We start from the raw sequence: 144179 nt of genomic DNA, 5'->3' as shown, positions 1-144179 counted from the left end.
CTCCCTCTCCCTCTCCCTCTCCCTCTCCCTCTCCCTCTCCCACGCAGTGCAAGTGTTATTCTGCCGTCATAGTCCCGATAATTCACAACAAACACCGATAACGAACTCTGCGAAACATGAAGTCATAAATGTCATGTGAAAAATGTCGTTCTGACTTTTTGACTATTTTAAGGTTAGGCTACAGGGCAAACCCTTAACCCGATCGTCTTTGTTTTAGGCTCAAATTGTAGCTGACTAAATTGTCCAGAGCCGTTTTTCTCAAATTTTTGATATCATTCTTCGTTTCCAAATTATCGAGCACCAAAATCAAAAATTCGGAAAAAATTGAATTTTATTTTCACTATTTCGACCATAACTTTTTTTGTTTTTGACTTTCTGGAATAATTATTATTGCACCTTACAGCTCTCGTGATTATGCGTCTTTTGAGCCTATTTTTTAATATCATATCTTCACAACTTTCCGAGATATAAGGGGATCGCACTTTTTCGTGAAATCGGACCGTATACTGGAGCGAACGAAAAGACATTTCCAATGTCAAAACATAATTCGCGACTCGTATCGATTTAAAAGTTAAAACACTCCCTCGTCGTGTCGTCGGGTCGTGTTTTAATTTATCGCCACTCGTTGCGAATTTCCTACTTTTCGCACTTGTATCGTAACCTACACTTTATGACTTTATTTATTACGTTACTTTGGCAAACGCTTCATAAAGAGTTCGTTGATGGTAATCTATGAGCCGGTGTAATCTGTATTACGGGCCCAGAGGGTTGAAGTGATCAGAGTAACGGCGTCAGACAGTGTTGAAAGTTCTACTAAGTCCCTACATCGATTTAAACTTTCGCGAGTAATACTACATTTAGCTAATGATACGGTTATTTTTAGTTACTCTGGGACCACGGGTTATCTCATTGCGCGCCCAGCATAGTGCTAGGCTCTCTAAAACATGTCGAGGGAGTGACTAAAAATATGTGAGTTAAACCTTAAAATTAGTTAAAAGTTCCATTACATTTTACTCTGGCTAGTTCAGTCATCTGTGCTTCAGGCACATTATTGCACGGAATTGGCGAGCGAGCGCCGTGTATGTTTGCGATGTGTTTACATATATGTTAGCAGCATTCATATAGTAGCGATGATTGAAAACCTGTCTTTTGTACATAATTTACCTACCTAGGTAGGTATATAAGTTATGTTTTACAATACTTATTTATTTACAAACATGATTTGTTTCAGGAAAAACCTCATTTGTATTTTCTGGTGATATAGGAGGCAAACTAGCAGACGAATCTCCTGATGGTAAGCAATTTCCGTCGCACATGGACACCTGTACCCCAGATGCATCATTACATCAATAATAAGTACCTACGGACGAAATGAACTGTTTTCGGTCTTCAGAAGGTAAAATGAAAAATACTTTTAAATAAATACTCATTTACCTACACGAGTATAAACTGCTTTTCATTTGAAATCAGAACAGAATTGAACCCTTTGAAAAGATTAAAAAGAGTTTGTATTAATACGTTAGGTAAATGAAAAGATATGGAGTATGAATTGTGCGATTGCCTTGGTGAATAATCGGATCGTAACCAGACATCATTACTGAGAATATAATAACAGCTATTGTGACTTATTTACCGGACAGATATTGGGATAACCAAGGATTTTGCGGGTTTCATCAATCCACAAAATGCTCTGTCTTAAATTCCTTTGATTTTACATAGGTACCTAAATAATCTGGTAGATGTTTTAAATTTGCAAATCAGCGGCCCCAAGGTGCCTCTCTGGGATACATACAAGAGCTCAGTCGCGGACGGACAGACAGACATACCTAAGTATAAAGAAAGAAAGTATTAAAGGTTCTTAGTTGACTACGAATATCTAAAAAATAAACTTGCTCAAGTAAATTTTACGTAACACATAAAAATAATGTTAAGACGTAGATTTTTCAAATATGAGTACCTATATCTACTTTCAATACACTAACCGCACCAATGCTCGAAATCGCAATAAATAGCTCCAAATTGCCTACAAACATCCTCTAACGGTACAAGCAGACCCTTTCGGTTGTGCACCGCCAATACTCTTGAGATGAAGCAGCGGCCCCAAGATGCCTCCCTGAGATACGGCACGCGCCTGGTTAATACAACCGCTTACCGAATATGAATGCTTCGATGAACCAGCTAAAATATAATTATAACAGAAAAGCAAATACCGTTTTTAATTGTGACTTATGGCGTTATTCATAAACGAGTTACTGGCCTGAATTAGCTAATGATCGTTTGCCTTTATTTGTCATTTTGACTTATGTATTTGGCAGAAAGGGATAAAACATAATTTAACTAAATCAGTACGGATATGATGGTCGCTCTTGTCCACGTGACAGCGTGAATCCGATATCTGTCACTTTCAATCGCGCTTTGTTAAATTATTTTGATATTTTGTCACGTGGATAAATCCATCCATAATAGGCCCGTAAAGTTTTATGAATAAGGGGGTTAGTGTACAAACAGCAACACTCTTAACTGTCCATGGGTGGACCTTATGCCTTTTGTAATAAGGTTTATGAACTGTCAGTTAACAGCGTGGGCGATGGTACTACTCATGGACTAGCTAGAGGAATGAAAAAAAAAAGTTTAATTACTTATTTTGAAATTACTTTAATGCTGTATTCTTTTTTACGTTCCTCTAAATTTGTCCATGAGTATAGATTGTATAGTAGGCATGGTAATTTTTTGTTGACCGTCTCAATCAATTCAGTTTTCATTAACGAGGTTCAAAATAAATATAGAGTTAGACCAAGAAAAGTCTGCAGCGATTTTGATAGCCCACGCAGTGCAAGTGTTATTTATACGTCATAAATGTCATAATTTCATAGAAGTTTGACGTTTAAAATAACACTAGCACTGCGTGGGCTATAAAAATCGCTGCAGACTTTTCTTGGTCTAACCTACTTATCATGTGACTAGGGTTTGCACGGCGGATCTGAAATGTATGGGAAGATCCGAGGATCCGGATCCAAATCCGGATAATTTCATGCATTTCGGATCCGGATTGCATACCCTACATGTGACCAATTTGTAGTGCCTAAGTAATACCATGTTTACATGCAATCAAATTGAAGTTAAAAATGAAACATAAGTTGAATTTAGAAGCTACGGGGTCTTGCATTTTATTTTAACACTAGCTTTTGCCCGCGGCTTCGCACGCGCAGGAGAGTTTTTTTAATTTTTTTTTTTACGGACTGAACAGTGACTGACCTTAGTCTCACCTGCTGGAAAGTGATGACAAGGCCGAAGGTGTAGGGTTGTAAAAAAACGGTTTTTTTTTTCTGACTTGAGAAAAAACATGAAAAAAAACCGTGAAAAAAAAAATTTTTTTTCTGGAGTACGTTTTTTTTCAAAAGTATGAAAACTCAAAATTTGCAAGGCAGTTAATACTTTTATACGGTTGTTTTACTTGTTTTAGACTTTATGTCAGTTTATGTTAACCATTTAACCAATTTAATTTAACAACTTTGATTAATAACAACATAAATGAAATCTGTAGTGGTAGTTATCGCAATTTACTGTTGGCAACACCAACGCCTCTCGTCGCCGCATCGGGGAATTCAGGGATTCCCCAAAAATTACTTAGTTTTAAGTTACATATACAAATAAATCACGAAAAACCGTTATTGTGGCATATTTTTGTTCATCTGAAAAAAAAACCTAATTTAGAAAAAAAACCATGGTGCCAGGTTTTTTTTTCATGTTTTTTTTCATAAATTTGAAAAAAAAAAACATTTGGTTTTTTATCTATTTGCAACCCTACGAAGGTGTAGCTCACTATTTCAGTAAAAGCGTATTCACAGTATTCACTCTTGACTTGAAGACACCAATTGTAATTATATCGATTAATCGAGCTCGACTTATTTAATATAATCTAATGTACGTTTTGTACCTAACACCTTTTAATTTATATTTTTTATTTATGTAGTTGTAGCCTTTTGTACCTATAGCACCTCCTTATACACTACATTAGTGGTTGTCCCTTGGATTGCTAGAGGACGGTAAACATTGGGACTCAACTTTAGAGGAAGCTGTGTTGTGCGATTCTCCCTTCAAGCTGCGTGAACTTTTCATAATAATGTTAGTTTTTTGTCAACTTACTGACCCGTTAAGTCTCTAGGAAAAATATAAGGACAGTTTTTCAAGGAGAGAATTGCAAAATGGTGCGGAGTTTTACATGGATGAAGTGTATCAGTGTGTGTGATTTGCTGATACCTAGCGGAGGTGTCACGGTTTACCTCGGGGTGGGTTTGCTGATACCTAGCGGAGGTGTCACGGTTTACCTCGGGGTGGGCTTGCTGATGCTGATACCTAGCTACTGCTTCTCTGTGTACATCAGGGTTAATTTTTTGGTAATTGCTTACGGCAGCTTGGTGATCTGATGATTTGTTTTGCATATATTTATTTGCGGCAGCTTTTAGTTGTTTGTTCCATGTAGTATTCGTGAACCTGGCACGGCGTTTTTTAGTAACTGTTTTGGTAGCGGTAAGAGATAATGATGAGTCTGATTCTAAATGGGGTGGTAATCTCCTCATTCCTTCTCGTGGTAATCTTCTTGGCAACCACAGAGAGGAGTGAAGAAGGGGGGCTCTGATATTGTGGGTCTTACGAGTAATTCACTGCGAATATATACGTCAAAATGACCGCTAGACAAATCACTTGAAAATCTTAGTCGGCCCACCGGATTACCCACAGTACCAACTCTCATATATAGCGGCATTGTTGCGGTAAACTTCGAAAACCCACGGAAACAGTTGTCCTGCCGCTACCAACTCGCAGAGACTACCGTAAGTAAACGGGCGCGACATATCAAGGCAGTATTCAACGGAGCTGGAGTAATTATCACCGTTACTGTTAATGAGACATAATAACAAACTCCTCCCAGTTGGCCACCACGTGACTAACGATTTGCTCGCGCACCTCCCTGGCCATCACCTGCGTATCATACAGAAGATAGGAGATGGCGCGAAACAGCCGGCCTAGCCAAGGTTACAATCGCTATCGCTTCGACAACGAAAAGCATTATGTCTCTCTATCACTCTTCCATATTAGCGCGACAGTGACAGTTGCGTTTCGATCGCTACGGAGTGTAAGCGATTGGCATCTTGGCTACGCGGCCTGACAGGCTCCATCTCCAATTATAGGTACTACGGTGTGAGCCAACATGGTCCCATCAATATCCAACAATTCAACAGCCATTGTAGGTATTAGTGAAATTTTCCCTGAGCTAATAGCTAAAAAAAATTACTTTAAGGCATTGCATTCTCAAAAGTCTGGATCACGTGTGGCTGTAAATCAGCGTGTATGTTACAACCATCTATGCTATCTTCGTAATTAGCATTCCCCACCAGGGGCCATAGTTCACGTCGGCTACGTTATATTTTAATTTTGATCCCATTTTTGTAATTAGCGTCCCACAAAACCATGGAAATGATACCCATATTGATATTTTGAAATTTCAACCCCATTGCACCCCCACCAGGGGGATGATTGTTCACTTCGGCTACGTTAATTTTAATTTTGATGCCATTTTTGTTATTAGCGTCTCAAAATACTATGAAAACGATACTCATATTGATATTTTGAGATATCAACCCTATTGGGGACTTTTCCCCCTCTTAGGGGTTCAATTTTCAAAAAACCTGAAACACGTGTTTACTCATTTATCTTTAGGAATACTCCTGTGAAATTTGGAATAAAATAGTCTAACTAATCTTGTTTCCCCATACAAACTTTGGACCCCCATTTCACTCCTTTAGGGGATGAATTTTGAAAAATCCTTTCTTAGTGGACCCCTAGACCTTATAAGGAATCTAGTTGCCAAATTTGGGCTTTCTAGTCCCAGCGGTTTGGGCTGTGCGTTGATTTAAGTCAGTCAGTCAGTCAGGTCTTTCACGTTTATATATTTAGATTTCGTATATAGATATTCAACATGGTTCATTATTTTAACATTTCGTATATAGATATTCAACATGGTTCATTATTTTAACATTTCGTATATAGATATTCAACATGGTTCATCCTCGATATTACAGAGTTGAAGATCATGTTACACTGGTGAATCATGACGTGACCCATTTTATGCGCCTATGGGAATGCTTGACATGACCTATTGGCTGCCAGGGCGATATTTTTGAAGCAGTCATCTACTCGTATTCCGTTATTGATACATGTAACGTATGGCTTCTGTAGCATACACAAAACACAACACGTGTCATGTGTTATGTTTTGACTGAAATAATAAGGGTTCGAAACTATGACAAAGCCCACCCAAAAACGGTACTACTTAGAGCCTTTGTCTTGGTAGTTTCTATTTAGATACAATAAATATAACACGTTGCTAGAAACATATAATATTCCTTCAATACGTTTTCCTTTCAAAGTCATAACCCGAGGTCATACAAGCGTAATGCAATACCATTTCGGGAAAGATATAAAGTTGCTATATTATTGCCGATTTATGCTAATACATACCAAGCGTTGGGAGAAAAATATCATATTTACTTTGTGACACAATAACGCGTCCTTTTACCCTCAATACATACATATGGCGTTATTCGTAAATGCGGTACAAGCTTCAATTAGATATTACTCGTTTGTTTTAATACTTAAGTAAAAGAAAGGTATTAATACATCGGACTATTTTTTTTAATGACGTAAAGCGAACCAACGTAATGCCAATAAACATTGTGGTTGCGTTGCGTCGCTGCGGGAGCATTCCATGAAATTGTCCACCGTTTGTCCCGTACAAACGCGAATTTTCTGAAGATTTGCTGGTATAAGAGTTTCCTTTTCTATGACAAATGTTCAAAAATATGCACAGAAATATAATTGCCTGCTTTAAATGCCGAAAAAAAAGTCGCAACACAGGAAATAAAATGCGTTTGTACGGGACAGCCCGTGGTATGCTCCTGTGTCAGTCGTTTGACTTGACTTATAAAGGAAAGAGACGAAATTAGCACAACTGGATTACGAACCAACAAGTACTAATAGTAGCGATTCACATCGACCGGACCGGGCGTCATCAGCGCAACAATACCGATTGCGAACGGTCCAATAAAACATTCGATTGGGAGAATCTGGAAACTGTATACGAATGGCTAATGCTCTGTACTAACTAGTTTGAAAACAGTGATTGAGTTTACCCGACTGACAAAGGATGGAGGATCATATATATTTTTTACTGTTTAGGGTTCCGTAGCCGAAATGACAAAAAGGGAACCCTTATATTTTACACGGAAACTATAAAATATATTTTTCACATCACCTAATCAGAAAATGGTTTTTTCTTCCCTGCTAGGAGGGATCAAAGTGGCACTTTTCTGTTCAAGGACATTTCATTGCCAGTATAAAATATTAATATAATTAACTATGAACATCATATGTACAGCCTGGCAAAAAAGAGTAGAAATTAAAAAGTGGCAACACTGTAGTGTCAACACTGAGATTTTTTTATTTTCCTCATAGTTGATGTGAAAGTGTGTATGTGTCACATGGTATCAAAATTATTTCGTCTTGGGCGTTAACTCTTGAATCCCTCATCACGCTCAGGATTCTACTTTAGAATCCCTCACTACGTTCGGGATTCTATTGTAGAATCCATCGCTTCATTCAGGATTCAATGTACGCCCTTGACGGAAATATATCATTTTGATCCCTTGTAACACAAACTACTATTAACGGAATTTGGAAGGTAGGAGTATTTTGTGAGCCCCTAATACTTATGTTTTTATTTGCCATAAAGCGACTGTTAAATATCAAATTGATATATCGTACATAAGGTCCGAAAAACTCATTGGTACGATTCGGGGAAACCGCGACCTCCGAATTGACAGTCGCACGGTCTTACCGCTAGGCTATCGCTCTATGTAACCTAATACGAGTAGGTATTGAATTGTTATTATTAAGTACAAGTGTTGTTCCCAAATAAAAATAATAATAGCCTTAAACATCAGTTTATTATTTGCTTTTACATTTTATATGTATATTGCTACTTGACTAGCACTGCTGACTCAAGGACTGTACTCGTACTTCCAAGAGATGCTTATTAAAAACGATTAAAAGGAGACTGTTATTAAAACGCTAATTTTATCTTCCTTAACGAGTACGCCTAACCTTTCAATGTCAGTGGAGCAATTTACATTTTTTGTCCACGTGTCATTAAATGTTGTGACATTTTCGCTTTTTTAGCATTAGAACAATGGTAAACAATCTTGACATGTCTTTTTATTGAAAAACCCTTAAAAAATAGTATCTATTACTTATGAAACCAAAAAAATGTAAATTATATCCTTGCTATACCTTGGTTTGGTATAATCGTTACATATTAGCTGTAACTTATTTAACAAAATTGTTTTTCAGTAAAATGATAAAATGCAGGACAGCAGGCTGCGATGGTATGGTCACATAAAAAGAAGGCCCTCTGGCTACGTAGGAAATTTGGCACTAAAGTGTCATTCTATAGAACTTACTAACTATGTAAACAAACCGCCATCGCCATATTGAAATTGTCTCTGAATCATGAATTTACTAGTGACTTTTGTTTACATATAGTTAGCAAGTTCCATTAGTTCCATAGAATGACACTTTACAACTTTCCATCCCAGGTCGAAGATCCAGGGGCAGACCCAGAACAAGAATGGAAGGATGTAGTGCTAAAGGAGATGAGTGAGTGGCTGAGTGCAAGTTATCCGAGGACGATGTCGTGGACAGGGCGAAGTGGAGAAGGTTAAGCAGGAAAGCTGACCCCACCACCACGTGGGATAGATAGCTAGGAAGAGACAGAGTTTTTCAGTAAAAGACTCACCTTTTTTCTAATGCTAGAAAACGAGGTATAGGTAGATTTTATAAATTTGACATCGTCCTAATTCACAGAATAATCTTGACAAGACTAGCTCTCCAAATTGTCGACTTGTTATTAAAAAAGTTGAATATGCTACCAAAGAATAAAACGACGTTACAATATCCAAATTTAAAATAAATAAAGAATAACGATTAAAAAGGCCACCTGAGTCATAAATTGGAATTTGTCCGGATAAAGTACTAGCCCCTGAGCCCGCGGAATCAAGTTAGGTGGCTCTAGGGGCACTCAGCGAGGCGATGGGTTAAATTAAACTTGAATATAAGTCTAGCCTCGAAAGGCCCAATGTGCATTACAATATACACTCTCTTTCAATCTAGTTCGTACCTTTCAAAAACTGGATAAAGTAGCATTTCGTTTGTTTCACTGTTTTCTACAACAAACGAAAGTCACCCTAATATCTACTATATAACAGGGTTCAAATTATAACTTTTTATGGTGGGCCTTACGAGGCTAGGGTAAGGTTAGTTTTGTGGAACTAGGAGTGAAAAATGGAATAGCAGTGAGATCGGTACAATGTAGGTAAACTTGTCCTCGAAATAGTTACCCTTAGTTACAACCTGTACTGAAACTGATCTTCGATGCTTAAGTGTGACTTACGGCCCAATTCGAACAATGCTTCTAAGAGATCACTGTGATACGATACTGTCAGGGTCAAAAGTAACATTCCTTCAACCAAAAACGTCGGTGGTAAACAAGCATACGGCCATCAGGCGGGTAAACAGTCTCCGTAGCCTATGGACGCCTGTAACTCCAGAGGTGTTACATGCGCGTTGCCGACCCTAACACTCCGCACCCTCGTTGAGCTCTGGCAACCCAGTCCATACTTCATCTTGTGGCTTTTAAAATAACATTGCGCTGAAAATAATAGCTTCGGTAAAATTAAAACTCATTCTTTGTGAGATTAAGTAATAACGAAGAAATAAACGACTGCCTTGCAGAATTTTTCCTCCAAAGTCAGTTAACGCTGGCATGCGACCAAAGAATGATTTCCTTTTACAGAATTATCGTCAACTACCGTTGTTACAGAAAATTGTTGGAAATGTTTCACTATTGGGGTCACGACGGCGTTTCTCGGTGGCACACGTTCGCACTGGTTTATAAATGCCGCGTTTTTACACCGACGTCGGTCTATTGGTTACACGTACTTTCCATTTCGTCCCGTTGTCCTTGCTTAAAACATTCCGCATTAGTACTTTCCAGTCGTTCACTTTTAACAGAGTAGTGGTGTATGTATTTATTACCATATATCTAAGACCACTCTGACACCACTGAGAAGAAGAATTGAAACGTAAAACATTCCTACACTGACTCATCCATGTATAATCACATTGCACATTAGGTATATAATAACGTATTGGTAAGAGTTTTTCAAGAAGGATATGTATGAATTTTATGACCAATTGACCATGGTAGTTTACGTCAATGTAGGTATACATATAGAAGTAAAAGTATAATATTCCGAGCGAAAAAAAGAATCCTTTGTATAATGTTGTATGGTTGTATGGTATTAAACGATATCACTTCTATGATTCCAGCCTTGACATAATCTCTCCCGTCTATGTGAAATTTAAGTAACTATTAGCCATTTCCAGCGGTCAATAAAACGCCTAATAGAAGACCGCGGCGTGTCCGTAGTTTTGCGTAATTCTTGTTTTATCTGTTTCACAGCTGAGTTGCGGGCAAATCTGCTGCAGCGTCGATGTCGTACGTGGCGGTAACTAATTATTATCGGCGTCAGAGGCGCACACGACCGAGTGAACCAGGAATAATTGGGAGCCTGCTTGACACGTTGCTTCCTTTGACATGTTATGTTGCGATATCAATTTATAATATGTGGTTTATGTTGGAAGATGCGTGATTGAAATGTTATATTGGTGTTCATTTGACTGAGTTTTGCACTATATAGAGACAAATCATTTTAAAACTACACGCCTTACCCAGAGGTCGTATATTCAAGTCCACATTTTGATGTCAGTGTACGTTCGAATTGGTCTGAATGTTTTAGCACTGGGAAATGTACCTACGTTAGGTTAGGCAGAACATAACTCATACACCGTTTTCACTGTAATAATTGTGGTTTTACTCACATATTTTAATCACTACCCGGCTTAAATTGCTGCCTAATTTGTAACCCCACTTAGGGCTACTATTCCTAAATAGAAAGTTGTGGATTCGCAACAAAAAGTGCGTTTATCAATCACCAACTGTCTGAAACACGCTATTCATCAAGCCAGCCAACTTTGCATGACGCGACCTCTGGGACCCCAGTCGAGAGGGTTTAGGGTTTGTAAAATAAAGCGGGACTGACGTGGTAGTTGAACTATAAGATGTGTTTTTAAAGCGGCGGTCATAAGTTTTATTCCCGGCTCGTCCCAAAGAGTTTAACCTACCTACCTACATAGATGTAAGTAAATTGAGGTCATAAATAAAAGGTCATTGCCTACCTACGACCTACCTACCTATACCGACCTACGACCGGTAGCTTTTCAGTAAGGAAACACGTCGTGAGCCTACATTCATGTGCCGAGAAACTCTAAATAAAGAAGATTTCTAGCATCGTCAAGACAAAAATTAAATTCTATCCTGAAATTAAATATTTAAAAATTCGTAATTTAACAGAAAAGCCATAAATATCTTGCAGTGGATCCAAACTTTCAAAAAACTCCAGAGTTTACTCATTATCTTTTTACCAAACTGTTTTGAAAAATGGCCAGTATTATTGCTTGCACAATTCTCTGCATTCACAATTTATTTAGTTTCCAAGATTCATATCACATAATATTTTCCTGGAAAAGGCAAGAACTCTTGGGCATTAAAAAAGGAGCTTTAGTGATAAAAATGTTTCAGGAGTGTTTTAAGGGCACCGTTATTAAAATATGAAATTGCGCTCGACGGGTGAAGAAATTAAATCAAAGTCTGACAAGTTTTATGAATGGAGGTAAAGTGTTTTTTATTCATTTTAGTTTTGTGTATATTTCATAGTACATTACTACAAAACCTGAGAAAGTAGAGATTGCCAGCCATGCAGTTATTAGACGTAGGTCTACGTGGCTGGCAATTCTTGCAATGCGAAATTGCAAAATATCTTTAAAATATAATAGGTATACTGAATTTATGAGAAAACATTTGAGTACCTTTCATGGCTTACTTCAAAAATCATCAAAATGGCGGGATAAACAGGGGAAAATACGGTGATTCAACTATGATAAAATCTCTGTATGGCGAATCGTGTTTCTATTTGACTCTCGTTGATATTTTTTGGAATATCGCTCCTATTACCCAATGTACCCTCTAATGTTTATACATAGTCACAACTACGATATCATTACTAACAACAACACGTACATAGATTAAACTCCAGTTTAAAATACAATTGGCAAACGCCAAGACAAGAAAGCACGTCGGTGCAAATAAAATACAAACTGAGTTTCAGCGAAGCACTAACATTGTTTGATCGGCAAATGTCGTTTCAATTAAAGCCTTTGAGTAATCCCGGATCAATGTTAATGATGTATACCTATCTTAGTTTCTGTAAATGCGGTGGATCGATTAAAGGCAGCTAAAGATCTTAAAGCATATTGTAAATAAGTGATATTTAACGATTGGATGTGTATTAGTACGTATAATTTTTTTCTAATAGTCTGAGGGATGCCACGCCGAATACGGCGCTATATATATGTCGAATACCGATGGTCCTAAAAGCGGTGGGCGCGTGGGGTAGTATCTCGATGTATTACTTCACAGCTAAACCAGTATGCTACCATTGCTACCAGTGCATGAAATAAACATTAGGACTCGTTAACCATACTAGTGCCTACTATACTTCAGTACTAAATGTTTAAAAGAACCAATTGCTATTTTTAACATCTGGGAGCGATATGAAAGTAAAAAGAAACCGTTTAAATCTTTATTCAAGTCAAACTAGGCCGGCTCCAACCCTACGCCTCTAACATGAGAAGATTTAGCCCTATATGGGACCGGCAACAAACTCAGCGGGACAAATCTTTTCAAAACAAGTTAAAACAACACATAACACATCATTTCTTTATTTCACAAAAGTAAGCTTCTAATCTAAATATATAAACGTGAAAGACCTGACTGACTGACTGACTTAAATCAACGCACAGCCCAAACCGCTGGGACTAGAAAGCCCAAATTTGGCAACTAGATTCCTTATAAGGTCTAGGGGTCCACTAAGAAAGGATTTTTCAAAATTCATCCCCTAAAGGAGTGAAATGGGGGTCCAAAGTTTGTATGGGGAAACAAGATTAGTTAGACTATTTTATTCCAAATTTCACAGGAGTATTCCTAAAGATAAATGAGTAAACACGTGTTTCAGGTTTTTTGAAAATTGAACCCCTAAGAGGGGGAAAAGTCCCCAATAGGGTTGATATCTCAAAATATCAATATGAGTATCGTTTTCATAGTATTTTGAGACGCTAATAACAAAAATGGCATCAAAATTAAAATTAACGTAGCCGAAGTGAACAATCATCCCCCTGGTGGGGGTGCAATGGGGTTGAAATTTCAAAATATCAATATGGGTATCATTTCCATGGTTTTGTGGGACGCTAATTACAAAAATGGGATCAAAATTAAAATATAACGTAGCCGACGTGAACTATGGCCCCTGGTGGGGAATGCTAATTACGAAGATAGCATAGATGGTTGTAACATACACGCTGATTTACAGCCACACGTGATCCAGACTTTTGAGAATGCAATGCCTTAAAGTAATTTTTTTTAGCTATTAGCTCAGGGAAAATTTCACTAATACCTACAATGGCTGTTGAATTGTTGGATATTGATGGGACCATGTTGGCTCACACCGTAGTACCTATAATTGGAGATGGAGCCTGTCAGGCCGCGTAGCCAAGATGCCAATCGCTTACACTCCGTAGCGATCGAAACGCAACTGTCACTGTCGCGCTAATATGGAAGAGTGATAGAGAGACATAATGCTTTTCGTTGTCGAAGCGATAGCGATTGTAACCTTGGCTAGGCCGGCTGTTTCGCGCCATCTCCTATCTTCTGTATGATACGCAGGTGATGGCCAGGGAGGTGCGCGAGCAAATCGTTAGTCACGTGGTGGCCAACTGGGAGGAGTTTGTTATTATGTCTCATTAACAGTAACGGTGATAATTACTCCAGCTCCGTTGAATACTGCCTTGATATGTCGCGCCCGTTTACTTACGGTAGTCTCTGCGAGTTGGTAGCGGCAGGACAACTGTTTCCGTGGGTTTTCGAAGTTTACCGCAACAATGCCGCTATATATGAGAGTTGGTACTGTGGGTAATCCGGTGGGCCGACTAAGATTTTCAAGTGATTTGTCTAGCGGTCATTTTGACGTATATATTCGCAGTGAATTACTCGTAAGACCCACAATATCAGAGCCCCCCTTCTTGACTCCTCTCTGTGGTTGCCAAGAAGATTACCACGAGAAGGAATGAGGAGATTACCACCCCATTTAGAATCAGACTCATCATTATCTCTTACCGCTACCAAAACAGTTACTAAAAAACGCCGTGCCAGGTTCACGAATACTACATGGAACAAACAACTAAAAGCTGCCGCAAATAAATATATGCAAAACAAATCATCAGATCACCAAGCTGCCGTAAGCAATTACCAAAGAATTAACCCTGATGTACACAGAGAAGCAGTAGCTAGGTATCAGCATCAGCAAGCCCACCCCGAGGTAAACCGTGACACCTCCGCTAGGTATCAGCAAACCCACCCCGAGGTAAACCGTGACACCTCCGCTAGGTATCAGCAAATCACACACACTGATACACTTCATCCATGTAAAACTCCGCACCATTTTGCAATTCTCTCCTTGAAAAACTGTCCTTATATTTTTCCTAGAGACTTAACGGGTCAGTAAGTTGACAAAAAACTAACATTATTATGAAAAGTTCACGCAGCTTGAAGGGAGAATCGCACAACACAGCTTCCTCTAAAGTTGAGTCCCAATGTTTACCGTCCTCTAGCAATCCAAGGGACAACCACTAATGTAGTGTATAAGGAGGTGCTATAGGTACAAAAGGCTACAACTACATAAATAAAAAATATAAATTAAAAGGTGTTAGGTACAAAACGTACATTAGATTATATTAAATAAGTCGAGCTCGATTAATCGATATAATTACAATTGGTGTCTTCAAGTCAAGAGTGAATACTGTGAATACGCTTTTACTGAAATAGTGAGCTACACCTTCGTAGGGTTGCAAATAGATAAAAAACCAAATGTTTTTTTTTTTCAAATTTATGAAAAAAAACATGAAAAAAAAACCTGGCACCATGGTTTTTTTTCTAAATTAGGTTTTTTTTTCAGATGAACAAAAATATGCCACAATAACGGTTTTTCGTGATTTATTTGTATATGTAACTTAAAACTAAGTAATTTTTGGGGAATCCCTGAATTCCCCGATGCGGCGACGAGAGGCGTTGGTGTTGCCAACAGTAAATTGCGATAACTACCACTACAGATTTCATTTATGTTGTTATTAATCAAAGTTGTTAAATTAAATTGGTTAAATGGTTAACATAAACTGACATAAAGTCTAAAACAAGTAAAACAACCGTATAAAAGTATTAACTGCCTTGCAAATTTTGAGTTTTCATACTTTTGAAAAAAAACGTACTCCAGAAAAAAAATTTTTTTTTTCACGGTTTTTTTTCATGTTTTTTCTCAAGTCAGAAAAAAAAAACCGTTATTTTACAACCCTACACCTTCGGCCTTGTCATCACTTTCCAGCAGGTGAGACTAAGGTCAGTCACTGTTCAGTCCGTAAAAAAAAAAATTAAAAAAACTCTCCTGCGCGTGCGAAGCCGCGGGCAAAAGCTAGTGAAACATAAGAAATCAAAATAACACTTGAAATAAAACACTTAGCTAAATGGTTAAACAACGCGGGATTCTATAAGCTATCAGAATAATCCTTTTAGGTATAAGCCTTCAGGAACGTAGCGAGTTAGGCACGAGGTTGGCTAACGAGTATGTCCGATCTCTAGCGCGGTCCGATCAAGAAGAACTACCAGCGGCGGAGCCTCTCCGCTCCCGCCTCAGTCAAGTTGGCAAACCTGCTCGGCCAGTCTACCAACATACCGACAAAAACGCCAACTCGTGCCTACGCTCACTCGAGAGAAACCTCTCGACGTTCCAAAGCCTTCTACCTGTCATCTCAGTTCAACAACACGCCAATAGGTGGCGTTACTCTCTACGCAACTTTATTTCAACAATGCGCCAATAGACGGCGTTACTCTCTACGCAACTTTATTTATTTCGTTACAACCAAATAATACGTAGCTCAACATTGCTAATCGATTTTATACAGGCGTCTAAAATAATGAACTATAACGCTGCAATACGTCTTTCTGGTGTCAGGGTCCGACATATATATATCGCCTGCATATCACGCTACGCCACGGCAGACGATACGTATGTTCACTAGAAAACCCGTTACGAACTGAAGGTGTTTCAACTACGATCGCTCCTACGTGCACTTCAGCTTATATTAAGGTGACAGTCCATTTCCAGCGACAGCAGCACTACCATTCATTTTACTCTGGAAATTGACAATAACCCCGACGCGTTCGTACTAGTAGTGCAGCTGCGGTCAGAAACTGAATGTTACCCTATTCGTGGTGTGCGTGCCGCGGCCGGTCGCTGCTGCTAGAAACCATTGCGATTATATCTAAGTAGTACCTACCTTTGTTAACATAGAAATAACGATTAGTTTCGATATAATTTGGCCACTTTGCCCATTACCTATTGCCTCATATCTATTTAATGCGAACTGTACAATAACAATGTATAATATAATCATTATAATCAAAACCCGGCTTTGAACAGAAGCTGTTTGATTGCCGATGGTTGGATCAATCGCATATACCTACCATTAATTACGGTTTGCTAATAACAATGTTCGACTGTATGTAGCATGGCGAGGTACCTAATATATTATGATTAGTAGATATACGATTACCTAATGCCCTGGGGCGTTACATCCTAGTGGAATACAGAATACATGCATATTAGATTAATCAAGCTTGGAGGCCAATTCAGTATAAAAAATTGATAAGGTTTTTATCGTGTTTTGATACGTCCTCGAGTCATGTGCATCTCATACGCGCGCATATTATATTAATTAAAAAAAAACCAAATCACTCTCCATAATATCAATATCCAAATCGCTCTTCAGCTATAAGAGCTATAAGATCTTTAATTAATTGTTTTCTTTAAGCTGTATCTTTTACTGAGGTGTGCCAATAAAGAGTTTTTCTACTAGTCGACTGTAATTCTTGAATTAAGATTTCTTATACCAAACTGCAAATGGGTATTTTTAATGTATGGGCTCCCAACTCAACTATAATATTCATATCGATACAGTTTAGTCAACTATAATGAAATTGACCAATCACAGCTCGCCGCGATCAAGAGGACGGAACAAAACCATAGCTCAAATTAATTATTTTAGGTTGTATAGTAGAAACAATTGGTTCATAAGTCAGAAACGCGCGTGTGACACCCTTAATATAGCGACATCCATAGACTACGAAAACCACTTAGTGTTGCTTGTTAGTCTCCATAGGCTACGGTGGCCAAAATCGAGAAAACAACTGTCTAAAAATTGAATTTAGCGCGGAGCAAGTACCAGGGCCTCATGAGTTACGAGAAGGTGTCGTTGACCAGCCCGCCGTGGGGCGCGGGGCGCGGCGGCCGGGGCACGTACCAGCATGAAGGTATCGCGGCTGTTCGCGAATCTTAGCTGTATACTTTTGGCTTGGTTTGTTTCTATGATTCTACTAGTTTAAAGTATTATTTTTGTTGACTAAGTAAAAAAATTATTGTATACAATAGTGATATAATCAAGCTTTTCAATCTCGTACCTTACTTAGGCAACTCAGCATATCACGATTGTATAAAATACTAATTTAATCTTTCTATCTATCTATCCAGGGAGGAAAATGAGGACCACGTTTTTGAAGCAGAGGTCGTCCACTATCCTCTTAACACAGCTCCGCATAATAGTCGCTTAGCAGACAGGTTGTAATTCCGAGCAATCTAAACTTGGATGACACACGATGAGTTTATATTCTAGTGCCGGTTTTGGTGCAGAATAGAAACTTTGAACCCCATTGGGCTTTACAGTCCTTTTAAGTTATGGAGACTTATAGATAAGATTATTTAGAGAAACACTAGGGCAAGAGAAACACTTAATATATAAAAAAAATTAAAACAGTTTTTCTTACCCCGAGCAAAATTTCTCTTACCCCACATAACCTTAAATATATTATAAGAATTATAACAACACTACACTTCGCTTTAAAAATAATACGAACCTCCTGTTCACGGGTTCTTAATTGGATTTCAATATAATAAAATTAGAATTATTTTATTTGCCAGAATGCTTAAAAACAATATATAGAGGCACGTAGCTGGGTGAGTTAAAGGTACCGTTGACGGGTAGACTTGGACTAATTTATACAGTTGAGTGATCGTAATTGTACATCTTTAATCTACGCTATAGGTACAAATAGGGTTTGCAATCCGGATCCGAAATGTATGCAATTATCCGGATCTGGATCCGGATCCGCGGATCTTCCCATACATTTCGGATCCGTCGTGCAAACCCTAGGTACAAACACTATCTGAACTGGATCAGCGCGTGAGCTAACGAATATCAAACTATCGTCACGCGCTGATAATATTTTGCTGACCGCCATACAACATATGAAATAATAATAGTAACAAATATATTTATAATAAATTGTATATTCCCACCAATCAGCCCCACCGTGCATAATAGCAAGCAGTACGTAAAAAGAGGCAGTCTGATACATGCACGTTTGATCACTATGAAGTTATTGTTACTCGCTTTCAAATATCTCCCAGAGCCGAAAAAAAGTATTTCGAATAGTTCTGAGTGACAGAACGTTAGTCATTTATAAATGGGGGAGTAGTTCAAAGGAAGAAGGTCTTGTGACGACGGGGCATGGAACTAAGGGGCGACACCCGCAAGCTTTAATTCAATTTGTCGGCGATTGGTCCAAAAACTACGTGATTATGTTTTCAATATGTCCGAAATGGAAAACTGAAGCACTGTATTTTTTGTTCGTTACGGTGCTTCGTTAAATAAAATTTAATCAAGCAAGTTCACCTTTTCTGCGAAAAAATTGTCAATTTCGGCCTCGAGTCTCTTGCATGGGGCTTTATATGTACATATTATTATTTAATGTCATCAGTACAAGTATTTAGCTAGTGACAATGGGGGTTGAATGATATACCTACTGTTATAACTTCTCAAATAGACTATTACGAAATAAAGTATTTGAAAATAGACTTCTCACAAAACCAACTTCTCAAGTAAATTCAATGACATCATCACCAGGTATTTCGAACTTTACAAATTGATTTAGTTTCTAATAATATCATTTTTCGCTGTGCATTTTGCTCGTATGTTACCTATTTTTCACAGTGAATATCTATGCGTAATTTAATAAATATAAAATCAAATACAGATTTGAAATTTTCGAATGCTGCTCCAAGGCTGATTGACTTGAAATGATCACGATTCTCAGCCATCTAATAGAGAATACTAGCAATGTACAAATTGCAGAACATTCCCAAAAAGCGGAAACGTTCTCGAGAATGTTCTCAGAACATTCCTGCAACATGGAAATTATTGTTCCGCCATCTTGGATTTTCTCCAAAAAAAAATTTTTTAGAGGAATCTAGTTGCCTCTAGCTCCCGCCATGCCAAATCTCAGCGCGCTCGGACCAACTTGAAAAAAAAAAAAAAAAAAGTCAGCCATTTTGTTTTTTTTAATGCAGTTTGTTTTGTCTCGGGGCCCTCTATGACATTTGGTCGCGCACCCCCCCCACCTATTACGCACCGTTTAAAAGTTGCCATACAAAATAAAAGTGGTCAGTTTTCCCGCAATTGTAGCATTTTTCCAAAAAAAAATTTTTCGTAGGTAAGATATAGGTAAGGGACCCCGAGATTTTGTGACCAAAATTTCAGCGTGGACAAACTTGAAATAAATTTAAAAAAAGTCGGCCATATTGAAAAAAACATGACGGCGTCAAAAACTGCCAGGGTCCGTCTATGACATTTGGTCGAGCACCCCCCACCTACGTCTGACCGTTTGGCCGGGCCGTCATACATTTTTCTGACCGGAAGCGGTAGACCAAAAGTCGGAATTTTCTGGGGGTAAGGACTACACCTAAACTATCGTGAATATTCATGGTATAAACTACGATAAATAAATAAATTCTCGTTCTCGAGAACATTCTCAGAAGTTACCGAGAAATTCTCATGTGGAAAGTTTCGCAACTTTGGAAAGTTCTCGTGAGTGCATTGCTAAATATAACCCATAAACGCCTCAGTTCGTCCCATGCGCCGCAAACCAGGATGAAATATGTATCGCAGTCGGACGTGAGCTCCCGAATCACCCAGAATATTGGGTCTAGCAACCAGCAACATATATCATGTGCATCATTTATGTGTGACGGACACACCAGCAGGCGTTAACGCAGTTTAAACGATTAAACATGTATGATTCTTTTACTGTTGGCCAGATAACATTGTGGTATTGAAAAAAATATGACATGCAAAATTGTTATGGCTTTCATTTGCCATAACGACGTTTCTATCAGAATTTATGTTGGAGTTTTAGATGGAATCGTCCTTATTGCACTGGAGCATAAGGACCCTTCTGTGATGGAAAGCCACAATTATTGTCATTACATTCTTCCAGTTTAATTTCATATTACTTGTTGAATGTACATATTTTTATCATTACACTTGCACTGTCAATACCTACTTCATATGATTCTTGCTGTTAGATGTTATCCGAATAGGACTTACTCCGTACTAAATGTTGCGCCGTCAGGTAAATAGGTTCTTAGAACTTAGACTTAGTACTTAAGTACCTACCCAGAACACTAAGATATTCGAGAGGTGATGCAGGCATTTCCTATAGATGTTCAGAAACATGAACTCATCACTAACTAATGTCAATTTGACATACGAGTAAAATATAAGTTATTAATATAAATGACTAAATTACGAGTAAAAGTATATAAGTCGAATTAGACTATAAGACCGAGAAAGTGGCATATCAGCCATATTTTGTGATAAGTAGTGATGACGATGAGACGATGACACAGCAAAACATTTTTTTGAAAACGAATAATAGTTATATGTCTTTTGACAATAAATATAAATAAATAAATACTAGTGGCTCTGTGACCTTTAGACCTCGCGAGCATAGCTTAAAGCTGAAAAAATAAGTTTTATAGTTTACTATTTTATTTATATATTTACAGAGATTCAAAGGATTCGTGGTCGTATGCCGCTTTAAATAAAAGCTTATAATCGTGGCATACGACTACGGCTATCCTTTGAATATATCTGTAAATATTATAAAAAATGTAGTAAATTATAATACGTTGTATTTTTAGGGTTCCGTTCCCACTCCACTGTCCGTCTGTCTGTCTGTCTGTTTGTCTGTCACCAGGCTGTATCTCGTGAACCGAGATAGCTAGACAATGGAAATTTTCTCAGATGATGTATATCTGTTACCGCTATAACAACAAATACTAAAAAGTACGGAACCCTCGGTGGGTGAGTCCGACTCGCACATTTCCGGTTTTTCTAATTACACGTTTATTTATTTATATTTAGACTATTAATACGTTTTCAGTACAATTCCGAATGAATGAGGCCACGTGCTAGCAAATATAAATAATTAATCAATTCCCAACTTGCACGTACGTACGTAAGTAGTTACTCATTGTGCTGTGAAACTAAGTTTGAGAGCACCTTGTTATAAGTTAAAGGCGAAGGTAACTTGTATACTTAAACCAATTATAGGCTAGATTTTATCATAATTTAGTTATTTTTTATGACATAGGAGGCAAACTAGCAGACGAAAAGCCTGATGGTAAGCGATTACCGTCCATGGACGGGTGCACCCGAGGGGTTGTAAGTTCGTTACCGGCCTCTAAGATGGGAGTACACTCTTTTCTTGAAGGTTTGAAGGCCGTATCGGTCCGAAAATGCCGCTGGCGACAGTTCAAAGTTAAGAACTAGTGAACAATCGAAAATATAGGTATGAAGATCGAGGAAAAATATGTGACGTTCCACGGGAAAAGGTACCTTATGAGGGTTTCTAGTTTCGGAGATATTAAATGTTTTGTAAAGAGGTGAAAAACTGCTCAATCTTTTTTTATTGTGTGATCTGAAACCTTAATGCGTAACGTTTGTTTACCTGTTTTTATTTTTGTTATAAGTTAGTTATAAGCCTAGTAATGTCGTCTCAGAGTTTAGTAGAAAAGGTACCTTATGGAAAAAAGATTGAAAATTCCCAAAAAAACTAGTTAATACGGGAAAAGAAGTTTGGTAGAGAACTGTATTAGCATTCTGCAAAACTAATTTGATAATTTCAGTTCTGGTTGGGGCGCCTCGCAAATATTATAACCGTACATAGACCGACATCACAAATCCAAGTAGACTGCTATTATACCAAAGTTACTCTCGTCAAGTCTTTCTTAACTAGAATAATCTTCATTTGGTTTGGTCGCATGCAGTAAATCAGCCATTGGTTTGCTGAAAAATGCCAATACCTGACGCATTACCTTATGGAATATCTGAGGTCATTGAACCTCAATGCCGCTTATCTTCAATAGCAACCGAAATATATTATTGATAAGAAATAGACGATTTAGACCATCTTAACCTCAAAATATTATTAGTTTATCCTAACTGTTCCATCATCATCATGCCTCATCATGTAACTTGACCACAAGGTACCTTTTCATTACATACAAATTATTGGTCTTTTTTAAGATTATTATGACGAAGAACTAATTAAATTGGGGACAGTTTAATGTAAATTAATATTTTCTATTCATAAAAGATAAACTGTAATATGATTGATATTTTGTAGTGATGTATTATTAGATTTATTTCCATAAGGTACCTTTTCGTAAATGTATGGAGCAAATACTGTTATTGTTATGTAAGTTTAAAGTGGCATAAGGGGTTAAATATAGTATTTAGTTGGGGTTTTAGGATTTATTTCATTTGAATGACAGAATTTCTTTCATATGTGCTCAGAAAAATTGATTGTGTGTCACATTAAAAGTAATAATATTCAATTTTGTGATTTTATATGAAAAAGTCGCAAATACATTTTCACCTCTAAATCGGTATTGTTTTTTGCTTAAACGGTCTGTCAGTGTCGTTTTCTAATAGATAAAATTTAAATCTTGAGAGCTCATTGCAATCAATCGTGAAAATGAAATAAAACTTTATTTTCAAGAGATTGGTTAGTATACACATAAATCAGTCGATATCAAAAGTTTCTATTTGCATTACAGAACAAGTCGCAATATTTTTTTAATCTCAGATATATAAGGTATTATTATTTGTAGTCAACTATGTAACTTACTTCAGGAACATAGTTTTTTAGGCGCCTAAACTTAAAACTTCTCTATCGTAAAGTTGCTCATTTCACAACATTATTTTCAAAAAATCATATCTCTGTAACTACGCAACCTAGAAGGTTGATCTTTTGTGTTATCGATAGCTTATTTATTGTAGATTACTGGGGTATGCATAACTCCATACCCGCCATAAGGTACCTTTGACCGTGGGACGTCACATATACAAGTTTAATATCTTTATTATGTTTCAACCATTTTATTTCCTTACGTGTACAATACCCTCTTTTCCTTATTAAAAAGATCAGTTGAATTTATTTATTTTTCTTCTAAATATTTCCTTGTTTCCATTTATATTCTAAGTATTAAATCATTTCGTTAAGCTTCGTTGAAGTGAGGATAAAAATATTAATATTAAACTGAAGTAGAATTTTATTTTAACACTAGACGGGCCCGCAGCTCCGCTCGCGTAAATGAAATAAAGAGTTCGTCTTAAATATGTTTAGTTAAATACCGACATTATTATGTATTCAACCCTGCCATGGTGTAAAACTGTGATAGGGATTTCTTATTTGTAGCCGTTATTTGGATAACTCAATTCGCAAATTTATCAAAAAATTATGTGATTTGATAAAAGGCAAGATTGTATTTTTTCATCTACACGTATTTATTTAAAACTTGTTTCAAGATACAATTATTATTTGTTCTTATAAGCCTAGTTGCAAAAACGTTCATTAGATTAATTTTCGCCTTAAGACGAATATGGACGACCACCGCCCTTAAATCGTCTTTTCATACAAACATAGGTAGTCTAGTCCTCTCGGTCTTGCGATAGCTCTCGCCAGTCGCCATGGCCGAGGTTGAGCAGGTCTTGAGCAACTACGTCGTTTCAGCGGTACCTAGGACGTCCACTCGGGCGTCTCCCATTTTTTTGTCCCAAGTACCTGCGCTCTCTTCACGGCACGATCCTCTCCCATTCTCTCTTAGTGTCCGAGCCACCACTGAATTTAGCCGCTTTTGTCTCTCAATATTTCGCCACTATATCGGACCACATCCTTATTTCTATGGCAACAAAATTATATTACGATATTTGGCTGACTGCTGACTGTACATTTGCTTATTTTTATCAGGTCGCTCAATAATATCTGAACATGCACTTTAATCTACCTACATAACTTACTATCAACTTTGTATTTTTGGCCCATCTCAGCATTCTTAGCCCGTTCCCCGGACGAATGGCAATGTTTGCCGATGCCGTGAAAGTCAATCTGAATAATATGACTCAAAAATAAATTTAAAACAACAAAATACAAATTGATCATAATAATATAGTAATTACTTTGATTGATAAGAATGATAAGTCATATATGACATAAATCACTCGTATGGGCTCTATAGACTAAGGTTGAGGTTGACAGCACTTTTTATTTTACTTCGTGTAAAAAACTCAGAAATACCTGTATACCAACATGACAAACATAATTTAGTTTACTTTAACTTACGGATTATTTGGTCTAATCTGTAGCACCGCCAAACGAAAGCAACCGAGAATTGCCGAGAAATGGCCGATGTCGTAAAATGAAGATTGTTATGACAATTTATTTTCCTTATTGTAAATTAAATACGCATCGGAAGCGATAGTTTTTATGCTCTAGTTCTATTCCCATATGTAGATAATTGATTTGAACAGGTTTTTCTTATCATACGTGTGTCGTATTCGAGAAACGTGTCAAAAACTTTTTTAGAAATTTGTAAGGCGCCATCTCGCTTCTTCCCTCGTTTTTTATCCCGTTCTGGTTTTTCAATTTTATATATATGATAGACGGTGAAGCGCTGGTGGCCTAGTGGTAAGAGCGTGCGACTTTCAATCCGGAGGTCGCGGTTTCAAACCCCTACTAGTACCAATATATTTGCCAGTCGCTTTGCGGTGAAGGAAAACATCGTGAGGAAACCGGACTAATCCCAATAAGGCCTAGTTTCCCCTCTGGGTTGGAAGGTCAGATGGCAGTCGCTTTCGTAAAAACTAGTGCCTACGTCAAATCATGGGATTAGTTGTCAAGCGGACCTCGGCCTCCCATGAGCCGTGGCAAAATGCCGGGATAACGTGTAATGTGGAGCGTTCGGGTAGTAATGAATACTATGAAAGTCTGCTGAATACTGAACATCTTTATTGAGTAAATTGGTGCTTATATACTAGTGGCCTACGTGAGTGGCATTTAGGTGACCTTTATGAAAATGTAATTAGATATATTGATTATTTTATTAAATATATTTTCTATTTATTAAATGTCACCTTAAATGTCACATGACGTGTTGACCCTAATACTCAACACGTCATGTGCCTACTCACCGTACAAACGCAAGGAAGAAGAAGAAGATAGACGGTATAATAAATTCCGGGAAGGTTCCGTACTTTCATGCAATTTTGTAACAGGCTCGTTCCGGGCAACAACGAGCGAGTTGTTCTTGGTTTGCCACGTGTCGAGGAAGTGAGTATGAGCTATGTAATGAGCTTTGTTTCTTTAGCGGGAGGTGCGGTGGTAAAAACGCGACGGTGGCAACAATTCAAAACGTTCTTCAGAACATTCCCATTGTCATCATTGGCCACAGCATCTTGACAGATGATTGTTGCAGCGACAGTTTATTAAGAAGAAGAGGTCTGTGCGCCGTCGGAGATCGGAGGTGCGGCACACCTTTTCCTATTGTACAGACGGTAGAACAGGCACAGAGAGCCAACGTCTCTCCGAAGGCTGAGAGGTTCCAAACCGGCTGTGAGATCGGGATCACCAACTATACGAACTGCCCGACGTTGGATGGAGTCAAGTGGAAGAAGTTGGAATATCGGTATTCCAGACCAGAGATGAGAACAGTCTCAATGTACGCCATCTTCAATGTACGCCATTATCATTGTATTTGACGTTGTTTATCACGCCTTAACAATAACGAATTTCGCAATACGTTGCGTATATTAAACTTAATAGTGTACTAAAAATCAAAACACAAGTTCTTTTTAAAAGTCTCTGAATAAATGTTGGTCAGTTTGAGGAGTAGTACATCCTGCAGTTTAATTTTTTGCTCCTGTTACAGGTCGCATCCGGTATGTTACTTGAATGTTCAATTGTGTCATGTTATTTCGAAATGTCGTTTTTAAATGAGAGCGTGATTTCGATTTTATGGCGGCGGCTAAGTTTGTGTGACTCTAAGGGTAGCATTCCATTTCTGACCGCAGCTGCACTACTAGTACGAATTGCGTCGGTGTTATTGTTAATTTCCATAGTAAAATGAATGGTAGTTCTGCTGTCATTGGAAATGGACTGTCACCTTAATGCAGAGGGTGCATTACATTTGTTATAATTACTTTTCATACATTATAGTTAGATATATCGTTATTTTGAATAACGTAATAAATGGCATACTACCGTAATACCTAATTAACGGTATACATAATGTTATTATTGGTATAATGGTCATAAGGTATATTTATACTTCGTCTAATATACATTGCCATAATTATTACATACTCTAAAGCATATTATTTGTTATAACAAGTGACATCACATAATTATTTATGTAGCATAATAGTTGCATAACATAAATGGGTTAGGTTAGGTTGGAACTGCGACTCCGCACAAACGAATAACTACCTAACAAAAGGAGAGTTAGGTTAGGTTAGAACTTTAACCCTCCGTAGAATAAAATATTCTATCAAAAAAGTGGTTTAGGTTAGGTTTGAACTGCGGCCCCGCAGAACGAAAACCGTGAAAAAATAGGTTAGGTTAGGTTAGAACTGCGACCTCCCTAAAATAAAATAGCTAGCAAAACCAGTAGGCCTGCGTAGTGCGTACTACTTAGTTATAAAAAGTATGTAACTACGTTATCAGTAAATGAAATATGACAAAAAATGTTATACGATATATGTATTCATACTTGATAAAATTGTATGAAGAATTACGTTATACAAAAATATAATATAACAAATGTCATTATAAAAGATGTCTATACGCTATTTGAAAATTATATTACATTAGGCATTATATCAATGACAGTTTAGATGAAATCACTATATAATAAAGGAAACGTATAATAAAAATTACATTATAACATACAATAATATATCAAATGGCGTTATAACAAATGTATGATAGTTTTTTTATAATTATATTAAACATTACACACCCTAATGCAAAATGTATGTTTATATTTCGTTTTTTATTAGCACACTTCGCCAATACCGAACCCTAAAAAATAAGGAACATGTGAGATTTGCATAAACTGTTTACTTCCTTCCTCTTTGTCGGCGTGTTATGTCGAGCAACTTAATAATAAACTTTATGAACCAAGAGCAATAGCTTGAGTACAGAGAATGGAACTAACCAGAGTAACAGACTTTCAACAGATAACTATTTGACACTATAGCCGGAGAGCTAGCCACGGAACCAGGTATACAATTTATAGAGCAATGAAATCCCTCTAGTTAGTGTGCCATACTATCATTATTAATTAATCCGGGCGCCTTGCAGCTGTTCAGCGGTGGGTGAGGGAGTGGACGGTTGCCCGTCTTTTTCCTAACACTTACCTAGGCGTAATTGAACAGAGAAGTACTATTATTTATTCTGTGACAGAGTACAAAAAGTAGAAGACATATACGACACTATGCGTAAAGCAATTGTGAGTCAGGTGCACTTTGCTCGTGGTCTTCAGCAGGCGCTCAAGTGATTGTGTACTTTCATCACCTGGCACTACTTTTTCCCCAAATAAAACGCCTGGCATTGTTGTATTTGAATTAAATACATAATTAGCTATTATATCACACCAAACACAGAGCTCTATAAATTGCACACCTTCAATTGATTTTACAACCCCTTTGTTGCCCATCCACTCCCGCACCCACCGCTAAACAGCTGCCAGGCGCCCGGATTAATTAATAATGATAGTATGGCATACTAACTAGAGGGATTTCGTTGCTCTATAAATTGCATACCTATTTTCGTGGCTAGCTCTTAGACTACTATGATAACAAATTAACGCAGTTTAAGTTCTTAGAATGTTACTTAAGAGCTGTTCCTACGTTGCGTTTCCTTTCTCGATCGCTGTTTTCCTGCCTGTATTGTTGCCTGTGGAAATGCCCTACGTAACATACGGACCACTCGAATAAAACCCTACTGTAAATGCGCTCAGAACTTATTAAAAGTTTATACTATCAAAGCATGTTTATATGAAACTGTTGCTCTGGTTAGTTCAATTCTCTGTGTCCGAGCCCGGAAGAAATCCCTCGACAATTATGCAACGGGTCTTATATTACGGTTTATTACTGCTGAAGATTTAATGGAGGGAAGTGGGCTAGTGAGGTGTGCGAGTATTACATCTTGCGAATTTCGTCACCTGTTGTAAAGGTTTCCATGATAAATTTTCATTTCAGTCTAGTTTAGTTGTCAAAACTTTATTTTCTTTTTGTACTTTTCAGTTTGAAATGAATCAAAATCGAATTAAAGTTATACGAACCATGCCTACCTTCAAATCCTAAACATACTGCAAATTACCAAAATACAAATATAGGTAGAATATTAGTTGCATGCAATACTTAAATATTTTATCCATGCAATTTTAATTACATGCAAACAAAATTCGAAAATGTAAAAATAAGCCATCGTCCTCATTTACATGAATTTACCCGAATAGCCTGAAATATCCCACGTGTGATTATTTGTCTATTTGACTTTTCCCGGTTTTATCGGTTTCATTAATAAAACGAATTGCCAGCAGCCGCCACAGATGCCACACCCGAACGGATATATAATAAATAGACATTGCAAATGCAACTCACGTGCCGAACGATTATTAGGTACGGTGTATACAGAACGCAAATGAATTGTTTAAGAGTTTGAATGAATGATTTAAAACTAGAAAAGTGCGTTTGTTTGAATGTATTTTTTAATTAATTCCTTTAAAAAATCGATTGTTCTCGATTTAAATACGATACTTAGGAACATAATAAAATAATAAAAATACTTTTGTAACTAACCTAAAAGTATTAACCAGAGCCGACAAATACCCGGGCACGCACTGCCTTTTTGTATAGAATAGAATAGAAATATTTTTTTTCTATTCTATTCTATTCTCTTTTTGTATCGCGAGCGATATATGCGTCTACTCTTTCTAATTCTGAACAAGGGTAGGTACAGATGTAGTGCATAATTATTTTCGTTCGTATTTTCACGGAAACGTACGAACGTGTCTTGCTATTTCAGTCAGTATCGGTACAAAAAGTACTGAGGTTGACTGAAGTAGCATGACAAATACGAACGTTTCCTAGAAAATACGAAGGAAAACAACTATGCACTACATCTGTAATTATATTAGTCGTACAATACAGCATAGTTTTCACACAAATCAAGTCGCACGTCTATTTACATACATGCCTGTGTCCGCCGCACGTGGCGCCGCCACGCTGCAATTACCCGCATTAATGTTAGCTTTTATGTTAATTCCGACCAAAAACTAAAAGGCTCAAATAGGACGCCGCATTTACATAAAACGAAGTTGTGTTCGGTAAACCAATGACGAATACGAATTGTGTCTGAACCTAAGTAAATAGGATAGTTGCCTAATATACATTTACTGTTTCATTAAAATGTCGTTTCCCTATTCTTCTCTAGTGTAATAGATATTTATCTGTCATATAAATTAAGTATGTATACGTATTTATATCCTTTGCAACTGTGCCATGTAATTGACGCAACACAATCTTTGTCCAACATCTGGGTTATCTAACAGAAATTATTTCAAATGTCAAAACCGACGAAAAAGTTGCTCAGTTATCACTCTTTACTAAGCTTATTATTACGCTTTTTTGGAAAAAATCTACACAGTAACTAAAAAGGTAAAATATATCAGCAACGAAACTTCATTCGGATATCGATTTGGAGAACACGGTTTTCTACAACTTACCAACATATTAGGTAAGTGCTTGTATAATTGTATACAGCCCTAACAAGATCGACTACCTCCAGGTACTACTTAGCTTTACTTCGAAAGTTGTTCCCATTACCCAAGTTATATGTGCTGCCAGCATAACTCCGTGATACCTTTGCAGCTGTTACAAAGCTGCAAAGGTATAGGTACAGGTGTGTATGTTGCTGATTACTTTAAAATTGGTTATCTTCCTTAATTACTTATTGAATAATGTTCAGTCGCCATCAGATATATCGGAGCGGCCAAGGTGCTCACAAATATCGGAACACGCCTCTATTGTCAGGGCGTTAGAGCGCGTGTTCAGATATTGTGAACACCTTGGCCGCTCCTATATATCTGATGGCGACTGTTCAAGCGGATGATGGTGGATGGTGAAGCGAGTGTTTTAATACGAGTTTGTATATTAAATTTTATAAAATATTACATTTAAAATAGATTGAAGATAAGTAAATAGTACACACATTTTTTTTGGTGGTAAAAATCATTTATTTACATACAAGATATATACAGTGGTACTACTAAACGAAATTAATAACCAGCTTAAATCTAAAATAGGCCCCTGAGGCATTGTACAAAGGATGCTGGCGGTATTTCCTCGCTGTATCGCAATGCTGATACGTTGTGCGAGGTAGTAGAGTTTTAATTATTCCATCATACTTAACTTACGCAAATTATGAGATAGCATTAGACGCTATAAATAATGGAAAATTTATTGTATTATAGACTTTAACACCCCGAAATGATTTTCCCTAAATAATTGAAGGATCTGGTGTCGAAAGCCAACAATCTAATTAGGCGAGACCGGCAGGCGCCAGGGATTGAGGTATTACGCCCAGGAAAATAAAAGTGAAATATTTTAGATATAAATCAAAAATCGCAAATCGAGTAAAATAGATGACAATTGCGTACATTATTAAATCTACAAAGCCCCACAATAAATGAGTATTATCAGTTCTAGCCCCTATGAGTCAAATAAATGATTTGTCTTTCTGTTTGTTTATTTATTTATCGTATGTAACATGACATGTATCTACTATACTTTCATTTAATTAAAATCATCATGTAAATTTCATTCGATAGTTTCAGTCGAGCGTTCGCGTTTGCGTTATGTCTATTTTTGTATGGGATATTGAACAGCGCAACAAGCGGGACGTTTTGGAAACTCAAAATCCCATACAAACTGACACTTAACGCAAACACGTACGATACGTCACGCGATCGAATGAAATTTACATTAGGGGTACAGTTGTAGTACTTTAACCAATTGGTTACTGCCAAATGTCAATAAAGCTCATAAAGTTTCGCAGGCACAACCGAATTGGTGCGTAATTGACACGAAAATGATAACTTGGCAATAATGCATAACAATCGCATGTAACGTTGGGAAATCAATCTGAGCTTGTATATACTTTATTGCAATAACACAATGAAATATTCGAATTGTTATCATAGGTCTAATTGTACCACTTGTATCAGGCGGTTGGCAAAGTAGTTGCGCGGTGTTTTTCTAGTAAGCAGAAAGCTGCGAATTAACCAACTAATTAGATTTTGATACCATCTTAGTCTAACAATCGCACATCCGAGAATAGACGTACCTACCACTTAAGAATCTATAATATTAAATGGTGCCTTCATTTTGTAAGAAGGTTTTTCAGCTCCGAAAGGCGTAAGCCATGAACCATTTATCATTTTGAAATCTACTAAAATTAATGATGCTTTGCTTCTCTGGCGGGATATTAATGATTTCTTTCCTGTACTATAGGTGTCTGTTGATATGCAAGGGTTGTAAAAAATAAAAAATATCTACCGTGTATGCAAAAATCGATTTATAAATAGTCTGTCAAGCAAAGTATGTCAGTAGCAATGTAAGTACAGCAAAGTGAAGCAGGGCAACACTCAAAGAGCAGTATTGCGCTAAGAAAAGCAGCAATGTACATCGAACCCAAACGTGTAATTATCATAACCTCAAATTTTACAAATATTTACGATCAATGAGCATGATTGTACATTGTAGGCAGTGTAGGCTTACCTTGACTTTGCTTAAGTTCATGCACAATCATATTTAATATATTGGTATTTAATGGTGACAGCAAAAATTTCTCCTGAAATAGCAACGATTCAGAATGTAAACAAACAAGACAAGACAAGACAAGATGATGGCTGTCATTCACGATCCACATTCCACATTTTGGAATTATTCGAAAACGGTGTTGCTGACCCGCGATTTTTCAAATTTGCCGCCTTTTGCTACTGACAAGATTTGCTTGACCAATATATATAATAGGTCCACCAAATATATACTATAGGTCAGCAAAGCCAACAGTACGAATGAACTAGGAAATAATTCCGTTGCGGGACTAGATATAGTCAATTATTATCCCTACTTCCCAACTAATATCATAAATGTGATAGTAATCCTGTCTGTCTGTTACCTCTTCACGCTTAAACCGGTGAACCGATTTAGGTAAAATTTGGTAGGAAGATAATTTTAGGCCCAGGGAAGGACATAGAATGGTTTTTATTATCATTATATCATTACTCCACGCAGAAAAAGTTGCGGACAAAATCTAGTTAACTTTATGCGGCTCGGGTAAAAGATATCCTAAGTTACTGATAGCTCCGTGTATAAGATTTGTGCCGAAAATATTTAGCTGAGTAAGTACAATTCATTACAATGTTGCCATAAAATTACTAAGTTAATTCTGTACCAAAGAAGAAAAGTTTTACACAACTTTTATTTGCAAATAACGGTCTACAGTGTTATAATTAATTGACATCTTATTCAGCGGGGCCGAGAAGTCCCGGGTGCGTCCCCAATGAAATATTGATAAAATTTATCGCCAAGACTAATTAATACCGGCCTTTAGTTATAGTCTCGGAGTAGCTTAAAGTGATACAGCATGTAATTAAAACGGCAATTTAGGTGCCCGTCTTTAAAATTAAGTGGAAGTAATACTATCTTATATTTAAACTTATGGTCTTCCACAAGAGAGTCGCTAAAGTGGTCTAAAGTCATACTGCCCGATTCGAACATTAAGATACATCAATTAATAGATCTAGAAACGATATGGATTAAATGTGTCCTTGTCAAAAGTGACGTTTTTGTTTGAAAAAACGTCACAATTGACACTGGCATATCTAATCCATATCTATTCCAGATCTATTAATTGACGTATCTTAAAGTTCGAATCGGGCCGAGAGTGATAGTCAACATTGCCTAAATCCAGCCTAAATCTAATTATTCGACGCTCCCACCAGTCAATATATAGGTAGTTACTCGTAATTCTACCAAACAATATATCGCATGGAGTATTGAATATGGTTGCCATGGTTTTCTTTACCTTGGTGGTAAACAAACCCACGACCTGCCTCAGTAGGTACTGTATTAGAATTACGACTTACAGAGAATGAACGCAACGCATGTAAATAGATACGTAACATGCGTAATACTTTGGTAATACTAACATATACAGAGTGGCCAAAAATAAGTGCATTCCCGTTGCCAGGGAGGTTTTGGAATTATACTGAGCAACTTTTACTATGGGACCAACCCCGAAATCGCGAAAAAAAATTTAGCTGTTTCATACATTTTGGCTGGTCCATTTTCTATGGGAGGGTAAAATTTTTTTCGCGATTTCGGGGTTGGTCCCATAGTAAAAGTTGCTCAGTATAATCCCAAAACCTCACTGACAATGGGAATGCACTTATTTTTTGGCCACCGTGTATTTCCGAAGACCCTATACTATACTTATGTGATATTTCATAAGATTTCAAGAATAAATTATAATTATTTTGTGTGGGTTATGTTAAACTTATGGCATTCAGTGGGTAATAGTAATTAAAAATGTGATTTATGTTTACCCGAATATTTGTTAATTAATCTGTCGGTAGTCGCGAAAATGACCCTTCTCTGATACCCGCCAAATCTAATGATGAAAAAGTATAAATGTAATTTACCATGGGGTGGAAGATTCATTCTCGCTCTGGCGCTTGAACCGGTAAGTCCGGTAACATTGAGTAGGAAGGCTTACTGTTTGTTAAGTTAAGAATGTCCAAGTAAGAACTTAGAGTAAAATAAAGGTAATTGATTGTACGAAGGACTTTGATTCATCACACTTCCCTATGTAGTCCCTTTACGAAACCTTGGCAGGGAATCCATTGCACCATTTCATGTTTCGAACTGACATTAAACAAGTTGAATTTCCCTCCTGTACGTCTACCATCAGTTTTTTACATTGACATATACGCTCACGTCTACGTAACTTACTTTCTATGCATCTCGCTCGTACTCGCATATTAGTGCAAGCGAGATGTACAGAAAGTAAATTACGTAGACGTGAGCGTTATGTCATTGTCAAAACTGATGGTAGAGGCTCTGTTATGTTTTTGTAAAGGTCGGTGTCATTAACAAACGGCAAAGTTACGTCGTTATAATAATAGGTGTCTTAATGGCTTTTTCGTTTTTCTGGCACCTAATAAATTAACTGTATTTTATTTTTCCATATTTAGAAACGTGTTTTAAGTTCATTCAAAAATTAATAAGACTGCAAGAAAAGGTTCGAGAAACAACCCTTTGCAATTCTTTCTGACATTTTTTTGTATAATTGATATTCATATTTATTTTAGAGTGACACGAAGGTACGCTCTTATTTTTAAAACGACATGCTTAAATTGCTTAAATAACATTAAACTTGGTTTGAACATTTACTTAACATATATCATAGTCTGGTACTAGTTTTCGTTGCTAATAAATTATCATACAGTCGGCCGCAGAAGTTGCTAAGCGGGCGAGGTGTTCAAAATTACCTTGACACGCTCTTATTCGCTTAACAATAAAGTCAAGATCATTTTGAACACCTGGCCCACTTAGCAACTTTTGCTGCTGACTGTACAAGGAAAATAGAGCGAGTACAAGTTTTGTATGTAAAACTTCCAGTCCCTCATTTTTTTTTGTAGGTATATCAATTTGTTGCAACGAAAACTAGCACCAGACATAACTAAATGTCATATACTAAGAAAAAATTACAAAGGCCTCAAGTGCCCCAGGCTGGAATCGAACCAGCGTCCTCTGATATCGCGGCAGGTGCCTGAAAATAATTTAATATTTTCTGAAAAATACTTTTTTTCTAATAATATAGATTTCTGTTATGATTTGTGTTGTGTGAGAAAAATGGAAAAGACAGACAAGGAGAGCTGACCCCAGATGATTGGAAAAAAGCTTAGGAGAAGAAGAAGAAGATATGTTACTTGAATGTTCATGTCAAGATCTTCATGGTCGTATCAAAACCCTAATAGGTTGTTAAATCTAAATTTCTTCCAGTTAGGTCAGAACACCTTATACAGGGCGAAATCGGGGTCGTGATTCAAACCTATTGTACTTAACTCGGTAAATTAACGCGATGTTAGGTATAAAGTTATTTTTTAAATAATTGCTGCCATTCATTAATTAATCAACAATTTAAGTATCCCAGTTAAAAACGCAAATTATGGTCACCTTACAATTCATGTTAAAACCTATGTAATAAACAACTGATTAGATGAGTAAGAAATGTCAACCGTCACTGTTATGACAAAGTCAAAACTTTAAAATAAATAAAATCATTCCAAGATTGTACATTGAGTTCATTAATTCTGGCAATTCTAAAGATAATTAAGCAGAAAAATGCCCGCGGCATATCCGTTTTCAAATGTTGAGCGGTCTGACATGGTAATGTTTTATTACCAAGCACGTCGTGCTACCATTGCTCGGGATTTATTTCACCAACGTTATCCATTGATATGTTGAGACAAGTGGTGCCTGAATTACCGCGAGAAGTGCCGGAACATTACCTGCATAGCTTACACTATCAACACGATGGTGCTCCTGCTCATTTTAAACACAGTGCGCAATTACCTCGATGAACAGTTCCCGGGAAGTTGGATTGGCCGCGGCAGCGGCGGACCCGTGGCATGGCCTCCTCGTAGTCCCGACCTGACGCCCTTGGATTTTTTTTCTGGGGCGGAATCAAAAGATTTCTGTACCATTGAAGAGCTTTGTCAGCGAGTTATTCGAGCATTTGAAAGTGTGAAAATGAATCACTTTGCTCTCGGCAGATTAAAAGATAACATAAGACGACGAGCCGAATTGTGTCGACAGCAAAACGGATCATACTTTGAGCAGCTCCTGAAGTATGTTTAAGTTGTGATCGTATTTGTTAAAAGTTTTGTGGAGTTTCCGTCCCAGTGATTGTAAATAATTTTAATAAAGTCTTTAAATTAATTTTAAACTTTTCAATTGCTTTTACACTGAATGTAAAACCGAAGATAAGTGTTATCAGATAATTATCGTAAGTTACCACTACTTTCTTTACTAGATGTTTGCCTTGTCAAGTCTGTAGGGTGACCATGACTCTTAATCAGAAATTATTTTGTATTTTATTTTTGTATGTGCGAAAAAGATACAAATTAATGCACTCTAATCTACAGTGTTGTGTTCCTAATTAAGTGGCAAGTCTTATTTTTCTTTCTTGCTACACGACCCCGATTTCACCCTGTATAGTAATGACTAGCCAAGTAGGTACAACATCTCAAATTCTTAAGAAACTCATTCTCGAGTTTTTCATTTCGGGCTGAAGAGACTAGATACAAATTACTCCAATATTTTCTTGCTTCTTTTTTTTGGAGGCAATTCCGCCTTCGCCGTACGGAACCGCCAATTCAGTTTCCCGGTTTTCAAAATTTCTTCGGATTGCATCCTTTTCCTGCTCATGAAGTTTGAGCAAGAGAGATGCGGAATTAGGGTCGGCAAGATTTCACCGTAGACTTGTAATACTAGTTCCAGAATAGATAAAGTGTACCTTTTTAAACGCCGTCTGTGCCGTAATGAGAGAAAACGGTGGCAATTACGAGGACAAATTAGTTAGGATGAGAAAACCTTTGATATTTAGACACGAGTTTAGTTTTGGTATATTTGATTTCGTATTTCAAACACAGGTATAGTGGAGGAATATTTGAAAACATCAAATATTGAAATAAAGTTTTATTTCCTGTATTGGCATAAATAATTATTAAAAACGGGGAATCCAGTTGATTCTTCTTTTGTCATTCAACTATATGACTTTATAACAGAAAGAACACTATATAATAAAATTCTAAAAGAAGGAAATTCCAACAAGCAGAGATAACAACGCTACTAGTTGAGAAATGCCTTTCTACGACGTTTTAAAATGCGTTTTACTAGAAAAGAAAATATGTAATTTTTTTAACATAACTTTCAACTTTATAGTTATTTTACAGTCTCACTATTACTCAAACTTGCCTAAGACTCTATCTACCTACTAGACTTTTCTAAAAGTTGTCGTTTTCTACATATTGGTCGCGGTAGCAGGACTTCTTTTCTTCTCTTGTATATTTTTTTTTCATTTGATATTTCATACACTCCTTCATTAAATATTCGTCGTTACTAAACTGTATCCATTGTGTGATTAACTTAACCCTTAAATGCATGATTTTTTCTTTTTACCTGAAATTAATATATGTATCACATTAATTGTTTGCCGATTCAAGGAATAATAGTAAAAAAATATATAACTCCGATTTTCACTGCGAAATCAGTGTTAGAAGTTGAATTGGCTAAATCATATTTATGTAAATATGTAATTTTCAGTAATAGATATATGATTTTTTTTACTACCATTAGACAGGTACACTATTTGTGATATACCTATGATAAAGTTTTTAAATATAAAATAATTACAAACCCCGAAAACACCGTTCAAAATCAAGTACTAAAAATTATCAACTTCTGGATTTTTCCAAGCTTTCCGACTTTTCGTCTTAAAACGAATGCAATTTTTATAAATTAAAAATATTGCGTAAATTTAACCCTTAAATCATCACCCTACTACTTGACGTTTGGTATAAAGGTGCGATCAAGAACGTAAGCCTTTTTTTTTAATCTGTGAGCTGTCTAATGCTTTGTAGACATTTGGCAACACTATGCATTTAAGGGTTAAATATATTATGCATGAACCCTCGAAGGGAAACTTCGCAGAAGGCTAAATTTATGTCCCCGCATTACACATAAAATTAAATTTCTACTTAAGTGGTAACCCTATGGCACCGTCGTAAAGGTGTTTCCCGGAGCCATGTCTTTTAATTGCATTACTTTATTCAAATTAAAGGGCAAAGGTCGAAAGAAAGTCTATTTGAAATGCAAATTCTGAATGGGAAACATAAGAGGCTTACTTTTGTACCCTAAATGAGCTTCTTTTTGTTGTAATTTATTTTCTTTCCCTTGAAATATTTTACCTGCGTAGTCAAGAAAAGGTGGCTCTCAGAAATCAGGGGCTTAATCGAGTCAGTAAAGTGACAAATGTGACGGCTACTTACTTTCCCTAGAAAGCTAGTCAAAAGAAGCCAATCTCAGTGGCAGTCAAGTCATTTGAGCTCAATACTAGTGTTCGACCTTCACACCACGTGCGCCATACCTGATGGTATAGCGCTCTCATACATTTTCTCTACCACGTCGGTGCAAGCGTCAAATTCAATATAATAAGTGAGCAGGAGGTCGATGCTAATAACAAATTGTTTTGGATTTGAACTGGTTTTGATACGAGCTTGACGATCGTCTTGGTGATTGGCGCGCATCTCACGCACGACTTTCATTTCATTTCTCATGGACCAATCAGCGTTAGGGATCTTCAAGGTCGAATCACCAATGATGGCTCCTCTACACGATGGGCCAGCGCCGGCCACTCCAAGGGACGCAGCCATGCGGTAGAATGAGATAGCAATATCACTTGCTCCCTCTAACGCATAAATGCGTCCCTTTTTTTAACACAATTTTAAATCTGAATCGAGCTCCTGTTTGAGTTCCGTAGTTTCATACAGTAAAGCAGCGGTCGGCAACAGACTCCCTGGCTATTTTGTATGGAAATATTACAATGTTGACAAACGACAATGTCTGATAAAGTCATAAATATTAACAAAGTGCGGCCCGCGTCAACTTCGTTAACTACTATATGGCCCTTGGCTGCTAAAAGGTTGCCGACCGCTGCAGTAAGGGATGACTCACACTAGTCTGGGCCGAGCCCGGGCCGAGGCGTCCGACATGTCATTTTCTATGACAGCTGATCGGTGATCACGTGGTGTTTTCCATAGAATACAACGCGCCGGAATCCTTAAAGCAGGCTGCAGTATTTCAGAAGTGCAGTGTTGCTGGGCAGCATTGGTAAACCGAACGTAGAGGCCGATTAAAAGTGCCTTTACCTGTATTAATCGTCGTACAATCTCAATAAGATCAAACAATTATTATATTTACACTACAACACTGTATCCTCAAAATGAGCGTCGAATTTTCGTTATTCGTATTATCTACAAGGCAAATGTACTCCAAAGATAATTGAGATACGTAGAATCCCGGCTAAGTGTTGCCAGTGGCGTTTGTTTTCGTATATTAGGCTTATTCGCCACTTGTCCCAAATGTCCCAATTCTATTGTGTTTAATTGCCGGTTTACTCCTTTGAGAACCCGAGCGTTTGAGGCGTACATCGCAGTCACTTTAGTATGCTCTACTTGCAAAAGGACACCATTTGGGGCATTATCTTTGAAAAGGGACCTTATTGTCGATGGCGCTTACGCCGCACAGCGTCGCGCGGCATTGTAAGTATTTATATCGGAGCATCGTTAATAATGGCGTAAGCACCATTGACAATAAGGTCCCTTTTTATAGATAACGTCACATTTATACATACAGGTGACTCTTAGACGTCTACAGAAAAAAAAAATTTTTTTTAAACAAGAACCAGATATGTCTCATCTGCAAGCCTCGGAGTTTTCATCACAATATCATGGTAAGATGAAAGAAAACTATGGAGTCGATATTAAAACTAAAATTTAACTCATATTCATACCAAGATTTAAAGTTTTGTGACAAGAATGAACTACTTTTGTCTTGATATATTTTTCTTTTGTATTGAATCAAATCTGACCTTTTTTATCGGATAATATGTTATTTGATACAAGAAAGTAGTTCTTGACAATCCTGACCCAAGATCTATAGGTAGGTAAAACAGTGCGAAAAGGTAATTCGCAACTCGTGTCGATCTAAAACACTCTCTTCGGTCGTTTCAATTTATCGCCACTCGTTGCGAATTTCCTACTTTTCGCACTTTTCATATAAATATGAGTTACCAATAAAGACTGTCTTATTGTTGAGTTTTGCGGGCTATGACTATATTTAAGAACGCCACAATTATATTACGCCACGCCACTATTGAATAAATAATTAGTACATTACGTGTCCTACTAAATTTAGTAGGACGCGTTTTTATATCAAATTTTGGGTCTAATAAACATGGTGGCCCATGAAACCACAAGGCCTGATTTTAGTTTCTCCGGAGCTAGCCCTCGAGATAAATAGTCTGCGGGATTCTCTGAAATTTTGACAATTAATTCCTCAAAACGCTTTTTATACATCTAGTTTGAAGTAGATTAGATTAGATTAATTTATTTCTTATTGAAAATTACATGATAACTATTTAACAATGTCATAAATGTCATTATGTTTCCAAATAACATGAATTCACAAAAAGATCGTCAAATTGTAAACAATAATAATAATACATTAAAATAATTTAAAAATAAGTAAAAAATATAAAACAATCAAATAATCATAATGACGACCGGTCTGGCCTAGTGGGTAGTGACCCTGCCTATGAAGCCGATGGTCCCGGGTTCGAATCCCGGTAAGGGCATTTATTTGTATGATGATACAGATATTTGTTCCTGAGTCATGGTTGTTTTCTATGTATTTAAGTATTTATATATTATATAATTATATCGTTGTCTGAGTACCCACAACACAAGCCTTCTTGAGCTTACCGTGGGGCTTAGTCAATTTGTGTAAAAATAAAAAATGTCCTATATTTATTTATTTATTTATTTATTTATTATTTATAATAAAAATTAAAAGTAATGGTCAAATACAATAAAATCAAATTTCAGATAGCGTAATAAACACATATACTAAATACAATGTCAAAAAATTACCTATGTACCTATGTCAAAATAAAGCGGTCAAAATGTTTGATGCATAATAAGCAGTTTGGTTTTACACGGGGTCGCTCAACAACCGATGCTGGTGTTGAGCTAATTAAGCATATTTTCGATGCCTGGGAGGAGTCACGAGATGCTTTAGGTGTCTTCTGTGATTTATCTAAGGCCTTCGACTGTGTTTGTCATGAAACATTAATCAGGAAACTTCATTATTACGGAGTTAGAGGATCGGCACTGAATTTACTTAAGTCTTACTTAAATGGTAGAATACAAAGGGTCGATGTGAATGGACAGCGATCACCTGGGTCATTGGTCTCTATGGGTGTACCACAGGGGTCAATATTGGGGCCTTTCCTGTTCCTTATCTACATAAATGACTTGCCATTTCTTGTTAAGACCCATCATGATATAGTATTGTTTGCAGACGACACCTCACTTATTTTCAAAGTCAAACGACAGCAACAAGCTTACAATGATGTAAACAATGCTATTTCAAAAGTAGTAAATTGGTTCAATGTTAATAATTTATTGTTAAATGAGAAAAAGACTAAATGTATTTTTTTTGACATTTAGTTTTTATTCTAGAAATTCTAGACTAGTATTTTTTTATACAATCTTTTTAATGTTTGACGATCCTTTTGTGAAATTCTTAGTGTTAAATTTGATATGCATAATAATCCAATTTTATTATAGAATAATATTAACATCAATAAATTGCTCTGATAATTAGATTAAGATTAATTACGATTCATAAGAGCTTGTTGCTAGGCCTACATGAATAAAGTATATTTTGATTTTGATTTGATTTGATTTGATTTGTTTATAGTGCTAGGGCACCCTAGTTAATACATATAATGTCAGAAAAAATAATAATATTGCAAAGTCAAATTAAAATAAAATTCCAAATAAACAGCTAAAAACAATAAGAAAAGTATGGATCTACATAATTTTAAATATAAATCTGGCTTTACACTTCCAAAAAATATTGTTTGTGTTCTTACTTAAAAACCCAGTTTTAAATTTATTACAAACTAGTTCAGGGCTGAAGAGGAGTTGAACAACAATTGTACTCCAATGTAAAATAAATTAAAACTTCAAGTAGTTTAGTCTGTTAGAGATATTTTGTAGGTTAAATGTATAATTTAATAAAATCCAATAAAGGAAACATGACCAAAATGGTTAACGAGAGTCTTTGTCCGATCAAAAGCGAAGGTCTCCGTTTCTGCTTGTGCAAAAATGTTTATGTACCGTAAAATGGGGTGAGTAGGAATTGCGTGGAGAGTTGGGTTATGAATGGGGAGAGAAGGTATGCCAGGGGGGTAAGATGGTTTAAGGCTACGGCTACCTAAATAATGTATTCGTATTACAAATGGAGCTATAGTAATATTCATAAAAAAAAAATCGATCCAACAATGGTCCTAAATCACCTTTGTATGAAATCCCATCTCACCCCAACTACGAGGTACTACGGGGTGAGGAGGGATTTTGTGTTTATCGGTAAAGTTATGAAATGGAACTAAGTACCCAAAATCATAAAAAAACTAAAATACAAACGTCCGGAACATTTATTATATATACCATTCAGTTTACATAAGTATGTAAAAATAAAATGTTATCAAGGTTTGAATGTCAGTTTTCTCCCTACTCATCCCATTTAACGGTATATGTCCGGCTGTTTTCCAACCATTGAACTACGAATAGAACCGGCACAGAGAACCAGTATTTTGCGCCATAAGTTGTTGTAGAATCTCGCGACGTAAACGCGTAAGTGCCATGAATATCGCGGCGCTTACGACGTTTTGGTCGCGTGGTTCAGGTTGCGATTGCGACAATTTAATTGTTTGGTATGACTTCTCTATAGTAATAATAACTCAATGATTCCAACCACTGTTTTTGTTTTGGTTTGTGTATGTGTTGTGCCAACCAATTATCGACAAATTCTGTGAGCTATGGACATATATTTTACATACCCAGACGCCGCATTTTTACATTTTAGTTATTTGCGTATGTAAACTACTTATAGCGTGGTAGCTTGCTATTCACAATTTCAAAACGTAAAATAGGAAGCTAAAGTAGATTTAAAACATGAATAAAGCATTTAACTATTTTATTTTATTTTAGCTATTTTAAGCCATTATAAAAGCCCGTAAAAATGTCCCGTATAATGCTAAAAGGCAAAATAGTAAAAAGGCACGCGAGGAACGCGGTGTTGTATGAAATTTGTTCGTCTTGAATATTCACTACCTATTTCTGATGTTTGGAATTTTTCAAGATGGCGATGAATCAACCAGCAGAGCTATTCAGATATTACAATTTGTTGAAGTTTTGACAGGAATCAGCGCGATCGTATCAAAAGTATCAAACCCTAAACAGAATTTCAAATCAGAATACCGCCCCAGGAAACATACAATGAAGAGGATTCAGAAAGGTTTTAAAATAATCTTTGTTTGATCATTCGCCGTAATGCCCAATACCAACATCAGCTTAATATGCAATTATTCCGAAACAATTAGCCCCCGACGGCGGCATAGATACGTTGAGCCGGACATTACCATGTGTATTGTGATTGGATGAGCGACTGTGGGTGAACCGGGCTGTGTGGTTAACCAGTGTAGAAGCTTTCCATGAAGTTGTCTACCGTTGTCTTGTACCATCGCCCACACTGTTAACTGTACATCGGTAGACCTTATGCCTTTTGTAATAATGTCCACCGATGTACAAAACTGTACATCGGTGCACCCACCGCTGAACAGCTGCTAGGCGCCCGAATTGATTAATAATGATAGTATGGCACACTAACTAGAGGGATTTTCGTTGCTCTATAAATTGCATACCTATTGCCGTGGCTAGCTCTCCGGCTATAAGATTGTCCAATGTAAAAAAAAATATGGTTGTCTGTAAAGTCGGTTTACGGACGATAATTTTGCGTGATAACGTCTTTAGAAAACATTACCATGACATTACGTAATGTTACCATGGAGCTTAGTCCACAACGTTACCATGGAGATTTGTCCACAACGTTACCATGGAGATCTGTCCACAACGTGACACTTTTTCGTGCATGCTACCGGTGTTCATCGATTTATAAGACGTTATCACGTCAAAAGAGATCGTACTTTATAATGGTTAGCCCGATTGATCTGATCGGTAAGCGTTTGTGATCAGCTCGCAGCCCATGGGCTCGACCAGCGCATTAAAAGATTAACGAACATACGCCCGGCAATTTAGATCAACGTTGCGCTCTATAAGGCATAGCACACACGCGACATGTTTTCGAGCAACGCCATAAGTAGCATAACTCCACACCACTGCAAGAACAGGTGGCCTATCTGCCGAGCTAGCACATGATTGGCGGGACAGTAGGTATCTCGCGGCGAGGACTACCCGACTTACCCGTCTTTTACTATGTTAATAAAAGAGGGACGGGTAATCTATCTCGCCGCTCGCTCGCTCGGCCTACTGGCTTGACAAACTGATAAGTGTAACGTGGCTTAGGTACTATAAGGCTCTAACTGTCAAAATGCAGTCATAATGATATAACTTAACGAACCTTAAATAAAACCTACTTCAAAAAACAATACGCTATAATTTTCTCGTTCTCATCAGCCAGTGCACTTCCCCAAATGCCGGTTTTCGAGTGAGAATTTGAGTGCTTCCTCAATTTCGGGATCCCATCATCGGATCCTGACGTGCTGAGAAATAGAATAGAACAAAAATAAACCAAATGGCTCTTAGGATAGGACGAAGCGAAGCTAAAATGCTGAAAGAATAAGAACTTTCTCCTTTTTGAAGACTCCTTTTTGACGCTGCGCTCTGTTCTGTATGCATATGGTGGTCGTATTTGTCAACATGACAATGACAATGTCCATCTTTTTCTATTGCGTGGTGTTAAAAAGTGACACTTACTTTTATCACATGGATAAAGGTAATCCATAATACGCCTGTATGTACTACACCTAAGCCCGTTCCCCTTTACCACCTCGTTATCCTAAATGGACAAACAGTAACATACACGTACGGTCAAGGAAATTGAAACGTGAATAACAAAATTCTACCAATTTTTGTAGGTACGTACTTAAACAAACCTACACGCGTATCAAATTTCATGCTTTCTGTCGGATAATTCACGTGCCAAAAACCGTTGTCGATTTAAAACGGATGTTGCCAGAAATAATAAACATTATTTTCAGCAGTTAAACAAGATCTACAAATAAGTTAATTTAAGGCACCTTAATTTACCAGAAAGGAAAATTCTTGTTTATATTGTATATATTTCAAAAACTTTGAGTCGCCCCCGCCCAAAGTACAAGTAACGTTAAAGCTTACTTAACTCTTTCTTGTTCGGCGAGTTGATTAGTATCTCGAGTTTCTTGGGCTCGACAAAAGTTCTCTGTAGCTTTAGGTTTTCCCCTTTTCCGAGGGTGAATCTACCGCTTTACGGAAATTGCACGTAAGTGTTTACAAAGATATCATCACATTTTATACATGTACGTATTGTAGGTACGTATTATACACCTAAAAGTCCTTAACAAAACAACAACCATCAAATTAAAAAAAAATTACGTACCTATAGGCAGCACCTATCTGTTTGTAAACTTTACTTTAGGTACTCCGTTAGTACACAACAAATACCAAATAAGTGTGGAAACTTATCTCATTAGACCGTCTCAAAAGTTTAATCACAAATATTGGTAGAAAAGTTTGTCCAACATAACAACACCAACCACATAAAATATACGAGTATTAAGTACGCTTCATCTCTCCGACATCAACCAATGTAAGTACCTACCTATTTGTAAGTTTATTATATATACTTAGATACATTACAAATAAGACTGTCTAAAGTTACTCTCTATTGCCTCACAAAGAAAACAAACAAATTCAAAGCCAGATTAAAAATCTAAATAAAGGAAGCAGCAGGCGGTCTTATTGCTTATAATTATCACATTAGCTAAATTTAAGGTTGTAATCGTAATAAATAAAAATAAAAATTCTATTTACGACTCAAAAAGCACCGACATATCGCTGCCCCAATATTACAGTGTTCTATGTTACATTTTCAAGATAGTTGAAATCCGACTTAATGTCACTATGACAATGTTCAAATTTCAGTTCGATAAAAGTGAAACATAGAACCCTGTAATATTGGGGCAGCGATATTTATTTATTAATGGAAACTTTATTGCACGATAATAAATTGTACAAATGGCGGACTTAATGCCTTACATATGTAGATAATGCTTTTTCTCCAATATGTGTACCTACATAGTTATATGTAGATATATTAATATCTCTACACTTCGCGTTCCGACAATACTCCATTTTAAATTAATATAGACGTACTTAGGTATATATTTTTGTATAGCTATTAGAGGATGTGGTAGTATTGATGCTGACGGTACAGTCAACAGTAAAAATATGGGTGTAGCCAACTTATTCAAAAATATGTCCCATAGTTCTTAATTCGCTGACATAAGAGTTATGGGACATATTTTTGATATGATTTGTGCACCCATATTTTTAGAGTTGACTGTACATAACACAGACTGATAGACTAATAGACATATGGAAACTATTAACAATAGCTAGTTTGACAGCGGAACCCCAATAAATATCTTCGAATAAAATGACTGGCAATCAATAAGTGGAATTTGGAGGCAGTCCAAAACTCCGAGTAAGTATACGGGCTGATTTACTTTGAATAGCATTAGCTGGGTCTGATGGCGTCAATTTAGGCCATTCATACTTTTATTGTGTGTACACAATTACGCTTTCGAAGTTTCTTTCATATTTCTGAGTTTTTTCAGTACCTACTTAATAACTAGGGTACCTAGTGAATAGATTTACTGTATTATCAAGTAAGTACACTTATAAACATCTATCATCTGTAGTTTTGTTGTTGCACGTCTAATTACGGTAAACTCGGGTTACATTAGCCCTAGGGGGTAACATTGCCCACCCATAAAAACCTATAACGACTTCCAAAGATTACACACAAGTGGATTACTCATGATGTTGTTTTTAACAAACGGCCCGATTCTAACTTTAAGATACGTCAGGTAATAGATCTAAAAACGGTATGGATTAGCTATGTCAGTGTCAAACAAGTGTCAAAATTGACGTTTCTTCAAACAAAAACGTCACTTTTGACACTTGTTTGACACTGGCATATCCAATCCATATCGTTTCAATATCTAGTATTTGACGTATCTCATTGTTCGAATACGGCTGTAAGTATTTTAATTTTAATTACGCTTTTATTACGGGTGGGTAATGTCTCCCCTTAGGGCTAATGTAGCCCGAGTTTACGGTAGGTATATATATATTATTTTAACTCTTTCCTGGACTTGTGTGTCTATTTTAGGTTAGTAAATGTTATTATAACTAATTTCTGAACTGAGCTGTACAATATAGTTATAGAGTGTTTACGTATTTGAATTTCAATGTTTAAAAAATATATACACTAAAATTTCTATAAACAATAAATTGTACATTTACTGTCAAATATCTAAGGTCCCTTCCTCTTACATTTTTATTACGTTTGCATTTTTAGCGGCAATATTCTAAGGTAAGGACAGATAATAAAACTTCAGGTGCCAAGGTTCGCAAGCTTTACGGTTCAGAGGGATTTGATGGAAGCAGGTAGGTTTAATACCTGCAGTGTCATAAAAAATGTCGACGCCGCACTTCGTGCTTGTGCGGTCATTCAAAGAATAGATATTGGAATATTTTCTCTGCAAACTAGCTGATAGAAAATATATCATACTCTGACCTCCACGAACGACGAACTTCGAGAGTGTTTCTTAATCTCAGTAAGTCTTTATAAAATATCCTATTATTTAGTAAGTACCATCACCGACACTGATAATTGTCCACGGTAAACCTTATTACAAAAGGCATTAAGCAGTGGCGGATTTGTCCTAAGGTCAAGTAGGCCCGGGCCTAGGGCGGGAAGATATTAGGGGTGGCAAATTGTGACTAAAAATTCGCTGATGAATAACTCAAGCGCCGGTGGCCTAGCGGTAAGAGCGTGCGACCTGCAATCCGAAGGTCGCGGGTTCAAACCCGTACCAATGAGTTTTTCGGAACTTATGTACGAAATATCATTTGACATTTACCAGTCGCTTTTCGGTGAAGGAAAACATCGTGGGTAAACCGGACTAATCCCAATATTTAAGGCCTAATTTCCCCTCTGGGTTGGCAGGTCAGATGGCAGTAGCTTTCGTAGTAAAAACTAGTGCCTACGTCAATTCTTGGGATTAGTTGTCAAACGGACCCCAGGCTCCCGTGGACCGTGGCAAAATGCCGGGATAACGCGGGGAAGAAATCAGAAATATTTATTGTAACAGATTGTAAGAAGAGATAACAAGAAATAACTCAAAATGTAGTCACTATGATGAGTGCTGAGAAAGGGGCGGCTACAGGGCCTGGGTGTCGCGATGATGCGCGATACGGACCAATAATACAGGTAACTGTCATTCGCTTTTTACATCCTGGTAACACTGAGCTGAGATAAGCAATAGTTGAATATCGAGTCGTAACGGCGGCGCGAGAAGAATAAGTGAGGAAAAGAAAAGGTAACACTTATAGGAGAGGCAAGGAGACCTGATGGAAACAGGTGCAGACTGCTTATGGTATAAGCAGTGTACAGAGCTACTCTTGGTGAGTTCCCCCTTTAATACTCATTATCGATGGTGTGACGGTAATGTTGAGATAGCAAGCTTTCATAAGACTTATGTACAGTTTAGTTCCTGGCCTAAAGTATCTGGCCAGAGGCATCATGTATATATCAGGCAGCTGGCGTCAAGCTTAGCGTAAGGCCCGAAGCCAAGACTGAGAGTAATGAGAGGGCAACCTATAGAGGAGCATGGTGTGTATATGGAGGAAGAGGCGAGCTATTTGGGGATGGTTGGAGGCCCGTCAGGGAACAAGAGGTTCCCGCCACCATGCTCATACTATGTATGGGTCTTGCCAGGCCGAGGCAGAGTGTCAGGCAAGACCAAGAGAGGTTACCTGAGGAGGACTGAGAGAGTACATGTCCTCCGTCACCAGAGTGTGTATCTGGTTATCAGTAAGAGAGAGAGAAATGATGCAATGGTTATAGTAGAGACTCTAGTAAGATAATAAATAATTGGTAAACTTGCTTTCTCGGGTTACTATCATACTATAATTATTGTGTGTTCTTATGTCGCTATAAATATGTATATGAATAATACATTTGATATTAAATCTATTAGCTCCGCGACATAATTTGGTGGAGGTGCTAAAGAATTGAAATCCATCACAAGCAGATGAAAGAAAAAGAGCTGAGGTCTGTGCGGGGTGGAGGAGTTGTGGAGTGTATGGGGCCCAATGCATTCCGCAGCTCTTCTATTTCTGAACAAGCTCTAATGATTAATTATTTATTGACAAGCCGAAATGTATATAGTTACATTTTTTTTTCGGTTGGGTAGTCTCTCTGTAGAGTATTGTGAGAGCATGAGATTGGTAGCCATTGCATATGGAATTAGAATCCAGAATTTTGTTGCATGAACAGTGCAACTACTGAAGCCGAATATTAGCATGGTTATTATATTATGGCGTTAAAAGTAATTTATTGTTTATACCTGAAATAAACATTCAACGTATATTTATTTATTTCGCATTTAATTTTATTCCGGTCATTATCGATTTAATTGATTTTTGTGCGTTATCGATTCATTCGATTTAAGTACTCGAAACTCTAAGATTAAGATGTTGAGCGACGACAATATAGCCATCGCTGTAGTAAGAGTGAGACAACGATATAATTTAAGTTGTTACGTTCGGGAATCGATTTTATTAGATTGTTCATTTGAACGAAGATTTTTACACTAAGTTAACATTTTTTATGAATACTGTGTTACTTAATAAAGAATTTAAACAATATTGTGGTTTTATTAACGTGTTTTTGTTTTATTATTGTTATGTTTTGCGTCTACGTTAATTATTTGATAAGTTGGTTTTGGTCCGACGAGAATTCTGTCTGTGGCCAAATACCTAGATGCCACTGTGCGTATTGAAGTGGTTGCGAAAAAGAATAAAAAGTTTGTCTTGTCTTGTCGTGTTTGGAAAATATTTAGCAAGTGCAAAGTGGCGTGTTAATTGTGTATTCGTAAGTAACTAATTTAAAAGAAAGTGAGTGCTAAAGAGGATACGACTGTTAAGGTAAAAGTTTGATAATTATATCAAGAGAAATTGAGTAGTAAGGGATGCCGTTCGAATCAATGAAATAATCAACTAAGCCTTACCGGCGTACGCCATTGTAGTTGTTTGCAAATAAACAAAGACGCCATTTGTTTTCAACTAAAATCATAATTGTTATTTCAATCATAATTTAACGTAACTTTGTTCTGTAACGGCGATTCTTAAAATACTCTTACAATTTACGATATTGCAAAATAGTATAGCGTAGTGGAAATTACAGGTAGCAAGATGGAAGAAATTCTTTCTACAGCGTTGCGCTCGCGCCTAGAAAGACTAAAAGAAACTGTAAAATTAACGGTTGATTTACTGAACAAAGTCGAAACAGGAGTAGGAGTACAACAACAACAATTAGTTGTAAATAAAATCGATCTTAAGAGTAAATTAGCTCAATTTCAAGTACAATTAGATAAATATGTGACCCACGTGCCAAACCCACAGAAAGAATTTTATCAAGAATGTGATGAACTACAAATTCTAGCAGAGGACGCTATGACGAAGATGGAAATAGTGCTCAAAATTTATTCCGAAGATAACAACACCCAAAATAAAACTAAACTACCCAAATTAGACTTGGTCAAATTCAATGGAGACATCTTGAAATGGAATTAATTTTGGGACAGATTTGTGGCCAGCGTAGATAGTAAAAATATAGCGGATGTGGAGAAGCTATCATATTTAGTAGGATCTTTAGAGGGTCCGGCACTCCAAGCAATTGAAGGCTTGGAGACGACTAACCAGAATTATGAGGTCGCAACTTTAATTCTTAAAAATAGGTTTGGGAAGAAAAATAACGTAATTGATGCTCACAATAAAGCCCTATTAAATCTGGAAAGAGCCCAATCTACTATTGAGTGCCGAAAAATATTAAACAACATAGATACTCACCTACGGGTGTTATCTGCATACGGAGAAAACACCGAAGCAAGCTATTTGCGAGGGATTATATTAGATAAGTTTCCAGAAACGGTATTGTATCAGGTTAAAATTTTAATTTCGGAAGAAGAAAGTACAGACAACATAAAAAAGGCACTAGATAAGGTAATAACTGCCATGGAAAGAATAAACATACAAACACCACAAACGCTACAAACATCAACGTCCGGATCTACATCAACAGCTGCTTCAACGTCAGGATCTACATCAACACTACTTAAAGTTACAAGAGAAAGACCAGCAAAACGCAAGAGACTGTTTGACAGAACTAACACATTTAAGTCTAAACGGCCGAAAATCTCATGCATTTTCTGTGGCAAAACAGGACATTACAATGATGATTGTAATGAATATAAAACAATCAAAGAAAGGATAAGTAGACTGCAACAAAGGTGCTTCTTATGTTTCAAGAATGGCCATAGAGCCTCTAAATGCTTCAGTAAAAGGAAGTGTCATCACTGTAATAAATTACACAACAGAGCTTTGTGCCCGCAGAAATCTAAGAAAGGTAAAATAGATATAGAACCTGTTCCTATGATAGAAACAACATCAGTTAATGTATGTAACCGTGTGTGTAATTTTTTACAGACTGCAGTAACACAGATAGTGGGCCAGCACAACAAACACCTGACATGTAGATTACTTATGGATTGTGGGAGTATGAGGTCATACATCACAAACAGATTAGCAAAAGACCTTGAAATAAAAAAGGACAATGAAGTTGATTTAATTGTCTACACATTTGGATCCAATAAACCTTATACAATTAAAAGTTCATCAGCAGAAGTAACTGTTTTAACAAAGAGACAAATTGAGAAGAAAATAAAAGTAAATATTGTACCACATATAACGGATCACGTCCCAGTCGTCAAAATTGATCATCCCAAAATAGATATTAGTGCGGATGATGAATCGATCGGTCAAAGAGTTGACTTGTTGATTGGTAACGATTTGTATTTTTCGTTCCTCAGAAAGGACCTGTTAAAAATAAAAGATGATTTATATTTGATTGATTCAGATTTTGGTTGGCTGACTGGAGGCTTCGATAGGGGTTTCAATAATAAAAACGAAGATGTGCTGTCAGTCGTGACATATTGTAGTTGCCATGATTCTAATTGTCCATACTTCTCCGAGCCAGATCTTCCCCTCCGTAACATAGATGTGAAGTTCTTATGGGCGCTTGAGAGTATTGGCATCACGGACTCACCGAAGACAACAAAGGAAGAAGAAGCAGTTCACCATTTTAACGAAAATGTCAAGTACCATGAAGGAAGATATGAAGTTAAGTGGCCATGGATACAATACCCTCCGGAATTGCCCACAAATTACGGACTCGCTCTTGGAAGGTTGAAAAGCTTATTAAAACGTTCTGATGAAGAAACTCTCGACAACTATAAAGAAATCCTAAAAGAACAGTTAGAAGCTAAGGTGATTGAGATAGTCCAGCCTTCACCTTTTCACGAAATTACACACCCAGTTCATTTCTTGCCTCATCATATTGTAAATCAAAAGGGAAAGAGAGGGCGTATAGTGTATGACGCCTCATCAAAAATTAAGAATGAAAAGAGCCTTAACGAATGTCTGTATGGTGGCCCATCTATGTTGGAAGATCTTACGGGACTAATCTTCAATTTCAGAACAGGAAAGATAGGCATAACAGCTGATGTGGAAAGAGCTTTTCTCCAAGTGGGACTTCAAACAGAAGATAGAGACGTTACCAGATTTCTTTGGGTGGAAGATCCCTCGAAGGAAGTAACAGAAGACAATATAGTACAGTATCGTTTTTGTCGTGTCCCATTTGGAATTATATCCAGTCCTTTTTTATTGACAGCGACCATCAGACATCATATTTCAAAGACAGAAAATTCCTTATTATCAAAAATAGCGGACAGATGTTATGTGGATAATTTGGTAACGTCAGCTGGTTCCAACAAGGAAGCTCTACAACTGTACAAGGATACAAACCGCGTATTCCAGGAACTAGGTATGAATATTAGAGACTGGATGTCTAATGACAAAGACTTTATTGAGCAAATTCCTTTAACTCAGAGAGAAAAACGGACAGATAAGATGAAGATTCTCGGCTTATTATGGAATATAAAGAATGACACCCTACAACTCAATATAGATCCAGAAGTTTTTATCACTGAGTCAAGAGGAATCACGAAGAAAGGAGTGCTCAAAGTATTAGCACGTTTATATGACCCCTGTGGTTTTGCATCACCTTTAATACTTCCTGGGAAGTTATTATTCCAGGAACTCTGCAAAAGAAAACTGAAATGGGAAGATACACTGCCTGATGATATGCAGACGTTATGGGAAAACATAGTTAAAAACCTAGCTGCTATAAAAGACATAGAAGTTCAAAGATACGTCGGAGATACATGCGAACAAACAGGAAAGATCATACGATATGAACTACATGGTTTTACAGATGCGTCTATGAATTCATATGCAGCGATTGTATATTTGAGACTTATAGGCGAAGACAAAACAGCAGTCACTTTCCTAATGTCTAAGACGAGGATCACACCAATAGAAGACAAAAATGATTTGAAAATCCCAAGACTTGAGTTGTTATCCTTCTTGATTGGTAGCAGGTTAATGAAATATATACATGACCATATAGATATAAAACTTTCAAGGTTGTATCTATGGTCTGACAGCCAAGTTGTCTTGGCATGGATGAAGACAAGCAGATTACTACCTCCATTTGTCGCAAGACGCGTGAATGAAATAAAACAAACCAGCCGTACCCTGGGTATAGAACTACGATATGTGGATACAAAAAATAACCCGGCAGATATAGCAACTAGACCAGAATTATGGCAAAAGAAACAAGAGTTGTGGTTTTATGGACCAAAATTCCTTACCAAAGATGAAAAACATTGGCCTAATGACACACAAACTAATAAAGAGCTTTGCTTGGTTGGGAGGGCTCTAGAGATAGTTGATGGTCCAGAGATGACTTCGAAGGGTTATGAAAGTGAAGAATTAGCCCTCACAACAGAAGAGCAAGAACTCACCGAGCAATTGAATGAGGAACCTTCAAATATTGAAAATACACCTGGAAATGATATCACTACAGACAACATTAAGAGGATTCAGAAAGAATACCTTCCGAACGAAGTCATGGGAAAAAGAACTAATCTGTCGTTAGATTTAGGAATATTCCGCGACGTAGATGGAGTATTGAGGAGCAAAGGACGTTTTGGGAGAGCAAATTTGCCATATGAAAAGAAGTATCCAATAGTGATCCCAAAACAATCCTCTTTGGCAACCCAGATTATTAAAAGGACACATGAAGAAAATTATCATGTAGGTGTACCCCACACCTTGAGTATTATAAGAGAAAAATATTGGATACCCCAGGGACGTGCTCAAGTACAGAAAGTTATTAGAAGGTGCCCACAATGCGTGAAGTATGGTGGAGGCCCTTTTCAGTTACCACCAGCACCAGAGCTACCAAGTGCAAGAGTAAATTATAGCTCACCTTTCCATTTTACCGGCTTAGACTATCTAGGACCTGTCCTAGTAGATACAGATAAAGGAAAAGAAAAAAGGTGGATATGTCTATTAACATGTTTAGCAGTACGAGCTTTGCATCTAGAATTAGTTAAAGACTTATCAGCGAAGGAGTGCTTACTAGCCATTAGGAGATTCACAGCTATTAGAGGCATACCGGACACCATAATCTCTGATAACGCACTCCAATTCAAACTGACCAGTGAAGTCCTATCGTCAGAATACTGTATGAATAAAGGTATTAAATGGAAATTTATAGCTCAGCTAGCACCTTGGCAGGGAGGCTTTTATGAACGACTAGTAGCCTTAGTTAAGCACTGCTTGAAACGCACGTTGGACAAACATCTGTTGACTGAGAACCAGATGACAACGGTCCTTAAAGAGGTGGAATCGGTGCTTAACACTAGACCGTTGACTGCAGTAGGTGCAGAGCCAGAAGAAGTACTGAAGCCAGCCGACTTCTTGACCCTTGGACAGTGCTTAGATTTAAACACAGATTTACAGACAAATCAACAACTGACAAATACAAAGGTTGACCTAGTGCAAAGTTGGAGAAGAGGTCAAATGATTCTTGAAGAATATAAAAGAATGTTCATTAACCAATATCTGCCAAGTCTTAGAGAGAGATCCTTCCACACACACAAACAAACAAGAATTAAATCTAAAAAAGTACCTGAAATAGGAGATATAGTTCAAATCAGAGATGATTCCAAGAATAGGACAAATTGGAAAGTGGGAAAAATTGTCTCACTGATTAAGGGCCAAGATGGTGTTGTAAGAGTTGCTAGAGTCAAAGTTAATGATACGGAATTCACACGATCTCTTGGCCACCTGTACCCGTTAGAAGCAGACGATGTTGAAGAAACTTGTATACCAAATAAAGAACTGCCTGAAATGGTCAATCAGGAAGAAAATAGAGTAGTAAGAATGGAAGATACGTTAGACTCCAGTAACGTTGATGAAATGCCTCAAGTGCCTGTAACGGACACAAGTAGCCCGGTTATACCTCCGGATCAGATAATTGATAACAATAATCCAGAGACCGTTCCTAGCGATGAATCATTATCATTACAAGAAAATCCACTGACTTCTGTAGAAGAAACTTGCCCTACTCCGACAGACTTTGTTGAAGGTTCAGTAATCGAAAGTCCTAGTAGAAATGAGAAGAGAGACGCTGCCATTAAAGCCAGAGAGAAGATAGCGGAATGGACGCGTCACCTGTTAACCGTCTTGTAACCTTTTCTTTGCCGTGGCGAGTGTCGCGATGATGCGCGATACGGACCAATAATACAGGTAACTGTCATTCGCTTTTTACATCCTGGTAACACTGAGCTGAGATAAGCAATAGTTGAATATCGAGTCGTAACGGCGGCGCGAGAAGAATAAGTGAGGAAAAGAAAAGGTAACACTTATAGGAGAGGCAAGGAGACCTGATGGAAACAGGTGCAGACTGCTTATGGTATAAGCAGTGTACAGAGCTACTCTTGGTGAGTTCCCCCTTTAATACTCATTATCGATGGTGTGACGGTAATGTTGAGATAGCAAGCTTTCATAAGACTTATGTACAGTTTAGTTCCTGGCCTAAAGTATCTGGCCAGAGGCATCATGTATAGGGCTATCAGGCAGCTGGCGTCAAGCTTAGCGTAAGGCCCGAAGCCAAGACTGAGAGTAATGAGAGGGCAACCTATAGAGGAGCATGGTGTGTATATGGAGGAAGAGGCGAGCTATTTGGGGATGGTTGGAGGCCCGTCAGGGAACAAGAGGTTCCCGCCACCATGCTCATACTATGTATGGGTCTTGCCAGGCCGAGGCAGAGTGTCAGGCAAGACCAAGAGAGGTTACCTGAGGAGGACTGAGAGAGTACATGTCCTCCGTCACCAGAGTGTGTATCTGGTTATCAGTAAGAGAGAGAGAAATGATGCAATGGTTATAGTAGAGACTCTAGTAAGATAATAAATAATTGGTAAACTTGCTTTCTCGGGTTACTATCATACTATAATTATTGTGTGTTCTTATGTCGCTATAAATATGTATATGAATAATACATTTGATATTAAATCTATTAGCTCCGCGACACTGGGACCTAGGGCGACAAAGACTGCAAATCCGCCACTGGGCATGAGGTCCACCGATGGACAGTTAAGTATAGGTATGAGTGTTGCTGTTTAACCATTGAAATTTCGCTATAACGTTTTGTTCTGTCTTACCCTTACCCTTTAGCAATCCAATATAAGGTAGCGTGGAGCGTGGAGTAACGTCGTACACAATGCAAGATGCTTGATATTCCTCTGTGTCGGGTAGGTACGTCAAAGCTGCAGCACTCCAGCGCCTAATCGATACTATTCCAATTACGTTGTATTATCTTCTCTCCTTTCATCTGTGAATAGGGATATATAGACAGTATCCGAGAAGCCATACTTGTGCGATTACTCAAGAGATAATCTTGGTTCATTTTGCCTGTTCGTAGTTTAATAGTTGTATTAAACTTACGAAAATAATTTGTGTTTGACACAATAGTATTTTATATAACTGCTACATAATGCCTAATTATGTACAGTTACATACACTGCTGTATATACCCGCTCCGTTAATGTATTCAGGAATCGCATCGAATCAAATTCCTTTACTTTCCTTTATTTTTTACGCAATATATTCTTACAGATAAGAAATGTGTTCATTTGTATTTGGTAAAATGGGGTATGATACAAGTAGGTCTCACTCTGACTTGGATTCGGTCGGGTTTGGATCATATGCGTTGGCTTCTACGGTTAAGTGACAAGTAAAGTACTTAAGTGGGCATTAAAAGCGACTATATATAAAGAGGTCCCAAACAGAAACACATGATATTGTTTTGATGACCGCGTTAACCTTATTTTGCAGACAGTAGAAACTTCAAGAATCGATGAATGAGTTTATTATTTTTCACCTCAGCAGCTCGAACAAGGGTACTTTGCTTCTTAAAAACAGTGAGCAAAATGCGATTTTGCTCACTGAGACATTTTGTCTCACTCAGTGAGCAAAATCGCATTTTGCTCACTGAGTGAGACAAAATGACATTCAAGTGACCTTTTTATAGTCAAATGTCATTTCAACATGCGAGGTCTAATACAAGTTCGATATACTGGGGTTCTATTATCTCTGTCCCACTAGGTATGTTCTCACTGCTTAGGGTGAAAAATTTTGTGTACTACACGAGATCAAAGTTATTTATGCGCTTTTGAATCCCTTACTACGCTCAAGATTCTAAATTAGACTCACTCGCTACGCTCGTGAATCTATTATAGAATCTTTCGCTTGCACGGGACTCAAAATAAGCACTCGAAGAAATATCAAACTTTGATCTCTTGTTGTACAAATAACTATTTATGTGTGAAGTGAGTTAACATGTTATTTCTTTAAAAAAAATCTGTTTCCAGTGTAAATACCTAGTAGTACCACTATGATTAATGTATACAGTCCGAATACTTTTAATGGGAAAGTAATTTTGTAAACAATGAATAGTCGGTCACATAAAAGTAAGTAATTACTTTTATCATTATCTATTTGTTGCATACTCTTTGGAGTACTATCATCATATCATTCTTATTTCAAGTTATCAAAATTCGAAATTATTAAAAAGAAAAGGAAACTGTCATATAGTGTTATTTTTGGGTTTCGATTTGGCAGTCATATAAAAACGTGTTTTTCTCATCCATTGTTGTAAATATAAACATAATTAAATACATAATTCGCAAGGTAAAATCTCACTTTTATTCCACTCATACAGTCCACCTTTCCCATCCTTTTCACTATTGAACAATACAATAATGTACAAACAGGAACACTCTTAACTATCCATCGGTGGACCTTATGCCTTTTGTAATAAGATGGACAGTTAACAGTGTGGGCGATGGTACCTACTGCGAAGTCTTAGGGTCGGTTGCACCAAACCACAGACAAAACATCCTCCAGACTTAGCATAGGCGCGCTACCCCCTCTGCCACGCATACGGTAATTTTACTCCATGTTCGAGTCGAAAGTGTCTTTGTGTGACGTCCGTGTATTTGAACGGACCAATCACGGCACGGGATTTCGCTCACCTCGTCCCGCGCACCCCCGCATTTTTGGCATCATCGGTTGCATGAAATAATTGCTCTAAACTCGGTCTAGAGGATTCCTAGTCTATGCACCAAACCGTCTGTCACCGTTAAAGGGATCGCCAAATTTTACTGTATGGGAAGTTTCATAGATCTCTGCTGCGTGACGTTGATCAGTCTATTAACTGTGGTTGGTGCAACTGGCCCATATAGTCATGTCATGAGACATGTAGACTGCTATACGCTTTAAATCATTGTTATAAATCTAAAGTACATTTGTACCTATAGGTTCCACTATACAATTTTCGATACAATTTTAAACGTCCACCAATCCCGAAAGCCCAAATGCAAACACAACTTAACTTCATGAGCTCATGTTTCAACATTTAAAAATGCTTATTCGAATTTAAATTCCACGAATTTTGGCTTCGCTGCCACTCTATTTGCATAATTTCCGCTTTACACTACTTTGCAGTTTATTAATTCGCATGTAAAAAGCATTTTTGAAGTTTTATTTCAACGTACTCCCTGAGGTGGATATTTTAGATCATAACTTCTTTATTTTACTTGAGCATATGCGAAAATCATCTTTATTTTCGTGATAATAGACCGCGAAGCTTTTTAACATACAGATTATTTGCATATCGGACTCCGCACTATTATGTAATTTTAAGGTCTTTCAGCCAAAATAGCAATAACGGATTTATCAGAACTATCTGTCCGGTTGTCCGTGTACTTATGTTAGTTAGACATGTTACTCAGCAAGTACAAAAAGTATGTCTACCTACAATAACTATTTACCACTACTATACTACACTGTAAACAACTATACATAGATATAGGTACAATGCGTACAAAGTACCTAGATATCTTAGAGAGAGGCGTATGATATATATGTACTTACGATAGAGATCATACATTAGTAGTACAACTGTTAGGTATAGAAATGAGAAATCAAAATTAAAATGACACTCACAGAGTCACGACTATAAGGGCATTTTCATTATAACTTGTACTTTAAAACGCGACTTAAGTCGTGTTTCAATAACGTCTAACCGTCACATTCCTGAGATAATGTATGGGGTTTGATATTGACCGTCAATTTTGTGATGATAGCTAACCGGCCGTTAATGGTTCACAGTTAAGTGAAAATGCCCACTGTGTGTGGCATCTTTGCACTATACAATATCGATACATTAAAGCGACAGCTACCCGATACTGCTGTTTGGCCAGAATTAATTACTTACGTTTGCAGGTTTTGGTCGATTGGGAAAAGCCTAATTTAGATAATGACGGGCAGTGTTTGAGCATCAGATTAAATGGATAGGAAATAGGATAGGCGATGCATACCTACTAATTTGTAGAAGCTAATCGTCAATTAATCAAAAATTGACCGAAAATAATTTTCGAATTGTGGTACCTATTTGTGGTGGTTTTAGTAGCAGCATACGAAGCTTAACAATCTGAAGTCAATTTTAATCCTCGTAATTATATGTAAAACCATAAAATTTGTTGTTGTGAAGAAAACCGGACAAGTGCGAGTCGGACTCGTCCACCGAGGGCTCCGTACTTTTTAGTATTTGTTGTTATAGCGGCAACAGAAGTACATAATCTGTGAAATTTTCAACTGTCTAGCTGTCACGGTTCACGAGTTACAGCCTGGTGACAAACAGATGGACAGACGGACAGTGGAGTCTTAGTAATAGGGTCCCGTTTATAGTACCCTTTGGGTACGGAACCCTACAAGATTATAATCCTACTATCGTAATTTTTTTTGCTATTAGTTGACTCTCTGTATTTTTGTTAGATTTTCTCTCAGTGTACCGAGCACTAATCGATACGAGCCAGATGTACCTATTGTACCTACTTCGATTAATTTCATTTTAATATCAGATATAAAATTCTAATGCTGCGTTAGGTAGACTGCTCTAAGACGGATTTAAACAATGCTGTATAGGTACCTAGGGGAGACCGGGGACAATAGAAACAATTTTCCTTTAACCGCCTGTAACCGTTATATTTTTATGAGTAGAAAGATTGGATTGAGATAGAAGTAGTAAAGATAGAAAAAGTGGACACCCCTGTCTCGCACCGTCGCTCGAGCCATACTGGTCAAGGATTCAAACATGACCGACCGCGTGTACCGAGTGTTGGATCAGACGCGTAGGTATTATAGTTTTCGAGAAATTTGACTTGTTTCAATCATGACGTGTTTCTATTGTCCCCGGTCTACCCTACTAACTTACTGGAGATATATTTCGCACAAAGAAAACCTCTAATTTCTCTTCTGAATTGGAAGGTTAGAGCACGGTTAGACCACGCTTTGGTAACAACTAGGCTGAAATAGGATCTATCTTTATAATATAATCAAACTAGCAAAGTACCGTAAAATGGGGTGAGTAGGGATTACGAGGGCAGTTGGGTTATGAATGGGGTGAGGAGGGATGACAGAGGGGTGAGTTGGTTTTTACAGGCTACTGCTACGTAAATTATATATTCTAATAACAGATCAAGCTATTATAATGTTCATAATACCAAAGTGTCGATCCAACAATTTTCAAAACTCACTTTAGTAGGAAATCCCTCGTCACCCCAACTACGGGGTGAGCTATGATTTCCTACTATTTCGTGTTTACCTATAAAGTTATGAAATGAAACAAAAAATTATCATTGACAAACTAAAATTCATACATCCGGAACACTTTCTTTGTATATAAATCAATGTGCCACATATAAAAATAAACTTTTATCCAGGTTTGAACTTCGATTTCGTCCTTACTCACCCCATTTTACGGTATATGAGGAATCTACAAACAAAAATGCAATCGTTTCCGTAACATAAAGCTTCCAGAATTCCACAAACCTCTTGAATTTTTGAGTCACAAGCAGTTATATGCAACAATTGCAACCAAGATTGAATTTGCAGACACATTGCTGTCACACGACATCTACAATAAACAATAAAACCCTACAGGGTCGTTCTCTCATTTCGTGCAAATCGGTGATGTTCTCTCGATTTGTAAATTTTCTTTTAAATGGTAAATTTTTGGGTTTTCATGCATTGTGGATTCATTTATTGACACTTTTATGCTAAAGGCACCTTCGTAACCTTATTCCTTTTCATTTAATAAGACTGGTGGTAATGAACTACGCGCTGGTAATGAAATGGGCATGGATGGTAATTTTATCAGTGGAGGGTAATGAAACAAACTTATGAAATCGCAATAAAAAAACTTTAGTTAACGAAAATTAACACCATTAATATAATGAACAACATTAAAATCACGTGTCTTAAGCGCTGTGCAGACGATCAAGCCGACTTAACAAATACTCCGGCTTGACAATCGCGACTTATGATTTACCACCTAGCTTGTAGCGATTGTCAAGCACAATTTACGTGATTGAAGACGTATTTCGTATTGTTTATTTATTTAATGATTACACAGCACTACATTAGTCTTGTCACCAACACACTGAGAAACTACATACTTTAATTTAAAATTAACATCCAAATACATTCGACTGCCAATCCATCCACCGTAGCTCCATAAACTCGCAAAATCTCAAGCACTCATGAGTCAACAGGAGATGCACCAGGAGAAGCCTAAGGGTTATATTTCTAATGTCCGGTACAAAAAGTCTTACAAGCCTCTCTACTAGTTCAAGGCAGCCAGAGTCTCCACGAAAAGTCCAACAAGCTAAAAGTAGTAGGCTTAAGTTCTGCCTCACCTCCAAAGACATGAAGCTCAGGGTTCCTAAAATAAATATTTTTTGGTAATACATCCTAAGGAAATTCTTTTGGACCTTTTCCAATAGTAGAATGTACGTTGACTCGTAAGGGATCCAGGCTAATGCTGACGCCTCCGACTTGCTTCTGACCAGAACATTGTAAAAAACTTTTATGGGGCAAGGGTCATGGAATTCTCTGACGTTGCGAGTGACAAAGCCTAATCTACTGAAGCTACAGTACCAAGTGCTTTGATATGGTCGTGAAATGTTAGCCGCGTATCGAATATGACCGCAAGATCCTTTACTGAGACGACTCTTGTTATTACAAGAGTCTATTGATCTAAGAATCTATTGGCTCAGGTCTAAGAAAAAATTGAGCATGTGTAGGAAATAGGGCTTGATTAAAACTACACACTTGACACTTAGCCGCATTGAAAGTCAGTTTGTTATCCCGACTCCATTGGAACAGAGATGAAACATCCTCCTGCAGCAACTAACAATCCTCCTCCTTCTCAACTCAATATACCAATTTAAGATCGTCGGCGTAGAGTAGACAACGAGCGTTATGGATAACCGAGGGCAGGTTATTGACCATTATTCCAAATAGGAAAGGCCCCAAGATTGAATCTTGGCTGTCACCAGAACGAGTATGGTACGGATCTGTTACGAAGTGGCCATGCTGGTCGTTGCATACTGCGGTTGATCACGCAGATAACTGGCAAAAATGTGGATTAAACCCAATAGCGTCTAGTTTGTGTAGGAATACATCGTTACCCACACGATTGAAGGCTTTTCGGAAATCATAATACAGGACGTCTATCAGGATACCCATATCCAGGTGTCAACCAAGGTCAGGTTAGTTTTCACAGACCATTTCGCTCTGAAACCATGCTGAGTGTTGCACAGGAATAATGGTTTCACTTGTTTCGCATACGTGCCATGGAGTATGGACTCAAACAGCTTTGCTAAAGCTGAAAGAAAATAATACCTTGACTTTGGGATCGGTCTTACCCGTGAAATCTTGCAATGGTGAGGATATGTACTTGTGGAGAGTAGGTACCAGATTAAGCATGGAGTGTATTGGACCATTCAAATGCTCTAAACACCCCTTTAAGATATATGCAGGTACCTAAGTAGTCTGGACCAACAGCATAGAAGCCCGAAAAACTTACTTTGGTGTTAAGACCCCTTACACTTTGGTAAATTAGATCCAGTGAAGGTTTCAAATCAGGATTCCGAAACTAAGTATTACTGGTTGGTTTTTGTCTGACTCCCATTGACGTTGGATTTACGAAATGACCACGATTATCAGGCTACATAGTTGGAAATAAACAGGATTGAGGAGGACATTGTCGAGGGTACTCCTATTTTGAAAGTCTTGGAGTCCCCTTTGAGCTTAAGTTCATCGACAGTGCACCATGAATAACAGCAGATATGCCCGAAGGTCCTCCGATCCTCAAGCTATATTCCACAGATGGATGAACTTGCGATGGTCCACCGCCCTGAGAGGGATTTTACACCGCTTTTTACTGCTGGTATCCTTCCCGACACGAGAGAACGTAGGTATTTTCGTCAAAAGCAACATACGGACGACCGCTGTGGTAGCACGCGGCCAACTGACTGACGAACAATGTGTTATATCCGCGGGAAGTGCTATATACCCTTGCTATATAGAAAAATATAGCTAATCTATTTCTCGCGTCGGTAATGAAGAAATTGCTTGGACCATCACTTATAAGGCTGTATAGTTTTATTGTTAATTTCTTAGCGTATAATATTATAGGATATAAAACATAACTAAATTACTTGTTTACTGAACCAACAACAAGTTTTCTATTTTTAGTATCTTAAGGTTCAAATCGAGGTCAAAGTTTAACTTCACGCGTTATATGCAGAGAGGAATGAAAATAGTGGGGGTTCATTGTAATTATAAAGAAAATAACCACCTTTTTAGAATTGTTCATGGCGGGCCAATATACTTTAGGTCCTATGTTACAACCTTGCATTAACAGATATTCGAAAACACCATCACATTTTTGGTAAATTGCAAATAATACCGATTTGCACGAAATGCGAGAATGACCCTACACCGAAGCATGCTAGACCAAATTTCCATATATCACTTGTCTTCACGGCTTAGTCGTTTCGGAGCCGAGCATTCGCGTAGTGTCGACACAAAATAAACATAAACCCGACACTATGTCGTATAACATCGAGGCCATGGATTACTTACTACTAGATAAAGTATACCTATAATAAATTAATTATTAATACCTAAATAAAAACGTTTGTGAAAGAAAAACGCTCCAAAACCGAATCCAGCCGGCGTATTATGGATGGCTTTATCCATCTTTATCCATCACGGGATAAAATAATTGTCACATTTTAACACAGTGGGATAGAAATGACGGACACCGTTTTATCACGCTGTCACGTAAACAAGAACAGCCATCATATCCGTACAGGTTAAGTCTCTTTAGCTAATCACGTCGTCTGTTTTCTGCCTCTATTGTTTTTCCTTAAGTTGTATCAAGTTGTATCTTCTACCGAGGTGTGCCAATAAAGATGCCGACGGCGAGTGGTATTACTGGCGAGTTCCATAAGTTTTTAAATAGAGCTTTGGAGGGGGTGAAAGTAGAACTGAAAGAACGTATTTACCAACTTCTAGGTGGATGACGATTGAGGAGGGCAAAGATAAATAGCTTCATATACACCAATAAAGAGGAACTCAGTGTTATTAAATGGAGACTGGATAATCAGTCCTCTATGTAGTAACTAACAGCAACACTTAGTTCAATAATTTTTTAACAAATTTTTACCATCGGTTGAAATTATGTATTTGCGATAAGGTTATATAATTGGCAGATTGCGCAAAAACTCAGCCTCACTGTGCAGAGGGGGAACGCGGCCAGTGTCCTGAGAACAATGCCTCGGGATAATTTAAGTTTAGACTTATGATCATTTGTTTAATCTCTGCTTTAATAAATATGTTAGCAACGTCGTCGATGGTACGGGTGATATTTCCTTGCCTCTGCTAATAGAAAGGTATCTATGACGTCGGCTAAAAGCTTGTGTTAGTGCGTCGTCCCGGCAAAGTTAATTGGTAATTCGAGAAGTCTTCAAAGGCGGCCGAGATAGTGAACGTGTTTGATAGGATAGGGATAGGGAACTATGGCACTTTATGAACAGGCGGCGTAGCACGGTCGCGTTTTTATCCCTTGTCTCCATGCCTGTCACGTTCTAACAAGTATGTAAGTGCGAAAGGGACGCGCATAGTGATAGTCGATAAAAATGGAACCGTGCTGCGCCCGCAGATTTTACTCCTATAACCATGCAATCAAAATAACGCAACGGAAATTTATTAATGCTTTTAATTCCAACCACAATTTTAATGACTGAAATGCAAAAATTTTCAGCATAATAAAACTTTATTCTGCGTTTGGTTAAGAAATAAGATGCTGACCACTTTTTTAGACACCTTTTTACACTTTTTGCTCAAGATACGGCCGAGGTTTGAGCCAGTTTTAGTAACCCATGTCCCACACACATATGAAAGGTAAAATTATATAAATAATTAGGCCTCCCAATGTCACAATTGAAAATGGTACTCGTAAATTACAAGAAAATTAAAATGTATATAAGAAGCAGCACTCCTTAATATCACCCCGGTTAACAATTTTAATATCGCCCGTGTGACACGCAATATTTTTTAAGATTTAAGTTAAATAATAAAAGTGTCAGTACCTAATAGTTCTGGTTACCATAGTATAATATGATGCCAAGCCATGTTACATTCTGATATTTTCTCTAATCGAATTGGACCACAGTATTAAGGATTAAATCAGCGGAAATGGGATAATTATGTCAGGTGTAGTGTGGGCGGCAATGGCGGCGCACGTTGAAATGTGGTCTGCGGTCGTCCAGCGGATCAATACGTGGCTTAGATTAACACCATCCCACAACCTTAATCTCACCTGGAACATCTGATCATTCGTAGCAGTCAGTCAGTAAGGACCATAATTTTTTTTACAGGTTTTTCAAATGTTGTAGAGCTCCACTGTTTTTTTGACATTTTATCCCAAAGTAGGTGAAAAAGGGTTGAAGATATTTAACGACTTTTACGTGAAAGGAGCCACAAGCGGAGAGCAAGTCTCGATATAAGAACGAAATTCAATTTTAGGCCCTATATTCAAGGTAAATATGCAACTAATTTCGCTCGTCAGGCGAAAAATTATCAGCACGTGTTTATCAACAACACTTGCCTGACAAAGAATTTCACTATTAACAAATATTAGTCGGACGAAACAAATGTTTGCCATAATACGACTTTACTACTCTCCCTCCAAACGATCTCTGCGAAGACCTATCATACGCTACCATTTGGTTGCCATTTCGACCACCTTCGACCACTGTTGCACCACTACCTTGTTTAGAGTTCTCCAATGTTGCGTCTTTCTATAGTACAATCACCTGCATTCATGTTTTAGACGAAGAAATTTTTATATCTCTACATAAAAGGTTGCTCTTCGACAACGAAGAGCACAAGCAAGATATTTTTGTACACACTGTACGTGGTCGCCACTCCGAAATGTTTCCATCGCAGCGGCGACTGGTTTTACAAACAATATACTTCTCTATTTAGTGACGTATTTGTGCTGGTTGCTAGTTTTAGATATCTGTCTGGGTCATTTGGAGTTCCATTAACAATCTGATAAAAAACGCGCAGCCTAAATTGAACCGATTCAGGTCACTAAAGTCTCCACTATTGGGGTTGAAAGAATTTAACTACTTTTATGCGAGCAAAGTCTTGATTGGACTAATATTAAATAAATTAAATAAATATTACAGGACATTGTGAAATTAGATTTTGTATCCATACTTGATTAAATTATTTTGTCTTCCAATGTTATTATATCCGGGTTAAATTTTCATGCTCGCTCAACGCGTTCAAATGGACTGTTTTAGTATTCGCCACTGAAACGGAAACTTTTGAACGAAATCCGAAATTACATAGCTACGAAAATCTAAAATACTTTTATAAAAACAATGCTACCGTTTGGCTGCAACAATTTCCTCGCCAGTTTATTTTAGTTAGCGCCGGAAGTGCCGATCGCTTCATAACTTTTATTTCCATCCTGCAGTTTAGAATGCCCGGAACCGGAAATAAATAACTGCATAGCAAAGCAATTACTTTATGCGTGTCTAGACTCTTCTCTTTACGCTCTGTGCGTAAAGAGAAGAGTCGTGGAATGTATTGGGCCCCATACATTCCACGACTCTTCTCTTTCCGCACAGACTCTATAAATGTTCTGTATGATATGATGGTCCTTCTTGTCTACGTGACAGCGTGATAAAACGGTAATATCCGTTACTTTCAATTCCGCGGTGTTAAAAAGTGACGGATATTTTGTGACGTGGATAAAGCCATCCAAAATAGGCCTGCAGGAATTGTCCGATTGGCAAAAAAGAAAATTAAGGTATTTAATATTGTTTAAGATTATGTAATAGACCTAATACAAGTCGTATTGTTCAACTGAGTCCTTATTATTTTTTCTCATTTCTGTTAAGGTATTTCTGACTATTGAAAAATGAAACTTTCCTTTATCTCTTGTGATTTTTATTTTCCTGATATTTCCGAAACTTTTCTAACTTTTATTAAACTTTAAACAACTTGCAAATCCATCTAAATAATTGATTACAGCAGCTGTAAGGCTACGATAAAAGTGAATCATTACTGTAATGGGCACTTACCTAATCGTGTCCGATTGCGTGCAAGCCCGAATAATCGTAACTAACCTAAGGGCTTGATTTAGACGGCGCGCGAACTCGCATGCGATTTTAGTTACATTGCGGACTGTTGGTTACGTCCAATTCAACCGACCGATCAAAAACCGCAATGTAATAAATAATAAAACTCGCATGCGAGCTCTCGCATCGTCTAAATGAGCCCTAACAATGCCGTAAACATAATACATAATATATAAATGAGCATTTATTTCTCACACCATTCTGAAACTGGAGTTGTAATGAACCATCGTATTATTTTTATTATACCTACCTAAATGAAAAAACTCAGCTAGCACTAGGGCCTATTTGAGATTTATGCTAGTTATTAATTTAGTTTAGTAGTACCACTGCATATATATTGTATGTAAATAAATGATTTTAAGCTAGCACTTCATAAAATTACCTATCTAATATTTAATTTTATCGAAGTTTGAGGGAAAAATATTTTTTATCAGGTGATGGATGGTAGTTGAATTATTTTATTATAATTAGCCTATTGTGTTTGTAGGAACGTATCTATTTGAATTGTGCAGTGTTAATAACTATCATGCTGAATATTTTGACGTGATAACGTCTTATAAATCGATGAACACCGGTAGCATGCACGAAAAAGTGTCTCGTTGTGTACAAATCTCCATGGTAACGTTGTGGACAGATCTCCATGGTAACGTTACGGCCACGTGTTTTCTTATGACCAAGGCTCGGAACCGGTTTTCAAAATAGCGGTTAATTCCGGTTTTACTCCGAACTTTCATAAGAACGCGAACGTTTAAAGAACTTTATTTTAACCTAAATTAACCGGTTTATTCGACGAGCGAGCGACGAGACGGCCGGGCCGGCACGCACAAGGTCACGGCACAAGCAACTAAGTACTTGTTTTGTTTTGAGACTTTTGAGTTTAGTTTAGAAAGACGCGTGCGCCGTACTGTGGGCTGAAATTCGGCTCTCAGTAACATAGAAACCGAAGTTGTTATTTTTATAATTTTTTGATTGAAATAGGTTTTGCCCAGCATTGTTATGGTACTTAACCTATGAATTTTAGACGATTTGGAATGAAAATTGAAAATGAAAAGCAGGAACAAGAAATCATTTTTGCTCAAGAACCGCAAAACAAACGGTAATATCCTCGCAGGGGGTCCATATTGGGTTGCATACAAGTTTAAGTCATATCTTTGATGCGCATAACAACTTGTGTCATAATCATCATTGCGCATACAAATGAAAAGCCATATTATATTGTGTCATACATTTTTAGCCATAATATTTGATGACATACTCAGCAGTTTTTATATATTTTTTGTGCATATAGGTTTTGATTATAATGAATCAAATGTCATACCAGCTAAAAGCATATTTATCGATACTTATAAGGTTTTTACGTATAACGTTTTGTTGCATAATAATTTACAACCATAATGATTTACATAAATAATTTAAGAAAATAATTTTAGCCTCTCAACAACTCCTCGAATAAACCTTTTCCCTAATCTCCGACCAAACACTTAATTCGACGGAGCCCCGCTCACGCGGGGCTCCTATTTCTGCGTAGTTTGCCCTTCGGGCATCTAAAGAAACCTAACCTACCTACTATGATTAGTTTCTTTTATAAAACCGTTTCTGCTACTGAACCCGGCTCCTATCCTTCGTAGGTTGCTCACAACCACTTACATATTTATTATTAATGCTTTGTAACATTATGAAAAAAGAAACATATTATGACAACTAAACATATGACTTAATTTATGTCTATATTAATACTATGCACTGCAATACTTCGAACGAAAAATACTTATGGATATCAAGCAGCTGACTTAAAATTTTATGCAAATTAAATTAATGACTATAAAAAGTATGACATAACTCATTTATGACAAAAACTCAGTTATGCTCAGGAATAATTCTGACTAAAGATTTTTATGACTTACAATTTTATGCATAAAGTGTTATGACAATTAAAAATATGACAAAAGTTGTTATGCGACCAGAGGGAGTCCCCCTCGCAGGTGGTGATAAGAACCGCAACAAATACGGTAATATCCTCGCAGATAGGGATTGCAAATCCGAATCTATTTTACAAAATCCGGATTTTCGGATAATTTTCACGCCGAAATCCGAACTTCGGATAAAATCCGGATTTAGGGAATGTTTTCTAGGTACCAGGAATAAATAAAAAAAAAACGACTTTCTAATAAGAAATTAGTCTTTTTATTTACTGTAATAGTCTTATGATCAAATAACAAGTTATATTAATTACACAGTTATATTATATCAATAACAAAAGCAACTTGGAAACAAAAAAATATCTTGTTTAATAATTTTAATTAAGAATCCTACAGTCACAACACTGAGATCAAAATTTCTTGGGGGTTTTAGCACATCTCCACTGCGGAAGTTGCGGAACCTAAGTCAAAGTCAAAGTCAAAATATTCTTTATTGAGTAGGCTTAGCAACAAGCACTTTCGAATCGTCAGTTACAAATATTATTTTATACTAGACGGGCCCGCAGCTCCGCTCGCGTAAGTGAAATAAAGAGTTTGTCTTAAATTTAGTTAAATACCGATATTATTATGTATTCAACCCTACCAGGGTTTATAACTGTGATAGGGATTTCTTATTTGTAGCCGTTATTTGGATAACTTAATTCGCAAATTTCTCATTGCGAAGAGGCAAGATGGTATTTTTTCATCTACGTAGGTATTTATTTAAAACTTGATTCAACAAAAAAAAATATTTATTTTTATAAGCCTAGTTGCAAAAACATTTATTAGATTAATTTCCGCCTTAAGACAATATGGACGACCACCGCCGATAAATCGCCTTTTAATACAAACGTAGGTAGTCCCCATTTCCCTTTCTGGATACTACCATTAGGTACTTACTACGACTACGGTGACTCAACGACCCAAAGTGAGTCCTAGCCTCCGACACCAGATCACGCCATGTTTCTCGGTCTTGCAATAGCTCTCGCCAGTCGCCATGGCCGAGGTTGAGCAGGCCTTGAGCAACTACGTCGTTTCAGCGGTACCTAGGACGTCCACTCGGGCGTCTCCCATTTTGTTGTCCCAAGTACGCTCTCTTCACGGCACGGTCCTCTCCCATTAACTCTAAGTGTCCGAGCCACTGAAGCTGCCGCTTTGGTCTCTCAATATTTCGCCACTATATCGTAACACATCCTTATTTCTATGGCAACAAAGTTATATTACGATATTTGGCTGACTGCTGACTGTACATTTGCTTATTTGCAGTAATCAGAACATTTTAACGGTGCAAAAGGCAATTGTATAATAGTTTAACAAAAAATCCGAAAATTCGGATTTGGGTTTAAAAATCCGGATTTAGAAACGGATTGAAAAATTGGCGGATAATCCGGATTTTCGAAGTTCGAATAATCCGGATTGCAATCCCTACAGTCGCAGATAGTTATACTATGAATTATTTGTGATTTTTTGGCATACTACATATATCCGTCTTTATTTATTTTTTGTCACCATCTGCGAGGATATTACCGTATTTATTGCGGTTCTTGAGATATTTTGATTTTTTGTTCAGGCTCCATAATTAAAAAAAAAAAACATAACTCTACTATTTTCAACTCAAAACGTCTGAAACGTATAACTTAGCATAAACATACTGGGCAAAACCCATGTCAATAAAAAAATCTTAAAAGGTTGACTTTGGGTTTTGTGCTTTTCATAGAAACAAAACAATTAATGATTTAAAAAAAACGCACCCGTGACGGATATATGTAGTATGCCAAAAAATCACAAATAATTCGTAGTATAACCATCTGCGAGGATATTACCGTATTTGTTGCGGTTCTTGAGATATTTTAATTTTTTTTTCGGGCTCCATAATTAAAAACAAAATTATAACTACTATTTTCAACTCAAAACGTCTGAAACTTATAACTTAGCATAAACATACTGGACAAAACCCATATCAATAAAAAAACCTTAAAATGTTGACTTTGGTTTTTGTGATCTTCCATAGAAACAATTAATGATTTAAAAAAAAACGCACCCGTGACGGATATATGTAGTATGCCAAAAAATCACAAATAATTTACGTCTTTTAGAATAAACGTCTGCGAGGATATTACCGTATTTGCTGCGGTTCTTGAGAAATTTTGATTTTTGTTCGGGCTACATAACTTTTTTTTTGAAAAAAAAATCATTACTCTACTATTTTCAACTCAAAACGTCTGAAACTTATAACTTAGCATAAACATACTGGGCAAAACCCATATCAATAAAAAAACCTTAAAATGTTGACTTTGGTTTTTGTGATCTTCCATAGAAACAATTAATGATTTAAAAAAAAAACGCACCCGTGACGGATATATGTAGTATGCCAAAAAATCGCAAATAATTTACGTCTTTTAGAATAAACGTCTGCGAGGATATTACCGTATTTGCTGCGGTTCTTGAGAAATTTTGATTTTTGTTCGGGCTACATAACTTTTTTTTTGAAAAAAAAATCATTACTCTACTATTTTCAACTCAAAACGTCTGAAACTTATAACTTAGCATAAACATACTGGGAAAAACCCATTTCAATAAAAAAAATCTTAAGATGTTGACTTTGGTTTTTGTGCTCTTCCATAGAAACAATTAATGATTTAAAAAAAACGCACCCGTGACGGATATATGTAGTATGCCAAAAAATCACAAATAATTTGTAGAATAACCGTCTGCGAGGATATTACCGTATTTGCTGCGGTTCTTGAGATATTTTGATTTTTGTTCGGGCTCCATAACTTTTTTTTGAAAAACAAATCATTACTCTACTATTTTCAACTCAAAACGTCTGAAACTTATAACTTAGCATAAACATACTGAGCAAAACCCATTTCAATAAAAAAACCTTAAAATGTTGACTTTGGTTTTTGTGCTTTTCCATAGAAACAATTAATGTTTTTTTTAAACGCACCCGTGACGGATATATGTTGTACTTATGCCAAAAATCACAAATTATGCCAAATATTTTTTTGTAGATAATTAAGGTCTTTAATTCGTCCACAATTTAATTTATTATTTTTTGTTACGAAAATTAGTCATATACATATAGTTAGCTTTAGCAAAAAGAATAGATAGTATAGAGGGGTCCTGTCATTGTCAATTTTGTAGTCACGGTACATTTACTGCCATCTATCGACACACGATTAAAACTAAAAATAAAATTGAAAATGTATAAAATAATCAAAATATGTTTACGGATAAATGATTCTTAATTTTTATTGTTCCATACTGACCCATGTTCTTTCACTGATATGTGTTAAAATTGTTAAATACCAAACGGTGTCGTTAACGCCATCTAGCCGAGAATAGGCCAAAGGTAATGGCGCCATCTATTCGAGAATGACTTTTCCTTGGCCGTCCGAGGCACGTTTTTTTCTTAGACTTTATTTATCTTATACGGAGTTATATATATCTCTGGCTTTAGTAACGACAATAGACGCAGTTAAATTGTTGACGAATTATTTAAGCCTTTATTATGTAGATACATTGTAGACCAAAATATAATCACACCATTAGGTATTTGACTGCAACAAAACATTTAAATATATACTTATACTTACCCATCATATATCAATTTTTGCACTTGGAACTTGTTGGGGACAGGGTCTCGCCGCGGCGAAATGGTGAACACAGTAGAACTTTTAACAACTTATATTTGGCTAAGACACACAAAAGTACACAAATAGAGAACTCGAAAATGACAGTTATGTGCGTACGTGCGCTCGCGCGGATAGCATGGACCGACTGACTTGTCATACGGCGCACATACAAAACCATGGTATAATAATATACTCCGCCTGGTACTCCATTCCCGTCTTTTCTAGGTCACCTAACTGACACGCGCTTACGTCATCATGCGACAGCGCTATATGATAATATGCGATAGCGCTATATATAGCGGCCATGTTGTTGTGACGTAGCCCCGTGTCACTCTGGGAATGGAAGACCATGTTTTATTAGACTATGTACAAAACTAGAATAGCGGCTCGCGGCCGCTGTTAAAACTACCCTTAAGTTTAGGTTTCTTAATCTACCTAATTATATATTAAAACAACATTTAGCAATATAAAATATCAAAATATGAGCACGTCGCTAACATTTCCCCACCCTGAGTGCTGACTCAGCACTCAATACCTACTGGAATACGAGCGACGCGCGAAGCAGAACGTTTCAAGGTTCCAGACTTAGTTTTTACCTCGACCACCCTTATGCGGCCGTCTCTGCCAGGGTAGACTTGCTGGATGACGCCTTTCATCCACACGTTCCTCTGCGCAGCTGGATCTACAATGAGAACAAAATCACCTACCTGTAGTGGCTTTTGCTCTTGGGTCCATTTGGTTCTCGGTATGAGGTCTGGCAAAATCTCTTTGACCCACCGTGTCCAGTACATGTCGGCGAGCCTTTGAGACTTACGCCACTGCTTTCGAGAAAAGAGATCGGAGTCATCGAAGCTCCCTACGACAGGTAAGTTTGACGCTTGGCCCATAATCAGAAAATGATTAGGTGTCAGCGTCTCTTCGCTGCCAGGCTCCACAGACACATGGGTTAGCGGACGCCCATTCACCATGTTCTCCACCTCGGTCATCAATGTGGAAAGTACCTCGTCTCTAGGGGCGCGCTCCTTCAGGATTACCTTTAACGACGTCTTCACACTCCTGAAAAGACGTTCCCACGCCCCACCCCAGTGTGGGCTGGCGGGGGGAATAAAAGTCCATTGTACTCCGTAATTAACACCTTTATTTTTCAGGTCCTCCTCATCCAGTTCCTGCAGTGATCTTTTTAACTCCGTGTCAGCGCCACGTAAGTTTGTCCCATTGTCACTGAATAGGTACTTAGGCCACCCACGTCTCGCCGCCATACGCCGAAGAGCCATGATCAGCGAGTCCGAGGTAAGTGAATGAACAAGTTCCAGGTGTATCGCCCGCAGCGTAAGACAAGTGAATAGTACACCGTATCTCAGTTCGTGGCGTCTCCCGACTGTCACCTCCATCGGCCCGAACAGGTCAAGGCCACAGTACGTGAAGGGACGCTGGTGATGCGCAAGGCGTGCCTCCGGTAAGTTTCCCATTCTAGGTACCTCCGGTTTTGCCTTCTTAATGCGACAAAACATACAACCGGCTACTACAGATTTCACTGTAGGACGTAGTTTAAATAACCAGTATTTTTGTTTCAGGTCATTCACGACTCCCTCGTGGTTTCCATGCGCGGCCTTCTCGTGATAACTTCTGACCAGCAGTCTAGACACCGCATGCTTACCGTCGAGTATAATAGGCCTCTTTGTTTCCAGCGCAACATCTGCTGCGGCATCTATACGGCCACTGCATCGGAGAAGTCCATTTTCATCTAAAAACGGCGATAAATGACGGAGCTTACTGCTGCGGTCCAAAATGTTGCCATTCCTTATGGCGGCTATGTCGTCACCGAATGACTCCTGCTGCGCTTGTTTTAGCAGCAGTTGCTCGGCTCGCGCCATCAGCGCGCAGTCAATGTCCGCAGAACGATGTTTGCACCTCTCAATAAATTTTAAAACAACTGCCGTCGCCCTCTGCAAGCGTAGCCATGAAGAGAATCGCGTGACGTCCGGCACAGGTAAGTCATCCCTTGCACTATGAACTATATTAATATACTCTAAAGTAAGTTCATTTATTTCAGGGCTCACCGTGTCACTCGGCCATTGCGATTCGTCGGCGTGAAGAAACTCCGGACCATAAAGCCACTCGTTCTTAAATATGGAGTCATCGTAAACCTCTCTTGTAGCTACATCAGCGATCGATGTTTAACTTCGTAGGTATATAACGCCATTCATTGACGCGCGATAACTCGTCTATTTCGCCCAACCGGTTTGCAATGAATATATTGTAGCTGCGAGTATCATTCCGGAGCCAATGCAAAACACACGCCGAGTCGCACCAGAAGTACCGTTGCGCTGTAGTTACCTTATGTTCGCGCAGCACGCTGTCGGCCAATCTCGCTGCCAGTAATGCGCCTTGAAGTTCACATCTGTTTATGGTCAACGGCTTAACAGGTGTGACCTTGCATTTACTGGCAACAAAGGCTACATATATCTGCCCATTTGTATCCCATCTCCAATATGCTACAGCACACATAGCCTTTGAAGATGAATCCGAAAACAAATGCAGTTGCAAGTTATTATAATTATTTATAATACTTACACTTGCAGCGATCGCGCTCGTAGTCGATTTCGGCCCGGAGTGCGGCGTAGCGGGAGGCGTAGCAGCCGTAGCGCTCGTCGTAGCACCGGTATTGTTCGCAGCGGGTGAGCCTCGCTCCGTCTCGCTCGCACATATGGATGCTTTCTGATACCATCTAGGTATGCGCATGCGACCTATTAATTGTAATAAATCGAGCCACTTTACCCACCTAGTGTAGATATCGTCGGGAATTTCATCATCCCAGCCAGTGGCCGATCGCCACGTATCCTGGAGCATGATTTTACCCTGTATAGTAAAAGGCGCCAAAAATCCAAATACATCAAAAATAGACATGACTACTTTTAACATAATCCTTTTAGTAGGCCTTTGGTGGCCTAAAACAATCTGCTCAGGGATACGTTTAAGCGATACGTCGAACCCTAACTCGTCCGTGGCCGGGAACCAGATGAGTCCGAGCGTCCGCTCGCCCTCGAACTGCTGATCCATTTTAAACTTTACAGCAGCAGTACCGAGGGTTTCATTTGGCACGCTGTCGAGCACAGATGTACTATTGCTCGTCCAATTGCGGATCTCGAACCCACCTTCTGCGTGTATCTTTGATGTTGTACTTACCATTTTTATTGCTGTCTCCTCGTCTGGCAAACTCTGAATGTAGTCGTCTGCGTAGTGAGAGTTGCAGATCGCGTCAACTGCAGCCGGCTCGGTGTGCTCGTGGCGCAGCGCATTTTTATTTTTAATGAACTGCGCGACAAACGGCGAGCATTTTGCACCGAATATTAGGGATGTCATTACGTACGTTTTGACGGGTTCCGCAGGGTTGTCCCGCCAAAGAAATCTCAGGGCGTCTTGATCTTGTGGGTGGATCTGGATGCGTAGAAACATATCTTTTATGTCTCCGGATACTGCGATACGATTTTCCCTAAAGCGCAGCATGATTCCCCATAGTGACGTTAGTAGATCCGGACCCTTGAGCAGATAGTCGTTTAAACACGAACCCGCGGAACTATCTGCGGCGTCAAAGACCAGCCTTAACTTTTATTTATTAGGGTTGTCCACGCCAAAGTGAGCCAAATGAAATGTCTTTGGCGTGCGCTGAGTGTCCATTAGTTCCCTGGCAAAATTATTAGAAAATAAATGTTGTACTCGCTCTGCATACCTGTTCGCATATTCAGAGTCCCTGGCCATCTTGCGCTCGACTCCTTTTAGCCTTTTTAATGCATGCGGCAGAGTGTCAGGCATCGAGCAGTCTGGATCCTTCCATGGTAAGCCCACGAGCCACCTTCCATTAATAAGTTGAGCGGTACGCTCAAGGTGTTCGACAGCCCTAACGTCGTCCTTATTCTGGCGAGGCTTACCTGCCACTCCTACGGAGTCCAGCTCGAACGCGCGTCGTACCTCTTCATGCAAGTCCTGCAGCGCGCGCTGTTCCGTCATCGGCGGCGCGCCCACCAGCAGCGTGCAGTGAACCGGCCCAGCGCTCGCCCCGCGCGTCGCTCCCAACACACGAATTTTACCATGAATACACCACCCTAAAGGAGAAAGTGTTGCGTACGGCGGCTCATATAATTTACCTGACAATATTTTCAATGGCATAATTAAATGATAATTATCCTGACCAATTAATATTTCTGGCTTAGTAACAACATTTTTAAGTTCGCTCTGTATTGCATTTAAATATTGATATTTACTACAATCAACGAGAGATAAGTCTTGCTCAGGTAAACATAACTCATTAACACTTCGTGCTCTAATAGAATGAACCTTATTGTCCTTATCATAAAGCTCCAACTTCACCACTGTGCTATCACATGTTACGTCACTTTGTTTCCACGGACCGCACACGTGCATAGATTCGCGAAGCCCGGTAAGTCCGGCGCGCTGGGCTAATTGAGCACTTATTACCGTCACTGAAGAACAATCGTCAAGCATTGCACTACTTTCGATAACATTGCCGTTTTTTGCACGAATACGTACGGGAACAGTTTTAAGTAGAACTCTGTTGCTACTCGCGGTGACACAGTTCACTACTTCCGGTGTAGGCGCATCAGCTGATCGCGGCGCAGGTTCATGGACCTCGCCGGCGCTCGCCTCCTGACGATTTTTGTTATCGAAGTGCAGAAGTCTGTGATGCATCCCGCCGCAGTCGTCCTTATCGCACACCGGCGCAGGGCATGTTTCTGATGTTCTCTCATGTCGTGAATCTAAGCATTTAAAGCATATTCCATTGCGTTTAACAAACTGCCACCGCACCTTACGTAATGCCCGCTTAAATGGCTTACATTCGGACAGATTATGATTTGGCTGAGCGCGGCAAAAATGACACTTATCAGTCTGATCAGTTTTCTTGCCACTTTGTCGTTCGGCTTGTAAGAAAATAGCTTGCGGTCGAACGTTATCGTGTTGTTTTGACTTCTGTTGCTCGGATCGATGACCTTGCAGGTGCATATTAGCAGTAGTAGCTATCTTCACAGCTTCCGTATTTAGAAAATCGGACATAATGCCTAAGCGTGATTTAGTTCCGGCTTTGATTAACGGGTAACTAAAATCTGACCACTTAGACACGAGCACTGTGGGAAGTTTAGATATAAGTAGTGGAACAATACTTAGTCCCTGGACGTATTCTTCGCGTCCCACCACTTTCACGGCTTCGACGAAGTTTTGTACCTTTATCGAAAAGTTAATAATATCTTTTTGGTACTCTGAAGACATAGGCGGCAGCTTTCTAATATCCTGCACGAGTCTGCTAATTATGTATTCCGGATCACCGTGACGTAGCTCTAGCGTAGCCATTATGCGTTCAGGTGAAGCAGCACTCATGAGCAGAGCTGATGCGGTTTCCTTGGCAGCTCCGCGCAGACACTTTCGCAGCCTCCAGAGGTTTTCTTTTGGACTAAAGTTGCACACGTCTGTCGACTCTTCGTACGCCTTCTTAAAATGCAGCCACTCGAGTGGATCTCCAGAATATTCAGGTAAATCCCGCGGCGTACAAATACGGCTCAGTAAGTTGGCGTTAGGTTTGTTGTGGACGGAGGCAACCGTCAGGTTCTTCACGGCAGCGGCCAGTAACTGGATTGTCCCATCAGAGGAGCCGGCGACGGGTGCTGCCGACTGGTGCAGGTCGCCCGTATCAGGACCATCGAGGAGGGCGGGCTGCGACTTCTCCAGCTCTTTTTCGCTGTGTTCCATCCACTGTTCCACATCAGGACGTGTACCATACTCGCTAGCTTGTGGACTGTAAATATTATTATTATATACCATCTTCTAAATCGGCTAGGTCGGCCTCTAGCTCTTTATCTATAAGTTGCATCCTAATTTCAGCCTTTTTTCTTTCAGCCTCCAATTGTAACCTCTTTCTTTGTGCCAGCACAGAAGACGACACTGACCGTTTTGATTCGGATTTGTATGAGACGGGTAATGGCGGCGGCGCGGATAACGGTTTCGACGCACTGCATAATGGCGGCTGTACTTTGACCGGCGCGGCAAATAACTTAGGTTCCGATTTCACACTATTTATTTTAGGCGTTCGAAACTGGCTGGGTCCTGGCTGTTGTTCAGGCTGTTCTTGGATGTTCTTGGATGCGCTATCCTCCATCTGTAGCTGCTCGCGTTCTTTTCGTGCGGTACGACGAGTTTTCACCATAACGGTACGCGGCGGCGTGTGGAACATGCGTAGATCCGGCTCGAAGACCACTTGTTGGGGACAGGGTCTCGCCGCGGCGAAATGGTGAACATAGTAGAACTTTTAACAACTTATATTTGGCTAAGACACACAAAAGTACACAAATAGAGAACTCGAAAATGACAGTTATGTGCGTACGTGCGCTCGCGCGGATAGCATGGACCGACTGACTTGTCATACGGCGCACATACAAAACTAGAATAGCGGCTCGCGGCCGCTGTTAAAACTACCCTTAAGTTTAGGTTTCTTAATCTACCTAATTATATATTAAAACAACATTTAGCAATATAAAATATCAAAATATGAGCACGTCGCTAACAGAACTAATTTTATTAATGCACTGAATTTTTTTTGTTACAAATGCAAAATTAAAGAAAACAGAGCTTGTTTATCGTGCGTTGGAATAAACCGGTTGTAATAGTTCTTAACCGTTTAATGTGACAAGAACTTTATTAAAGCGTTCCTCTAAAAACGGGTTTAAAAATAACGGTATTACGAACAAAACCGAAACGAAAAGGTTTTTCGCTGAGTACATCATAACGGTTTGGAAATTTAACCGGTATCCGAGCCCTGCTTATGACGTTATCACGGAAAATTTTCGTCCTTAAACCGACTTTACAGACAACCATTTTATTGTAATATATAGGTATTTAGGAGTAGGTACTTACCTCCAGTCTCCAGATGTAGACTCCGACTCATCAAACACCGTCTTAGCTCGTCGCTGACATCTCGCGAAGTACTTACACGTTCTGATCCGCCGTGACAAATGTCACGCGCCGCGGATCCTGGTTACATTAATCAGGTTTATTTTCAACGTCATGGCTCGACGCGCAATCTTTCTGCTTTCCTGGTTTCAGGGCCGTATACACAAATCTAAGCATTTTTTTTTCTGTTCTCGAAAAAATATTAGTGAAATAAATGACCAATTTAGTCACATTCCAAAACAAAACTACATCCATATCGATAGGGGGTAGTAGGGGATTAAAAAGTTGTGTTTGGTATTATAACTTTACTAGCGACCAGCCCCGGCTTCGCACAAAAGCTTCACAAATTATACACCTAAACCTTCCTCAAGAATCACTCTAATGATGAACCGTATTAGTACCATAATAAGGTTAATTTTTGTTTAATTATTTTTTAGTAGGTAACTAGGTAATTAGTGAGTTTTGGTTGTCACCTGACGATATATAATAAAACAACGATTAGTACTTAGCTTTTAGGGTTAACGTTATTAATTAATCATACTTAAGTGTCTCCATTTGTTATCCTTCGGATAAGGAACCCTAAAATAATACGATCGTAATTTTATTTATGCCTTGTCCTTATTGCGCAGCTCATTCATTATGGGCGTATTACTGGAATTATAAATTCTGCCAAATACCTTCACAGGCGCTACCTAATCGCAGCATATTAAGCAAAATACGGTTCATAAAACCATTAATTACTTCTTTGCCTAAGGAGACGTATAAGAAAACTTGAGCGATTAAAAATACTTTATTGCGCGGTGTTTCAATTAAAGGCCTTACTTACTGCCATCGTTACAGTAGTTAGTAGGGTTAAAAACGTTCGTGAAAACCGGCATGTTTTCTGTGGACAATAAAAGCTAATGATATGGGTACATTTTAAATGTTAAGGGTTTAATCATACAGCTTTAAATAAGTAAAAGGTTTGAACATGTCTGTAAGGGTTCGGCAAGAAGATTAGGCTTTAAACTAAAACACTTGATTTTTTTACGATAGGTATCATAAAATATAATTATTAAATAAATGGATAATCCCCTTGTTTGTACAACTTAAGACGCTGTAGAATTTAATTTAACACAACTCGTAAACTTCACGATATTTAATGACAATAAATTTTAATTGTTCAATTTTGGTCCCAGCAGTTACGACAAATTACAGTTCCTTATAAAATTGTTGTAACTGAATTTTCCCAAGCTGAGCCCGTCATAATTCCTCATTTACGACCAACAAGGAATAAAGTTCCGTTCATCTTAGTCCGGTTGAATTAACCAAGTAATTTAGGATTAGGCTAAATAAACTTAGTCAGAACTTGGGGCAGTGCGGTGGTAGCAAAGTCACGTAAATACCTACTTATTAGGCTGTCAAAAGTGACGATTCTAGAATGTCACATTTGATACTGACATATCTAATCCATATCGTATCTAGACGTAATATTTGACGTATCTTAAAGTTCAAATCGGGCCGTTTGCCGTTCAGTGAACTTCTTTAGCATGATATTTAACGATAAACCCGGTAAAAGGTATTCTATAATAATAGGTAATTAACGACTAGGTGTTTCGATTTATTTCTACATTGTGCCTTAATGTAATACTTTCGGCCATACATACGTCAAATATTGCGGCTAGATATACGATATAGGTTAGATATGTCAGTGTCAAATATGACGTTTCTTCAAACAAAAACGTCACTTTTGACACTGACATATCTAATCTATACCCAGACGTAATATTTGACGTAAGTACATATCTTAAAGTTGGAATCGGGCAGTCTGTTATTAATTAGTCCCTAGATTATTTTATTAGGCTCGATACTCTTTGATATAAAGCCTTAACATAATATTATTCATTGCACTTACCTAAATAAGTACGGGTAAATGCAACCTACATAAAACGATGATATTTCACTTTATGTGCGAATTTAAGTGCCCACAACACATGTTTCATTCCATTGTTAAATTTTATGGTCTTTTAATACTGTGTTCATTTACTACTATTATGACACCTGCGCCGTGGGCTTTAAATGCAAGCGTTGAGTAACATTTTACATTTTTATTTTAATACTCTCTGAGTAATGACACAATTTATGATGACGTGTATAAACACGTTCGTATTTTGTTTTTGTTATTTCAACTGACACTTTGATAAATTTAAATGTTATAATATAAAGCTTTTTTTCTACTAGTCGACTGTAATTCTTGAATTAAGAATTTCTTATACCAAACTGCAATTGGGTATTTTTAATGTATGGGCTCCCAACTCAACTATAATATTCATTTCGATACAGTTTAGTCAACTATAATGAAATTGACCAATCACAGCTCGCCGCGATCAAGGGGACGAAACAAAACCATAGGTCAAATTAATTATTTTAGGTTGTATAGTAGAAACAATTGGTTCCTAAGTCAGAAACGCGCATGTGACACCCTTAATATAGCAACATCCATAGACTACGAAAACCTATGGAGACTAACAAGCAACACTAAGGCCCACTTGCACCATTCTACTAACCCGGGGATAACCGGTTAAACCTGGAGTTACCATGGTTACCAGTACAATTTAACATTAGGTTATTAGGTTTAACCGCTTAGCCCCGGGTTAGTGGGATGGTGCTAGTGGGCCTTAGTGTTGCTTGTTAGTCTCCATAGGCTACGGTGGCCAAAATCGAGAAAACAACTGTCTAAAAATTGAATTTAGCGCGGAGCAAGTACCAGGGCCTCATGAGTTACGAGAAGGTGTCGTTGACCAGCCCGCCGTAGGGCGCGGGGCGCGGCGGCCGGGTCGCGTACCAGTATGAAGGTATCGCGGCTGCTTGCGAATCTTAGCTGTATACTTCTGGTTTGGTTTGTTTGTATGATTCTACTAGTTTAAAGTATTATTTTTGTTGACTAGTAGAAAAAGTATTGTATACAATAGTGATATAAGTAATCAAGCTTTTCAATCTCGTACCTTACTTAGGCAACTCAGTAAGCTTCGTTGCCTAAACACGGTACTCGACTGAAAAACTCTCTATTATATCACGATTGTATAAAATACTATAAAATAAGCATTGAAATATGTAAATAATTACTGTGATAATACTTATGTTACTTTGGCATGAATTAAAGGACATGTCATTTTTCATCTTTCTAGTTAGTAATTAGAAATGGCTACAAATATAATGACCACCAAAAAATACTTTGGTACCCTAAATAAAAAAATCACGCTTACCAAAAAATATTACTGAACACCAAAAAAATAAGGCCTAAAAATACAAAAGTACCACCATTTTAATTACGACTGCACTTCAAATTGTATTCAAATACCAAATATATTGAATGATCACCAAAAATCATTAATGATCACCAAATCTTGAAGACCAAATTAATGCGATATTTTCACCTAAATAAACCACTATGATGACCAAAAAATGTATACGTATTACCAAATAAAGTAAACTGATGCCAAAATTACTAGCCCCTCCCGCTCAACCCCCCGTAGCCCGCACCGCATACCTACCTAACCTAATCTACTTTTCTAGTAGCATTTCGTTATGCTACTAGAAAAGTAAGTTAAACTGCTATCACTTAAGTGGGTTAGGTTAGGTTAGCACTGCGACCCTTACAGAAACGAAATGGTACTAAAAAAGTAGGTTAGGTTAAGTTTCAACTGCTACCCATACAGATACGAAACGCTACTAGAGAAGTGGGTTGGGTTAGGTTTGAACTGCGACCCTTACAGAAAAGAAATGCTACTAGAAAAGTGGGTTAGGTTAGGTTTGAACTGCGACCCATACAGAAAGGAAATGCTACTAGAAAAGTGGGTTAGGTTAGGTTTGAACTGCGACCCTTGCAGAAAAGAAATGCTACTAGAAAAGTGGGTTAGGTTAGGTTTGAACTGTGACCCTTACAGAAACAAAATGCTACTAGAAAAGTGCGTTAGGTTAGGTTAGAACTGCGACTGTTACAGAAATAAATTGCTACTAGAAAAAGGTGACGAAGTGGATTAATTAATTTAATAGGATAACGATATATTAAATATTTGCACATTTTAAATTAAAATGTGGTTACAATTTTTGTGGTCATTTACTATTTTTGCGTTTACAATGATTATTTTGGAGTAGTGCTTTAGTAGGATAGCAAGATTTAAAAATTTGGTTATCATTTTACATTAAAATGGAGTTCTAATTTTGGTGGTCATTTACTATTTTTGGGTTTACAATGATTATTTTGGTGTCAATTTCTTTAATAGGATAGCAAGATGTAAAAATTTGGTTATCATTTCACATTAAAATGGGGTTTGAAATTTGGTAATCATTGACTATTTTTGGGTTAATAATGATTAGTTTGGTGTCATTTCCGTTAAACGGATAGTAAAATGTAATAAAATTGGTAATCATTTCACATTAAAATGGTGTTATAAATTTGGTGATCATTCATGATTTTAGGGTGGTAAAATAGATTTTTTTGGTATTAAATTTTACTAAATCTGGTGATCAGTTAAATAGCAGCCATTAGAAATATTATATTACATATGTATTTAAAAATTAAATATTAGCTGAAATTGTATGTTTACAACTATACCAAAAACTCCCTGAGGATTCTCCACAACGACCGACCGTGCGCTCCATAACATTTACGTAAATAAATACCCTTATATATGTACATATTTACGGTTCTCTGCCATCTTAGCCAGTAGATCGTGGGTCCGTCTTGTCCAGGACCTTCCCATGCTGCGTCTTAGGGTGTGTACATGATCATACGGTACCTATTATCTATTTACGTTCAGTTAGTTCCCCAACATAACTAGGTACCTACGTTACCATACTACATTACCTACATACGTTATAAAATGTACTGTTCGCGCGAACACACTAGTTTTCTCTCCTGTGGGCAATAGTTAACAGCTTGTGGGCATGTAAGCAATGATTTTATCACAGTTCTTTAAATAAAAGGAGGACCTTTTCACGTGGATAAGGGTTAAATAAGAAAATTAACCTTTATAGCCCTTAACTCTTGTGTATGTCTACAGGAAAGACATAACACAGTGATCTGTTTGACCCAGAAAAGTGGATGCTTAGGTTGAACTGACTGTTCCAGAAATAAATGTAGATAGATTCTCCAGGCTAATTTCTTATTTGAATTTCTTATCGTTGTACCCGTCTTTATCAGAAAGTTTGGTGTTTGATTGATTGCCAAAAGAAAACTGCTGCTTCAAGCAAATTACGGACGGCAAAAATTGCAGAAGTGGCTTAGTGCGCGATTCTGATTTATCATTGTAAACATATTTTGTCTGTACAATTAACGCTGATGTTCTTATGGGATTATTAAATGGATAACAAATTAACTTTACAAAAGCATCGAATAAGATTAATGAATTACTACTAACTTAACCCTTATCTTGGCAAGGCTCAAAATATCTTAAATATAAACATTTTTGTAGTTTTTCGTCACCTATTGAGCAATACCAATTTCGGACAATCATATCTATTATATTTGATACAATGCCAATCACTCGACAAACTAGTTACCTACCTACTTTTTAGAAAAATGTGAATTTTAATAAAACATGTAATCATTTATTGCTAATTAAACGCAATCTAAATCATCAGATGACTATAACACCTGTAAAAATAAACTATATCTACGAATACCTGAACACATGGAAGAAAAATTTAATCCAGTAAAGTTTCAAAAAAATCGTCAACAAAAAGTGGTGTAAAAGTGTAAAATAAAACTTTTTTTGTACTTAGGGGGCATTTTTTGCCTTAGACATATTTTTCCGCACTACGGGCTACGGCGTAGCAATAATGCCCCTACTACCCCTTCCGACTCCCACTTCTACTTCTCCCTTATACACTCTCTTTGTTAGCCTTCTTTTACTCATTCTTTCCAGGAAAATAAATTATAAAAAATATAGGCGTTGATCCTATTTTGAGTTTTAATCCAGTTGGGACATTGCTTTTAGATTTTCCGTCCTGTCCCCGCATTTTCCCACTCGGGAAAAGTAGAATTGATCGATATGCGTTGACAGTTGTACTTAATAGAGATGTATGGGATTATTGCTTTGGGAGACACTGAACTTTTCTAATACAAGTATTCAGTTTTGTTATTTTTGTGTTTTCAATAGGTCACATGATTTATCACAATCGTTTATTGTATAGTTACATGTAAAATTTTGTACTTAGTATAACTTGGATTAACTTATTATAAGTAGGATAGGTACAGCCTGCAACGAAAAGAGGGCGAAAAAACTATGCGCAGAACTGAGTGAATATTTGAAAGGAATTGACACGTCTAACACCACCACCTGCATCGGGAATGAGTTTCATCGCCTCTGCACGGAAAAAGCCTCCGCACATCTGGGGATATCTAACGGAACTGCTCGACGCGATAAAGACCCATCCCTGTGGAACCCAGATTTACAAGAAAAGATCCAGATCAAAAAGACCTTCTTTAAAATCTGGCAACAAACAGGAGGCGACGCTGATAAAATAACATACCAAAACGCAAAACGAGATGCTAAGCGAGCAGTGGCACATGCTAAAGCTGCGAATAGGGAAAAACTGTACACTGAGCTGGAGAGCGCGACCAACGAGAAGCAACTATTCAAAATTGCTAAGCAAAGACACCGAGATACCCAGGACACAGGGCCAATAAAATATATAAAAGACTCACAGGGTGTACTCTTAACGCTCGACAACGACATAAAGACAAGATGGAGAGAGTATTATTCGGAGCTGCTAAATAACACATATCCCTGCGCCCCAACTACCGAGCTGTCTAGCATTGCTGGCCCCTGGAATGAAGTGACACACGCAGAAGTCAAAACAGCTATTGGTAAAACGGCTAACAATAAAGCAGCAGGCCCTGATGATATTCCGGTCGAACTATCGAAGAGCCTGGGAGACGCCGGTGTATGTTTTCTTCAGATGCTTTTCAATAAAATCCCTCATGAAGGCATACCGGACGCATGGAGAAAAAGTGTACTCGTTCCATTTTTCAAAAATAAGGGAGATGTCAGGCTCTGCAGTAACTATCGTGTCGCACACTTTTAAAATCTAGGAACGGGTGATTAATGAAAGACTGCAGAGATTGACCACCATCACAGAAAACCAGTGTGGATTTGCGCCTGGGAAATCGACGACCGACGCTATTCATACAATCCGATTACTGATGGAGGCTTACAGAGCAAAGAAAAAGGACTTGCATATGGCCTTCATAGACCTGGAGAAGGCATTCGACCGCGTTCCAAGACCTTTGATCTGGCAAGCACTGCGCTCCCAAAATATCCCAGAGTGCTATGTTAATATTGTAAAGGACATGTATGAAGGCGTCTCTACAAAGGTACGATGCCCTGCGGGGACCAGCGAAGAGTTCCAAGTTGAGGTCGGAGTTCATCAAGGATCGGCAATCAGGCCCCTACTTTTTAACTTGGTGATGAACTTTTTGACAGCAGAGATACAACAACCTGCGCCTTGGTGCATCTTATACGCGGATGACGTCGTCCTAATCGATGAAGACCCGACTATTCTGGAAGCAAACCTTGAAAGGTGGAGAACGTCCCTCGAAAACAGTGGTCTCAAAATCAGCAGAGAGAAAACGGAGCACATGTACTGCAATTTCTCCGGGACGACTACTCAACCCACCATTAGCCTGCAAAACTCCACCCTAAAGACTGTGGATTCCTTCAAGTACCTTGGCAGCATGCTGTCAAGAAACGGCGATATAACACCCGACATAACGCACCGTATAAATGCTGGTTGGCAGAAATGGAGAGACCTGACAGGGGACACTCTGCGATCGATGCCTCTAAAAATAAAAGGCAAGGTCTATAAAACCGCAGTAAGACCTGTTGTGGTCTATGGCGCGGAATGCTGGCCGACTACCAAGCTACAGCTGAACAGAGTGCACGTGGCGGAAATGCGGATGCTTAGGTGGGCCGCAGGAGTGACCATGCTCGATAAAGTGCCTAATGTCTACATCCGCGGAAGCTACAAGATCAGGCCAATACAAGACAAAGTCACAGAATCGCGCTTACGCTGGTACGGCCATGTCATGAGAAGACCAGATGATCACATGACAAAAAGTGCGTTAAGCCTCATATCGGGACCATATCCTCGTGGCAGTGGCAGACCCCTTACTACATGGATGTCAGTTATTAAAAAGGATCTCTCCAGTAACAATTTAGATCCAGCAACGACCCAGAAACGATATCTCTGGAGAAGGAGGATTAGGAGAGCCGACCCCAATTAGAAATGGGACAAGGCCGGAAGAAGAAGAGAAGAAGTAGGATAGGTACAGTCAACTGTAAAAATATGTCCCATAGTTCTTAATTCGCTGACATAAGAGCTATGGGACATATTTTTGAGATGATTTTTGCACCCATATTTTAACAGTTGACTGTACATTTTATGTCGAGAGATCACTTGGGCATTTCTCAGGAGGGCCATTTTTACGTGTCCGGGGCAATAAATGATTGAATTTACTGTTCAATAAATTTGAATTAATTTAGGCATGATCTTCAGCCTATATTCTGTCTGGGACACTATCAAATTATCTATTTATTATTTATATAATACAAGAAAAAAAAATTCAAATGCCAAAAATGATGTTCAGTGGGAGTGTCCCGCACCCAGATTTTATGAAACAAAAAATTATTACTCAAGATGGGGCATTAGATCGGAGTTATTATGGGTATTCACGCATAAGTTATTAGTTAACTTATCATATTCTTTATATCACAATAATGTGTTTGCTCAACTCATTGAATAAAACCAAATTTACGATGTGTCCCGGGCTAGTGCCTGATTTCGGTGTAATTTGCAAAACATGTCGGTACTCCTTCAAAGTTGTAAACCAGGAACTCAGTGTCTCAAACATAGTATGCTTTAGTTGTGTCTTAACCGTTGAATAAAGTAGAAGTACAGTCACAGTTTAATTAAGTGATTTTTTAAAGGTTTTTCCGTCCTTCGGTGGGTTTGGTTCTATGTTTTTTTGAGATCGGTGGTGCAATTTACTCCGGAATTTTTAGTGCATTTATCGTTATGCATGCATATGATTAAGAAATCCTCGAAAGTACGTAAATCCATCATTATTACATCTCCTCTGTATCACTCATGCTATTTCTGTTATTGCTAAAAAGCGATTAATTTTGACATCGCTGGTGTTGATTTCCTTGGTTTCGGTGGATTTTTTGACCACCGATATCAAAAAAGTGATCACTGAATTCAAATCCTGCTTTGTAAACTAGCTTGTACTAATTTATCACACCTAAAAAGTGCAAGATACGTTGTATAAACGTAAAATTATGTTTGTAAGTAAATTAAGTCATAATAGGTACAAAAAATCACTAGTTTACTATGAGTAGTTTTTTAAACCAGACGTGTGTTGAAACTGGTGCCCTATTGATATTCCGAGAAAAATTACGGCGATTTTTGTTTCGCCGACAACGATTCGCCGACGGGTTCCTTGGCAGAGTAACGATTGGCCGAATCTCATTACGCATAGTAGTCGTTTGCGAGAGTAGTCAATAGGCAGAACATTGATACGCATATTTACTATTCGTAGAATAATCATTTAGTAACTGTCATAATTACCCGAGAAACCATTGGTCGAATGTTCAGGCTTTAATATTGACTAGAAAAACTTCTCTCTCATTTATGACTAGACTAGGACATGACTAACCTACACAACAGCTTTTAGTTTGAGTCTTATAAACATGGTTTTAGATACATTTATTCATAGAATAATCGAATCCTACATTTTTGTTAAAATTAATTATGTTTCTACTATTATTCATTTCAAAGAAACATACTTTGTAACATGATTAAAATTCAGAATATTTAATCAAAGATTTTTAAATAAAATAAAAGACTGACTGTAGAATTATTAATCACTGAGTATTATTTGTGCGACACTACAGTTCACAGAATATTAATTTCAACAATTATTATTTTATAACACTTTAAACTCTCGCGTTTGTACACATATTTAATTACACAAACGGGTCTACCGCGATATAATTTCATTGTTTTTACCTTTAATTCCGACGTTTTAGCTGAGTTGCACCAGTGTCTTTCCGTGACTACAGCTGGTGCAACTCAGCTGAAACGTCGGAATTAAAGGTAAAAACAATGAAATTATATCGCGGTAGACCCGTTTGTGTAATTAATTATTATTTTACTAAATTAACTTTCACATACTCGTAGTATTCATTGAAATTGCTAAAAAAGCAGTTTAGGTTAGTTTAGAGCTGCACCCCTAAGAAAATGAGCCGTTGCTGGAAAAGTGGGTTAGGTTAGGTTAGAACTGCGATACCCGACAAAACGAACTGTTGTTAGAAAATTGGGTTAGGTTAGAACTACGACCCCCAAAAACGAACTTTTTCCAGAAAAGTGGGTTAGGTTAGAACTGCGACCCCTAAAAAATTAATTATTTCCAGAAAACCAGATTGTGTTAAATTAACGACTCAATAAATAAAATTCGACTAAATGACTATTCTGTATCTTAAATTTTGGTAAAAACCGTATTTATAAGAAGTAACTTTTCTACAGGTCCATGATTCTGTGAAATGAAATCACATGAATAAATTGTCCTTGAAACTAAACCAATGTTTTAATTTTTTGGTGAACCATAACTAATCCGAACTAAAATTATTTGAAGTACCTATTCTGTGTAAAGATTTTACCATTTGAAATTACTTGAAAAATTTTCTGTGAAACAAAAATCTATAAAAATTGCCGGCAAAACAAAGCTAAACCATATAAATATAATAATTTTTATGAGTCATCATTTACTTAAAAAAGGATAATATTTTATTTCATCCTTTTGGATGTGGGTTTTCTTTATTTTTGTAAGTTTTTGTTTCGAAAATAACGACTTATATGTAAAATGTGAAACGTTATTCGACTAAACATTGCTTAAACGAAACGATTACTCTGCTAAATGGAAATCGTCCAATAATAGTTCTGCTAATTTACACAGAAGCGAACTGAACGGTATGTGAACCAAGAGTCTACGTAACGTTAGTCGACCAAAAGTTACATTGACAAATAAATGACTGCGAAACGATGTTCGGCGAATCGTTGTCGGCGAATCGATGATCTGCTAAAAGTTTCTCGGAGAATCATTAGGTACCCGTTGAAACTCGTAGACCCATTGTTTCTTTCTCTGTCTTGATATTCTCTTCAAACCAATGAAGTAAATTATGTTAATTGTCCTCTGTATCACCTGAGGCCCTACACCTCGATACCTTTCAACGTGTCAGCCATGTTAAATGAATGCAGTCAATTAGATCCCACTTCTTTTAAAATAACTTGTGTATGTAAGTACTATGCAAGGTGCACCCAAGGGACAGGATGTTCAGAACAAGGGATTAAAAATAAAGTGGCCGTATAATGTCGAGATCGCTTCAAAGGCACTGAGCGTACCTTACTGATCGATATTTCTAAAGGATAGCCATAGACACAAATTGAACATAGCAAATGTTTTAACAATCCTCAATGTCTTATGTATTTATGTCTAAATATAGGAGTTACAATTTAGCCCAAGTGTTTGAGGGTGCTGGAGATCATAATGAATAGGTATTTAGATCTTCAAGCATTAGTCGACCACTTCAAATAGTTTTAAATTGACGGAGTTCACGCTTTAAAACTCTATTATTCAAAAATACTTATTTTCCGTATTGTATCACATTGCTTTATAAGTGCATTAAACATTTTTTGAGCATTGAACGCCACTCCAAAGTTTCTTGTTTATCGGGTATAGGTAACATAAGTTTCTTTTTTATGCATGTGCGGTCGGATTGTGTGAAACAATCATCTTCTCCTTCATAGCATTAATGTGCGAATTTGTGGTCGACATGTCTGAAACTCGTTCCAGGACCATACATCGCCCTATTATATGAGGACAGTCAAATAGTGTGGGATATCTTCTAGAGATGTTGTTTTACAAGCCGTAATTAGGTTATTTTACTTATTTTTAAATCTTGGGTCTATATCTATTAAATTTATGTAAGCTTTCGAGATCATTAGCCTTGTTACATCGCTTATCATTAAATAAGATTGAAAAATATGATTAAAATGTAATATAATTGAGATGTGATTTTTGTGTATGCATTATTGAATTCGGTGATCCCAATTGATTTCAGTGCCTGCACATGATTTCGGTGTTTTTTAAATCTCAAATATCTTAAAAACTATAAGGTTCTAATGGAGGCCTCCACTACCATTATTTTTTATATTAAGGCTAGATTTTAGGAAATAAAGTCGCATATCAAATAAGTAAAAAAAAAATTTGGCACCGAAGTCAGGCACCGAAGGTCATCTCTGAGAATCGCCCACTTACATTAAGTAGGTACTTTTTCTCACAATTGTAAATAAAATTATAGGGAATATACTTTGTATTATCAAGAAGATTTTCTTACTTAATGCACTTTTTAAATAATTAAAATTGTAACTGCGCTTTACTTCATCAACATAAAAATATGTTTCAGAAACAACTAATCCCCTTATTTGACCCTTTTCATCATACTAATAGGCGTCGGAAAGGGACAAACGATTATTATCGGCTTGTCAACTTTAGTAAATGTTTATAAAATAGTAGTATAAGTTTACAAAATCTCCATTTCCAAACAATAAAGTAACACTAAAATGTCGATAGAAAACAATGAAAGTTTAGTAACTAAACTTTAGTTTGCCAGTCCGTCCATTTTAAATGGGCGTATTAAACCCGCGTTCAACTTTGAGCCCGTTTCCGGTGACTTCCGTAAATAAGGGAGGAAAGGGCGGGATTTCCGCCGTCATCCGCAGGAACCCTTTGCCACAGATTATATACGTAATGACCACTGCACTTACATTTTTAACTCAAGCCGCTGCTCAGATTTTAATCTACCTATATATACGATCAGAAATAAGATATACCTATAGAAATCATATGGTGGTACTGGTGCTCGACGCGGTCCCAGTACATGTCATCTTGAAACTTATATAATTGTCAATAGAGGTGACAGCAGGGTGTCATCTATTGGGCATTAGCATGTCGAGCAGTACCACCACCTTAAATGGAACGGTTCGGCACGGATATGATGGTCGTTCTACGTGACAGCGTGGTAAAACGGTGTCCATCACTTTCTATCCCGCGGTGTTAAAGAGTGACAGTTATTTTATCACGCGGATAAAGCCATCCATAATACGCCTACAGATCTCAATTACACTTGATAAAGTGACAAAGGTGGTCAGACGTTTCAATATCGCTTTCGACAAAGAGGCGACATGTTGAAATGAAAAACTTGACAGTTCGATCACTGCAGCTTATCATTGCAAAATTATTGATAATGTCTAGGAGACCGAGCTTTGCTCGGAAAACATATAAAAACTCAAAAATGCGCGTTTTCCCAGAGATAAGACCTATGTAGCTAGATCGATTTATCGCCCCCGAAGACCCCCATATAGCAAATTTCATCGAATTCGTTAGAGCCGTTTCCGAGATCCCCGAAATATATAAATGAACAAGAATTGCTCGTTTAAAGGTATTAGATAATCAGTCAATGCCTTCCACACATGCGTTCTAAATCAAGGCGAAATGAAAAGTTCAGTTTTTCACAAACATAGCTGCTGTAAGATTTGGTTTAGTTCGGACTCACGCTAGATTCGCTAGAACGGCCCGGATCCCGGCCGAGGCGTCCGATAGTTCAGTTTTTATAGAAACCATCACGACCCGGACCGTTCTAGTGTGAGTCATCCTTTATCGGATTTGCCGTATTATTGAAAATAGGATTACGACAAGCCGCAGGCTGTGCCTAGGAGATTAGTTCGAGAAAATGTTCCTTTGATTGTGGTGTATCTGCTTTCGTTTTATGTGATGTGCGCCTTTACCCCCATTAGTTAGCCGTGGCGAGATCACAAGTGAAAATGAGAATATTAAACGGGTGTTTTGATTATCTCATTGAGATTAACATTTTGGTGAGAGGTTATCTAGATTATTTAGTCAACTGTTCATTCCAATAGCTGCTATGTATAGTACGGACTAGCGACCCGCCCCAGCTTAGCACGGGTTACCAAATTATACACTTAAACCTTCCTCACGAATCACTCTATCTATTGATATAGGTGAAAACCGCTTGAAAATCCGTTCATTAGTTTTTGAGTTTATCGCGAACATACAAACACAGAAACAGACAGACGCGGCGGGGGACTTTGTTTTATAAGGTGTAGTGAAATATCTATAGGGAAGTATAATAAAAAAAGATCGTAAAATAAATTGTTATCAAGATTTTAGTTTCACAACTTTGTTATCGCGATAAATATAAATATATATATAGAATATCACACCATATTACAGCTTTCTAGGCTAAGGGTAACAGTTCTAAAAAAGGGGTGGGAGGATTAGATGCAGATGGACAAAAGAATTTCTTATTACTGACCCCTAAAAGGGTATTTAACTCAAAAATTTTCATGTGGATCAAACTCTTGGGCTTGGGTTTTTCTGTCTCATACGGACTCTGCGTTCTTACAGAATCACTTAGATGTCATGCTCATGATATGATATAATAAGTACCTAGGTAGGTATACTATTTTAAGATGCGTAAAAAGAAATTAAAGTGATAATCAGAATGATGAAAATTTCCACGCCATATACCCGTGTTTATTATAGCATTAGCATATCAAACGCATATCTCAACAATTTAACCGAAAAGCAATACCACATTGACTGCTTCCAATGCGAACCCAGCGTTTCGTACAAAATGTTCGAACACCAGCCTTTGAAAGATTACCTACGTTAAGCTCTAGGCGATCATATTCCATCGCCGAACTGTAGTGCCACGTATTAGCATAAACCGGCCATTTGGGGCTAGAGGCGTACTGATAACCGCTATTCGGAAATGCAGGATATTCCAGTTGCCGAGCGACTTGATCGTGCGTAGAAGTTGGTAGAAGTATTACAAAAATAAAACTAATCACGTAACATTTGCCCCCATTCTTCCCTTTTTTCGCCACTTTTACTCCTTAAGACTGGTCCATTGAAGCCTAAGATTGAAGCTTAAATTAAGACAAACCGCACGATTGTATTTCAAATTTGGATCCATGAAAAATTAAATTTTTAAAATGTCTATTTTGTTTTGATATTAATTTTAGTCATTTAACCTTAGGTACTTGCGGCATAGAGAAATATAGTAAGAATAGAGTGCTCACTCCATAAATACGTTTTGGTACCAAAACGACTATTATTTTCGCAGTCGACATCTAGCACCGAGTAGCGGAATTATCAGTACCTACTGCTAACTACTTGACAATAGATGTAGCACCGACCGAAAAGTCTAATGCTAACATTCCATTTCTGATCTAGAGGCCACTTTAGATTGGTTCAATCGAAAACTTCACTCGCCTGCATTTGTTGATTAAGTACCTAATAGGAATACAGGTCTAGTAAAAAAGAGACGTCTTCTTCTTCCTCGCGTTATCCCGGCATTTTGCTACGGCTCATGGGAGCCTGGTGTCCGCTTGACAACTAATCCCAAGAATTGGCGTAGGCACTAGTTTTTACGAAAGCGACTGCCATCTGAGTCAGATGATCTGACCTTTCAACCCAGAGGGTAAACTAGGCCTTATTGGGATTAGTCCGGTTTCCTTACGATGTTTTCCTTCACCGAAAAGCGACTGGTAAATATCAGATGATATTTCGTACATAAGTTCCGAAAATCTCATTGGTACGAGCCGGGGTTTGATCCCGCGACCTCCGGATTGAAAGTCGCACGCTCTTACCGCTAGGCCACCAGCGCTTCAGTAAAAAAGAGATGTATCATTTTCAAGAGATTCATCTTTTCAAGGTATTTGGTGCATTATGTGGTGATTATGTGCTATTCTGAGAAAGCCGTAAGTGAAGAGAGTTTTGTAGCCAAATACTCCACTTGTTCAAACAATATGATACTGTTATAGCGCAAAGCTATGAGACTTAGGCATTGGCTTAGGTATCATTTCGTTTCAGCATTCTATTACGAGGGCTATTACCCACTATACCCGGTATTAAACGACCTGGGGCCTATTTCTCGTACGTTACAAGTTCACAACTCTACAAGCTTATATTTAAAATTTCATTGTACAAGTGTGTTTTAATTCTGTTTCTCGTAGGAATGATTACTACAAGTGCTACCAGGCGGCTGTCTAAAGTTAGAAAATAGGTTTGTTTACTATGCAAAAAGGAAATGCAATGGCCATTATAAATGTTATCTTAATGTCAATGTCACTGTTATGCATCATAATCTTAATAAGAGGAAAATAAAATGGCTGACTTGTGTTTTCGGAATATACAAGCGTATAATAATACAAGTAGTAATGAAAAGCGTTTCTCAAAATTATCAATTACAAGTGTAAAATCAAACTCAGTTTCGTTAGTCACTCTATGAATGTTTACAAGCTTCAGGGTGGGTCAGTTTTTTTTTTATAATACTGGTGAATTCGTTATAAAATTATTATGTTATTAGTCATTTACTGGTTCTTTCCCAATTATAATAATTTCATAGGAATGAGTTTACTGTTTTTTTTGGAGAATAAAAGCTAAATTTAAATAATAATACTGATTTTAACGAAGTGCATTCAAAACTTACACGTTGTAGATTTTAAAAATGCATTATCTTCATATCGATTTAATCGATTTTTACCAAAAACGCATATTAGCAGTTTATAGAGACTCCTCATTATTTCGTGATAAGTCACAAGCTACAAGTATAAAGTACAGCTTTTGAGAAACGAAATTACTATTTTAGTATATAATATCTACTAGTGGTTGTCAACTTGTGAAACGACAACACTTGTGAAAACTCTTTTATCCCCGCTCTTGTAACAATTATACATTTACGTGAAACGGAAACTTGTAAAAAATATTGAAATACAAGCGTTACCATAGATACACACTTGTATTACAAGACTTGTAACGTACGAGAAATAGGCCCCTGGCATTTAAGTTTAGTTACTTATGGTTTTCCTTATTTGCCATACTGCCATTTTCACTTAAAAGTGTACCTGCCAATACTACCGTTTACTTTTTTTCGAAAATCTATTAATTTTTGGGTTATTTCCACTCAGAATCACGAGGACTATCGATTTTTAAAAAAATGTGTCCCAAAAAAGTTACAGTTTTTGACGCATTTTCACATACCTACATTTAGTATGGGCCGTCATATAACTGACATCCAAACTTTTTATGAAAAACTGGGGACACTCTTTTTCTCCGTCTCATTCAATAATACTCGTGATTCTGAGTCTAAATAACCCAAAAGTTGATGATTTTTCGTAAAAAAGTAAATGGTACCATTTTCTCTGAGAACCCCCTTAGGCACTATTCTACTCTGGCTCAACCGTACCCAGGTTACCGACTGTAATATAACTGGAGCGTACGATAAGTATGTAAGCCTCATTTGTTTTAGGAGATTCTCCAGTGACAGATCGATAAGCCGCTCACATCCAACAAGTCGTAACTCAGCGGTTAGTTCACGGCAATATCGACCTAGTGGCGTAGGGTTCAGTGAAGCGGTTAAAGGTTAATCGGCTGCGTGGTGACGCAAACAACGGTTTATAAAACGGCGTAAACACTGCGGTTACTGCAGGGACATATGACCTTTTAAAATTAGTATTTCGCAAACACTAACGCATAAACGGAATATTAGGTATAATTTAAGATTTAGATTTCCGCTGTTTAAAAGTAGGTATTTATTTATAATTTCTAAGCGTCAGCAACCCTAGCATTGTGCCGGTGCGCGCAGTGCGGGGAGCGGCGCGCTGAAGGTCACTCCATTGTATTTTTGTGTAGGTATCAAAACGGTAGGTATTTCCGTTTTCTTTGAGAGATAAGTATCTGTTCGTAAGAACTATTATATAATCTGTGCTCCTAGCCTAGTCGGTAGTGACACTGCCTATGAAGCAGGAGGTCCCGGGTTCGAATCCCGGTCAAGGGAATATTTTTGTGTTCATCACTATTTGTTCCTGAGTTATGGATGTTTTCTATGTATCTACTTAAGTATTTATATCGTCGCCTAGCACCCATAGTACAAGCTTTGCTTAGTTTGGGGCTAGGTTGATCTGCGTAAGATTGTCCTCAGATATTTATTAGCAATTCAGTTTTTAAATAAGTTTCGCGGTGATTTTTTAGCAGAAGGTAGCTGAGTTTGGGGACTAAAACTAGTTTAAATATTACATTTTTACTTGATACAAATGAGCTTCATATAGTCAAGCCAACAAGCCAACAGCCAAGATAACAGTTAAACTGTAGACATATCTACCTACACCCAAAAATAAATTGTTAGTCTACCGCTAACGTTCGTTTAGAACTTTAGTCTGACTTAAACATCTTGTCAAACCTTAAATCTTCTCCCTTTGCGTTTAAATACCGGTGCAAACTATCTACTGGGCTTAAACTTTATCCAATATGGCGGTCGTTCTATTCAGTGTTATAAGGTAGAGAGCGGTAGCACAATGCAACTCAATTTCATGGAAAATATTTTTTCATTGTTTTAGTTTAAATGATTTGATATTGTGACAGTATATTCCGAATTCCAATATATAATCACCACCGTATCTCCTGAATACCTACAGTTTTTCGTATTTTCCAATTCGCTAAATATATGTTTTGGTAAATTCAAGCGGCCGTTAGCGGCCGGCTATGATGCTCAATAGCAGTCAAGTTCATCAATTGATCATTTTCATCTGTAGTCTCATCTGCCTCTTTTGCACTTATGAAATATTGGTCTTTTTCTCACTGTATTAATTAGAGCAGGACGGGTAATCTATCTCGCGGACGAGATACTGTCGCACCACTCCTGTGCTAGCCCTATGGTATCTACAATCTACAAATCAGCTACAAATACGAACCTTAGTTACTCTAGCAAAAATACTGATGAGAAAAACTTATGCATTTTTGAGGAAAGAAATACTGACATGATAACCATTAAGCTACCGAATAATTAAGTCCTAAATCTAAATTGTCTAAAAGTTAATCATAAGTAAAGTGATCACAAATTATGCAAACAACCAATCACGTAAAGCGCTTGTACCAATTTACATGATCGTTAAAACCGCCATTACTTTGTTATGAGTACGGATAATCTCGGGGACTGTCTACGTTTATTAGGTAATCTGTAAGTGTAAGAGGGTTTCCACATTGTCCGATCCTATGCGGCTGTTGGATACGACTAAGTACCTACAATTAAGCAAAAAGTGAAAAAAGTGCATTTTTATCACTACACGTTATAAAACAAAGTCCCCCGCCGCGTCTGTCTGTTTGTGTGTTAGTATGTTTGTTCGCGATAAACTCAAAAACTACTCAACGGATTTTCATGCGGTTTTCACCTGTCAATAGAGTGATTCTTGGGGAAGGTTTAGTTGTATGATTTGTTAACCCGTGCGAAGCCGGGGCGGGTCGCTAGTATTTTCTATAACTACATTTAATTATTGTTTGTTATGCAAAAACAATAGGCTTTGATCCCATGAGGCATTTTCTAGCAGCTGTTCTTCTCCAAAGGTCATCCGACAACCGATATCGGATCGGACAATGTGAAAACACTAACAATCTTCGGCCTGTAACTTAGTATGCGTAACACTTATAAATCACATTATCACGCGTTTATTTATTTTTCCAATAATTGACACACGTCAAAAATTAAAAACAAATTTATAAATTTGGCTCCAATCGTCGTGTGGCGGAAATCTGCGCATGCTACGCTACAGTACAATAATAACTAAACAATGATTTAGCATTGCCATTTTAGATTGGTACAGTCAAAGATATGTTTACACGTTTGCACCTTTGTAATACAAGTGAAAACATATCTTACACGTAAAAAACAGTAATTATTTACAATATATCTATGTGTACACACATAGAGATACAATATATCTATGTGTACACACATAGATATATTGTAAAGAATTACAGTTTTTTCAAGTCAGGCAATAAATCTGCTTTGTTGAGCAAGATTATGGTAGGTAGGTACTTGTAATTAATACTTGTTTTATAAAAGCGTAAATTACAAAACTAACAAATCAAGCCGTTTGAAGCAGGCGTAATTTGTGTGCAAAACCAAGTTAGAAAAGTATGTTAATTCGCCTGACCTCTGGGCGCATATTTTCATTCCAAAAAGTTATTGATCTAACCAGTAAAACATGGCCTGAAAGTCTTTAGCAACACTGGGTTATCAGGGTTCGCACTTAGACCAGTTGTTTTGAGACTTCGATTGGCTCGAGCTGCTAGAATAACAGTTCTGGACGTCTGCGTCTCGTCCTGATTACACCAGGGCACATTGAATTAGGCAAATATATGAAATCAGTCCGTATTTCAAAGTTGTAAAACATGAAACCTTATTCTGAATAAATTTATCTTCGCTTTTCACGGCACGCACTTTTGAAAGGTCATGATTTAAAATTGGAAAGTTTTGTTTTTGTTACTGCTAACTTCGTGCCTAATAAATATGAGACCGAGAGGCCGATTCTGACTGGTGCGAACGAAATGCGCTGGGAGTCGTGTCGTTTGATATCTCGCTCGCGCTTATTGGTGCTCATGAGTCATGGCAATGCAAGATCATAGCAATATCAAAATCATAACAAATTGTAAATAAATATTGACCTCCGATCCGACTACCGAAAAGAGACGGCACCTAGGATGTCGTGTATAAAAAGTGAAGTGTGTGAACTACTGTTACCTAAATTATTTATTCAATTTCTATCTGTTTTGTAGCTGTTGGTACTCCTTAAAATAAATAACACGAGTTTCATTATAGTTCGTATTTATTATTAATCACTATAAAGTCAAAAGAGTTGACGACAGGAAATAAAGTAGGTACAACCATAAGCAATGAAATTGTGTAATTAAGTAAGTACCTATGACTCTTGAGTGTAGAAATTAGTTGTAACTGAAACTGCGCAACTTGCATATTGACCGATTTAATAGGATTCTAACTTCCACTATAAATGGAGCTCGGTTTTCGATTTCGAGATGCCACTTGTCTGAGCCATCGTTCGCAGAGTTTCAAGTTCAGTTATTTCCCACTTTGATCTGAGTGTAGTAAATTAATTCGGGCAGGAGACCTAAGGATGGCTCACGTTAGACCGGACCGGGGCCGAGCCGGAGCTTCCGGCGCTTCGTTTTCTATGGAAAGCATCACGTGATCACCGGTCATTTGTAACACACGTACACGTAAGTTTAAAAAAAATACTTACTCAAAATAACATCCTCTGAAATCTTTAACACACTCTTATAGAATGTAACGTGTCCTACGTTACATTCTATGACACTGTGTGAATATTGTTCTAACAAAAATATATAAGACCCGTGCAACGTACATTTTAAAAGGTATTGTTTATGTTATTATATAGCATGATATTTTATTAACATAAATTGGTGCTTATAAAATCTAAAGAACTAAAACTGGAAGAGCGATGCTTTTTAACAAGACACAGTTACAGTTACAGTGAAACGTAGTACTCTTTATTTTTTATAAATATAAGTATTAAATTTAAATAAAAATAATGACTTGGCTTCGATAAACATTGTTTTTGTTTATCTATAAACATTTTTGTTTCATATGAAAAAGAGCAAATTAGCATACCTACATTCAATTCAAAAACTCGATGACAGGTTATTAAGATGCCACTTTTTTGGGAATTACTCAAATAAAGAATATAAGAATAATAATATTTATTTAAAAGTTAAAAGAAAAATACCTTATCTACATTTAGTTAAGAGGCCCACAGATTATCAGTTCGCCGGACGATATCAGCCGGTCAGTTGTTCGGAGCTGTCAAATTTTGCGTTTAACTGACAGGCTGATATCGCCCGGCAAACTGGTAATAAGTGGGCCCATTTAATGTCGGTGTCTTTAATGTGGGTGTTGTAATTAGCCGGATTCGTAACACAGCCAAAGGTTAAGTAAAAGCTAGGTAACATTATTAAGAGAGAAGTACGTCTAATAGGTAATGTAATAATTAAAGAAATTAAGTAATGCAAAAAAATTAAGTGTTTGCGTGTGTGTGAATGAAATTTCAGAATGTCGTTTTAAAATGAGAAAGCAACTTAGAGTGCTCACTCCATACTTCAGTTTTAGTACCAAAAAGACTATTATTTTCGTAGTCGACATCTAGCATCGAGTAGCGGAATTATCAGTACCTACTGCTACTTGACAATAGATGTAGCACCGACCGAAAAGTCTAAGGCTCAACAATTTTCAGCAATTATTAGAACCAGATTAACCGGGACTCTATTATCAACGACTTCTGCTTTTAATATTAGTTGTTAATTGTTGTTCAATACAATTTTCGGGAGTTGCGACACTAGAGAATTAGTATCAAGTAGCGGTACTGATATTTCCGCTACTCGGTACTAGATGTCAACTGCGAAAATAATAGTCGTTTTGGTACCAAAACTTATGTATGGAGTGAGCACTCTATTCTTACTATATTTCTCTATGGTTTGGTGCACCGGCCCTAGATAAGTTATACTCATTCACCGTATCTAGATGTACTGAAATACGAATATACTACCACTTCGTAGCAAATTTGGTAGACAGCTTTGAATCGGAAATGTAATTTTCCACTCAGAAAATGTAATAGTCGGGATTGGTTTCCTTTGATCTACGGAAGCTTTGAAATATAAAGTGCAATCTGTCTTGTAGCTAGTTTTGTAACCCCCTACCGACCCACTTACCTATACCTTTTCTCCTATACATATAGGTATATACTCGTCTAGCCAGAGCATTTTCTGAGGTTCTCCCATTAAAAAGAACTACTACTAGTTTAAAATAATCATAATTTCCAAAACCAGAATAATAGGGAAGATTCCTCTATTTAAAATAAATTATTTCACACAGTGCACGAAATAAAGCACCAGATAATTCTTAGAAAAACATAGATAGCAGTTATTTTTAAACACAATATCTATTTAATAAATCCGATAGAAATATATAAAGTAGGTGTAATTCATTTTATGGTACGATTTTAATTAAATTTAGAATATCTGTCTATCTGTAACCCGTGGCCCGCTCCCGCAGCGGAAGCGGTGACGTTTGGAGCTGACGCCAGGAAATAGCGCTGCCTGAGCGGTGGACGGCCGACCTAGGTACTATACTACTACGTGGAAGATATAGAGGTCATATTGATACCGTTTAATAGGTCTTGCTATTTATACTTATAGAGGCGAATGGGGTGAATGTTGAACGAGGTTGAAAACCGACAAATTATACTTTCCTAGACCATCCTTCGTAGAGGATTTCATTTAATTAATCTGTGTACACGTACAGTGAGTTTATTGTACTTAAATAATATATAACACGACAGGGGCCCATTTCTCGAACGATATTAGTCTAACATTTTTAGTGTGTTTTCATGGCAACCCATACGATTTGACAGTTCGTGGACTAATATTTATTAGTCTAATACCGTTCGAGAAATGGGCCCCAGTAGTACACAACAGTATACACAGATGATTTTATGACATTAATCAAAACATCAGGCAACTCGATAAATATTAAGGAACTCGATTAAATGCGCTTCAGGGTTAATCCACAGATTATATATTTATTATATATTTAGGTAGGCTTTAAAGTTTTGTTATTGTATACAATTAAACTTCCATGAAATCGTCCAAATTGGCTTTTGATGAGTATTTCGCTTATTACAGATAATGACATAGTTTTATACTCGATCCATTATTGCTCGAAATAAAAGAGTTAATGCCTAATACATCCTTTACCTACCAGTCCACCTTATCATCGCTTTTTCAATTTCATGCAGTTTTCACATATCAATAGAGAGATTTTTGATGAAGGTTCAGGTGTATAACTTGTTAAGAGGAAAGGGGACGGCTGCGTCTCCAAACAAATGTAGTCCCAATTTTCCTCTCTGTACATTGAAAATATTTTTACATAATTTGATGTAGGTATATTAAATATGTCTGTACGTTTGACTTTTTTAGATTTTTGTCTTAAGGTTTTGTGTAACCCTTTGCGAAGCCGGGGCGGGTCGCTAGTTGTAAATAAAACATTCAGATTTCCCACATCAAGGTACCTAATAAACGCAATCTTCTTCTTCTTCCTCGGTCCCTCATTGCTGAGGATCGCGACCATGTATGCTACGTCTCCACAGTGTGCGATCATAAGCCATATGGGTCACGCACTGCATGTTGACGCCAACCACCCTCTTCACAACATCAGACCATCTCGTGGGTGCTTTTCCTCGCAATAAGTACCTCTTTAACTAGACAGTAAAACGAGCCATTTCCAACCATTACCTAACTAGTAGGTACTCAAACAAAAAGGCCCTAGAATTAGCTAAGTAGGTAATAAAAATAATGCCCTTTCAGTTCAGACGCTAATTGTCTCAGAATGTGCATCGCGGAAGGAACGGGCAGTGCAAACGGTGGTTAACTTCCTAAGTTATTACTTCTGCCGCCTGCAATTCATTGACGTATATCTCAGGACGGGCCTTACGGGCACTAAAATGGTACTAGTTCAGCGGTGTCACTCACGAATTCGAACCATTCGTGCAGTCTAACGCAACTAATGCGACCAATCGCGCGCGTGATGCGAACTCATCAACCAATCGCGTTGTAGCGGTGTCACACCGCTGTACGGGCCCCATTCTTATTGCCCGTAAGGCCAGTCCGCAGATATACGTCAATGCTGCAAAGTAATTAAGAGGTAAGTGGACGACCGCACCAGAACGACTTTCTAAACAAAGTAGTTTCCATTTTCCTGTCTAAATATTAACATTATAGAAAATATTTGTACCTACACATTTTTTTTTAATTCTCTTACATTCAAAAGATTGTATACCTACCTACTGTCGCTTAATACATTCTAAAGTTTACTATTGCGTGTTATATTTAAAATTATCGTGGCAGTCAATAAAAAGTAAGAAAAAAATTCCAAATATTAAGTAGATACCTACCTTTGTATTTTTGGGCCAACCTGTAGTACATGCGATGTTGCCTGCCTGTTTCCAGTTTTACAAAATTAATACCAACTTGTCGGCCAGGGTTAAAGTTAAATAGGTATAGGTATTCCTGCTAAGGGGTCATCCATTAATTACATCTATATCACACTTTAAACTCTCGCGTTTTGTCCACATATTTAATTACACAAACGGGTCTACCGCGATATAATTTCATTGTTTTTACCTTTAATTCCGACGTTTCAGCTGAGTTGCACCAGCTGTGGTCACGGAAAGACTGACGTCCCAACAAATGTCAACAGAGATATTAATAAAACACCACTAAACTACCCGAAATTAGTTTATAAAAATGTTTGGGGTAGACAAAGAAATTGCAGCTACCCGTTAAAGTTTAATGTTTATTGTCCACGGCACGACACGCAACACTCACAGTATCCGTACACTGGTCCGAAGATATATCCGCTGGTTTCAACATTTGAATCACTGGTCCCCAAGTAGACGATAATTTGTACCCGTCCTCTCGGTTGAAATTTTTAGGGTGTTTTTTAATTTCAATCGCCTCTCACGATCCGCGGATAATAGTGTCGCTCGTTGGAGAGGACTTTGGGTTTATGTAGCTCAATCCAGTGATTCGTTCCTGTTGTCAGCAAGTGCTCAGCTATTGCGGATTTGTTTACATGGCGATTTTTAACAGCTGCTATGTGTTCCTTCACCCTCTCTTGAACGCTGCGCTTAGTTTGGCCAATGTACGTACTTCCACAAGTGCATTCTATCTTGTAGACACCCGGACTCTGGTACGGAATGACATCCTTTGGGCTGCGTAAAAGACTTGCTACTTTAGATAACGGCATGTATATACAGTCTTAATGGAGAATTTCTTCAGTACTGATCCAACTTTGTCCGTTATCCCCTTCACATACGGCAAAAAGGCTGGTTGCCTACTAACCTCCGGATGTCTTTCTTTTTTCCTAGTCGTGCGTGGGATTTTCTGCAAGTACCCATTTTTCTTTAGCACTTCCTGAACATGGGCTAACTCATTATCTACTCATTATCATTATCATTATTATGTGACGCGGAACACAAAACAAAACAATGAAATTATATCGCGGTAGACCCGTTTGTGTAATTAAATACATCTATATCACACAAATTTCTAGGTTTTTTGACCTAGAGCCCCCCCCCCCCCTCATTGTCACACTTGGCCACATTTGGTAAACCCCTCCCCCTCTGATGTGACGTCACATTTTTTAACGATATCGGCAAATCGAATTAAGTTAGGTTAATTAACATTCGCAAAATTTCCAGTGTGGCTTCCCCAGCCTTTTTGGCGTCCACTTATAGCACGTCTGGTCTCATAGGAAATATCTTAAGGGCTTTGCTTGCTTTTAAATGCTTTTAAAATTGCTTGCCCAGGCAAACAATTTCCAGACAACCCAAATTCACAAAGGAGTTGGGATAATGTTTACTGTGATTTAACTTACAATACTCTCCTAAACAACTGTACAGGTCCAGACCGCGCGAGGCTTTTGGCGGTCGGAGCCCGGGAAGCCGGTTACTGGCTACATGCCCATCCTTCGCCCAATACTGGTACTTTCTTGGATCCGGCCTCCCTTAGACTGGCGACTGGTTTGCGACTCGGGGTTTTGGTGTGTACGCCACACATATGCTCTTGTGGCACGGACGTGGACCGACTGGGACACCACGGATTATCTTGTCAAAAAAGTGCAGGCCGTTTTTCGAGACATGCGTCGCTTAATGACATAGTCCGTCGGTCTCTTGCCACCATCAATGTGCCTGCTCTTCTTGAGCCGACTGGCATTATCAGAGACGATGGCAAGAGGCCCGATGGAGTGTCCTTAGTTCCTTGGAGCTTGGGACGGATGTTGGTGTGGGATGCTACCTGCGTAGACACACTGGCACCGTCCCACCTCCAACGGACTACTGTAAAAGCGGGCGGAGCGGCGGAAAGCGCCGAAATTCTAAAACGTAACAAATATAAGAGCCTCGGTAGAGAGTACCATTTTGTACCATTTGGTGTTGAAACTCTAGGTCCATGGGGTCCCAGCGCGCATAAGTTGTTCGCAGAAATCGCGAAGCGTCTGGTTGACGTAACTGGTGACCGAAGAGCTGGCGGCTACCTCGCACAACGTATCAGCATTGCGATACAGCGAGGAAATGCCGCCAGCATCCTTGGTACAATGCCTCAAGGGCCTATTTTAGATTAATTTCGTTTAGTAGTACCACTGTATATATATTGTATGTAAATAAAGATAATATCACATTAACATTTAAAAATCGGGCAAGTGCGAGTCGGACTCGCGCACGAAGGGTTCCGTACCATATAAAAAAAAAAAAAAAAAGCAAAAACAAACGGTCACCCATCCAAGTACTGACCACTCCCGACGTTGCTTAACTTTGGTCAAAAATCACGTTTGTTGTATGGGAGCCCCATTTAAATCTTTATTTTATTCTGTTTTTAGTATTTGTTGTTATAGCGGCAACAGAAATACATCATCTGTGAAAATTTCAACTGTCTAGCTATCACGGTTCGTGAGATACAGCCTGGTGACAGACGGACGGACGGACGGACGGACGGACGGACGGACGGACGGACAGCGAAGTCTTAGTAATAGGGTCCCGTTTTACCCTTTGGGTACGGAACCCTAAAAAAAGAAATATTAGTAAATTTATAATCCAAAACTGATTAGGAAAGAAAATTAAAGGAACAAAAACGATTATCGTTCCAAAAACTTTTTATTAAATTGTACAGCGAATTAATTATTTCAAATAAGTTAAAGTGACGTCACAAAGTTTGTGACTCCCCCCTCCCCCTGCCACAACATGTCACATTTTCTTGACCCCCTCCCCCCCTAAACGTGTGATGTAATTAATAGATGATCCCTATAGTATCCGCAGAATTAAGTGGCGAGCAGGGTCATAAACATCACTATTGTTGTTACCGCTACCTGCACTATTGTTGCACGGCCCGCTCCATAAGGCCGTGCAGGTGCGAAAGAGATAGCATGATTCCGATGATTTACGACCGTGCACGCCACTTAATTCTGCGGATACTATAATATAAACGGAGAAGCAAAAACGGCTTATCAGGAGTTACCCCCATTTCCCCCGGAGGCTCTGATTTATCTACTATAAGGTGAGAACGGAAACCGAATAAACTAACGTATAAGGTAGATTAGTTCCGGCTCTCCGGACGCGGCATCCGGCGCCGGATCCGAGCCGTATATTACTATAGTGTTTGCTTACGTGCTACTAGTTTGTGTACGTGATTAAGAGAAACATCGAAACTAAGCTCATTTGGAGAGTGTATAGATCTTTTCCCCAAAATCGTTAATTCCGCGTAGCAAATTTTCCATTCGCATTTTTTCCCACCCGAATTTCTACCCAAACCGTTTTTTTGTCATTCGCTTGTTTCTCTATTCTCAAACTATCGCAACATTTTTATTTCTTACGCTATAATTTTCTTATAATTAATACTTTCCAAGTCGTTTTTTTTCGCGTTCTTTTTATTTCTTAGGCGATAATATTACCATGTGGTCCCACCGCACTGTTTCTTTTCAAAAAACATTTAGTTCACAACTTAGCTAGACGGAGCCCCGCTTCGCGGGGCTCCTATTTTTGGGCGGTTTGCCCTTCGGGCATCTGAAGCTACCTAACGAACCTAACCTATTAATTTAGTGTGACGTCCATGAAAACATTACAATTTGGGGAAAAAAGTATAGGTAGGTTCGTTAGGTAGCTTCAGATGCCCGAAGGGCAAACCGGCCAGAAATAGGAGCCCCGCGAAGCGGGGCTCCGTCTAGCTAAGTTGTGAACTAAATGTTTTTTAAAAGAAACAGTGCGGTGGGACCATGGTAATTATTAAGCCTAAGAAATAAAAAGAATGCGAATAAAACGACTAGGAATGTATTAATAATGAGAAAAATTTAACCTAAGAAATAAAAATGTAGAGATATAAGCGAATGTCAAAAAAGGGTATGGGTAGAAATACGGGTGGGAAAAAATGCGAATGGAAAATTTGCTACGCGGAATTAACGATTTTGGGGAAAAGATCTATAGGTACACTCCTCATTTGGGTTAACGTTCGGGAAAACTGGCGCCTTTCCTGTGAAAAATATACAGCTTTTAAGAAGTAGTAGGAGATGCGAATATTTTTATACCAGCAGCGTACAGCAATTAATAGGTGCGAAGTGCACACTAATCAAATTCCTTGTCTGTACCTTAAATCTGTATCTTTAGGTATTTAAATAAAAGTGAACAAATAATTTGTACATTTTCGGGTAGTTATAACATTTATTTTTTGTGGTTAACCCAACTAAATACAAGACGAACGACCTGACTTTGACCTCCATTATTTGATCATGTAATGTTTTCATCTAACTGGATTAAGGAGCTATTTGAGGGTAGATTTTGTTTACTTTTATTTAAACACCTAAACATACAGACTATAGGTACTAATACTAACATTTAAACCGCAACCTAGTTATTTACTGAAGTCTGAACCATACATCAATGTCTCAAACACCGCTATGTATTTAAATACCTACCTATATTTTTGATCGATGTGTTACATAACGTAATATTTATGCTAGAGCTATTAAAGCTACTTTTCAAGGCTTTTGTTTAATTTAAATTTTAACAAAATGCACACCAATTTAATAGTCTTACGAGAGAAATTAATAACTTTACACTTTTTTTTTCTGGTCATTGACGTATATCTCAGGACTGGCCTTACGGGCAATAAGAATTGTGCATGAATGGGGCCAGTAAAGCGGTGTGACACCTCTACCATGCGATTGGTTGATGAGCTCGCATCACGTGCGCGCTTGGTCGCAACTAGTTGCGTTAGACTGCACGATTGGCTCGAATTCGTGAGTGACACCGCTGAATTAGTACCATTTTTAGTGCCCGTAAGGCCAGTCCTGAGATATACGTCAATGTTTCTGGTACTTTGTTAGGCGTTAGGTTATTCTACAAAAATGAAAATATGAGTTATTTTTACGTCCAATTTTTTCGCCATAAGTTAAACATGCGTTGAGAGGAAAATGTTACGTGAATTTTAGGCACTCCCACGTACTAACATTGATTATCTTTTGTCTTCTGCAATATGAAGTAAATATGTATTAAAACCTTAACATGCTATTATTTACGCCCATTAATTTTACTACATTTATAGTTTTATACTACATCTACCTATGTTTATATTGAGAATAAAACTTTCACGGATCGTAATCATAAGAGGAATAAAGAATTCCAATGCAAGTCTATACTCTAGAGGTAGGTACCTACATAAGTACCTACAGGTGAACCAAAAATACGTTGACAAAATTTTTTTAGGAATATTTTTGTTACTTACACGTTTTTACAAAATGTAATTAAAAATTAAAACTGCAACAAAACGTGTTTTCTTTAGCTTTAACACAGGGTAATAGAGGTAGACAAAATTGTCAACGTATTTTTGACCCACCCTAAGATTGGTCGTAGCGAGCACCGTACGTCTTACTCGTAGGTAAGTATAGAGTCTGGCTAGCCAAAAATTGTTGACAGATATTTCGTCATCACCAATTGTCTATGATTTAAAAAAAAAGCTAAAAGTCAGTTGTCAATTTTACGTTATTCATTCATATTGTTTGCGGTTTATAAGGGGTTTATTTTAAATAATATTAATAATGTCTATACTGAGTGGGGTTCGCAAATTATTATTTAAGCTCGTAAATATTTACGACAATGTGCGAAGTCGACGTGTAGCGTTGTATAACGAAAAACTGCAATGTTTACAACTCCTAAGCAAATGTAAACAAATTAGGAGGTTAGTGCTCTATAAATATTATGAATTTTTTTTGGTGATGGATTAATATTATGGTATTATCGAGCTAGGTCTTATTTACACTACATTTCATTTTTCGCCTTGTTACAATGGTATATGGTGAGAAAGTGTTAACATATGTGTTTATCGTTGACTGTACTTTACATAGTGGTAGAAATTATGTGAGCTGACTTTAAGTGCACGTCAACGTATATTTAACTTATGTCCTTAGGTACTTTACGTGTGCACAGAAAATCAAAAATATTTTCTAGTATCAAAACTATAATTCCTACTACACAAAGTGTGACCAGCCCAAGATTTTTTGAATTTCCCGCCAAACATTTGTGTAATATTTCAGTAGCCAGACTCTAATAAATAAATAATAAATTATATATATAAATATTATAGGACAATTTTACACAGATCGACCTATACTGCAAGACCAAAAAAAGTAAGGAAATGTTGCCACTTTTTACTAGCGCGTCTTGTATTTATGTAAAAATAAGTAAATAAAAGTACTTTTTTAAATCGTAGGAGTCAAATTACTAATAAATAAATTATCTTAGCGTGATTATTTATCAAAAGGAATTTATTATTTTACAAACAAATTATTGCAGTGGCAACATTGTCTTACTTTTTTTGGTCTTGAATTACGTTTTGCAGTTTAGTCCCACAGTAAGCTCAAATAAGGCTTGTGTTGTGGGTTCTAGACGACGATATATATAATATACTTACACAAATATATAAATACATATATACATAGAAAACATCCATAACACAGGAACAAATATTTGTGATGAACACACAAATAAATGCCCTTACCGGGATTCGAACCCGGGACCTCCTGCTTCGTAGGCAGGGTCACTACCGACTAGGCTAGGAGGCCGTTTAAAGTATGCGATGTCTAGTGGGGAAATGCTCTGTGCGTGCACGTCCATTAGGACATAATGTCCCATTCGTAGGGATGTAGAATACAAGTCGAGGAATACAGAAAAGACAAAGCCTGCATACAAATTGATGAGCAGGTAAGGTTAGTTTATTAAATATTAAGTATCATTAAATGAGAGTTAGGTACCTACGCAAAATGGCAGTAACGTTTCGGTTTAATTTTTAATGTGCTTCAGTATACACGTGTATACTTGTATAGCGCTTTCTCCCGCTGTGACCCGTATCAGTGTGATAACTGCCTAACAGGCCAATTCGAGTTTTAGTTATTAGATCTCATTCCGATATGATACTGATCTGTCAGTTTCAAAAGTGTAATTTTTTCAACCAAAACGTCACTTTTGACACTGACAGATCAATATCATATTGGAATGAGGTCTAATAACTAAAACTCGAATTGACTTATAAGTGGCGGCCAAGCAACAAAATAGACGGACTATATGTATTGTTGCTTTTTCTAACTAAAACTATTATTAGGCCTGCAATTATATGTATTACGTATTACCTACATTGTTCGAGTTGTACGTAAAAAGTACAGATTTTAACATTTGCACTTTGATTCAACAGCATTTTCAAAATTTCTGGTACAAATTTGTAACAGGAAAAGGCACACAAAATCCGTATTTACGAGTACACACCTACGTTAAATATTTACCGGCAGGAAAACAAAAATTACCTTACGAAGGCGCAAATATACGGTGCGGAGATTTCGTGCGACCAAATATCAAGGACTACCGAAATATCACTCGTCTCATACCTACTCCGAGTAGGTAGGTGGGCGTTTTCAGAAATAAATATCGAAATCCCGATTCTCACAGATCCCGGTGTTTTTGGGTTCTTTCAACTCAGAATCACTAGCATATTCAATTCTGATAATAAAATATAATGTCCCAAAAATTTGTATGTAAATTGTACATTCTACTACGTCACGCACATACAAGTGAAAATTTTTTTCATACTAAAACGTGACGTAATGGAATGGACATTTTGGGACATCTTTTTTTAATGGTGGGATGGAGAATGCTGTCGATTCTGAGTAGAATGAGCCCAAGAACGTCCAGATGTGAAAGAATCGGGTTTTCAATATTTATTTCTGAAAACGCCCAGGTACCTACTCCGACTGAACTGATGTTCGCAAAGCTCGACCTACTACGTCGTATCAGGCGTGGCTCACTCCGCGATTTCGTCGCTTTGCAACAGGCAGCTACAAGTACATCCGTTCCACACCAATTTTGGTGGCTAGCCATAAGCCGCGCGTGGCGCTGTCGCCACCTAGCGCCCATATCTGTGCTGATCGTAACAGACGCGTTTTGTTAGAGAGTGAGTCTTCTGTACCTAGTACTATTATTTATTCTATGGTCGTATGCAATACTATCGCATAAAACAATAGGTAGGTACCCTAACAGACATTTAGCTCGCAACACTCATGATTCCTATAAATTACTATAAATATAACCGACATACTTACTGAAAACGACTTAGAACCTTATTATACGTCAGATATGCACAGAATCTACACTGATGGAAGCAAGCACGATGCAGGAGTAGGAGCGGCATTCGGTATACACTACCCTGATGGAAGTGACAGAACTAAAAAATTTAAGCTACATAAGAGCTGTACAGTTTTTCAGGCTGAATGTGTGGCTATAGAAGGAGCGTGTCATGAATGCATCATACTGGGCCTTGAAAAAATCACAATTTTCTCGGACTCGAAGTCTGCGCTGCAAGAAGTTGCAAATCGCAGCAGCACAAACAGAACAATAAACAGTATCCATAAATTAATCCGCCAAATCCAACAAGCAGGAGAAATCCATTTTTGTTGGATTAAAGCCCACGCCGGCCTTCACGGCAATGAGGCAGCAGACACAGCCGCCAAACACGCGGCATCATTACACAGAAGTCCTGATTTCTGCAGATTTCCCCTATCCTTTCATAAAAAGAACCTACATAAAACAATAGTAGGAAAACATGAACAAATGTACACAAACAGTACAACAGGAACCCACACAAAGCAACATCTGCCTACACTTACACATGTAACAACACTTCGCAAGCATATGTCACTCACCTTCGAACTCACTCAAATACTTACCGGTCATGGATATCACAAAGCCTATCTAGCACGCTTCCACATCACCGACACTGATACCTGCCCATGCGATGACACAACTCCACAAACTATCGACCATCTCCTCAAACACTGTCCCAAATATTCATACTTCCGCTGTGACCACGAGTTTCTCTGTGAACTACATCAAATAGACCCATATGATATATCTAAAATAATAGAAAAAGAAATAACAAAAACATCGTTCGAAAAATTCATAAGTAAAATAATAAACACACTTAAAAAATTTAATAACACATAAACATGCTATATACTATAATATGTTATATACGTAAATAAAGTGCCTAATATATATGCATATATAATTATATTTATAATATTTTATATATCTAAATAAACTGCATAATAATACATTCATAAAAACTAATGAAACGAAGTAATAATAGTTATAGGCCGCCCGTATTGAAAGCGAGGACCTACAACTATAATAATAGTAAAAAAAAAAAAAAAAAAAAAAACTCATGATTCCATTTTTCGAACCACTCCTTACGCTCGTGATTCAATTTAGGAATCTTTCGCTTGTTCGGGTATCAATATTAGCACGAGGAGTCATGCAACAACTTTGCCCCAATGCAAATCACTATTAATTTTAAAAACTGTCTAGGTACATACCTACAATCTACATTCGGTTGCAAATGTTGCAATATCATAGGTATAAACAGGTCGAATATCATAGGTACCTAATACCTACTTATAAAAAGATCGAATAGTGTTTTTTTTTTATTTGGGGGTTCAGCTGCGTCATAGGTAGATTTTATGGTTTACAATTTTATTGTTTCAAGTTACCATACTTTCATAGGCAGAGTTTCGAATGTAGGTACTTTTTGCTGGATTCTGTTTCTACACGCCACGTTAATTCAATTCTTTTAGATGTATTAAAACAAAAAACGTCATTATGCTACATCAAGAGCTCTCTAAGCTGAAAACCGCGAACATTGCAAAAATAAGAGTAGGTAAAATTGTCTCTTTTATTTTGAAAACCTAGCCAAGTTCCTTGTTTACCAAGTTCCTTTCTTGATTTTAAGTTCATCGTCAGTTTGAACCAAAACTCCGATAAACTAAATTAGATTTACCATTAAACAGGGTTTTCACCGACTGATTTTAAATTCCGAATTCCGAGATACAATGCTTGGTTGGCTCTGACCCGTATTTTATCGGTACGGAATCTCTCCCTTCGGCGCACTTGGACAATTAATGTGTTTACAAGAGCAACATATATCTTGTTTAAGCCGATTACATTTGATTTTATAGCCCTAGCTTTTTTGCTGGCAAATAAAATCGTATATATTTACTGAAAACAAATTTACCCGTTTATTACTTTGCAAGATTTATCCATATCATCAGTTGGATGACTTGAAATTATCATCATGATAATTATGTCGGTACCGTATAACCACCTGACTATAGTCCAAGTGCCTAGGTCCAAAATTAACTAGAATATCTTCGTTGGTGAGACTATTATTTAAACATGGCTAAATATTTCTATAAATGGAAGAAAAAACGCGGATAAAACCAAAGTTTGTGGACCATAGCTGTAGTCTCTAGTTAGTCTGTAGCTGTGGTAGTTGAGTGGTTTTACGGTAGCACTTTTCTCATCCTACGCGCTGTGTCAGAAGTTGATGTTCAGTCATGGAGAAAATTTGACTATTTATTTGACGCCAATCAAATTAAACGCCAGTCATCACTGGCTGAAATATCCAAATGATACCAAAAAATAAAATACTTACACGTAAATACGTTCTGTGATTGGCTGGGTTACTCGTTACTCGGGTATTCTAAGCAAATTTCCTTCACGTTTGCGACCATATTTGCTGTAATAATAAAATTCCGTGCTGCGTTTTTCCAAACATTATTACGGGAATGTCACGTTCGCTCGGCTCTGGACAGGTGACATAATAAAAATAGCATGCACCCTGTTACCTATTTATTGAGACTCTCGATGTGGCGATGGCGTAGCTATAAATGTATATTATTATTATAACAATACATGTTATGCTTGACGGCTTTTCTACTGTTAGTTCTACTACTGGTGCGAGTGAAAAGCATTGCGATCAATTTCGAAAGTTCAAGAGTTGCTTTCAAGGAATGTTCAAATTAGAATCGAAGTATTAGTGCTATTTGTTACTTAAAAATCACACATATCCCTTTCGCAGTAGTACCATTACGTGCCAGACGAATAAATTCCATCTAAATTGCTATATAAATTGGTTTTCAAATAAAAATAGAAACTCGTTAATATCTCACACAGTCTGATAATCCAATTTACCTACCATCAATCCGTCCATATTGAAAAATCCTGTGCAAAGAAATGAATAAAAAATTCAGGGGATCATTTTATGAGAATGAGAATACAAAAACTGCATTCATTTTTATATGATGGCACGCGGTGGTTCAGAAATTCCGTGTTGCCGCGGTGCGGGGCGGCTCGGCTGACGTTCGAGAAATGCCGTATTTACATTCATACAACTGACGTCTGCCACGGGTGTGATGTACATTTGAATACAATCTTATTTTCAGGGCTCCGTGCGCGAAGAGTAGCTATTTTTGAGTATTATTATTTCTTCTTGATTGGTGTAGAAGTGCGAGTACGAGACTGAATCCTTGCCAGTCAGAAAGGTCTAAAATTTCCGGAGGTCCTGAGTGTGGACTAGGTGCGGAGCTAGGACTTTTACGTAAAAATATCCATTATTATGACTTACGAAATATTTTAACGAAAAGGTACATGTTAGACAATTTTTTCCGCCATTTTTATTTCAAGTAAAATACACATTCAATACCATATTTTACCATTTTTTAGTACGCCTCCTTGTCCGTAAAGGCGTTGAGTGTTGAACTTTTAGTAAGCAAATAAATATGTGTTCCTCCTTTTGTTAGGGCGTGCTCCCATTATGCGTGGTTTGCATTCGCGTGTCAAAATTCACAGAATATTTTAGAAACGTTTGCATAAGATGTATAAACAGCAACAGGTATGTAGCAATAAACTTGAGGTGCAGAGCAGACTTGAGAAATGGCGGCAAAAATTGGAGAATGTTGGCCTGAAGATCAGCAGATCTAAAACGGAACACATGTTCTGCGATTTTGGCGGTCTCTCCAGTTTTGCTGCCATAAAACTCGACGGCGTTACACTGCCGGCCTGCTCCGACTTTAAGTACCTCGGTTCGCTCGTACAGTGCGATGGCGATATTGACTGTGACGTGAAAAACCGGATTAGCACAGGATGAATGAAATGGCGACAGGTCACGGGAACCATTTGCGACGCCCGAATGCCTCTTCGGTTGAAGGGTAAAATTTATAAATCAGTCATAAGACCTGTCGTCATGTATGGATCAGAGTGTTGGGCCCTAAAGGTGACGGATGAAAAGAGATTGCATGTAGCGGAGATAAGAATGTTGAGATGGATGTGTGGCGTGACGAGAATGGATAGGATAAGGAATGAGTATATAAGAGGGAGCCTGAAAGTTGCACCCATAACAGAAAAAGTAAGGGCCAATCGCCTAGCGTGGTACGGGCATGTGATGCGGAGGGATGAAAGTCATGTGACGAGAAAGGAGTTACGAATGAATGTGGAGGGAAGTACGAGGAAAGGAAAACCGAGGAAAAGGTGGATGGACTGTGTGAGAGATGATATGAAACGAACGCAAGTGAATGATCAAATGACGGGCGACAGAGAGGTGTGGAAGAGAAACATGCTGCGCCGACCCCAAGTGAATGGGACAAGGGCAAGAGAATGATGAGGTATGTAGCAATAAAAACGAGTCTCTTCGATACACAAATGTTAGTAATATGTAATTCCTTTGAGATGAGAAACAAGTTCATAATTAAGACTGACAATATCCATGCATCGCATCGTTTTGGTAGGTAGGTTTTGAGAAGAAGAGCCAACTGCAGTATAAATGTTGTTTTCAGGGGTGTAAGATGGGTTTAGGTTTAACTCGTAAGGGTTAATTTCATGGGTGACTTAAAGAGTATCTTCTAAGCCCCCTCCCTAGCCTAGCCTAGCCGCGGATTGCTGACTCCTGGTATTAGGTTATCATTTTATCAAGCTATTTCAGGTGAGCATTGGCGACCTAGCGATATATAATTATTTGATTAAGGTAAACGTCCCGTCCCAATAAAATAAACGTCCGAATAATTTTATTGCCAGCCCGTTTGATACCTTTATTGCTTGAAATTGAGACTGAAGGACAACTATTGGCATTGTGTATAGCACAGGGACATTTAGGTACGTTACTCGAGTTATTTCTATATATGTATAGTTTTAATAATTTAACTTATCAGTCACGTTGCTGGTGACCGCGGATCCAGGAAAACTGCAAGCTTTGAGGCACGAGACCACATTAAGGAATGAGTAATGTAATTAAGTAGCATATGTACTATGTACCTACTTAATTGTTATTTAGTTATTTATTAAAATTTCCTCATAGCTACACGCGCTATCCGCCTGATGTATGACGTAATTGCAATAAATAATAATACTTATATTTAATTTACCTACCTACGTAAATAATACCTAAAAAAAGAGGCCAAGTGCGAGTCGGACTCGCCCATGAAGAGTTCCGTAGCAGCAAGTAACATAATAAACTTGCGGTTTACGATTTATGACGTATTAAAAAAAACTACTTACTAGATTCAGATTCAGATTCAGAGTTTTATTTGCTTAAACATGGTATTTACAATAGGTCTTAAATACTAATACAATAGAGCTACACGTTTGGTCATAGAGACATGCAAATATTGTGTGATGTCATGTGTGTCGCATGCATCATATTTAAATTAAATTAATTAATATCTAAGTACTTACTAACTAGGTAATCCTATAACTATGAATATATGTCATTAAGATATTCCTGAATGGTGTAGTAGGCCTTAGATGCCAAAAAATTATATAATGCAATTTTAAATTCACTAACGTTTTCCAGTCTTAGAATATTAATTGGCAATTTATTGAATATTCGTGGTGCCATACCAAATATACTTTTTGATACAAAAGCGGTTCTGGATGATTTATAATTAATTTTCCCCTGTTGCCGCAAACTATTGAATGTGGTGAACTGGTTCATATTACATTAGATCTCGTTCAAACCAATTTTCGGTGGAAGTTTGCATGGTAATCTATACATCATATATTTTTTTTAGTTTTATCATTCTCTTATTTTAGAAGTTACAGGGGGGGGGGAGGGACACATTTTACCACTTTGGAAGTGTCTCTCGCGCAAACTATTCAGTTTAGAAAAATTATTAGAAACCTCAATATAATTTTTGAAGACCTATCCAATAGATACCCAAGTTACCCAACACGTATGGGTATGATGAAAAAAAAAATTTAGAGTTTCAGTTCTAAGTATGGGGAACCCCCAAAATGTATTGTTTTTTTTTTCTATTTTTGTGTGAAGTTTCAACAGTATAGTTCTTATAGTTTCGGAAAAAAGTGGCTGTAACATACGGACGGACAGACAGACAGACATGACGAATCCATAAGGGTTCCGTTTATTGCCATTCGGCTACGGAACCCTAAAAAGACTCTTAGAAACAAGTCTAAGAAAAATAGTGATTTTATTAACTAAAACGTTCACAAATCTACCTATTGAACTCTCAACGTCCAATATAGCCGACGATAGCAGTTGGAGAAGGTAACTGGTCTACTATAGCGCCTCGCTCGAAACCGCAGTCGCCCCAGCCTACTTGATGCCCCGGTGCGAAGCCCTCGACGAATATCTTCAACCGCCTCGCGTTAAGAAATAAACTACACGATTTAAAAACTGACTTTTATTTACGCGGTACAAATATAAAAATACTCCTATAACGATTAGGCGGTACAGCTTCGGATCCCTCAGGTCTTCCTTGGTTTTCTTCCTTTGGTTTTTCCTTTTCAGCTGCTCCTGGTGTACTGTACGATCCGAAGCGATACCGTCTTACTTTTATACGAAAAATCAAGAAAGAGAGTCACCTACGATAGGGAGATAAAATCATGTCTTAATGCGAGGAATTAATCGGCCTGTGATTGGTCGATTACGTCATACGGTCATTTTCGGGTGAATTTGACCGTTCTGTGACCCATATTACATACGTCCGATTAATTACTGACTTAAAACTATTACAAATAGTTAACTACGTTCATTAGTTATAAAAACAAACGATAACAAGTTCACTAACCCTTACGACTTGGCTTACAATAGATAGGAAAGCGGCCGAAATGAATACAATGGATGGTTTATGGCCCTTCGCCCGCTCGCAGGCCTTTGTCTACCTGTGACTGCCTTATGATTCTTATCTAACTAGGTGACTAGGCTAATGACCTACAATATTTACAAATATTGCTATGATGTAACTTTAACAGGTTACGAATTAATTAGTGAAACGTGTATGTTTCTAAGTGAAAAACCTGCCTGGCAACGGGAAGAATGCACTTATTTTTTGGCCACCCTGTATTAATCTATCTATAGAATCTATCTATCATACGTTGTGAGGCTTTATAGTTGATTAAAGGATGACCCAGGATCGGGTCCGGGCCGAAGCATCCGACACTCTATAAAAAGCATCAGGTGATCACCGGTCACCTGGCATAGAAATTTAAGTGTCAGTTGCCTCGGCCCGGACCCGTACCGTTCTAGCGTGAGTCATCTATTATTGTTAATCATTATTAACTAACTGCAAAACATAATTATTTTTGCGGCTTTCCGCACCATATCAGTTGTGTATTTAAACAACTGCTATCAATAATAGTAGTTTATGTGACTGCTACATAATGAAAGGCATTAAAATACGAGTGTGGGCTTATGAAACGAATGAAATGAGTTTCATAATAGTATCACACGAGTGTTTTAATGCCTAATTATGTACAGTTACATACACTGCTTTATCTACACACATATTATAAACTTTCTATGATATATTCACTAACCTCATATTACAGCCGACATTGGGGCACTTTCCTCTCTGGCGGAACTCGCGGATATTAGATGGCATCTCCGAAATATCTTTATCGTACATTTTACACGAAACTTTTGTTATAGTTACTTTAAAAACAACAAAACAAATTATTTTTTACTTACAAACTAATTAAAAGATAAACTGTACGTCAAATGGCGGCAAATGAAAACTTTTTTCACGCATGTCACGCATCCGTAGTTTTTTTTTTAATTCAAAGACAAACTAGAGTCGGGGTCGATTACCATATCGTCCGATACCAACTTACAAGCGAGATTCGTCAATATTGTATGCAATTGTCATTTGATTTCGAATAAAACGTCATCTCGACTGATATTAGAATAGGGGTCAAATCAAATTGCCTTTTTTTTCAGAGATGTTCGAAATTTGAATGTCATTACCAAATCGATTTTGATATAGTAATGAAGCTATTACCACATTTTCACAGATAAGAAATTTGCTGTAACAAAACAGTTTATCGTAATGTGGGCCATTATTTACGGATTTTGAAGGTATCATAGAGAGTTTATGATATGTGTGTAGATAAACTAATTAACCGCAGTATGAGGCAATATTTAACTACCAAAGGGTATTAAAAGTTGATTACTGTAAAGCGCTAGCCCATTCGTTACACACTCGTCCTGATTTTATTGAATCGGTCTACAAGTGCACATTACGCGATGCGCACTGAAAACAATGCTGGGAGGGCGTTGATGTTGGCGGCGGTGCTGGCTTTGCTGGGGTGTGCGGTACATGCTGACATTGCTGATCTTGCCGACTTGGAATACTTATCTGACATTATCGAGGACGGTGAAGACGCAGTAATCGGCGAGGTTGCCGGCGGACTCAGCGCATGCACGGGGGGCCAGCCAACACCGAAGATAACAATAAACACTCACAGAGGTTTTCCTCTTCCACAAAAATACATAAAATCATATGGAGAAGAAATGATATTATATTGTTCCGCCGAGAATACATCCAATATAGAAATGAAAGTAAATGGAGAAGCTTTTCAAGCTGACGCTATTAACGGCACCACCATTCAGTTAAAAGTAAACGAACCATACTTAGGTCAGTATATAATTATGTGCGCTGACTATAAGACTGCTTGCAATAACTCTGTGACTGTTGAAGTCGAGCCCGCAATGTATGTCAAATCGGCGCGCGCCCAACATGAACCACAAGTAGGTGCCTGGCATAAATACTTCGTGCCGCTCAACGAGAGATACGAGGTGTTCTGCAGTGGCAATGATGTTGATAGTGAGTCTCTTTGGATAGAAAATGATGATAAAGAGCAACTCCTAACTAACGTCGTCAATCGTACGACGTTGAGGTACAGGACACGGGCGGACCGCGTAGAAGAACTTTATCTTTGGTGCTTAGGAAAAGGAACAACGGTAAACGGCGGAGCTGTCGACGTGTTCGAGGGAATACAGGTTATAGTGGACTATTACCCGGAGTGTCAACGTTTCCGATGTTTGATACATGAATGGCGAATACTAGAATGTGTGTGGCAGTATCTGACCAACACGTTTACATACACCTTGCTTTATATAGACCTCGACAAAGATAATCAGAAAAGTTCCAAAGTGCTCTGCATCGATTCTCCAGGTGATTTAAATAATACATGTAAAGTAGATCTCAAAATATATGGCCATGAAACTTTTTTTTTTAATGAGATCATTTCATTAATACTTAAGACGTGCATCAGCAATGGCATATTTTGTTATAATGAAACATTTAATATGGAGACTAACTCGCTTATTAAACTAGATATGGTTTCGGGCTATGACATATCACAAACAAATTCACAAGGGGCTGTTCTGCAATGGAACACTGCGTCTATAGAGATACCGCTTGCTGATAATTCAGACTGGGACACCTATTATTGCAATACTTGCGTATATAAAGTGGAGTTTAGGCTAGCAGTGTTCAGAGATGAATGGCGACAAGCGGACACGTCGTCAGTGCGCTGTGTTCATATGCAGTGCGAGTTTGAACTCGCCCTTCCGTACCCGGACACCGAGTACGAGGTGCGGGTTTACGCTAGACATAAAAACGCCCCAGAGTTGTGGTCTGAGCCTAACCCTAACTTTATACACGTACGCACGGAGCCCAGAGCGCCATGCGCGTGTAATTCGGCGCTCCAACCTGCAGAGCCCGTTGTCTCCACTAAAACGGCTTCATGTGAAGCTTGCACTCTTATAGAAGATACTATTCATGAGACCTTGTGGTTGAAAAATAAAATCAAAATTTCTTTAAAGGAGAAACTTGAAAAAGCAAAAGAGATTGCCGAAATATTGTCAAAGTCAAAAGAAATGGCTGAGAGACTAAAGAGTTTAGGGTAAACTATTTAATCAATGTAACATGTGCATCGACATCTGGCAAATGCACCTGTAAGGCTCGGTAACTGCAAGATTTATGCGAGCATTATTAGGTATACAAGTTACGCGAATTAACACATTCACTGCCAGTGAGCTAGGCGGGTTCTCTTTTCGTAGGCGCTACATACCTACGTTTTGTGGAGTCGCGCTGGCAGTAAATGTGTATACTTATTATGCAAACATTTGAAATAACTAATATATGACGTATGTACCGCGCACAGAAAAATAACTATTTCTGTGGTAGCGCGCGTGTAACTAGAGCGCAAATGATACGCTACAACGCATTCGCCAAATGTGGACTGTCCTTATAATAAGTGGTAGTTGGTAGGTAGTTTCTTTAGGTACTAATTTAATATGCTGCACAAAGCTGTAAAGAAAGTCTGCAAAGGAAAACAAACCTGATTAATATTATAGTCCGCGCTGCTCTGCATTTAGTTATACCTACTTGAGCGAAATACCTTTGTTTGATTGCTTTTGTGAATCTAAATTAACCCCTTAAAATGCGTAACTTAATTGCTGGGAGTTGAAAGGGTTAAACCGCATTATTTGGCCACTTTATTTTCAGTTGTAAAGCTGTGGTACTTACTATTAATCAACTACTAATGATGCAATGTTACATTGTATACTGATTGTTAATAAAATATGATGCAATGTTACTCGCTATATTAATATAACAGGTTATGTTTGGATATAACACTTAAATAAGGTTTCTTGTTTGACGAAATGTCACTTTTGACCCTGACAATTCATTTTCATAACAAATCCAGATCAAATTTAATACAATCAGAATTCGCCTCTGAGAAATCCGTAGCAATACAAGCGTAGCGTAATAAGATAAATAACTAAGGTCTATTCGCATAGTCATTTTTACTTATTAATTGGAATGGAAATAATCTGTCACATGTCAAAAATTACACTGAAGAAATGTCACTTTTGACAGCTCCAGAATCCATTGAATCCAGAGAATCCATTGATAACAAGCAATAACTATCTGAATAGATATCAAGGTGTAAAATATGTTCATTACTGTGGTGATTATTAAATATAGAAATTACGTTAAACGTGACTGTGGCTTGTAAATATGATTAACGTTTACATAAATTACCATACAGATTAAATGATTTAGCGTTGAATAACACGATTATTACTGAATCTCATTATAACAGTTCACAGTTTGGCTAATTGGCAAAAATTTGGCTTTAAGAAAATATAAAGTTGTTTCAGTATAATTAGTACCTTAATTAATTCCCGTCTGATAAGGTTGAAAAGTAATTTTAAATCGTAAAAAATGAATATTGAGGCGTTTTTGACCTGTGCTAGGCGTGTGCGCCGATTATAAAATGATCGGCGGCGGCGTTTGCCAAAAAATCGGCGGCGGCGGCGTGTTTTCGGCGTGAAATCGGCGTGACCTTGACTTTTCGGTTCCTTAAGAAAAATCATTAATTTGTTGTTTTTCTTGAAAATTTGATCAATTCAGGTTGCTGGTAAGAGAATTACGTAATCTACGTATAGTTATGAATAGGCCGTGAGTAAAATAGAGTTTGTAAATTGATATAGGATAGATATAATAACTTGATTTCCCTAGTAACTGGCTTGCTGTAAGCGGTCACCAATGACCTATGATCCGATCTATAACTCTCCATTTTTTTATGCTTTCCATGAGTTATCGTATTAAAATGAGGTAAGTACGTTAACAAAATAAAACATCAGATATTCTAGACATGCGGACTGCTATTGTGTCTTCCCTCTAATGGTTTTCCTATCGTACAAGAACCAGGCTCACTGAGATGTATCTTCTTCTTTTTCGTTTTTTCATTGTTTTTTTTGCGTTTGAGCATTGCTGAGGATCACGACATGTAATTTGTCTCCATTTCGTGCGGTCATAAGCCGTGTGGACTGCACATCTGTACACTTCTTCACAACGTTCGACCATCTCACACATGCTCCACTCCGAGCATGTTTGCCATTCGCCATTCATTCATTCATCCATTCATGCGTTGGAAACCGCATAATAATTATGTCCGAAGAATCTAAGGGCTCGCCCATGGCATGTTGTGGAGAGCCAAGTGGCAATATTCTCTCTAAGAATTAAGGGGTTTGTTCTTCTAGCTGTACTAGGTAGAAGCAGCAATCTTCGTCAATATCACATCTCAAAAGCACCTTTGCACGTCACTTTTAGAGGCTCCACTTTGCGGCACCATACTGGAATACTGAAAAGACAAGAGCTCGTATCAAGCGCACTTTACATAGTTGCAGGTCGAATACCTCTGTTCTTCCAGATCTTGTCGAAGTTAGCCGTAGCACTCTTAGCCATGCCAGCTCTGCGGCGTATCTCGGCGGTGCAACCACCGGCTCTGGTTATCATCTCAAGATATACTAGCTAGCTTTTCTGTAATCGCCGAGTGCGTCGGTAACGGGAGCATGTTTGCTCTGTTTACTACCATTACATTACTTTGGGCTTGAAATGGTTGATGTTAACTCCTCTCTAGAACTTTCATCTTCAGTTTTCATCAAAAGAGCCGCCATTTCGATGTTTTTCATTCTAAAATTCAAATTAAGAGTTGAAAGTGAATTCACAATTAAGGGGCTGCCCCACGCCAATGACCTTCGATCTGAATCCCTTAGTTTTCTAATGTTTTTTGTAGCTTATCATATTAACAGCTACGGCTTTAAGCAATATAGTATCCCATATTTACTTCAAAGTTCATTGTGTTCGAGATATTTGGCATCAGAGTTGAACAATTTTAGGCTAAAAAACTGGTTTTCTGGCCATAACTTTTGTGTTCATTAGTTTAAAATTAAAACCCTGGACACGTTTTTGGAGACGTCAAAGACGAATCCAAATAGGTAGATTTCGTACATGTAAGATCCTTCACTGCAAACTAGATACGAAAAAAGTGTTTTTTTTAGACGATGTTCAAAAAATTCATAAAAAAATAAGTATTTATTTCTTTCAAAATCCGGTGGACAAAATCGGAGATAAAAGATTGAAAAACCAATAACCGTTTGTCTTATAATTCTATCTGTAGTGCAAAAAAAGGAGATACGATTCAAAACTTGTCAAAAATCGATGAAAACCTCGGGTAGCCCCTTAATACGAAAACATACTACTTCATATATCGCTCCCTCATCTTTCTTGACGCTGAATACTGAGGATTACTCAGTTTAAAGTAACTTTCTGTTTCATTCTATAAATACTTGGTATAAATTTGACAATTGTTACATATATAATGAAAAAAATCCAGATTGTAATTCAAAAACCAAGTTGGAATAACTAATTAACAACACTCAAGGTCACGCCGATTTCACGCCGATCATTTATCGGCGGCGGCGGCGTGGCAAAAAAGCCCGGCGGCGGCGGCGCGCCGGCGCGGCGCACACGTCTAACCTGTGCTATGTCAAAGTGTTAGTCCATTCTACTCGTAAGTTGTTAACCTAATCAGTTTTAACATCTTAAGGTTGTCGGGAAGAGATAGCTTTCAGCGATATGACCGCCTAATGCTACCTGTATTTACATTGTAAATCTGTTATTAATTTTTTTTTTGTGGTGCAGTAAGTAATATGAAGCGAATCAAAATGTACTATTTAATGTACTTACTATGTATAATTTCATATAACTTATGTAACGTAATGCTGCATGCACTGTTAACTATTAAGCGTTAAATATTTAAGTAATTTTATGATGTTAGAACTCAATTTAATAACAACCTTTACCTTGTCAATGCCTCCCGGAGCCTTAAGCTCCAGAGGTATAAGCTCCGAATAATCAAAGTATGTACCTAATTGTAATAAGTGGTGAACGGTGTTGGTCACACATACTGTATATAGTGTTAAAATACGTTATATTTAAGCCTTTCTTGTAGTGACTGTTTGTTTACCTAAATAAAAAAAAAATAAGAATATTTACTTACTTACTTGTCGTCCTAATCCCTAATCCTTTGAACGCCAAAGCATTAAAAACCGGGCAAGTGCGAGTCGGACTCGCGCACGAAGGGTTCCGTACCATAATGCAAAAAAAAAAAAAAAAGCAAAAAAAAAAACGGTCACCCATCCAAATACTGACCACTCCCGACGTTGCTTAACTTTGGTCAAAAATCACGTTTGTTGTATGGGAGCCCCATTTAAATCTTTATTTTATTCTGTTTTTAGTATTTGTTGTTATAGCGGCAACAGAAATACATCATCTGTGAAAATTTCAACTGTCTAGCTATCACGGTTCGTGAGATACAGCCTGGTGACAGACGGACGGACGGACGGACGGACAGCGAAGTCTTAGTAATAGGGTCCCGTTTTACCCTTTGGGTACGGAACCCTAAAAAAGAAACTAAACCGTTATTGCTCACGATATTTATTACGACGTGTAAGGTTTACTCGGGTAATTCCGAATGTCGAAAACTGTCGGATAATTCCGAAAAGAGACTTTTATTATGATGGAATTAAGGGTGATTTTCATCTGATTTTCGGAATTATCCGACATTCGGTAATACCCGAATACACCTTACCTACTACTGTGTACTTGAGGAGCTGTGGCTTAATAAATTTCATCCTACAAATCTTGTTTGTTTCATATTACAACGTGCCTTTGATGTTCCAAGAAACCACATAATACCTATTCCTTATTTTATCATTCATAACTTGATTCAGTTTTCCGGCCCGCTTGGCTACGTCATTTCCTCTCAAGTGTAGGTACAAAACTCGGATGATATCCTACTATAGTTCTTTTTTTTAGCATTAGACATTTTGGCATGTCATTTAATTGGAAAACGCTTTTTAAAAATCAGTAACTATTACTTATGAAAGAAGAAGAATATAAATGATCGTATTTATTTATTTATTTTATTTTATTAGATTCATAATTGTTACATATTTGCCGTGACTTATTTTTAAAACTTGTTTTTCAATTAAAAGACACATCAAGATTGTTTACCTTATTTCTAATGCTAAAAAAACGAACTATAGATTGAGCAATATTAAATTTATGAGACAATTCGCGGTCACCACACATTCGCGTTGCGTACAAATTTAGTAACGCAAGCGCAAGTCCCCACATCAAAATGGTGGGTGTGTCAAAAATGTAGATAATTTCTCAAATATAGCTAACTTTATTAATTTGTAGAAACTATTAGAGGACGGCAGACATTGGGCGCGTTATTTTATACGCCGCCAGTGGGGAGACACTCCTGACTTCGGGCAAACTCGGCACCTTTCGGCTCAGCATTGCTCCGAGCAATTATTAGGGTTGACACAACATGACGTCCCTTTGCGTGCACGACCACAGATAAGATAATTACTTAAATTTGGACAACCCTAAATAGTCGAAAGGGATAGTGCCATAAGTTAGAAAGGGATATCATGATTCGACCCTGAATCGCTATCAAACTTCGGTTTTGTAGGAAGTGTCCTTTCTGTACGGTAGCAGTATTACTTATTCTGTGACGCCGCTAAGAGTGTAATTGCTTACTTTAATCATGCAAATTAAATAATATTATTTGAAAAATTGTTCTAAAGGCCAAAGTAGTCTTTTTTCCGTTTTACCTTTATTGTAGCCCACAAGATGGCAGAACCTACTATGCACAAGAAAACGTACAAGAACGGTAGATGGTAGCACTCGCTTTGGCAATGTACATGTTTAGGTATGTTTCCGATTCAGGCCACAAGATGGCTGACCCTCCAACGCGCACGGTCCCTACATGGCGTTTAAAAAAACCGGCTAAGTGCGAGTCGGACTCGCGCACGAAGGGTTCCGTACCATAACATTGGGTACGGAACCCTAAAACTAAGCTGGCATCACAAAATTTCTTATTTTCACACATAATTTTTACACCATTCAATTAAAGTACCCGTCCGGGAAAAACCGTTTTAAATTAGCGCCAATTCCTTTCAAAATGGACTTTAAAAAAAGTGAGTTTTGCCGGAGTTTTAAAAGTCCTCAGCCAGTGTGAATTTTATGAACAGTAAACCTTGAAGGTTCGTTAATTTTAATAGCTGAGCGCTCGGAGCGAGGCAACTTAGTATGAAGGTACGTGGTTCGCTAGGTTATAGTGGTTATAACTTTGTTTAAAGCCCGCTCCACACTCGTCCGCGAATCGCGACGCGAAGCCACGAACGCGAGTGTGGAGTCGATGTCGCAGATTGCGATCTCGACATCGAAATCGACTGCACACTCGCGTTCGCGGCTTCGCGCCGCGATTCGCGCATGAGTGTGGAGCGGCCTTAACGTACCTACGGTATGCCAACACAATAATATCGATACGTGTCGTAAAAAGCACGTAAATTTGTTTCAATGGTTCAAAGTTTAAAATAAATAGAGATACCTACGAAGTTGCCGCTCACAAGAATGAGCGGTCCTTACAGGTTAGGACCGCTCTTTTGGTAGATTTGGTTGCGTTGCGGCCCTGCATAAACACCCAAATTCATAAACTGGTCATACAGGCCAATCGAAAGTACACTGATATAGGAAAGTCATTCAGTAATCGTGCATTTCGCTCGTACTTGTCCGTTCATGTATTGGCGCGAGCGAGAGGCCCGATAACTAAATAACATGATGAATTGGCCTGTATGGGACCCGTCTTTTTAACCTACTTCCATTTCATAGAAGGAGGAGGTTCTGTATTCGGTTGTGGCTATGTTTTTGTTTTTTTTTTATGTATGATCATCGATTACTCCGAGACCCGTGGGCCGATTTGAGTAATTCTTTTTTTGTTCGAAAGGAGGTACTTCCAAGGTGGTCCCACATTAATCTGGTGCTGTTCTGATGATGGGATCCATGAGGAATTTAGGGAACTCCTCAATTTTTAAATGCACATGTAGGGTGATTTGGGTGTTTTCTTAAGTAAATCGAGCATTTTCTCTCGAAAACCACCAATTTGATGAAGTGGACCTGATGATGATGATTGTTTTGATGATAATCATGACGATTTCTTAAAATGTACGACGTTCAGCGATTATTCCGAGACCCGTGGTCCGATTTGAGCAATTCTTTTTTTGTTTGAAGGGAACTGCCTCCAAGAGCGTCCCACATTAATCTCGTGCTGTTCTGATGATGGGATCCGTGAAGAATTGAGGGAACTCCTCAATTTTTAAAGGCACATGTATGGTGATTTGGGTATTGTCTTAAGCAAATCAAGCATTTCCTCTTAAAAACCACTAATTTGATGGAGTGGACCTGATGATGATGATTGTTGATGATAAATGATGATGATTTTATAAGTGTAGATTACTCCGGAACCCGTGGTCCTATTTGAGTAATTATTTTTTTGTTTGAACGAAGTTACCTCCAAGGTGTTCCCATAATATTGTTGGTTATAATCTGGTGACGGAATTCATAAGGAAATGAGGGAACTCCTCAATTTTTAAAGGTACGAGTATGGCGACATCGTTGTTTTTTATAGTAACTCAAACATTTCCTCCCGTTAATAACCCATTTGATGAAGTACAACTGTAGCCTTACCACGAGTTTGACACTACATCTTCGCTATCGTCTTCGTAACTTACTTTCTATACATCTCGCTCGCACTAATAGGATGCCAGTACGAGCGAGACGCATAGAAAGTAAGTTACGCACACGCTAAGCTAATATGTCAGTGTTAGACTTATGGTAAGGCTACTGAGGAGTCGGGAAATGGCGGTTGAAGGGTTGGTGGTTCAGGCTTCAGGGTCGAGGGGTTCCGTGATCAGGGGTTGATGTGCTGTGAGGTTGTGATCTGGGGGTTGAGGGATTGGGTCAGTGGATGGATTTTGTGTTTGTGCACTGTAGTGACAGGAATGATTACGAATTTAGTGATACGCATCATTATTATTTTCATTCATGCGTCACGCGTCACTCATAAGCTGTTAACAATGCCTTACGATTAAAAATGGAAAAATAAAAACTATTACAAAAAAAAAGAAAACCGACTTCAAAAAGGATAAAATAAAATATAATCCGTTTTTAAGTATATGCGTTACTAACTGATATGTTTGAAGTCGGTGCCAAGACAAATAGTAACAATACCGGTCAAAAATAATCAGCTTTATGTCTATAAATCACATTACAACTGTACTAATAGGTATTATAATAGTGAAAGTAATTCTGTCTGTCTCTTTGTCACCTTTTCAGCTAAACAACTGCCATGTAAACTGGTGAAATTTGCCATGCAGGTAAAAAGTTAAAGCCCTGTAGATGGTTCTTGAATTGTTTTATATTTTGAAATCAAGTTCTCTGGATAAGAGGCGGGAAATAACTTAGTCCCAATCCCACACCTGAGTACTATGGACAGTTCGAAAATTAGTAAAAATTGCTGTTTAAAAAACATATCGGCAATCGCATTGGTTTTATACTAGTACCGACAAACATGGTACGGACTGCGCCAAGGTGGATTGACAGTGGGTTCTTAGGTATCTACAGAAAGTATGATAATTGCTGTCGTGTAAGGCAATCCTTGTTATGGCAATCATTGTTACCGGATCGCCCTAAAATCATGGTATGTTTCAAATTTGGCTTGGCACCGACTTCAAACATATCAGTTAGTAACGCATATACTTAAAAACGGATTATATTTTATTTTATCCTTTTTGAAGTCGGTTTTCTTTTTTTTTGTAATAGTTTTTATAAATGTATTTTTTCGACAGGTGACTCTTTCACGAACGTCTGTTTATTTTCCTTTAGTAGATACACCTACATAATAATATGTTCAAATAATACTAATTTATGTAGATAATTTTTATACATTATAAATTACCTGTTCCTATATACTAAATCATCATCCGCCCCACGATAGCTGAAACAGTTTCCTCTTCAAAATAATAGCTTTGTTATGTTAAAGTCGGTGCAAATTCACCCGACTTGAGAAAATCAATTTGAGCCGGGTTAATATTTGCTTTGACATGTTATTTGTAGCCATTTGTGTTGGAAGTCTGCCGCGGAGACCAAATCGGATTACCGGTGTTGCTTGATTAGTTTGTTGTGGTTAAATCACCAAACTAACTAGGTATCGATAGTAGGTACAAATATCTAATACCTTTAAACGAGCAATCCTTGTTTATATATAAATATATTTCGGGGATCTCGGACGCGGCTCTAACGATTTCGATTAAATTTGCTATATGGGGGTTTTCGGGGGCGAAAAATCGATCTAGCTAATAGGTCATATCTCTGATAAAACGCGCGTTTTTATATGTTTTTGTCTCCCAGATATTTAGTACCTATAAGACATGTTTTTTCACTATTATGTAATTTATTACAAATTAATACGACCTAATTAACTAATTACTTGCATGTTAGAAATAGTAACATAACATAATGATTAGCAAGGTTACTGTTAACGCTAATTGTACTATACAAACACACTAAACAATACAAACAAGACTGCTCTCGCTAACGCAAATAATGAGAATTAAGTATATATATGTACCTACATGTCCTTAATTGTATTACATTTGTGTACATATTTAACTGATGAACATTTAAAATTAAAAAAAAAACTACTTTGTATGATTTAACAAGAGTCTCAACTGGCGTCAACTCTAAAGGTTAGTAAGGTTAAGGTACTTTTTAATATTTTTACTTATAGAATTTGTTTTGCGCTCCTAACTCTTATTATACTTAATCAAAATATCGAAAAAAAATCAAACGAAGAGGCGTAGGCACTATATATCCAATTTCCGAATTATTTAATTAGTTTGTAATGTGTCTGATCACAATTATTTACAATCCCAGCTGCCCTTTGTGGGTAAAATAATACATATTTGGGCATAACTCCCGTCACGGCTGTGTCAATGTTTGGTTGAGCGCAGATTGTCCGCCGCCTCTGTCGTGTGTTCAATACTAAATCACCTAGAGTTTCATTCCAATTGCCTCCTTCATCGCCTCTTGCCAGCCATTATACTAGGTGTAGGTAACAAGAAGTAAAAAGGTAAGTAAGTGAATGCCTAACTAATATTACTTTGTTGCGCAATGTTGGTCCACAAAAGTCTCACAAAAGTTAACTGCGCTGCGGGTGCACCTTACGGCACAAGTACCTACATTTCATCTGGCTGATGTTGCTGGAAAAGTGCAACTGGGTACCTATTTCACCAACCTTGGAAAAAACTAGTTATAGTAAAATATTTAAGAGGATGACCGCTTCTCCCTTGTTTTTGTTTTAATGTTTTAATGTTTATTTGGGCACTTGGTAAACTGGAGACGTCATAGCTGTCATTTTCTGTGCAAAACAGTCTGCCGATTTTTGCGGGGGAGGGGGCGATTGCTATTTCTACATGATTTGTACGTAACGTACAAATAGCCAAGTCAGTCCATACAAAAGTTTGCACAATTGTGCAAGGTTTTCGGCAGAGGGGTAAGCTCTTAAAGGCGACTCAAGACATTAAATGCTCTATAACGCTTCTCCATTCGAAGTTGTGTCGTATCTCGAGATCACATTAGACTGGTGCCCTCTCAACATGCAGCGCCTAAACTGACTGCACAGAATACGCGGTCTGGGCAAACAGCCTTTGCTGCTCAGCATGTGTTTGGTGTTTGCGTTGTCTATTACGCAAACATAATGTTGTTTATAAATAAACTTGCAATAAACATTATGGTTATATTGTGTTAATTTGCAACACCAAATTTACCTAAATGTTTTACAATAAACAAAAATCGTGACGCTTCTTTCCCCCATTGCTCTACGCCAGCGGTCGGCATCAGGCGGCCCGCAAACCTCTCATTTGCGGCCCGCGAGCCTCCCTGGCTAGTTTGTATGTATTATTGACAAACGACAATGTCTAATAAAGTCATAATCATAAATATTAACAAAGTGCGGCCCGCGTCAACTTCGCTAACTACTATGTGACCCTTGGCTGCTAAAAGGTTCCCGACCGCTGCTCTACGCGATAACGTTTCCATCTCCACCACTTATAAATGGTTTGCAGTCCTCACTGTGCGTTTCTCCAGTAACTTCCTGCCGCGCACAGCCAGCTAAACCGTGGAACGAACTGTCGCCCGTGGTATAGGTCGGCAACGCACTTACATACAACTCCTCTTGTGTTGCACATAGGCCTATGGACAGTCGCCATCAGATATATCGGAGCGGCCAAGGTGTTCACAATATCTGAACACGCGCTCTAACGCCCTGACAATAGAGGCGTGTTCCGATATTTGTGAGCACCTTGGCCGCTCCGATATATTTGATGGCGACTGGACATAGGCGACGGTAATTACCATTAGGCGCTTCGTCTGATTGTTTGCCGCCTATTGGCCCGATTCGAACTTTAAGATACGTCAATTACCGAATAGATATCCAAACGATATGGGTTACATATGTCAGTGTCAAATGTGACGTTTCTTCAAACAAAAACGTCACTTTTGACACTGACACATCTAATCCATATAGTTTCTAGATCTATTAATTGACGTACCTTAAAGTTCGAATCCGGCAGATCATTAAAAAAATTGGTCAATCTTCAGTCAAACTGCCATCGCAAGTGAGGTAATTCCATTCGAAACAAGGTGGAGCGAAGCTTGGCCATTCGGTGTAAAAGCTACTTACTATTAGGTACTTATTCTGTGGCTGACAGACGTGGCTTTAAATGTATAAAGGGCTGTCTCATGTCTGTCAGTCATTTCTTTGAGCACGCGTGCGCGTGACGGGACTCCTAACCGGGCCAATCAAATGAACGAAACGTGATTTTACGGTATTTGCTAACGTAGGTACTTTCTTTTCACTAGCTTTACTGGCAAATCGAATAAAATTAGTTTTCTGTTTCTAAACTTGCTTAAGTATGCATAACATGAAATCAGAACTGAGAAATTTTAGTAATAAGGGATAGTTATAAATCGGTATCATCATCATCATCATCATATCAGCCAGAGGACGTCCACTGCTGGACATAGGCCTCCCCCAAATCGGTATATAAGCGTATAATATAAATCCCTAAGGCAAAGAATCAATATTGCGATAGGATAATGCATACTCGATTTTTTTTATTAATCAAGAAACCAACGGTCAATTACAATATGCATGATAATAAAACATTGCATTTTAATTCATATCAGCCACCTTTTTTCAGTACCTAAGCAAGTTTGACATGTAGCTTAGGTACAGTACTTACCTAGTTCGATTGATCGACATAAAAGTCGCCACTGTTAACCCGTTGCTAATCACGACACGTTGTCGTTTTACTTCTACAAAGCATTTATTAAAATTATAAACCCATTCATGGGTTACTTCGACTACGCCGTAGCGTTACGATCATAGCTTAGCGGTGAATTAGTTAAGTATAACATAGCAATTTACGATTTTCTGAAAAATATGAAATAGAAAAGGTGATTGTTTGTCTCAGTTCAATACCAATTTATATTTTATCTAAGTCACCCGTATTTCTTTAAAATACTACGCCGGTTAAGAAGCATACGGCCCCCCTGATAAAAAGCAGTCTCCATAGCCTATGGATGTCTGCAACTTCAGAGGTGTTACATACCAGAACAGAACTCCATCAGAGATGTTATAAGTTATAATTTTTTAAAACATGAAATTGAACCAAATCGAATATATCGACGCCCGAAAGCAAACACGTAGTAACCCACACAAGGTCAAAAAAATTTATTGCATTTTTGGAATCTCCAAATTTTTCTGCGTCAATAGGTCTAATCCACGTGCCAATACGATGAAAAATGGGGAAAATAGGAACACAAATTTTCTCGTTTTTCTTGAAATTTACTCAGCAAACACGCAGTAAATAGCAAAAAAAAACTCAATAATTTAAATCGTTGTATTTACAGCACTTTGAATTCCATACATTTTCTAGTTTTGTCATTTACAACCTCCGTTGTTCTGACGCAAATGTAGGTTACTACGTGTTTGCCGCTCATGAATGTGAATTCACATACAATTAAAATTTGAGAGACATGTCTTTAACTACGTTTACAAGGATCAAGTAAAACTACCACTTAACAATTACTTCACTGTTGCAGGGCGTAAGGCAGGAATTTACTCCTGTGCCTTATGTCGTTTTAATGCGGCTATCGCGGCCATTACTTGAACGTTTGCGCCGTCGCTCAGTGCGCTTCGGGGGGTAAAAGTGAGTCGACGTGTTTGTAATTAAGTAAAATATTACGGGGATTTTGGATAAAGTGATTGTTTTTATTTAAGAAAAGTAAGTTTTTTTTTCAATTGTAAGCATGTAAAATTGCTATATTTACGGTGTGTGTATCGATTTATGGTTTTATGGTACTTAAACAAAATTTGGTCTTATGAAAGTTTGTTTTGTCTAAAGTAAATTTTTATTTTATAAGAGAATGTAGAAATTACTTTTTTTAATCAAACGACTTTGTTATACTTCGGTTAGATTTTGATTTCCCATTACGTTATGTCTTTTCCAAAGTGGACTTCTTATTTTTTAGTTGGTTTTACAATAACATTATAATATTTAATTATGTTATTGAATATTAAACAAAGGTTATGTGTTTTGTTTGGGCTTAAGAATGCTCATATTGATTTTAATAGTTCAAATCAACATAACAAATGTTTTATTTCCGTTTATGAATCCCGGAAACATCTTCACATTTTATAAGTATACATTTGAAATGTCGTGCAATTTACTTTAATATGCCATTAAAGTCATTTTTAAGGGTGTGGTAAAATTTTTGGCAATACATTTAATGCATTATAAATTGCTTACAAAAAGAAAACAAATACTGTTACAGCATTTTGTTCACCCAAAATTTATAAACAACAACGTTTAAGACTTTATTACGGATATCTTTTGTCACATTCAGGTGGGTTACTGCGTGTTTGCTGTCCATACAAAATTTAAGGAAATGTTTCCCATACATTTAGTACTGGCGTTTACTACGAGTTTGCGCACTGTGTAAAAAATATCAAAACGTAGTAACCCACAAAATCTGGACTTGTAACAACTTGCGGTTAAATTTATTTAAATGAAATTGAAGTCCAAAAAATTTTGAATATTGCATCCAATTTTGAGTAAGTTATGTTCATAAACAAGATAGTTATGATTTTTTTTTTCAAAACTCGAAAAGTTTTTCGTCTCTGGTGAACAATTTGGTTTTTGTGGGTTAGGTACTACGTGTTTGCTTTCAGGCGTCGATATTAAGTCCCAAACTTACAAATCTGGGTCGGGTAATGTACGTAAATGAGCAAAAGAAAAAAGTAGCTACATTAAAATAACTGTCCAATTTAATAGGGTTGTTTATAAAATTATACGATATTATTTTTATACAAATGAGCCGTGCTAAAGCAAGAAATCAGAGCCGGCTGGGACGAGAGAAAGTGCCTAATGAATTTCATAAGCAGGCGGAATAATTTTAGTGCTGAACGGCCATTTCTTCATACAGACGTTGTCCTCTTTTCCTTCCTGAATAATAAGGAAAATAACAAAACAGAGCTACTTATAGCTTAAACCAAATAGAGATGAATCGTGGAATGTATAATATTGGGCCCCATACATGTCACGACTCTTCTCTTTGCGCACAGACCCTAGTGAAAATGTTTAGTGTGTTAACTGTGTTATACGGGGTGGCCAAAAAATAAGGGCATTCCCGTTGCCTGGGAGGTTTTGGGATTATACTGAGCAACTTTTACTATGGTCCATTTCGCATGAACAACGAAGGCAAATGAGCAATATCTCTAAAAACAAAAACACAATAAAATCTTGCGTTAGTTTTTTTTTAAAGTATCTCCTACAAACAGCGAGCTGTTTCCGCCCTATTATAAAAGTGATTATATAAGTCCCATTTACATAATAATAATATATATGCTTCTGTTCAGTTAATCCTCACATACAATGTCTTTTTCCTGAGCCTTTTTCATGCACTAACTGTAACTTTTCAAATGCTCCGCATACTCTGAACTTTTCCGGGTGGTATTTTTAATCTGGCTACACCACCCGTCAAGGGCGACGTTGTAAAAAAAGTAGAATAGGTACTCGCCACCCTGGGAGATCCCGATGAAAATTTAATTTGATTAGAAAACTGTTGGAGTGTAAAAATATAGAACGCTGTTGAAAGCGTTGAGTTGAAAATTCTTTCATTCCGCCGCTTAATTATGAAGTTAAAGCTTACCACTCACAACATGGCGGCCAAGTATTAATTGTTTGTTCAAAATGCGGTGAAGCCGGGAAGCGGGTCAAATTCAACTTGCAAGATTTGATAACATTATAAACAAACAGACACCGAGACTAGTAGTACCTAAATTGAAATGTAAATAATTTATAGTATTTTTCAAACAGCTTGGGGACGGTGACTGAGTCATCTCAATACAATTTTGCGAGATTTTGCGTTTTAAGTTGATAAATTGTAGGTACTTATTGATATTTTAGAGGCCATAAAATTCCCAAATAAAAACAATAATTTGACATTATTACTGGCGCCCTCTGTAAAATACTTCGACCGGCCAACCCCTATTTCCTTTTTAATGGTCCTAATAATACCTAAAGGTGACAAACGGGCTGTCAACAACTAGAATTAGACAAACAAAGTACAACATTCGACAGTCACCCAAAGACATCGCAGCATCGCACGGCACTCACAATAATCGTGCACGCATTGCGAAGTCTAATATAATAGATGTGTGTGTACTTTTACTGATATGTCACTATTGTCACAAACTTGATTCGCATTGTGTCCACATGCATTGCATGTTATCTTCTCCAGGTGATCTGTAAACAAAGATCGATATGTCACGAGTCACGAGAGATATAATTGTAGGTATTAAGCGGTATTGTAACCGTGTATTGCATATGTACATTTGAACAACGATACCACGTACATTACAGGGTGATATTTAAGACAGTACATAATAAATTAATGTTATTCGCAATTAAATTCCACGTACTTAAGTTTTTGCAGGTTTTTGGAGTATATACAGATATATTAACCTTTTCGACTCCGTGTCAAACACAAAAGCTGTCACCGGACGCCACGTCACCCAAGTGTCAAAACTGAAATTGAACTTTATGCATATGCACGTAGGTCTATGTTGCTCTGTGGTCTGTGGCCGATTCATCGGTCTTTGGCGTTGAACCTGCGGTGCGGATATATCGGTCATTGGCGTACAAAAGGTTAAATAATCCTGCGCTCGAATTTTCGAAAGCTATTTTACCAATACTAATTTCGAAGCTTTGGACGATGATACGAAGAGAATCGCACCGTCGCGTCGCACCGTCGCGTCGTCGCCACACGCGAATTAGTCCCTTCGCACTTCGCAACGACATGCGACGGCAGTGTGCTATGCCCCTTGTCGAATTCAAATGATATTTTAAGAAATCTCATTTGTTTTTTATTTTGACTACATACGTATGAAGATAAATAGGAAATCCTACAATTTGATTGATTTCACCTCGTCGTTGTCCCATTCCATGCATGTATAATACATAAATCATTGATTGGACGCATCATTCGTTCAACCTAGGTATATTGCGCTAACACCAATGCTCCCAAATCCATATTGCGCTGTGAAATGAAATAGGTACTGATATTTTCTGGTACGTTTGATACGAGTCGTCGCCTCGGTAATAACAATAACACGCGACCGTTCCGTCAAATGTACGTAGTGATGTACCTCTGCCCATATTCCCACACCCGGGTACATTTTTGGGCAATATTGCTGGAAGCGGGAGCCCGATTCGGAATTTAAAAACGGTAACGGTATTGGTCGTATTTTGATACGACCTTGAAAAAAAAAATTTAAAATTTAAACTGTTTATTATAAATAAATTTTACAATATTTTTTATGTACTTAACCTAATCTACACTATAATAGATTATTAGCTAAGTGAGAGGTTTTCTTTTAGTTACATCATTGCCCGCAGGTTTGCTCGTTGCTCCAACGAAGTTAAAAAAACGCTTTTTAAAGCTTATTGCACATCTTTTTACACGAGCAGCCTGTGGGTAAACTACACTCGAAAAACGTACTCAGCCCTTCGCGTACAATATAATAATGCGTTCAGGATGCTGATGCGGCTGCCCCGCTGCTGCAGCGCATCGGGGATGTTTGCAGAGGCGAGAGTTGACTGCTTTTATGCAACAATTAGAAAGAAATGCGCGTCCCTGGTGCGGAGGGTGCGGGATAGCCGCAACAGCATCCTGGCCATGATAGCGGATAGGATTGATTGTCCATTTATACGGCATTGCTGCAGTTTGCACATCACTAACTATGCACAAGTGGTCGAGTGATGTGCGCACTGTTGCAATGGAGTATTTATTTAGTTATTAATGTACAAATACCATAGATATAAGAATACTAACCTAGATAATAAGTTTATTGTGTTACTAACCATGTATTACTATGTATTATGAATCTTTGTTATTTGAAATAAATGATTATTGAATTGAATTGACGTTATTATTACTATATTTTAATCTAATTTATATAACATAATGTGTATCTATTTTATATTTACTTTTGACTTAACTACTTTATCAGTTCATGCAGTACTTTTTTAACATTAGTTTCAGCTTATGAGGCTTATCTTCTAAGATCGCTGACAGTCGTGGCTTCCGACCTCCGTGGCGACCTGACATAGACCGACTGACTGACTGACTGACTGACATACATATTTGGAACTAAGGACATTTAAATTCAAAATTAGACATGTCAACCACAGGACAAAATCACATCAGTTCACGACAGACAACCGACCAAGGCAGACGACGGCGACAGACCGTACACTGACGCTGATTGGTGCATACCAAATGAAGTGACGGTTGTGCTTGCGCCAATCAATAATACGATCGTCAAAGTCGTATCAAAACCAGTTTAATAAAATAACAAATTGTTTAATCTGAATTGGACTCCTGGTTAAAGTGTGATGCCGATAAAATGACAGAACGTTCTCCAAAGTTCCCAGCGACGGCACAACAAACATACCTTCATTTCTCTGTCGTAATAATTCTTTATAGAGCCAGACCTCGACAATCCCGCGTAACGAGCTACTATTACCCGCAATATGTACGCGGCGCGGGTTTATGATGATGTATTGTACCTAGGTAGGTACCTATATCATTCAGTGTATAAAACAAAATGTCATGTCTAAATGACGATTTAGCTTGAGCAGGGTTAAGTAGATTATGACCGCACTAACTTTGCATAAACTTGGCAGAATGAATGTAAACATATCCCTATAAGCTCCATACTTGACATAGCACTTGCACTTGTCGTGAAAACTTAGTGTGGTCCGATTCCAATTGCAAATCATTAAACAATTAACGAACAATTCCTGGAGGGGTATTCGACAAGCGCCGTTTGACGTATCGTGTTGATCTCCCGTTGATGTGGGAAAAATTGTGAGTTTTCGATTACGTACAATGTCATGCATTAGCAATCCACAGTTAGGTGACAACCAAACCAAACCGAACCACCTCGAGTTTAGAGCCATTATAAACCGTATAGTAGTAATAAAACAAAGATTTTGGTTCAATATTTTTTACAATTAATGAGTTTGGGTTGTATTGTACCAAATGATATTATACAGTTGATCGAATCAACACTTGATAGAATCAAAATCAAGTGTTGATTTGATGTGGACGCGAAATCTGACAGTTGTACATTTCGAATTTGGACCCTGGTTTACTGGTCAGAATCAATCGTGAAAAGTGACATTTCTGATTGAATACATTGAAAGATCATATCCATAACAAGTCGAGATCAAATTCATAACCAGTTTTTACAATCAGAATACGACTCCTGTGTGAAACGTGTTTTCCAGGAAACAAAGACAATGCGTGGTCTCGTTTCTAAGGCACGTTGCTTTCTAATGATCAATAGCGGCGCCATCAGGTGTGTAAACGATTCTGATCAGATAATACCTCGCCCTTATAGACACCGAACTCCATTTACCCCCTACCCCGTCTTAAACCGCTCTCCCCTACTTCCAAAGCATTCCTATCACAAAAAGCGTATAAAACTAAACATTTTTGTGTCAGACATTTCAAATGAAAAATACGTAGATTTTATAAAACTCCCTTTGAATATTCAGTTCTTTGATAGCATCTTAAATTGCACACGAAACTCAAAAGCAGGTACCTAAGGATTTTTCATTTCGCTGAGTTAAAATAATGTATTCTGCAGATTTCACGAATCCGGACATATGTCGTTTTGAGGACAAAAACGATCCGGTGTTCGCTGAAAACAAAAGCTTTAACTGATAACAAAATGGCAGTTTTCAGTTCATCTTGCTTTCCATTTTTCTTGTTTTAAAACCATTAAGTAATTATGCAGAAAAAAATAATTTTATATGTATAAAAAAAGAAATATTTGTATAAGAACAGCATTTTACCATGGAGTGTCTTTCCCCCTGTCCCCTTGGGGTTGCCCGTGTCATCATCATAAAATGGGTATCTTTATAATACGATCCTAAAACGCCTTTCACCTCAGGGCTTAAAATACATCACACTAAACCGATAAATATTCGCACAATTTATTCTGTACGTTTAGAGCTGAATGCCGAATGGCATTACTACGTGAAAGCTGCTAATTTATGTCTGAATTGGCGCACAACAAGTCATACGATTCCATTGCGTCAGTCGAGTTTGCGGACAAAACCATAGTAACCTGACCTCAAGTCCTCAAGATTTATTAATAACTATAAGTATTTTGACATTGGAAATGTCTTTTCGTTCGCTCCAGTATACGGTCCGATTTCACGAAAAAGTGCGATCCCCTTATATCTCGGAAAGTTGTGAAGATATGATATTAAAAAATAGGCTCAAAAGACGCATAATCACGAGAGCTGTAAGGTGCAAAAATAATTATTCGAGAAAGTCAAAAACAAAAAAAGTTATGGTCGAAATAGTGAAAATAAAATTCAATTTTTTCCGAATTTTTGATTTTGGT

General features: G+C 37.8%; 2 protein-coding genes and 1 long non-coding RNA gene across 3 annotated transcripts; 1 reads left to right on the top strand and 2 right to left on the bottom strand.

Annotated features, from left to right (window-relative positions):
- The first annotated feature begins 50711 nt into the window (after positions 1-50711).
- LOC134798970 (uncharacterized) lies at positions 50712-56285 on the top strand. Its single transcript, XM_063771396.1, has 2 exons — positions 50712-52032; positions 52113-56285. The coding sequence occupies exons 1-2, from the start codon at positions 51937-51939 to the stop codon at positions 56283-56285; spliced, it is 4269 nt and encodes a 1422-aa protein (XP_063627466.1). The 5' UTR covers positions 50712-51936.
- Positions 56286-73106: 16821 nt separating this feature from the next.
- On the bottom strand, positions 73107-138399 carry LOC134798739 (uncharacterized). Its single transcript, XR_010145259.1, has 3 exons — positions 138387-138399; positions 73424-73517; positions 73107-73129 (listed from the first exon to the last, which is right to left on the bottom strand). It is a non-coding gene; the product is annotated as an uncharacterized LOC134798739 (long non-coding RNA).
- On the bottom strand, positions 76403-77621 carry LOC134798969 (uncharacterized). The gene has a single exon (XM_063771395.1). The coding sequence runs from the start codon at positions 77619-77621 to the stop codon at positions 76422-76424; it is 1200 nt and encodes a 399-aa protein (XP_063627465.1). The 3' UTR covers positions 76403-76421.
- Positions 138400-144179: the final 5780 nt, after the last annotated feature.

Source organism: Cydia splendana, chromosome 17 (assembly GCF_910591565.1).
Source record: "Cydia splendana chromosome 17, ilCydSple1.2, whole genome shotgun sequence".
Classification (NCBI taxonomy): domain Eukaryota; kingdom Metazoa; phylum Arthropoda; class Insecta; order Lepidoptera; family Tortricidae; genus Cydia; species Cydia splendana.
Note: the sequence above shows the minus strand (reverse complement) of the source record. Positions and strands in the feature narration are given on the sequence as shown.

Excerpts from the sequence above, each read along its gene's own strand:
- LOC134798969 (XM_063771395.1), bottom strand. The coding sequence starts at position 77,621 with ATGACATCCCTAATATTCGGTGCAAAATGCTCGCCGTTTGTCGCGCAG.
- LOC134798970 (XM_063771396.1), top strand. The coding sequence starts at position 51,937 with ATGGCCATAGAGCCTCTAAATGCTTCAGTAAAAGGAAGTGTCATCACT. Across the intron at positions 52,033-52,112 it reads CCCGCAGAAATCTAAGAAAG|ACTGCAGTAACACAGATAGT; the intron begins GTAAAATAGATA and ends AATTTTTTACAG.